This window comes from Camellia sinensis, chromosome 10, assembly GCF_055761805.1.
Source record: "Camellia sinensis isolate YWXY chromosome 10, ASM5576180v1, whole genome shotgun sequence".
NCBI classification, from domain to species: domain Eukaryota; kingdom Viridiplantae; phylum Streptophyta; class Magnoliopsida; order Ericales; family Theaceae; genus Camellia; species Camellia sinensis.
In genome coordinates, this window is record NC_138970.1 from 36,689,951 (window position 1) to 36,834,129 (window position 144,179).

General features: G+C 38.0%; 4 protein-coding genes and 1 long non-coding RNA gene across 18 annotated transcripts in view; 2 read left to right on the forward strand and 3 right to left on the reverse strand.

Moving 5' to 3' along the window:
* Positions 1–25,268: 25,268 nt before the first annotated feature.
* ESP4 (HEAT repeat-containing protein) lies at positions 25,269–52,357 on the reverse strand. Of its 12 annotated transcripts, XR_014341920.1 has the most exons (29): positions 51,854–52,317; positions 48,927–49,086; positions 48,143–48,250; positions 47,947–48,061; positions 47,661–47,829; positions 46,875–47,049; positions 44,686–44,811; positions 43,994–44,545; positions 43,223–43,807; positions 42,024–42,092; positions 41,501–41,614; positions 41,173–41,415; positions 39,961–40,008; positions 39,738–39,872; positions 38,280–38,438; positions 38,095–38,157; positions 37,890–37,997; positions 37,726–37,809; positions 37,600–37,647; positions 36,692–36,766; positions 35,849–35,944; positions 35,683–35,763; positions 35,519–35,590; positions 27,691–27,780; positions 27,472–27,516; positions 27,305–27,388; positions 26,266–26,369; positions 25,998–26,149; positions 25,269–25,646 (listed from the first exon to the last, which is right to left on the reverse strand). XR_014341920.1 is itself a non-coding variant. In XM_082891247.1 (28 exons), exons 1-27 carry the CDS (start codon positions 52,066–52,068, stop codon positions 26,005–26,007), a joined length of 3,963 nt encoding a protein of 1,320 aa, XP_082747373.1. In that variant the 5' UTR covers positions 52,069–52,357; the 3' UTR covers positions 25,269–25,646; positions 25,977–26,004. The 12 variants fall into 12 exon arrangements, 9 of the variants coding, with proteins under 9 accessions (XP_082747373.1, XP_082747372.1, XP_028075872.2 ...); XM_082891247.1 differs by lacking the exon at positions 27,691–27,780 and having other exon boundaries at positions 25,977–26,149; positions 48,143–48,235; positions 51,854–52,357; XM_082891246.1 differs by lacking the exon at positions 27,691–27,780 and having other exon boundaries at positions 25,269–25,641; positions 48,143–48,235; positions 51,854–52,348.
* A 1,170-nt stretch (positions 52,358–53,527) lies between these two features.
* LOC114278084 (uncharacterized) lies at positions 53,528–70,859 on the reverse strand. Of its 3 annotated transcripts, XR_014343217.1 has the most exons (6): positions 70,626–70,859; positions 57,829–57,905; positions 54,369–57,032; positions 54,210–54,281; positions 54,009–54,116; positions 53,528–53,933 (listed from the first exon to the last, which is right to left on the reverse strand). XR_014343217.1 is itself a non-coding variant. In XM_082893351.1 (5 exons), exons 2-5 carry the CDS (start codon positions 54,369–54,371, stop codon positions 53,727–53,729), a joined length of 390 nt encoding a protein of 129 aa, XP_082749477.1. In that variant the 5' UTR covers positions 54,372–57,032; positions 70,626–70,783; the 3' UTR covers positions 53,528–53,726. The 3 variants fall into 2 exon arrangements, 1 of the variants encoding a protein (XP_082749477.1); XR_014343216.1 differs by lacking the exon at positions 57,829–57,905 and having other exon boundaries at positions 70,626–70,783.
* Positions 70,860–94,088: 23,229 nt separating this feature from the next.
* LOC114278086 (E3 ubiquitin-protein ligase APD2) lies at positions 94,089–101,046 on the reverse strand. Its single transcript, XM_082891249.1, has 11 exons — positions 100,821–101,046; positions 100,457–100,739; positions 99,654–99,760; positions 99,447–99,572; positions 99,269–99,365; positions 98,538–98,612; positions 98,382–98,464; positions 96,553–96,699; positions 95,542–95,608; positions 95,108–95,456; positions 94,089–94,550 (listed from the first exon to the last, which is right to left on the reverse strand). The coding sequence occupies exons 2-11, from the start codon at positions 100,731–100,733 to the stop codon at positions 94,475–94,477; spliced, it is 1,404 nt and encodes a 467-aa protein (XP_082747375.1). The 5' UTR covers positions 100,734–100,739; positions 100,821–101,046; the 3' UTR covers positions 94,089–94,474.
* A 12,428-nt stretch (positions 101,047–113,474) lies between these two features.
* LOC145801062 (uncharacterized) lies at positions 113,475–117,255 on the forward strand. Its single transcript, XR_014341922.1, has 3 exons — positions 113,475–114,568; positions 115,942–115,977; positions 116,547–117,255. It is a non-coding gene; the product is annotated as an uncharacterized LOC145801062 (long non-coding RNA).
* A 25,952-nt stretch (positions 117,256–143,207) lies between these two features.
* Positions 143,208–144,179, forward strand: part of LOC114278087 (LMBR1-like membrane protein) — a 10,284-nt gene continuing 9,312 nt past the window's right edge. Inside the window, exon 1 of the mRNA XM_028220077.2 lies at positions 143,208–143,973. Within this exon, the coding sequence (XP_028075878.2) occupies positions 143,624–143,973 (350 nt within the window). The 5' untranslated portion in view covers positions 143,208–143,623. The remainder of the gene's footprint in view (positions 143,974–144,179) is intronic.

A 144,179-nucleotide genomic window follows, 5' to 3' on the forward strand; every position in this document is an offset into this window, starting at 1 on the left:
CCTCAATTCTCAAACGCACAATTAATTCGTCCATATAAATTTCTTTGCACTTGTGTTTGAGGTAGTTCTTGAACTCCTTCCAGCCTTTTGGTAATTTTTCAATTAAGCCTGCAACTTGGAAGGATTCACTGAGAGACATATCTTTTGCGTGAATGTCATGCAAAATGAGTTGGAAATCTTGAACTTGGCTGATCACAGTTTTTGAATCAACCATTAAAAAATCCAGGAATCTGCCAACCACAAATTTCTTTGAGCCGGCATCTTCCGTTTTGTAATTTTTCTCCAACGATTCCCAAAGTTCCGTTGCTGTCTTGATTGGACTGTAGACGTTGTATAATGTGTTGTCAAGTCCGTTCAAGACAAAATTTCGGCAAAGAAAATCGGCATGTTTCCAAGCATCAACCACAGCAACCACTTGCCGTCGGTTTCATCCTCTTTCAGGATAGGAGCATCTTCACGGAGGAAACGAGCCAGGTTCAGAGTTGTAAGATAGAACAACATTTTCTATTGCCATCTTTTAAAGTCAATTCCTAAGAACTTCTCTGACTTTTCTCCATGATTTATTGGCACTGTCACCACAGGAGAGGGGGTTGGCGTCATTACAGCCACCACAGTAGTACTTGTTTGGGCATTAGTTTCAGTAGCCATCAATTCTAATATATAAAACAAAATTATAAAGAAACACGAATGTAACTTTTATTTTCCAATTAATTTAGAAATAAAATAAAATTTTATTTAACCAAATTAATCCCACACAGGAAATTAAATTCTGTAAAATAAAAGAAATAAGAAAATAACTTTTATTTTTCAATTAATTTGGAAATAAAATAAAATTTTATTTAACCAAATTAATTCCACACAGAAAATTAAATTCTGTAAAATAAAAGAAATAAAAACTATAACTTTTATTTTTCAATTAATTTAGAAATAAAATAAAATTTTATTTAACCAAAACAATTCCACACAGAAAATTAAATTCTGTACAATAAAAGAAATAAGAAAATAACTTTTATTTTTTCAATTAATTTGGAAATAAAATAAAATTTTATTTAACCAAATTAATTCCACACAGAAAATAAATTTCTGTAACACTTCAATAATTAAAATACTAAAACAGAATTTTAATTAATGAAAACTTAGAAAATAATTTCTAAAACACAAAATTAATTTCTGAAAAAATTTCACAAAAATATATTCTAAATTGTTAATGACACCAGTATCGTACTACTAGTTGTTGTCAAAGAAAAGAGACAGTATATTACTACTATCTGTCAAATAGCATATAATCACTATTTGTTTTTCCAACCAGAATATTATTTTGTAAATCCACAAAAAATAATTTTCTTCAGAAATTATTTACGAAGAATGAAAAAAGGTAAACAAACGAAAAATTCTGTAAACAGAATAATTCGGATCTGTCTTAAGATTGTTGGAACAATCTTCTGTGTAAATAAAATAACTTGAAATAAATTCAAACAAAATAAATAAATAACATACCGGATTTATTTATCAAATCGAATTAAAATTAAGACCAAGTCGAGTGTGTGACACTCTGTCCTTAAGACAGATTTGCCCCGCTACGATGCTTACGGTTGAGTGGCGTCTATCTCCCAAGATACAATGATCTTCACAAATTTGTAGAAGCACTTCAAACAAATTTGTCCGGCGAACTAGAACCTTGTGTTCTATAACTCTCTGAAATTTATTCCTAATATTTTATATGAAGAATAATGCACTAAAAGAAAATGGACAGCAAAGAGACAATCAATCAAAATTGGAATGGGGCTGCCTTTATATAAGCTTTGTTGGCACCTATTCAATTTGAATAGAAAAGGTTTGAAGAAGGGACATAGCCCTTCCTTTAAAATAAAGAGACACCGTGAAAAGTTTGCACCATTTCATTCAAATGGAGGATTGACCCTTCCTTTAAAACAAAAAGACACCATGAAAGGTTACACCCTTTCATTCAAAATGGAATCTATTTCAATTCACAGCTACCTCTTTATAAATTTTCCAACAAAAATCTCATTCAAATACGTATTCTGAAAAAGGTAACTTGGATTTTCTTTACATATGGAAATAACTTATCAATTCCAAGTTACCTAAACTTCTACTAGTAGTTACAATACGTAGTCAATTTACAGGAATAATTTTATACCATAATTTAACATATGATATAATTAGTACAATTCAAAAGGAAATATTAAAAATATATATAGATATGAAACTTAGTTAAAAAGTTGCAAAAAATAAATACAAAACTAAGTATGAGTTATGTAACTTCTGTGAACAGTACGGTCTATCTCCTGTAGCACCATCGTGTTAAAAATATCATAAAAACAAGAAGTTCAAATCTCCATATAAATATAATAGTAAGAAATATTCTCCTACTAAATCACCTAATAAATATTATGATAAATCCAAAAAGAAATATCATAAGAAAAGTAAGAACTTTAATCAAAAGTCAAAATTAGCTCAAGATATTACCTGTTATAATTGTGATAAAAATGGTCATTATTCTAATAAATGCAAGTTAAAGAAAAGTTTAATCAATTACATATTATTGAAGAAAATTAAAGTAAAATATTTAAAATATTCAAGTTGACTAGTAATCGGCATCAATCTAGTAACCCATCTAGTGATAGTAACTCATCTAGTGATACCTTTGACTATTATTCTCCTACTAATGATACTGATAATGATCAGATAGAATTAGGATGTAATGACACCTGTTGTAAACAAGTTAATGTCCTTATTAAATCACAACAAGAAAAAGATTCATTAATTGAATTAATTAGTAAATTAGACAATTCTGAATTAAAGAGAAAATACACTAATAAATTAAAAAATTTATTAATTAACAAAGAAAGTAAACCTTTTACAGGTAAATCAATTATTAGTCTAATGATTACTTTAGAAAGATTTAGAAAAAATAAATATAAATAACTCTATATGATTTACAAAATGAAATTAATCAAATTAAATTAATTATTAAAGAATTTTTTTTAAAAAAAAGGATAAATATTTAGATGACGAAATTGCTATATTAAAAATCAATAAAAGTCTATACATCCTCTAATGAATCTAGTATTAATGTAATTTTTGATAATCGTTCCAATAAATCTAACAGTAAAGAAAATAACCGATTAAACATAAAATAAATATCCATAAATGACATTCAAAAGTAATGACTTTCAAAAGTAAAACTAGTAATAAATGATTATGAAATGGAGGTCATAGTCTTAATTGATACGGGTGTCGATCTTAGTTGTATTCAAGAAGGCTTAACCCTTACTAATACTATCATAAAACAAGTGAATAATTAAGCTCAGCTAATGGCAACCAAATGTATATTAAATATAAATTACCTAAAGTTTATATTTGTCAAAACAATGTTTGTTTTAAAATATCATTTGTTCTAGTACAAAATATGACTGATAAAGTCATTATAGGTGTCTCATTTATTTATTTCGATAATGCTAGGTAGCTCAAATTTTTGTGGCTCAAACAGATTTGAGCCATTTGAGCCACAAAAATTTGAGCTACCAAACATTTTCCTATTTATTTATTATACTCATTCACTACTAATAATCATAGTTGTTACCCAAAAAATAACCTAAGAAGGGGGGTGAATTAGATTTTTACAATAAAAATAATAATACCCTAAAAAAATTATGACTAGCACAATAGATAAATATAGTTAATAAAGTAAAAATAATTAAAACAAGTGTTCTAACAACTATGTCAGTTAATGATTTTAACACAGTGAAAATGTGAAATATAGCTATGGCAATTTAAATAAAATAAAGAGATAAGGGTGGGACAGACAAACAAATTTATAGTGGTTCGGTTTCAACTCGGCCTACGTCCACTCCTCAAGCTTCATTTGAGATTTTTTACTATACTCTAGCATCACAGAGTGCTAGCAACCTTTTCACAAATGGAGCAATCCTCCACAAATTTTACACAGACTTTCTAAGTCAAGAACACTGAGTATACTACACTCTTACACGGTTGAAAGAAGATGTTTTTACTTTCACAGAAAGCTACAAGAATTATCTCTCAAAAATAGATATAAAAATGAAGCTCTGATTTTTCTATAAATCTCACACAAGAAAGATGGGCTTAAAGCTATACGTTACAGTGTATAATTTCTGAAAGATGATGTAAACAAAAATTGAAGAACACTTCTTAGATAATTTTTCAGAGAATAGATGTAAGTGATTATAGATTAAAGAATATTTTCTGATTTTTTTGTAACTTGTTTACATGAGAGGCTTTGGTATATATAATGAAACTTATAGCCGTTTATAGCCGTTATACTCCATCATTATTAATTTGAATATCTTCCACTCTAACATTACTAATTTGAATATCTTCCACTCCATCATTACTAATTTGAATATCTTCTACTTGAACCTTTTGGCCTGCTGCTGTGCTGGGCTGTTTGAACCTTTATTTTAGGCTGTTTGAACCTCTGGTTTGGGCATTATTTTTGGGTTGAAATGAACTCCTGATTTAAGCAAATATTAAATACATTTAAGCAATATTTAGGATAAAAGTTTATGTGAGAAATAATGTGACAAAATAAATTTTGATTATATTTTTCTCTTTCAAATAAATTAAAACATAATTTAAATAAATCATCAAAATAAATTTTGGATTCTATTAAAACATAATTAAATAAATCATCAAAAGAAATTTTGGATTCTATTTTTCTTTTTCAAATAAATTAAAATTAAATAAATCATCAAAATAAATTTTGGATTCTATTTTTCTCTTTCAAATAAATTAAAACATAATTAAATAAATCATCAAAATAAATAAGTCTAACAATGGTATTACAACCCAAACCTTTGGTCAAACAATAAATTTCAAATTCTAAGCTCCTTCAGAAATAAAAGAATTAAACCAGTTAAAAAATTACTCACTCTCTCAATCAATTAATATATTAAACCAAAAAACCAACCAATTAAAATTTTTTAAAAAAGAAGTTAAATATAAAAGGATTGAAACTCAATTAACTAATCCTATTCATATTGGAAAAAATTAACAAATTTAAAAGTCATTTAGAAAATTTACAAAAAAAAAAATTGTTCACTCTCCCAGTGCCTTTTGGCATAAGAAAAAATATGTATTAAATCTCTCTTATATTAAAAACTTTGATAAGAACCATATTCCTACGAAGTCAAGACCAATTCAAATGAATAATGAATAAATGGAAATATGTAAGAAAGAAATTAATGATTTACTCAAAAATCAAATTATTAGTAAAAATAAATCACCTTGGTCATGCCTAGCCTTCTATGTTAATAAAAATGCTGAACTTGAACGTTGCGTTCTCGATTAGTAATTAATTACAAACCATTAAATAAAGTCTTAGAATGGATTAGATATCCAATCCCTAATAAAAAAAATATTTAATTTAAAAACTTAAGCAAGCAGTTGTTTTTAGTAAATTTGATCTTAAAAGTGAATTTTGGAAAATCTATCTTAACCCTAGTGATCGTTATATAACTGCTTTTACTACACCCTTTGGACATTATAAGTGAAATGTAATGCCCTTTGGATTAAAAATGCACCTAGTCAATTCCAGAATATTATGAATGAAATATTCAATCCTCTAATTTTTCTATAGCATACATTGATGATGTTTTCATTTTCTCTAAGTCCATCAAAGAACATTGGAAACATCTCCAGTCATTTCTCTACACTATTAAACATAATGGTTTAGTCATCTCTACTTCTAAAATTAAGTTATTCAAACTAAAGTCAAATTTTTAGGTTACCAAATTCATCAAAATACAATTCTTCCTATCAGTCGATCAATTGAATTCATTAGTGAATTTCCTGATGAGATAGTGAACAAAAACCAATTACAAAGGTTTCTACGTTCTACAAAAACCTTAGGAAATTTTGTCAACATCTTGTTGATCGGTTGAAAGACAATCCTCCTCCTTAGTCTTCTAGTCATATTGCTGTTGTTCAAAAGATTAAACAATATGTCAAGACTTTGCCTTGTCTTGGTATTCCTACTATAGCGATCTCGGTTTTGACCCGTCTATTGTTGCATCCTGGACTCGGGTTTCATGGTTTAATATTTTTATCCACATCTTTTCTTCCTTCCACTCTTTGAGTTTGAGTATTGGGATGCCTTGGGCTTGTTTGGAATAGGTTGGTTGCTCGTTGGTCTAGATTGATGTTATCCAGATTTTGGCTTCTTCGCTCGAGCGAGGCATCTTGCACTCGAGCGAGCTTTCTTGCGCTCGAGCGAGCTTTGTGATCTTCCAGTATTTTCTCAGGCCCGCAGAGATACTGGGAGGGTGTCATTGTTCACTCGAGCAAGGACTCTTGCACTCAAGCGACGGCCTTCTGTCTACAAAACTTCTAGAAATTTGTATTCTACACTAGAGCGGTGCTTCTTGCACTCGAGCGAGGACACTTATTATGTCTGGTTGCTTAAGCGAAAACTCTTTCACTCAAGCGATCCTCGCGTATATCAGTTCACAGCAGCTCATTTTTACATTTTTTTTTTGGTATCTTTTCACTCAAAAACCCTAAATCAGCTCTCTTTCTCTCTCTTTAAAATCCGACTTCTCTCTATAAATACACCTAGATTTAGGGATCTCTCTACCCTACTCCCTTTGATAAAAAGATAGAGCATCACGTAGGCCTCCATTTGATCCGAATAAAGTCAAGTTTGGGCGTCTTTGAGGTTTCTTCACTTCTCCTTTGGGCATCTACACTTGAGGTAGGGATATTTTGTACCTTGATATGATTTTTAACCTAGTTATTTGTTGTTATGTATAAGTGGTGAAATTTTGGGAGTATTTGAGTAAACCTAGGGTTTGGATTCAAATTGAAAAAAGAGGTTTCTATGTTGTGTTACATAAATGATTATGGGGTTTTGGATATGAGGTTATCTTGTGTTAGAATAATGGATTTTAGCCTTTGGGTTAATATTTGAAAAATGGAGAAATTTGCCCTAATATGTCTTGAATAATTATTTTGTATAAATAATGTAATTGGCATGGAAAATGTAAAATTAAGAGAAAGTATAGATGAATGGTGTTTTTGGATTTGTCTAAATCACTCACCTATGGAAACTTGAATAGATTATCTGTCTTGAGATTGAATAACTGTTTAGAAATATCTACATTGGGCTATTGGTGGAGGATAGATATGATTATTGTAGAAATTGTATGAGGATTAGGTGAATTGAAACTAATCATTTTATCGATGTCATTGAATATGACGGTACTTTAGATACATTGTATATGTATAATGTTTTTGGAAGGAGAAAGGAGATGTCCTCCATGTTTTGGGAGGAGATGGGGGATAGACTCTATTGAAATTAAGTTGGCTTGAGTGTACAGGGTGAAAGTCCCGAAATCTTGTGTATACATGGGTGCCGATCCCGCGGATGAAATTTGCGTAAAATGTTAAGATAGAAGTGCTTGTACGATAGTTATGTTGATTGAGAACCACTGAGTTATAGTCTCAGTTGGGTTATTCGGAGAATTATAAACTTGGCCTATGAGTTGAAATGAAATAAATTAACTTGAAATGAATAAATGGGAATGGATTATGATGTGAATATCGGTATCGTGTGGTCATGTGAAGAATGTGTGTTTTGTCATAAATATTAAATATATATCTAACACTTATATCTTCGTTAAATCTCATATATTGTAATAAACTATTTCTACTGGGCTTTAGCTCACCCTACTTGGGAAACTATTTTCAGGTACCGGTGACATACTTCCTCCAATGACGTAGCTTGGGAGGACCTAGGAGCTGGAGACTCTATTTTGTTGTTTAGTATTTAAATGTTTATTCAAGCCAAGGTCTTTATATATGTACAAAGCTTATGACTTACTTTTGTGTAACCAAGCAATGCCTTGGAAGGATGTAAGCTCATAGGGCATTTATTTTGTTATTATTAACTGGTGTTACATGCCATAGATTTAGGATGAACATTTATGAATGTATATTGCATGTATTATCTTTTGTAATACGAACTCTAATGAATGAAAGTATACCAATTTTATTATACTCACTTCTCTTATGAGTTAGATTATTTGTATTATTTTGGGGGTGTTACAACTTGGTATCAGAGTATACCAAGTTTGAATACTTTGGGTACGTAGGCAGTGGTTATTACCACAAGGGTTTGTCTCGCTTAGCTGAGGTGCTAGTATTTATTGTATGCTAATGTGATAACATGCTTATATGATTATATGGATATGAGATTTAATTTCTAGGATGTTGATCGAGTCCACGGGTTTTTGGGAGTCCTGTTGGAAAGGCATTTGATCACTGTCGTTTTTTACTGGAACTCTAGCAACACCGCGGGACGATCATTATCTGAAAATGAAATCCGTATGTGTTTACATGACTATGTCCTTATGTGGAGTGAATTGGTATTGTCCATTGCATTAGAACACGAGTGAGTTAGCTTCGGTACATTTATGAATGTGTTAATCTTTTTTGTTACCTCCATTAGGATGTCAGGACGTTGACGTGATGGTGGTAGGCGTGGTAGACCTAGGCGGCAAGAGATGCCGATACCGGATGATATTCCAGCATAGGAGGAAGGAGTTGGTCAGGCCAATGTGGCCGTACCAGTTGGTCAACAAGCCATGGGCGCCTTAGCCTACGAAATGGCCGGAGCATTGCGAGAGTCCATGGACATTCTCAAGGCTAAGAATCAAGTCCAGGCCCAAGTAGCTGAAACAGGGCCGTCTTTCTTGAAAAGTGAGTTCCTTCGGTCAAATCTGGACGAGTTTTTGGGTGATCCCAAGGAGCCACTGAAGGCTGATGAATAGCTAGAGCAGATGGTGAAGACGTTTGAGATGCTCGGCATCGAAGAAGGGGGTTTGAGAGTGACCTTGGTGTCCTTCCAGCTGAAGGGAGACGTAGGTCAATGGTAAAAGTATGCGCGATGGTGCATTGAAGGGACTTGGGAAACTTTTGTCAACGCCTTCCAGGACAAGTACTTACTTGCTACAGTAAGGGAGAAGTTGAGGGATCAATTCTCTAAGTTGGTGCAATTGAATACGCTGGTGGCTGAGTTTGAGGCCACTTTCACCAGTTTGTCGAGGTTTGCACCGAAGTTAGTAGCGATAGAGGAACGCCGTTGTCTGGAGTTCGAGAAGCAGTTAAGGACCGGGCTCATGTTTAGAGTGGTCGGATCTATGATTAGGGATTATAGACGCCTTGTGGAGGCTGCAGCTCATCTTGAGACTATCATGCATGCAGGGGAGGAGAGAATTAGGGGCTCTAGGAGGAGTCAGGATAATCGGGGAGACAGTAAAAAGCAGAGGGGTTTTAACCCCCAGTCGTCCCAAGGAGCTCAGTCAAGGTCCACTTTTCCAGTACCAAGTTCAGGTTCTGGGAGAGGTGGTCAGGGTGATGTGACTTATTTCAAATATGGTCAGTTAGGCCACAAGTCTCTAGCTTGCTCACAGAGGGGAGGAGGGCAGCGAGCAGTATCATCTTCGGCTCGTTCTCAAGGGCAAGGTCAAGGGAGAGGCCAGCCGCTCACTTGTTATCAGTGTGGGCAGGCGGGACACTTGAAGAGGTTTTGCCCACAATTGGGTGGCACATCTGGTGTGTCTAGTTCGAGGCAGACACAGAGTCACCGGCCTACACAGTCAGCACAAGCCTCAAAAGTAAATCAAGTTGCCTCTTCGATTCAGTCAGTGCATCAGACTTATGCTCCGAAGGGTGAGTATGTTAAGTAGAGACCTACGGAGTGTGTGTATGCTGTTACAGCGCCGGATCTTGTGCTTGTTCCTTCAGTAGTGAAAGGTACCTTCTTGTTTTGCAATTCAATTACTAATGTGTTGATTGATATAGGTGCATCCCATTCTTTTATCTCGTCTGCATTTGCATCGGTTTTGGAGTTGGAGTTGGAGTTGGAGTTGGCACAATTAGCATCTCCTATTTGTATAGAGTCACCTATTGGTGGCGAGGTTATTTTGAAACACAAATGTTGGGGTTGTGACATCGAGGTTGCAGGTCGTCGATTACCTTTTGCATTTGTATTGCTTGACATGTCTAGTTTTGATGTAATTTTGAGTATAGACTGGTTATCGTCATACTGGGCTGTTATAGACTGTTACCGTCAAAGGGTGCCTATATACACCTTGAATGATGATTGTTTTTATTTCTTGGGGGACCAGGTGGATAGAGTCTTATCACCGGTATATGATCCATGAGAACAAAGTGAGCTTAGTTGCTTTCTTGCTAACTTTTTAAGTAGTGAGTGTGATGAAGTTCGGGTTGGGTTGCCAAGAGTGGTCTATGAATATCCCGATGTCTTTCCCGAGGACCTTACTAGTTTACCACCTCATCGAGAGATCGAGTTCTCTATTGATTTAATGCTTGGCACGGCACCGATTTCTATGGCGCCATATCGGTTTGCACCAGCTGAGTTGAGTGAGTTAAAGATTCAACTCCACGAATTATTAGACAAGGGATTTATTCGCCATAGTACTTCGCCTTGGGGAGCACCGACTCTCTTTGCTAAAATGAAAGATGGAACGTTGCGACTTTGTATTAATTACCGGAAGTTGAACCGGGTAACTGTTAAGAACAAGTATCCAATGTCTCGTATAGATGATCTGTTTGATCAGTTAAAAGGGTCTTGTTGTTTCTCTAAGATAGACTTAAGGTCGGGTTATCATCAGTTGAGGGTAAGGGAGAAGGATATCCCAAAGACGACATTCCGTACGTGGTATGGCCATTATAAGTTTCTAGTGATGCCTTTTGGGCTAACCAATGTCCCAGCTGTGTTTATGGATTTGATGAACCGAATCTTCCAAAAGTTCTTAGACCGTTTTGTGGTCGTCTTTGTGGACGAAATCTTGATTTACTCATCCTCTGAGGAGGAGCACGAAGAACACTTGCGAGTAGTACTTAAGTGGCTTAGAGCCCATAGACTGTACACTAAGTTTGGAAAATGCGAGTTCTAACTGAAAGAGGTTAAGTTCTTAGGCCATGTGGTATCTGAGGAAAGGGTGACTATAGATTCATTCAAGATAAAGGCAGTGCAAGATTGGGCACAACCTAAGAATGCTTTCAAGATCCGTAGTTTCTTGGGGTTAGCCGGGTATTACCATCGGTTCGTGAAGGATTTCTTTAAGCTAGCTTCACATTTGACCAGGTTGACAAGAAAAGGAATTAAGTTTGCATGGAGTGAACCCTGTGAGAAGTCATTCCAAGAACTTAAGGGTAGACTTACCACTGCCCCAGTCTTAATTATTCCAGAGAAGGGTTTAGGCTATTCAGTATATTGTGATGCTTCACGGGAAGGTTTGGGCTGTGTTTTGATGGAAGAGGGGAAGGTAGTAGCCTATGTATCGTGATAGTTGAAAACCCACGAGAGGAACTACCCTACTCACAACTTAGAGTTAGCGGCGATGATTTTTTCTTTGAAGATTTGGAGGCATTATCTATATTGTGAGAGATTTGAGGTGTTTTCTGATCATAAGAGTCTAAAGTATCTGTTTACACAGAAAGACTTGAACATGAGGCAGAGAAGGTGGATGGAATTCATAAAGGATTATGATTTTGAGTTGCATTATCATCCGAGGAAAGCCAACGTTGTAGCCAATGCCTTGAGTAGGAAATCTGTCAATAGTGTGGCTAGTATTGCTATCTGGAAGTGGGAGATATTAGGTACTCTTGGTGAGTTTGATGCGTATCTGGGCGAGTCTGTTGAGTCTACAAACTTGTTTTCCATGGTTGCACAACCTACACCTGTGAACCGAGTGTTAGAAACACAGAGGGGTGACCTTAAGGTGGAATCCCTCCCGGAGAAGATCTCCAATGGGAAAGTAGAGAAGGGCCTGAATGTGTATCCCGACTAGAGTGTGAGATACCGTGACCTCTTGGTCGTGCTGGAGTCTTGCCGAGAGGAAGTACTCTGAGAGTTTCATCATTCGCGCTTTGCGGTGCATCCAGGAGGCACAAAGATTATCATGACCTTAGTCACTAATTTTGGTGGAGGGGTATGAACAAGGATGTAGCCATGTTTGCATTGAAGTGCCTTACTTGTCAGCAAGTGAAGGCCGAACATCAAAGGCCAGAAGGTTTGTTGCAACCCTTGCCTATAGCCGAATAGAAATGGAAGCATGTTACGATGAATTTTGTTGTAGGCCTTCCAAGGACTCAACGGGGCAGTGATGCCATTTGGGTGGTAGTAGACCGGTTGACCAAGTCAGCGCACTTCGTACCTATGCATGTGAGTGATTCGATAGATTATCTTGCCGACCTGTATATTAGGGACATAGTGAGGTTGCACGAGGTCCCTGTGACGATTGTTTCGGATAAAGATCCATGTTTCACAGCTCGGTTGTGGCAAAGCTTGCAGAGCGCCTTGGGCACTAGATTGGCCTTTAGCACTGCTTACTATCATCAAACTGATAGGCAATCCGAGCGTACTATTCAGATCCTTGAGGATATACTTCGGGGTTGTGTCCTTGACTTCAAGGGGTCGTGGGAGAGACACATGCCCTTAGTGGAGTTTGACTATAACAATAGCTTCCAGTCGAGTATCAGCATGGCACCATTTGAGGCCTTGTATGGCCGACCGTGTAGATCTCCAGTGTATTGAGCAGAGGTGGATGATGCACCTTTGTTGGGTCTAGAGTTGGTTCGAGAAACAATGAAGAAAGTTGCACCTATCCATAAGAGGCTGGTTACAGCCCAGAGTCGCCAGAAAAGTTATGCCGATTGTAGGAGGAGACCCTTGTCTTTTGAGGTGGGTGATCATGTCTTTTTGAAAATATCACCTAGGCGAGGTTTGATGAGATTTAGGAAGAGTGGGAAGTTATCCCCTCGATTTATTGACCCTTTTGAGATCCTTGAGCGGATTGGGGAGGTTGCCTACCATTTGGCGTTGCTGCCACAACTTTCCAAAGTGCATGACGTGTTTCATGTTAGTATGCTTCGGAAGTATGAGTCGGATCCATCGCACGTGTCGGATTAAACCAACTTAGAGGTAGATGAGGATGCCTTATATGAGGTGAGACCAATGAGAGTCTTGGTTAGACGGGACCAAGTCTTGCGAGTCAAGACAATTCCCTTGGTCAAAGTATTGTGGAAACATCACGGGGTTGAGGAAGCAACTTGGGAGTATGAATTGGAAGTCCGTGAGAAATATCCTAACTTATTTGTTGATGTTTGAGCATATGTTGAGATTTTAGTTTTGTTCATGAACTGTAAAGACATTGTATGTGTTTTGAATTATGAGAAAATTGTATATGTTGAATATGTTTCAGAAATGCAAACTTAATATAAACATTGTATATGTTGCTTAAATTTTGGAAATGAGAATTTATCATAAACATTGAATATGTTTTGGAAATATGAAATATACGTATTGAAAATGGTTAAAACTGCGGGAGATGCATATTGGTAATATATGTTGAGATGTATATTGTGAATTTGTTCATCATGTGAAGGGATTGAATGACCAGTAAGTGGGTCATGGTCTTGAGAATTGATTTGTAATCATTTTGGAAATTGGCTAAACAAGACTTTGAAGCATGATTTATAATTTCGGAGACGAAATTCTTTAAGGGGGGAAGGTTATAGCGATCTCAGTTTTGACCCGACTATTGTTGCATCCCGGACTCGGGTTTCATAGTTTAATATTGTTATCCATGTCTTTTCTTCCTTCCACTCTTTGAGTTTGAGTATTAGGATGCCTTGGGCGTGTTTGGAACAAGTTGGTTGCTAGTTGGTCTAGATTGATATTGCCTAGATCTTGGCTTCTTCACTCGAGCGAAGCTTCTTGCACTCTAGCGAGGACACTTATTGTGTCTGGTCACTCGAGCGACAACTCTTTCGCTCAAGCGAGCCTCGCGTATATCAGTTCGCAGCAGCTCATTTTTACAACATTTTTTTTGTATCTTTTCATTCAAAAACCCTAGATTAGCTCTCTCTCTCTAAAATCTAACTTCTCTCTATAAATACACCTAGATTTAGGGATCTCTCTACCCTACTCCCTTTGATAAAAAGATAAAGCATCGCGTGGGCCTCCATTTGATCCAAATAAAGTCGAGTTTGGGCGTCTTTGAGGTTTCTTCACTTCTCATTTGGGCATCTACACTTGAGGTAGGAATATTCTACACCTTGATATAATTTTTAACCTAGTTATTTGTTGTTATGTATAAGTGGTGAAATTTTGGGAGCATTTGTGTAAACTTAGGGTTTTGATTCAAATTGAAAAGAGGGGTGTAGACGTCCCCGAACGTCCCGGGAGGATGAATCCCGTTCTGTTCATATTGAGCCCACTACAGTTCGGACTCTCAAATTGTCACGGTCCTGTATCTAATCTCGTAGAGTGCAATGTAAGACCGATGAATCATCAAAGAGTCCAAATCCGGCAAATCGTTTTTGAAAACAAATTTTTTTGAAAGAAGTGTCAAACATGGACTGCTTTGCCAGAAACAGAGTCGCCACCTAAATATTTTATTTTAGGAAATTTAGGAAACCCTGACTCATTGCCTAAGGCCACGTGTCCGTCATCACCAAAGTTGCCTCGGCTCGGGAACTTGGATACGATTGGGGAAGGTCACTTCGTGAGCACCCCTGCTCGCCCGATCAAAGATCGGCCTCTACTAACCATGATATCTAGTTTTGAAAACATTATGCGTTCTTAAACCAGTTATTAGCCTAGATTACTATGTGATGCGCACAGCATACAAGTATAGACTGGGTCGCCTGAATTGGAACAAAGCATCTCATGTTTGTTTTGAAAATGGTTTGATGGTGCTACCCGTAAGTAGGCTAAGACGTGGATTTGCCACCCTCGGATGGGCTTAGAAAACATGATTTTGTCACTATCTAGTGGGCTTAAAACTCACAATTAATGAATTGTTCCAATTCAAATAACCCAATCTTCACCCACAAGCATTCAGGCAGTTATATCATATAAGCACATAGCCTCATAGTAAGCATGCTATCATGGCAGTCACTCACACACATGCAAGGATGCTGAAACATAAACACTTACCGAGTACTCCAAGCCAAAACAAAAGATATGTTAGAAATCCATGCATGATCCTAACTATACAGAAATGCCTAATGCAACACATGCAAAAATGCAACTACAATAGGCTCGGCTATTCTAAACATAGCATATGAAATGCGACGGATAACATGTATTCAACTCGGAATTGAAATACAAATGCAGTTAGTATGATGCGCCGAGCCCGGTGCATGCAATATAGATGAATGAATGCAAACATGCGAGCATAAGTATGCTAATTGAAACATGCCCTAATCTAACCATCATAAGCTGGTAAATAAAAGGGAGAAAGACGTGGGGTTGGAAGACATACATCACACACACGCACACTTATTACGGTTGCGCCCTCGCTCGGAGGGTCCGAATAAATAATACAGTCCAAAATGAATAACGAATTACTGCTAATTATTACACATCCACTAACTAACTAACAAATTAGCTAAGTAAGCTATAAACTAGCATGCAAATAGACTGTCCCGGCTCTGTTTTGGATGATAATGGATGCATGCATGCTTGATGCGCTTTGTCGGTAAATTCCATCGCGATGTCTTGTCTCGCCATTGTTTGCAACTGATTTCAAAAACTTACACAAAGCTCCAGGAGGCTGAAACTCCACCTTGGGAAAGCCACCGACCAGGTATTGGCTTGGAAACCCCCTGTCGACCACCCCTCATGGTGAAAACCAAAAAAGGTGGTCGGCCTACCAGAAAACCTGGTCGGCCAACCACTTTCTGTCCCTAGACTCTGGTTTTTCTACAACAAAGGCAAGAAGGAGAGAAAGCAATGTATTTTCAACATATGTATGCGAGACCACTCCTCCCTGTCCTTGCACAACCTCTAGGGAGTGTGGCCCTCGGTTCTCGAGCCACCAATCACGCATCTCGATGTATAATGGTTGAGACACCGAATTGCACGTTTTAATATGACATGAATACAGGTATGAACATATGAAGCCAACAATTCTATCATAGATAATCAAGAACGTCGGGAACCGGGAATCGAGGCACGTTTCGTCACTTGGAGTACGAAACGCCCCTCGTTTCCCGTGCTTGGACTAAACCCTATTCCAAGCACCATGCAAATGGAATGGCATGCACAATGCGACTAACATGCAACCTAGCATACGCAATGCTATGTACTAAAATGGCATACACAATGCGCGTGATGTAACATGGCATACACAATGCTCTAAAATGTAACCTAGCATACGCAATGCTATGGATTGAAATGGCATACACAATGCATGATGGACTTACACCAACATGAGTAGACCTTAGCCACACTCACATCAGTGGCCAGTAGATGAAAATGAAACAACCGAAATGCGTGCACACATGCACGAATACCGAGGACCGAACCTAAGGCATCAAATGCCACTTTATCAAAGCATGGCAAGTGATGAAAGATGGCATACAAACATGTAATTTTCAGCACTGAAACATGATGCTAAATGGTCCCGAAACATGGAAATATGGCACCCGATGCATGGAATAAGCCCCGAAACTCAAAACTAGGCACATGTATTAAACCACAAGTATACAAAGCAAGCATTATTTGATCATGAAATCAAAAGACAGAGCCAAGGCAGTCCCAAAACATGCACATTTCTAGTTTAGAGCATGGCCAAAAGATGCTAACATGATGGACTAAAATAGTATGCAACATTGGCTAGCAAGCATGGTTTACATGGCATGTATATGAAGCAAATGAGAACTCATCAAACCAGCCAAAAACAATGAACAAAACATGCCAAAATATGCCCAAATAATCACTGAAATGCAGCCAATGCATGCAAAAATGAGGGGCTTCTTTGGAGGGCCCTGCAAGGGGTTGTTAAGCACATACAAGATAGACACTTAGCATGGCAAAACCAACTCTGGAAATCAAATATGACAGCCCTAAAACTCACCAAATTGGCTTTGAAATGGGTCTAGGAAACATGCAAAGAAAGGCTCATTTGAAAGGCCTTGGATGGGATTGCTCTACACATGCATTGTAGACATAAAATATGGCCAAAAGGGCCTTGGACAGCGCCAAGGAAGACCTTAAAACTCACAGAATGAGGCCTGAAACAAGACTTCAATGCATGCAAAATAGGGTCCCTTTGGAAGGCCCAAAAGACCACCAAACAAGACAAGGAGAGAGGGGGTCACCCCCCTCTAATTTTGGCCCTCAAAAATACATCTAAGCCACTGAAAATCTACTGGATTTCAGTGGCTAAGAGGCCAAACCATGGCCAATGCAAGTGCTCTAATGCATAGCCTTAATCATGAAGAGATGAAGCATGTATAGGGAGAAGATGACCCCAAACAGAAATGGGACCTTAACCAAACTTGAAGAGGATGTCAAAACAAGACTTTTTCCAGTTTATAGAAAATCTCGAAAATGCTCACAAGTAAGGCTAAAATAGGATGCAAAAATAGCCCTGAAAGAGAGATTGAACAAACAAGGAAGTAAATGACTTCAAATAGTAAAGTGCCCTTAAACATAGTTGAAGAGGGGCTCAAAATAAGTCACTTTACAGTTTATAGAAAATCTCGAAAGTGCTCACAAGTAGGACTAAGATATGATGCAAAAAATAGCCCTAAAAGAGAGATAAAGCATGCAAGGGTGTAGGAGGCCTCAAACAGAAAAGTTTCCTTATATAATCTTCAAGAGGAGCTCAAAATATGACACTTTTCAGTTTATGACAAAGTCCAAAAATGCTTTCAAGTATGGAAAAAATAAAGATAAAAATGAAAACCAAAAGAGGGAAAGAGTATGTTACCCTTGTAGCCAAGAACTCCAGCAGCAAAAGGGGTCCAAACTCTGAGCTAAAACCAGATTTTGGAGTTCAAAATGATCCTCAAAGAACCTCAGCCCAATGGTAGTTGAGTTTGATCAAGGGTGCTTAGGCAAAGGAGATGTATGTCTCCAAGTATAGCTCTTGCTATGCACACCAAGGCAAGAGAAGGAGAGAGAGGTTGAGATTTGGCTCTGGAAGTTGTAGAGAGAGAGAGACTTTTTTTAGAGTGAGAAGCTCCCAAGCTTCTCCAAGAAGTTCTCCTTTGAAAAAAAGGGAGATATATCATCATATATGGCCAACCTCAGAGTTGGCTCAAAAATATCTCATTTAAGGACAGCTGGAGGTTGTGGAAGACAGCTAAAAGGAGAATATCTATCAATTTTGGGCTTTCTAGGCATAAGTGGTCGGCCGACCACCTTTTATGGTCGGCCTGCTACTTTTTCTGGTTTTTCAGGACAAAAAAAAGGGTCTACCGGAACGAAAGGTGGTCGTCCAGTGATTGGGAAGTCCAAAGGTGGTCATCTAGGTGTCCAAATTGAAGGCCCAGAAGTTAGCTTTCCAATGGCGCAAACCTTGCATTAAAATTCCATTTGTGAAAAAAGTTATGCCTGTTTTGGTGAAGCCGCGCAGATTCGGTCCAACCGGAGTGATGCCCTACTTCAACCAACCATATCTCCTCCGTCCGGACTTGGATTTAGGAGATTCTTGAGTGAAAAATGAAGCCCCGGAAGTAATATTTCCAATGGCGGTAGCCTCATAGCTAGAATCCAAGTATGCAAATGAATAAGCCCAATTCAGCGAGGGCTGCTCGACTCTCTCCTACCCGGATGCATGCCAAATTTCTCCCAAACTAGTTTCTTCCCTCTTCTCTTCTTTTCTTCAATTCCAAACCCCTAATTAAGGTGTTTTTGAAAGATTTTTCAAAGATTTCATCTCTCTTTCATTCATTTCCACTTTGTCCTTGCTCGGTTTACCAAAAAGCGCAACATTTAACGAAATGCGAGCGTCGGAACATCGTAGGAACTCTATTTCAAAATGTTTTGAAAGAGAGGGTTTCAAGTGTAAGATCTTTTGATCAAGATTTTTTCAATCCAAAAAAAGGGTATGAAGTTGAGATTTGACTCTCTCTTTGCCGAAAAAACTAAACCTTTGCCCTGCACACCTTTCTCCATCAAGTAAACCATCAGTTCGTCCAAGTCTTAAGGGCGGTCAAAAATGGGGTGTCTACAAGGGGTTTCTATGTTGTGTTACATAAATGATTATGGGGTTTTGGATATGAGGTTATCTTGTGTTAGAATAGTGGATTTTAGGAAAAATTCTTGGGTGCAAATAAGGTACTATGTCGTATGCTACATAGTGCCTTCAACCAATCACAAACATCATGACCTCCCATATTGTCTCCCCATCACCCAACACATAAATGTAGCCCCCACTCTCTCAATCAATGAGAAAAGAGAAAGGTACCACATGGCACCTACCCTATCTACACCCAAAAATTTCTTTGGGTTAATATTTGAAAAAGGAGAAAATTTGCCTTAATATGTCTTGAATAATTATTTTGTATAAATAATGCAATTGGCATGGAAAATGTGAAATTGGGGGAAAGCATAAATGAATGATGTTGTTGGATTTGTCTAAATCACTCACCTATGGAAACTTGAATAGATTATCTGTCTTGAGATTGAATATGTGTTTAGAAATATCTGCATTGGGCTATCGGTGGAGGATAGCTATTATTGTTGTAGAAATTGCATGAGGATTAGGTGAATTGAAACTAATCATTTTATCGGTGTTATTGAATATGACGGTACTTTAGATACATTGTATATGTATAATGTTTTTGGAAGGAGAAATGAGATGTACTCTATGTTTTGGAAAGAGATAGGGGATAGACTCCATTGAAATTAAGTTGGCTGGAGTGTTCAAGGTGAAAGTCCCGAAATCATGTGTATACATGGGTGTCGATCCCACGGACGAAATTTTCGTAAAATGGCAAAATTGAAGTGCTTGTACGATAGTTATATTGATTGAGAACCACTGAGTTATAGTCTCAGTTGGTTATTCGGAGAATTATAAACTTGGCCTATGAGTTGAAATGAAATGAATTAACTTGAAATGAATAAATGGGAATGGATTGAGATGTGAATATCGGTACCATGTGGTCATGTGAAGAATGTGCATTTTTTCATAAATATTGAATATATATCTGACACTTATATCTTCGTTAAACCTCATATATTGTGATAGACTATTTCTATTGGGTTTTGGCTCACCCTACTTGGGAAACCATTTTCAAGTACCGGTGACATACGTCCTCCAAGGACGTAGCTTGGGAGGACCAAGGAGCTAGAGGCTCTATTTTGTTGTTTAGTGTTTAAATATTTATTCAAGCCAAGGTCTTTATATATGTACAAAGCTTATGACTTACTTTTGTGTAACCAAGCAATGTCTTGGAAGAATGTAAGCTCATAGGGCATTTATTTTGTTATTATTAACTGGTGTTACATGCTATAGATTCAGGATGAATATTTATGAATGTATGTTGCATGTATTATCTTTTGTAATACGAATTCCGATAAATGAAAGTATATCAATTCTATTATACTCACTTCTCTTATGAGTTGGATTATTTATATTATTTTGGGGGCATTACACCTACTGAAGATTCATTCAAAATTATTCAAACTGATCCCTCTAATATTGGTTATGGTGGCATTCTTCTTTAAAAATTCAATTTCAAGTCATCTGAATGAATTATTCGTTTTCATTCTAGAGTTTGGAATATAACACAAAAAAATTATAGTACTATTAAAAGAGAGGTTTTATCTATTGTATTATGCGTTAGTAAATTTCAAGATAATATTTTAAATCAAAGATTTTTAGTACGTGTTGATTGTAAAAGTGCTTTATATGTTTTAGAAAAAGATATTCAAAATATTATTATAAGCAAAATTTTGCCCGTTGGCAATCTATTCTTAGTATTTTCAATTTTGATATTGAATGTATTCAAGGTAATCAAAATTCTATCCCTAATTTTCTTATCAGAGAATTTTTACAAGGTGTATAGTCACAAACATTTTCAAAAACTTTAGTAAAAACACATATTCCTTACTACTCTACTCACAAATTACAAGTCAACCGTTATCGTCACATGATTAAACAACTTGAGTCAGAAATTAGTGCTGAAGTTAATTACCACAATATTCAATGACAATTTTCGTTGATTGGTCATTACAGATGTTTTATACATCTTGCCAGTTTAGATACCCTCAATGGATACTAATCTCCATTTTTCTCCTTATAGATGTCAAGTCAGAAGCCCCTTTCTAAACCACTTGCCATAATAGGATCGAGTCAAGCAATTACAACACCACCAGTCAACCTAGTAAATATATACCAAATTCTTGGTACTATTCATAAACTTAGTCACACTTCTACTCTTGCAACTGACCCAATTGCTTCTTAATCAACGCAAATCATGCCTCTAAAGTATCCATATAGGTTAACACCAAGAACGGATTATGTTCTTAAACCTTACTCATCCAATCTCTTCTACGAAGAATCAGTCCACAAAAATATCCATAACCCCATTGATTTAGTCAAATCAAATTTCTTTTCTGGATGGCATTTTACTCCTTCCCATCCAAACAAGTCAATTTCTTTTTGCAAAGATATTCTCTATCACCACCAATCCATTGTCATTAAACTCATTTATGATCGAGTCAATACCAATAAAATCATTTAACATTCTTTGTATATTCAAAGTATTGTATCTCTTGATGAGTGAAGTCTTTCGTTTTTACTACGAGACCTCCCTAATCATCCGATCCAATATAGTTGTTATGATTACATTGATGCATTGTTTAAAGTCCTCTTGTATCAAAATGAGTCGTTTGATCATTCTTGGTTATTCTCTTTTGATCATAAATTTAAGTCAAAATTCCCTTCTTGGTTTCTAAGATGGTGGTCTCAACATAATGCATCGCAGAACTCCTCCCTTCCATTCCCATGGATCAAGTCAACTATTTTTCTTTAGTTTACCCAACCAATCAACATAAAAGTCAATTTCCTATATTGTTTCTTTTTATGTCCAAATACAAAGTCCCTTGGATATTCAAATGGCAATATGAAATTTCTAATGACATAGTCATTTGACAACATTTTGTCAAATGGTGAGATGCATTCAAACACCACCGCATTATTGAACAAGTCAAACAGGAATTCCCAGGCAGCATTCTTGTTCCTACTGTCCCAAAGGTTAAGTTTTCACAGCAGAACTCAACTACTCCAGTTACTCAATGAGGCCCACTTCCTCTTACAACAGTCAAACATGAAGCCGAACATCTAGCTCTGGGCCTTCCAAACCTAAATCATCCAAGCCCAAGCCCAAGCCCAAGCCCAAGTCACCACCAGTGATGAACTTATTCAAATGGCAAAGTTATTGATGGCCCAAACAAAATCACAAATTAAAAATGAAGCCTCAGATGAAACAGCCTCTTCTAAAGTCTCAACTAATCATAATTTATATGGTTCGCAATTTCAAGATGCTCAGGACCCATATGTCTAATTTAGTCATTAGATTACATATATAAGCTTCAATTAATACTCTTCTTCGGAGAAAAACTGATTTTATATATATATATATATATAGATTCCCCATCCATCACTATGCAGTCACGCCTCGCCTACTTTTCCACTGAAAGAAATGAATAGTGAAAAAAGTCAATTTTACTGCTCATTATTCACAAATCATACACAATCAAAAGTAGCAAACAACACCCATGTGCATCAGTCACTCAATCAATCACTAAAAGCAGCAGACAACACCCATGTGCCTTCATATGCTACTTTCCCGTCAGATTCTCTTATCAGATCACATGCATCACAATCATTAGCTCTCTTATAAAAAACCTCATCAGTCATTAATCAAGGCAGGGGGAAAAAGAGGAAACTCTCATCGAATTCTCAAATACCCTTTCAACTTGTAGAAAACATTAAATATTTTATAGGGAAAATTACATATACCTCTCTCGAGGTTTAGCTAAATTACAAATACCCCCCTGAGGTTTTGAAAATTACAAACACCCCTCTGAGGTTTATATTTTCATAACAAATTGCCCCCTGAGATTTATATTTTCATAACAATTTGCTCCCTGATTTGTTATGCAAATAGTACCTTCAGGAGGGTATCTGTAATTTCTCAAACCTCAGGAGGATATCTGTAATTTTGCTAAACATCGAGGGGGTATATGTAATTTGCCCTATTTTTTAATATGTATTCTAAAATTATTTCCAATTTTCAATAAAGCATTGTAAGTTACTTATTTTAGTTATTTGAATTTTTTTATAAAAAAAAAAGTTCACAAACATTATATTTTTTTAATATATCTAGATCAGGTATATCTAATAAATAAAAAATTATCAAACTCGTAGAACTTAATACATATATCACATTCATTATTCCATAATTTATACAACTAAAAATAATAATTTTCAAAACAAATTTAACTTTTTTTTTACCTCATAAAAATTTAAAAATATATATAAATAAAAAAAAATCACTAAGAAAATCAATTATCAAACCCGTAGAACTTAATACATATATCGCATTCATTATTCCATAATCTTACTTATCAATTTTTTATTATCTCATGGTTTTTCAATTCTCCAAAAAATAATATGACAAACAAATAAGCCTTCGACGAAATTAATAGGGTCTCTCAACTCCTACGGTGGTGTTCATGGCCACACAAAGCCCCCACTGAGTTCCAATTTTATCGGATGTCTCCGAAGGTACAATTAGCTCAATACTCAATGAAGAGGGCCATTGGGACATAGATGCTTTGAAATCTATTTTAAACTCCCAAGATATCCAGGAAATCCTCAAAATCCACAGGCCCAAATTTGTCACATACACTGATATTCCTATTTGGGTTGGATCCACCTATGGCAACTTCACTACAGCTTCAACTTATCAGCTTATTACAGGGCAGGAAGGAGATGGTAGGGATTGGAAATGGCTTTGGAAATTAAAGATCCCCCCAAAACTAAAATGTTTCCTATGACTTATTCTCAAAGAGAGGCTACTAACCAATCACATAAGACTTGTGAGGAATATGACCACATCTGACTTGTGTCCTAGATGTGGTTTGTCTAACGAGGATATGAACCATCTCCTCAGAACCTACACCATTTCACAAGACATTTGGACTGAAATCAAAAATAGGAACTGGTGGGAGGAAGGTTGTGATAGGCCTATACTTGAATGGATTACCTCCAATTTGAAAGATAAAAGTTGAGTATTTTAGCAAAAAATGACAACTTGTTTTCACCATAACTCTTTGGCAAATTTGGAAAGATCGCAACAAACTTGTGTTTGAAAATATTAAACCTTCCATTCAGATCAGTCTCAAGAACATAAGGAATTATGTTCATGAGATTGATGAGGCCTATCACTCTGTCCTCCACCTTAGGCCATATCAGCACAGACTAATTCATTGGCTTTGTCCATCTGCAAGGAAACTTAAATTAAATGTTGATGGCTGTTCTAAAGGTGACCCAGCCCAAGCTGGATATGGAGGGCTGCTGCGTGATGAAACGGGGGTATGGATCTAGGGATTTTATAGAAAGCTGGGACATTGTTCCAGTCACGAAACTGAACCGTGGGCTATCTACAGAGGACTCACAATCTTATTCTAGAAAGGCACCAAGAGAGTTAATATTGAATCTGATTCAGAACTGGCATCAACCAAATACAGATTGAACCATGCCTTAACTCACCATATAAAGCTCTCATAGAGGATGCAAAGTTTCTGTTGAAGAGGTGCAACTGCTTCCTGTACCATACCACAAGGGAAGGAAATAAATGCGCTGATCTTCTTGCAAATATGAGTTGCTCAAGATGAACATGTACCGGTGCTTGAAGAACCTCCTGACGAAGTGAAGGCTCTGATCATTAATGACATGATTGGAGTTATTGTGCTGAGGGATTAGTTCATCTCTTTGTTTTTCTTTATTTTGATGTTTCTCTAAACTTCTGTTTGTTTGAATTTCCTTTGAATCAAAAAAAAATAAAGCCCCCACTGAGTTGAGTTAAAATGCTAAACAAAAAAGAAAATCTCAAGACAATACAGAGTCAACTCAGTGCATACATTAAATACCAAATGCCCAACATTTGCAAACAAAAATGGTTCTTTGAATCAAACGACATTCAAATCTATGAATATTGACACAAATCAAAATGCCTCACCGTCATCTGTTAAGTCTCACAGTATGTATATGCAATGGTTTCATATCTCAGTCATATATATATATATATATATATACACTGAGAGAGAGAGAGAGAGAGAGAGAGAGAGAGAGAGAGTTTTCTTTCAATTAAAACATAGCATACTCTTCTGCAAACTTCCTCCTGAAGGGTGTTCAAAAAAGAAAAAAGAGTGAAACGTACACATGCAAAGATTATCATTCCCGCTTGGTGATTATTCGAAGGTACACAGAGAAAAATTCTTTACAAAACTATGGAAAGTCATCTAAAGGTACATTATACAAGGGCACCAGCAACTTTTTACAGCATTTTAACAAAAACAAAATTCCCAAGTCACATATTAGGACCAACCTTACGCACTGGACTAACCCTAGATTTATATATTTCCTAAGAGAGAGACAAATTCTAGGTACATGGCTATCAATACTTATTGCTCAGTACAACATATATATAGCTTTCCTTTCCTTCTGTCTTCACTTTTTTGAGTAAACATTGAAGCCTGGAAGTTCTTGGTTTCAGATTCAGAACCCCCTTTAGCAGGCTCAGCTATTCTACATAGGAATCATGAATTCATCTTACAAAATAAAACAGAACGGCAAAAAACACCGAAGGATTGTCAACTTTATCAAAACCAAAAAATTATTTGCATTGTTTGGTTCACTAGAATGAAGATTAAATGGAATGTTCATTTCTCGGTTCCATTCTAATGTTTGGTTCGGTAAAAAAGAAAGGAATTTACATTAAAAATGGAATCACCATTCACCAATTTAGGAGAATGGCCATTCCATTGGGACGCCAAGGAATAGTCATTCCATTCTTGCCTAAAATCATCCACTGAACCAAACACTACCAAAAGCAGACGAGAAAATTAGATTAATTACCAAGAACACAGAAACACATACACTAGAGTTAGCTGGCACTTGATGATTCTTTGGATTTTTCAGTCACTGCCTCCTTATCGGAATTGGCTGCATCTACAGTACAAGTAGGAGTCGTTTGCACCTGACTCGTATTTTGGGTCTCCGATGCAATTCCCAAAACCACCAATACGGACCTACAGAACAGTCCATGCAATCAAAGCTCTACGTATATTCGGTTTGTGCACAAAAGTTGGCAAAAAAGTAATGCAATTCCTTTCAATCTTTTTGTGCACAAAAGTTTTAAGCAAACCTTGGAAGTGAAGACCGTATATTCGGTTGGCTAGCATGAGCTATCAAGGGGGCCTTAAGCGCTGCTGTTCTATTTAATGCATTTTCGAGCTGTGCCGGTGGTAGCTGAAAGACAAAGGCACCATCAAAATAAAATCAAATAACTTTTTCTTTTCCCTCCCGCTAGAAAAATGATCGACAGACTGAACTAAAAATGCAAGGGATGTTTCACAAATATCCTCAAGAGGACATAGAGGCACGGGAATACGAAAATTTGTTATTGGCATTCAGAGTTTTCATGTACTTTCCCTGTATGTCAGTGACCAACCCATAAAAATAACTTTTAGAAGAGTGCCAGGCATTGGAATATTTTTTCCCTCCTCTTTTTTGGGCAGACATTATTGAATATGCATTATTCACATTATAATGTGCAGTAAAAGAAATACAAGTAGAAAACTTTCATCATGATGATGAATAATAAATATTAGAGATAATGTTCTAGAGAGGAGTGCACCTCATCTTACCACAAAAAGTCATAAAATGAGATAACTTTTCTCAACACAAAAAGATGCTTTTTGCTCACCACAAAAAGTAACTTTCCATAAATTCGCCATTCATAACTTCTTAATTTTCACCATAAAAATCGTCACTTTCTTAGGATGTGCCCCTTTTAGGGGTGCACATCATAAATTCCCCATAAAAGTCAAATGTATATAATCAAACATAAAACATTTAGATGCAATAGCCATAGAATCTAACTTTTACCAAAATTGTAATACTTCATAACCTTCACAATACATATACCCATACCAAAGAGAAATTTAGCCATGCAACTGATGATCTATTATTGATCTTATTGTAGACATAGCTTCAAAAAATATGTATTCTTCTCAAACCGAAATATATCTCGTGGAAATAACAATTTCCTTTGAAATAAAATTCCAAGACAAATGATTCATGATGATCTTACTGGGTAAAATAATGAAAGTGAAAAAGTTCAAGGAACTTGCGATGACTTTTAATTTCTAATAAGATGGTTTGGTACAACAAGCAGAACGCACCTGAAGCAACACACTAAAGGACTGAGGCTTTGTCAAGAGAGCACACTTCAAGAATCCTACCCACAACTTCGGGTATTTCCAAATCTGCAGAATGTCCAATCAATTGTTAAAAACAGCCTGGATTTGGGAGTGACTAACTGCAATGAATACTGATTAAATACAGTCACCTGCTTGTTAACAAGACGAGAGAGGATTTCCATGATAAACTCCACCTGCATAGCAACCATACAAGACCTGGAGTCTTAATAAATATCAAAGTACATAATATCCATGGAGAAAAAATAAAGGCGATCACCCATCATCTTATAAAATAAGCAGGAAGCGATTAATTTGATGGTAGTGTAGTTAAAAAACAGAGCTGTAAGAAATCAAGCTGAGTTTAGTACTGTAGTATTCAGGCCAAGCTTTGTGTTCCTGGTTGTTTCCAAGCTTCGGTCAGCAACTCCTTGAGTAACTCAAGCTTGGCCAAGTAGGTCCTGACATTGAGAAAGTAGGCAGCCTTGGCAATGCAGTCCGGGAAATAGAGCACTTCGTGGTTTGGATAAGAGCTATGAAACACGGGTACTCCAAAAATGTTGCCATACAAATATCGGGTACTTACCGGGTGTGAGTACGCATACCGATACGGCTGCACACGTACCGGGTACGCCAAAAAAGCACCGGGTACATTTTATACGATCAATATACTGATGGGTACGGGATTGGTATGTGATCGGATACGTAATGGGTACTTTTTTGGTATTACAGGATAAAAAACGAGATTTTCTACAAATAAAGGGCACTGGAGCAATTTTTTTTGTCTATTTAAAAAAATTATATAAATCTGAGGTTCTTTTGTAATAAATAAAAAATGAAACCAATTAAAATTAGGCTTTCTAGATCTATTCGATTATCTCCTTCAGAAATACTCCCAAGAGAGTCGAAGAACTCCTTTGAAGGTGCGATTGAAGAGTTTTAATCGGCGCTGATTGATTCTTTCCTTCAAAGACCACATTTCGGTAAGTTCATCTTCGATTCTTCCCCCTCTTCTTCTTCGATTCTTCTTTCTCTTTCTTTCATTTTTTTTTTTTTTTTATGTTTGTTCTGTTTCTTCGATTCTTCTTCGATTCCAGTTTGTTCTGTTTCTTTGGAGATTTTGTACTCTTTCTTCGCAGATTTTGTTCGATTTTTCTTCCTCTTTTTTCATCTTTTTTTTTTTTCTCCAGATTTTGTACTCTTTCGGCAGCAAACGAAGAACAAAGATAACTCTTTTTTTTTCCTTTGTTTTTCTTCAATTCTTCTTCCTCTTTCTTTCATTTTTTTCCAGATTTTTTTTTTCTTTGCAGCAAACAAACTGATCTGTTCTTTTCTTTTTTTTTCCTTCTTTTTTTCCCCCTTCGTTTTTTTGATTCGATTCTCTCCTCTTTGATTTTCTCTTTCTTTGATCCTTCCTTTTTCTTGAACTCACCTCTTTTTTTTTTCTGATACATATCATATATATATATTATTTTTTATATTTTTTTCCTCACATCCACTGGAATTTCATGCAACTTGCAAGTTTAGAGCCTTCTCTGTGATCATCTTAAAAAAAACAAAGGTATTTAACAGTGCCTTCTTTTTACAGTCGTAGACTATAGTAGACACAATAAAAAAATTGTTATTTAATTTGTATGTTGGATGTTTAGCTATAAATTTAAAATTTTTTTGTTTTTTTTTAAAAAAAAAGGCATACCTCAGCCATACCCATATCCTACTTTTTTTAAATTTGTTGTATCGGCATACTCGTATCCTACCCGTACCCGTACCCGTATCCGTATCCGTATCAGTACCCGCACCAGTGCTTCATAGGATAAGAGTCAATTTTAACAAGTCAAATCATTTTTACTTACACAGATATCGAATACCTTACAGGCAATTCAGCTCATTTGCACCAACCAACTTCAGAGGGTTATATAGTAAAGAAAAAGGATTTGCATGACTGTCATTAGTTAGCTGCAAGGGATGAGCCTACAACAACCCTCAAGTGTCAATTGTCTAGGATAAAATCTTTTTTTTGATAAACAAATTTTATTATCACAGCATCAAGAAGATGCTAAAAGAATACAAAATGAACCCCACAAAGTGGGGACCTAACCAACTAAATCATCGACAAAATCTAAGATAACAAATAAATATGGATTCACTCTTTCCGACATCCAGCTATACAAAACACCCAAAAACCAAGACTCAAAACATGTAAATGGGTCGAGCACTTTCTTGAAAAATTTGACCATTCCACTCCAGCCAAAGCAACCACATCAAACACAAAGGAGCTAATGCCCAAGCCTTCCGCTACTGCTTCCCAACTCGACCAATCCCCTAACAACGAAGAACCTCCCTGATCTACTTCGGCTGAACCCACACCACTCCAAACAAAGAGAAAACAAGCACCCACAAACGAGAAGCAAACGGACAGTAAATCAACAAATGATCTACTGTTTCCGCATCCGCACAACATATGCAACACCAATTAACCAAAATATGATGCCGACAGATCAGATTATCAATAGTCAAGATCCTACCAAAAGCTGTTGTCCACACAAAGAAAGCCACATTCGATAGAACACCAGGGACCCACACAAAACGCTAAGGGAAACCCCCCCCCCCCCCCTTTTCACCGCCACACAAGGACAAATAAAAAGACAAGACTGAAAAAACACCTTTAGCCCCTAGAACTCCCCAAACCAAAACATCCTCCCCTTCCCGCCCAACCTGAACCACATATACGAAAGCCAACAAATCCACCAACTGCCCAACCTCTCAATCCTGCGTATATCAACGAAGTACAATATCCCAAACCAACCCCCCCCCCCCCCCCGGGCCAAGCAAGACGCCACCAGCGCATTAGGATCCACCACCAAACGGTAGATCAAGGGAAAACGCTCTAGAAGAATAACTTCCCCACACCACTTATCCTTCCAAAATTGCATCCGAGCTCCATTGCCCACCCGAAACTGGACTCTATCTCAGAACGGGGCCTTAACCAGCCAAATCCCCTTCCACAACCCATACCCAAAAAAACCCCCCACCACCCTAGTACACCATTCTCCCCTCCCCAACCCATACTTGAAAGCCACCACCCTGCGCCACAAGTGATCCCGTTCCTGAGAAAACCTCCATAGCCACTTCCCCAACAAAGCCAAATTAAACCTACACAGCCTACGTACCCCCAACCCCCTAGCCCTCTTAGAGCAACAGACCTGCTCCCAATTAATGAGATGATACCGAAACTCCCCACCATCACTTCTCCACAGAAAATTGCGTTACAGCTTTTCCAGCCAACGAGCCACCGACACAAGAATGACATACACTGACATAAAATAAGTCAGAATACTATCCAACACACTCTTCACCAAAGTTAGCCTCCCCCTCTTCGACAAATACTGCCTTTTCCACCCTGCAAGCCGACACTTAACCCTTTTCAACACCCCATCCCACACCCCCTTCGTGTTATAAGGAGCTCCCAAAGGCAACCCCAAATAAGACACCGCTAAATGAGACACCTTACAGCCCAAAATAGCTGCTAAAGACAAAAGTTGAACAACCTCCCCTACTGGAATCAGCTCTGACTTCGCCAAATTAACCTTCAGACCTGAGACCACCTCAAAGCATAACAAGACACATCGCAGATGCTCTAACTGTTTTGGATCAGCCCCATAAAAAATCAAAGCATACAACAGGTGGGAAACACCAACCCCATATGCCATCAAAAAACCCTCCAACAAGCCCTCCTGCACTGCCCGAGACAACAACCAACTCAGCGCCTCCATGATAAGAATAAACAACAAAGGGGACAATGGATTCCCCTGTTGCAATCCCCAAAATGTCTGGAAATAACCAGCCAGCGTCCTATTCACCAAAACAGACATCCGCATCGTCGAAATACAAAACTAGACCCACCGCCTCCACCTGTCCCCAAAACCCATCTGCTCCATAACAACCATCAAAAAATCCCAACTGACATTATTGTAAGCCTTCCCAATATCCAACTTACAATTCAGCCTTGGCCGACCTCCCCGCAATCGAGAGTCTACACATTCATTGGCCACTAAAACCGCATCTAAAATCTGACAACCACCCACAAAAGCATGTTGGGGTTCCGACACTACCTCCCCCACCTACAACCGCAACCTATTAGCCAAAGCTTTCGCCAATAGCTTGTACACACTACCCAACAAACTAATAGGACGAAACTGCTGAATATCCTCAGCCCATCCTACCTTAGGAATCAAAACAATAAAAGTCGCATTGAAACTCTCCCCAAACTGGCCCGTCTGGTAAAACTGCGACACCACTGCCATCACATCCCCTTTTACAACCTCCCAACAATACTGGAAAAAAGCCATTGTAAATCCATCCGGACCCAGAGCCTTATCTCCACTCATCCCCTTCAAAGCATCCACCACTTCATGTTTTGCAAACGGTTGCTCCAACCCATAAGAATTCGAAAACATATCAAAATCCAGACTAGCAACTCCCCAACACCGAACTTACTCCGGAACAGATGCACATAAAACCCGGCAATCCCCATCCGAACCTCCTCCACATCTGTCAACTCCACCCCATTAACCCGAATCTTCCCAATCTGATTCACCCTCGAATGCGCATTTGTCATCCAATGGAAGAACTTTGTATTACGATCCCCTTCTTTCAACCACAAACACCTAGACTTCTGCCTAAAACTGACCTCCTCCATCTGTGCAATCTAAGCAAAATCAGCCGGCAAACGCACTTTTTGAGCCACCTCCTCATCGGCCAAACCCACTTGTGCTTCCACATCGTCCAAAGACTGCAATTGAGCCAACACCGTGGCCTTCTGCCCATCCAAATGACCGAAGACCTCTTTATTCCAGTGTTGCAAGTCTACCTTTAGCCCTTTCAGCTTCTACGCCAACCTATGACTCGAAGGACCGGACACAACGTAGCCCTCCCACCAACACTTCACCCAAACTGCAAACCCATTCGACCGGAGCCACATGTTCTCAAAATGAAAGGGCGAAGGACCCCTCCAAACACCCCCACCATCTAATAGAATTGGCCAATGATCAGAAACTGACCTAGGCAACCAACACTGAACCGCCCCTGGAAAGTGCTTCTCCCAATCTCCTGTCACCAAAAACCGATCAATCCGGGAAGAAACCCGACCCCGAGACCACGTAGTCCCCCCCTGGCGTAAAGGCATATCCACCAAATGCAACTCATCAACCAAATCAGAGAAATTCTGCATCACACCCGATATATGTCCCCATCGAGATCTTTCACTCGGCCATCTCACCATATTAAAATCACCCCTTACACAACACGAAGACTCCCACCGAAATGCAACACACTCTAACTCCTCCAAAAACATCCGTCACTCCACACCTTGCACCGGCCCATACACCCCTTGTAACCGCCCAACGAAAATCATCCACCACACATCTGAATGAGCAGGACACTAAGAAAGCCCTAACCTTTGTCTCTTCTCTCACCACCACCCTACTATCCCAACATACCAGAACCCCTCCTGCCACACCTGACGCCGAAAGGAACACCCAATCAATACACCGACCATCCCAAATCTCCTCAATAACATCCCTACCCAGACACTCCGTTTTGGTCTCCTGAATACAAACTATGTTTGCTTTCACACTTCTCAACAATACTCCCACCGCCACACGCTTCCCCCTGTCATTCAACCCACCCACATTCCAGGATAAAAACTTCAATCTCATTTCAACAAAAGTTGTTTCTCCCTCCCATGCTTCACCTTTTTCCTTTGCTCCCCCAAACGACTATCATAATTAATAGAACACTCCAGATTACGCAGCACCCTTTCCCCCTTCTAACGATGAGCCCCATTCCGAACCACTTCCTTTGACGCAACCTCACCGCACCAAGACATCTCTACCGCCGAGAATAATCTCATAGCCTCCGCCTCATGCCCCTCAAATGAAATCCCTAACAACTGACTGACCTCGCTAATTCTCCCCAAAACCCAATTTGAAACCTCCGAAGCTGAAGGCCCTGAAGCCCCAAAGCAATCTCCATCAATAGGCACTCCTCCACCCCTCCCATCATGAGACACTGCAAGTGGTTGAAGAAGCCTAAAGTTGGCAACGTCCTCAGTCGCTGACACACCCAGATCATATCATCCGCCAAATCTTCCCACCTTTCTGGCACTTGTGACTGCAAACCAACCATCACTTGTGCCTCTCGTAGCGAAACCACCGCCCAAGCCGCACTATCCTGAGCCTCCTTCGGATAAACTAATGGCTCTCCCTCTGTCTGACTTATCGGCCCCTACGAAAATTGTCCCTCTCTCCCGACAGCCATCATCATCCCCCAACACCAAGTCAACAGCTCCATCTCGATACCCCCTCATTCCGATCGACTGGAAACTTGAAAAGCCTATTTGCATGGGCCAGCAGCTGAATCTCCTCCGATGTCCGTTGAGCTCCCTCCCTCCCATCATCTTTCTCAGTCGCCTTGCCTCCACATCCAATCACTACAAACAAAGATTCGAAAACCCTACAAAAAGACAAGTTCAAGTTGGCTTCGACATGATGATGAGTCGGACCTCCCTCAACAGTGGGTCGAATTCGTCGGGCCAAACCTCGTGGATCCAAACCTGGAGGTCCTGTAGGTCTACCCAAAGGCCAACGGCCCCATCGTTGGTTCGGATGTCCAACTGGCCCAAACGGTCTTGCACTGGCCTACCCAAAGCTTTTATTTCCCAGACTGGAATGCCCCAGCCCAGTTAGCCTCCCACCCCTAACATTTTAGCCTAACAACCCAGCCCCCAAACTAGGCTACTACGGCTGTCTTAGTCCCTCAGGCCCAGGCCCAAAACGCATGCCATGACCCATATTCCTCTACCCCAATCTAGGACCCGCTAACCTAGTAAGGTAGTTCCGAGATCGTCGCCCACCATCTTGCTCCACGATTCTTGTGCGAAAATCACAGCCCTGATCTCGCACCATTCTCCTCATCGCTGGCAGCCATTTCCGAAGCTTACCACCTGACGACCACCAAGACTGATGTCGGCCAATCTACCCCCAACCTGGATCGAAACCCTCAAGTACCAAGGCCAAGCCTTCCCAACCTCCATCCATCGTAGGAATGAACATCTGTTGACGACGTTGCCCCAAAGACATGACCACTTGCACCACACGCCCATCCTGCTCTGACCTCAGCCATACTGCCACACTTCGGCTTCCACCCGACACACGACCCAGAAACAGACCACATTCCCCCGATGCCTCTGCCTACCGAAGTCGGCCTACTAACCATCTGATCTCAACCCTATACAGAACTATCTCACTGCGTCAACCCTGTCCTCGTTCCACCACCGACACCGTACGTCGACCCCTGCTACCTGCACCAATATCCTCGAACTCATATGCCCGTGGACCTAAAAACAACCTCCGACAAGGCCTAATTTCCGGCACCAGCAAAGGATGGCCGGTCTCCCTCTCCCTCCATCACGAACATTCTCTCTCATCGCGCCACCTCCCCATTTTATCTTCTTTATTCTGTTTCTATCTCTATCACATCATATCACATATTTTTTCTAAAGAAAATGTAGTGATGAAGGGCTTATCATAGATCAAAGGTGTGCAGAGAACTTGATGAAGAAGATACTAAAAAAAAGAATCATATAATTCACATATTTCAATACCACCTACAGGTCAAGGATCAACTCAAAGAAACTTAAATTGAGTTGTGTATTTGATATTTGAAACTCAAGACTAGGATAAAAATCCTTTTTTCAAAGACTAAAGTGGGGAACGACAAACTCACCCAAATGGACGGGCAACGATTATCTTAAGAAGGCACAACCAGTACAAATTAAATGTCGGTATGACACCCAATTTTAAGAGTATTCCAATGCAGTTAATAGCGGCTCAAAGAATTGGCATTCACTTCTCCCAAATGCAATTGCCTTTTAAAACATGCTACTAAAGATGGCAAAGAATATCAGTCAGAAACCACTGAACTGATTAGCTTCTGAATAAATTACTGATTACAATCACGTTGACAAAAGTTTGTTACTTGCAGATGGGAACTCTTTTGTTTGTAGCATATGCTTCAAAAGTACTTGTCCATTTAAATGCATAAAAACATGAGAGCAAGTAAATGCCCATATATTCATACAATCACCAAATGGTTCTATTGCTGTTATGTAGGAAATAAATTAGATATTTAATTTCTTACCAGTGCTGGAAAAGCACCTATAGCCTGTAAGACTGTACGCATGAACAACAAGGGAAGAGGAATCTGCTCAACCTGCATGAATAATCTTGGTTAGCTGTGAATTCGGCACCTGCAACAACATCCAGTCAATAAGAAAATGGTTACAGGTTGCAGGTGCTACTGACCAATTGATTCAAGACCTTTGCAAGAACTTGTTGGGTGAATATCTGCCTTTGCTCAAAACAAGCATTACATGCATCAGTGACCTGCTTCAATAATTAAATTCCTTAGTTGCAGAAATGAGTGCATAATGGAAAGAAAAAAGGGAAATGAAAGAAAAAGAGCATATGCCTTCTTCAAAGGAATTCCGTCTCTGTCAGGATCAATCCCGTGGATAGCAATTAACACTTCAGCAGGCAAGATCAATGGACCAGATTGAGAAGAACCCTAAATAATAATGTTTCAACAAATGTTAGACTTAAAACACAAATGTTAGAGAAGCAACAATGTAGATTGATTACCTTTATACAATAAAATTAGGATTCAGACAGATTAAACAAAGAAAAAAATAAAAATAAAAATAAAAAAAGGATGTAAATAGATCAGCTACCAAACTATAACCACATCTGTGCCTCCATACTTAAAACAAGTTTTCCTGGATCAAAATGTTCCTCGTGGAAAATGCATATCAAATGAGCAAATGAGTTCTTCAAAATAAAAAATGTGAAAACAATCATAGAATGATGACATAAAGTATTAACATAGGCATTTGGCTGCAGATGAGAAATGCACAGCTGACAAAGGGGTGCCCAAGCATTAGTAATTGGGGTGAAAGATTGAAATAGTTTACTAATTAAAAATTCAGATTGAAAAACAAAACAAGGCTCAGCAATAAATCATCAAATAGATTAAAAAAATAATTTTAATTATTTTTCATTCAAAAGGCTTGATGGTAGCAATTCAAATGCATTTCATCTTGTTCACAAGTATTTTTTACAGTAGTATATACCTCAATCAGGCAGTCATAAGACAAGTTCTCAATCAGAAAATAACACAGCCAATTGTAAGAACACACCACAATTTTAACATATGCATTAAACATATTGATAGTACCGTGATGAATGTGCTAATCAAACAATGACAACAATGTAAAAACAACACCCAGATTGAGGAGCTCCATGGGAAGAAGGATACCTGCAAAACACGAGCAAGTGCAGCTTGGAACTTATCTAAGGGGAGATTAACAAGATGTGGAAAAATCCGCAAAACCTGACAACAAGCAATGATCACGAGGAAGAAGATCAGACCAAAACTAATAAACATATGCATAAATTAATGATGAAAGTGCATATAGGAATAACGGGAGGGCTTAGGCAGGAGGACAAGGAACAAAAAAGTAGAACATGCGTTGACAGTAAAATCAACTGCTTGCTTACAATTAAGACTTCTTACACCAATGAACCAAAACTGTGAATATAAGGGAAGTTGTTGACTAATATATATACATATATACAAAAACAGGAAGTCATGGAATGTAGAGGCCTACATGCTCCAGAATTGGATGTCTAGATTCCAGAAACAAAACTAGTTATTTAAGAGGTATAATGCTTACGATATATTCACAAGTATATTAACTTATCAATACCATGGTGGTTATACTGAAGGAGCACACTGCCACTGCAGTTATCCTGCATGCATCATTGTGAACTGTGTTACACCTTGCCCGCTCAGGTGCCTAGGCCAAGAGGCAGGACCTAGAATGTGAACCTTTAGGTTTCAACAGACATGGGTAAGGTCCATGTGTTCAGTGTTAACCGCACCACACGGAAGGGCACACCGGCATATTGCTTATTTGCATATGCCCAAGTCTCAAGACTTTGTTTGATACAATTTATCAATACCACAGACATTATACTGCCAGAACACATTACCATGACAGTTATACCGTGTCCATCATGGTCAACTATGTTACACTATGTTGCTCAAGTGCATACGTCATGAGGCAGGACCAAGGTTATACAGATAACAATCATACACAGGATTCGAACAAAAACAAAGAATAACAATGCAGAAATGAAGAGCAGGGAAGATGGATATAAAACCTCATCTTTTGGTAAATATGACAATATTGGAATTAGAACCTCTACATCCTGCAATGAAACAAAATTACAAATAAATTTAGCCAAAGCCTCGTCATGTATTCAATTTCATGAAATATCTTACCCTACCTTTACTTTTGTATCATATAACTTTCTAATGGTCAATATTAATTCTGGAGAAGGAATGATCCCATCTGTCAGTGTATGCAAAACCTGTTGAAAGATCAGCAAATTGGTGATATAATTTCTTCAATCTTGTGCAAGTGCGACATAAAATATAAAATTATAATTACCTGCATCAAAAGGCTCTCGCTTCCAGTTGGTGGGTCTGAAATAATTTCAAGAAATTCAGATGATGAACCAATAGTGCGAACTAGTATTGGGATTTGCCGATGAACTGCCTGCATTATGCAGCTGATTAGAAGAACAATCTACTGGTAGGAATGGTGAAAGTTATATCAATCATGGTATGACTAGCACAGTAAAAATTAATCAAACCTGCTTTACTGCATTTGACGTGCTTTTATAGACAACAAATATCTCGCGAAAAAGGGAGTGCTTCTGTAATCAGCACACGCCACTAAGTTATCCAGTGAAGTATCTAGAATTGGTTTAACAAAAGCACAATACATTGAAGTTGACCAACAGCAAAAGAAAATATCTAAAATAAAATAAATCAACACCTTTGTACACAGGGCAAAATAGAGTGACATGCAACGCTGTGCCTCCATTAATGAAGAAGATGATAAATTCGGAGATACGCATGACTGAGAAGTATCAGAGGAGATATCTTTGGTGACGGCACCCACTGATAGTTGTTCAGTTGAAGGTTTGTCCAAGTCCTGAATAAAATCACGATGACAAGTCCACAATCATGTTTTCGATACTAAATACATGATATGCAGGCAGAGCATCAAAACCCAAAAGAAACGCCAGTCTGCACATCATTCAGGATGTATATCATTCAATTAGTGAAAAAGGAAAAAACCAGTCTGAATTCAATTTTCTGAAAAATGAGTTTTTTTTATTTTCCATTTTTTTTTTTCACTGAATTTTCATGTGTTTTTTTTTTCACTGAATTTTTTTTAATATTTTAAATAATTTTTTTAGTTTTGTAGACACACTTAATATAAATACCATTAAAAAGTGTAATATTTGTGAAAAAAATATTTAAAAAATTCACTATATACCAAAAATAAATATATATATATATATATATATAAATTTAGTACATTTTCGTATTCTTGTATACTTGTTGATTTTTTTAAATATTTTTTCAAATATTTTACTTTTTAGGTACATCTAGGTTAGGTGTATCTAAAAAATAAATAAATAAAAAATTGCTTAAAATATTTAAAAAAATTCAATTAAAAAAAAAACTCAATTTTTAAAAAATTAAATTCAGAAAATTAGAACCAAACAAGGTTATAGGATTCAGCCTCTCACAAGGCATTTGAAGAACAGTTGTAAGAGCATGGAATTGCATGGGGTGACACTTTCAAACTACATTTCTCTCTACTATTCTGTACTCTTAATTGAATCGCTACCATACAGCAGAGATTTCTTACTGCTATTGATTCTATTATCGAGTGTAGAGAAGAAAACACTTAATTTGGACATAGGACTTCATTTTGGATGAATAGATTTAGGCTATAGCATACATTAAATTCTTAAATAGGAATACTGATAAAAATCCATATTTTAGTTATCTGTCATGTGTCGATTGGTCCAACCCAAATCTATATAGTATACCATGGCAGTAAAATATCTCCAATATTCCTGACAATTAAAAGCCTCACATTATTGTATGATGTAAAAGTGTTAAAATGAATAGTTACTGGCATAAACATTCTTTGGAAGAAGCGAAAAGGAAAGCAAATGTTTGTTCCTTCACATTAGTTTATGGAAGCCATAACGGAAAAGTGCAGAATATTTGTATATTAAGTAACAAGATGATATTATGACATCGTTTCTCATTTTTTATTAATTGATTTATTATAGAATTTCTTCCCTTAAGAGTTTTTTGCACACAATATTTTATCTTTCAATATGCAAAACTAAATTATTATCATTTAAACCAGAGCAGGAACACATCAAGATAGAACAGAAACCACAAAGTGGAATTTGAATCAACAGAATACCTTCTGTAATTCCGTTCTGTCACCATCAATTCTGTCCATTGTATCATCACCATTACTTACAGAGTGCAGCATTTCCTTTGCAAACTCTTCTATTTGTTGGGCGATGGCTGATAAAGGATAGAGCTTGTTTGCCACCTGTAAAAAGATAGAACACCGAAATTAGATGAAATAAAATACGGGAGGTTAATTTTACTAATTTATGAGCAAGTTGTAGAAAGAATACCAGGCGTATTGCCTTCATACGTACTTCCTCCAAATGATGAACTGCACTCTTTCCGGAGGTTAAAGAAGGTACAGAAGTTAGACCATGGAATAACAAAGGGAAATTTCCATTTGGATAGTAACTAGAAAATCTAATGAATTGCAAATGCATCCAACTAGGATAACAATAGTAAAATGAAAAAGAAATGCAAAAGGGTTTTATAATCATGAAAATTACACATTCTCTTGTGCTAGCCAAACAAAAATAAGGGGCCAGATAAGAACTAATCATGTTAGCTGTTGTCATCTTCCTTCTCTACATCCTCCATGTTTCTACCTGCAGGACTCTCCCTACTTAGGTGACGTTTCTTATTGAGAAATGCGTTTCTGGGCTCCTAATTAAGAAACTCGCTCCCGTCGAGATAGAAACTCGCTCCCAACTAAGTTAGAAACTCTTAGACACGCAAATCTCAAACAAACAAAAGAAAAATAATTTAAACTTATTATAGTACTTTCTATTTGCATAATATTTATGTATACTTGATAAAGACAATTCGTAGGCAACATCAATCTCAGATATTTATTCATATTTTAATAGGTATTATATATATATGATATACACGCTTCCACAAGCGCTCCCAACCTTAGAAACTTCAATAATATGCCCTCGCTCCCCTGCCCCCGCTTCATGCAACTAAGGTTTCTACACCTAATTTTTTACATCAGAAACTCCAATATACTTCAAAATGTTGAATTTGCAATCTAAACTTCAGTCTTGGAGTAATCGGTGGCTCTAGTTATGACATTTCTCATCCATTATAGCATCACATATAACAACAAACTCCAATGAGAGTTTATGTTCATAGGCAGAGGAACTTCTGCATAACTATGTAGGAAATTTCACACACACTCCTCAACTTGTTTAATATATAATCTTCTCATCAATAAGGAAAACTTATCACCAATTTAAGTGTTCAATTAAGAGAGAAAAAATCCACTATATGACATGTTAAAATATTTCAATCAAATCTACCTACTAACCAAAAACATAAGAAGTCAAAACATATACCCATAGAGAAAAACATACAATAATGAGTGACAAGGACAGAAATGAGAAAAAAAGGAAGTCCATAATACCATTCAAAGCCGACATCAGTACTGCATTCAACCAAAAATAAAATAAAATAAAAAGAATAGACAAAAGAATAAAATTCTAGAATATAGAGAAAGAAACCTGTAAAGCAATTTTCAAACAGACATCTCGAATAGGTGGCCGCAGCAAAATCAGACTCCACACAGCACTGAGACCTTGAGTAACTCTATCTCCACTAGGTAACTCCTCATCTTTATCACTGCTTCCAGGAGAACACAAGCGCTCTAAGAGATTAAAGATAGACTTTGGTAGATAAGGAGCTTCACCAAGCAATCTACTTAAAGATTTGTCAGAAGCTGGAAAAGAATCTCTAAGTGCTTCTGCCTGCATTAAAAAGAAAATCACTAAAATATTTGCCTTGCAGCAGGATAAGTGACTGCAAAAATAGTAAAAAAAAAAGGATCCATACCACAGTCAGAATAAACATTTCATATACAGATGTAGCTGTTGACGAGGAAAAGAAATCACGTTCTTCTGCTTCACCAAACAACTTGTAGAGGACGCGCAGGGTCAACTCGTGTCCCTGAAGACATCCAGTAACTATTGTCAGTTTGTACACTATTCAATGACAAATTAAGAGTATGAGTAATGCCAAAATTCCTTTTTATTTATAAGCATTTTTACTACAGAAAAAACTGAACTATCACTTCAACTACAGGAGTTTTCCCTCAGAAAACTAAATGCATAAAGCTGAGCCACAGAAAACCCATTGAAAGATAAGTCCACAAGCAGTTCTAGCAAAACAAACTGAACAGGAAGAAACAAAAAAACCTAATCTAACAGTTCTTTATTTTATTTTACTCTATCTTTTCATCCAATTTGTCGAGGGAAACAATACAAGTGCACATATAAATGGTAAAAGAGGTATTATCCACCAACCAACAAAACAGAGTGATTTTAAATTATAAAATAAACTCAAAACATTCACTTACCTCGTGATTCATGTAATCCGACAATACATGCTTTTGTAGTATTTTCCATGGGTCTAACTCAAGGGGAAACTGCATTTTAGAATAAGCGTTAAGTTCATATGAAATATTGTAATAAAAAACCCTCCTACAATTTGACTAAAGTTGGGTGCATTTGATAAAGAAAGCCATTTACTGCCGATTTTTGCAGTTTATAAACGTGTACAAAACTCAAAGAAATGATCGTACACCATATTAACATTGGAAACAACAAATTGGGCACGAACATGAGGAAATACAGGTCAAATGGATGTTGAGAATAGAAGACAAGAGGAATGTGTTTCTGGAGTGCAGTAATACCAAACAACTTCAAAAAAAAACCCCATAAAAAGGCTATAGCCTATAAGACCATCTATGCTGCTGCAGAATTTGTTACTGCCAAACAATTTCTTGGCAGTTACCAATGTCAGTGCCTAGTGAGAACTGGGGCACGGACAGGTGCAGTTGCAAGAGCACAGAAGTTCTCACCCTTTCAAGGTTTAGAGGTCTACAGCATGCCTTAGCACTCCCTATTTTCATCCTTCCAGAGATTTTCTGAGTTTTATATATCACAATTATTCAAAAATATTTCCTTTCTCCCTACCCTCTAAGCTCCTAGTGGAACTTTACATTGCTGCACAATAACCCGATTTTTTTTATCGAGGACTAGTATTTTTATCCATTACTCTAGCTGTATGCCTACTGTAAAAGGGAATAATTGCTAATGCTTGAAGAAAATAAAGATGAAAATATTACACGAACTAGAACACAACACCACGAGTAATTGACAAAAGGGGTGTCAATATCTTCAGGGATTTCAAAAGGATCCCTTTTCATAAAGCAAGTGTCTTCTCAGCTGATGCTGTCTTACGCTGTCCCATTCTAAGATTAGATAAACAGAAGAAAGGCAATCTTCGAGTTATAACTTCAAATGTACTAAACTTCTACACCTGATAAGAAACACAGGTAAATTCTACCATACCAAAAAGATGCAGTCACTACTGTAACAACTGCCTTACACATTAGGTTGTACGGAAATCACAAGAATATGACACCAAGAAAGACAGCACAACATCAAGCAATTATTAACAAGAGCGTAACTTAACATGTAATGGCAACATCAAGCACATTACAGCAAGCACTACAAGAAGATAATTATAACCAAATGAAGTTGGGGTTGTTACCTCAACTCCTAAATATGCAAGTAAAGAAAAGTGGACATGTGAACCTCCGGCATCTGCTATTTGCTTATAAGCCTCCACAATGCGTGTAAAAGCCAATTTTTGCAATTGATCCTTCTCTTCATCAGCAAGGTTGATAACAGGGGCCGACATCTTGGGCAAGATGAATTGAGTAGACAATCCAACAGAAGTCACTGTTAAGGAGTTTCTACTGCTTACATCCGTGACAGCTGCTTTGGGGCTAAGTTCCTCAGACCTATCGGTTGATATCGATGGAACTAATTCCATTACTGAACTACCCAAACTAGTGCCTTGCTCCTGACTGGCATCTTCTAAATCCGTCGGTGCCAATGATGAAACGATGGGTGTTTCAGCCAATCCAACACTGTGAACAGCTGAATCCAGACCAGGTATCTCACCCCCTAGATTCCCAACATCAGGGACTTCAGGTGGAAGAGCTGAAAAACCATCCTCCATTGAAGATGGAACTTCATCAGGAGAAGAAACTGGTAGAGATACCAATCCTTGTTCAATTCCATAATTTACACCAGCAGATGATGCATCATTATCCTCCTCCCCTTGAGTATCCTGCAAGTTCAAGTAGATTTAAGCCACTCAATTTGCACAAAAATCAGAACCCAGAATTTTAGGCAAAGCCATAAAGAGAAACAAACTTAAAAGACACACAAAAAGCTGAAATTTGACTGACTTATTACATTAGGACCACAGAAAACTAAAAAATCAATTGAGAATTTAAAGAATAGAAAATCATACCTCAATATCATTGGATGAAGATCGTTGGGCATCTGACACAGAATCCATCTGCATAGGAGTGCTGGACATAGAAAGCATCTCTGCCAAAATAGCCGAAAGATGTTTGAATTGGGTATCACAACTAACAATATTTGGAAAAGAACCCATGTTTGGCAATGGTTCTTCATCCCCTTCTGCTTTAGGGCGATTGGGAGGAAGGTGTCGCATATTAGCCATTACTACTTCAGCTAAAAGGTCAGCAGAGATACTAGAAATGAGAATCTCTAATGGACCAATAGCTTTCTCACCCTGAGCAACCAATGTACCAAACATGGCAACGAGTTGTTGCACAGGTCCATTATCTACATCTCTGGATGTTGTGACTCCACTAGAGGGAATGTCATCCCGATCCCTATCTTTCTCTGATCCCTCTGAAACAATAGGTGTTGGTCTGATACGTTTTCCAGACACATCATCATCTTCAACCGAATCACCAACATCTTGTACTCCAGGTCTTTTCCTTCTGGCACTACCATGCACAGCATCATGTCCTTTAATTGAAGGCTTCTCCTCCTGAGGAAACTCAACAATTATCAAGTAGCTCCAGGCTTACTTGGGTATCCATGCATACTAAACGCATATGCATACCAGTGTCAACAAATGGATAGGATTTATGTAATAAAACAAAAGAAGGTATGCCATGTGGATAATACCAGAGTAATTGGTGAATCATCCTTCCCCTCTACACTTCCATTGATCTGGCAAACTTGGAGAAGAGCTTGTTCCACTAACCCCCCAGCTTTCAGGTCTCTCAGTGCACCAGCTAAACGATCCTGCCACTAAAGAAACCAAAAACAAAAGTATAAATGATCATGTAAAGTAAAGCACATCTTACATTACAAAAAATAAGTGACCTTTGTTTGGTTGTGGCTAAAAAGTAAAAAGTCAGCTTATTAAAGCCCATTTTGCTAACAAAAAAAGCCTTTAGCTCATTTGGCAAATCCATTTCCTGCCAAAAAAACCCGCTTTAGTCAATCTAAAAAATCATTAGGAAAGCCAAAAAATTAAGAATGTGCCAAACAAACGAGCTTTTTTAGTAGTAGCTTTATTGTATGTTTATTTTTAGCTAATAAGCCAACTTTTTAATTAACTCTCAAAGGAAGCCTAATTACTTTACTTAAGACTAATCAATAGTGCCACAATGATCACATTTATATGCTATAAAGTATTTATCATTAAAGGGCTCCACCACTCGTTTTTGTTACCAACGTAGTGATAACACATGAAATGATAAACCCTTTATGGTACATAAATGTCATCATTGTAGCATTATTGAAAACTAATATCACTACAAGAAGAATTTTAAATTAACATAACATTTTAAATATTAAAAAAAAACAAAACAAAACAAAACAAAACAAAAACTTGGATATGTGTTGATGGAATTGATGAAGGTTAACTCGAATAGATCTGAATAAAACCGACTTATGTGCATCACTTACCTCGGCCCCTTCAAAGGTGATTCTTGGGCCTGCCACTGTTTATAATGCAATTATTACATGAATGATATCTTGATGTTTAACTTGTGAAATATATGACTTTTAAAATTTTAATTAGTATTATATTATTTTTTTTCATTACTTTTGAATAAACTATTTGTATACTCGGCATATAATAAATTTATAAAACTACTCCCTCCATCCCAATTTATTTGTGGGAAATCCAACTTATTAAGGAGACAAAGTAATCATTACACATCAATTCAAAATTTAAAATACTTTTACCATAATACCCTTTGATTTTGAATTTTAAAATGTGTTTGTACTTGTGTATAATGGGTAATTTTGGAAATCTAAAAAATTTCAATACCCAAAATAGAAAGTGGACAAATATTTTGAGACCGACCAAAATGGAAAGGTGGACAAAAAATGGGACGGAGGGAGTATATATTTTTAACATGTCCCAAGAATATAGTGTTATGCACTTAGTAGCAGGAAACTTCTATTGGGGTGACATTCAACTCAAAAAATCGATTCCGTGCTCTTACATGAGAAACTTGCTCCCGTTGAGGAAGAAACCCACTCCCAAATGAGATAGAACCTCTCAAACGTACAAATCTCAACAAAACAAAACAAACAAACAAAAACTCAAATATATTTTTATTCATGTTTTAACACATATTACAACTAAACAATAATAATGCTAATATAAATTTATTAGAACATATTTATATATTTAAATATCTACATGCACCCATAGACACTCCCAATCTTAAAAACTCCTTTGTGCCCTCACTCTAGCCCTCGCCCCCACTTCGTGCAACTAAAGTCGTGCACTTTTTGAAAGTTGTCATGTTGGTGTGCCATGTGTCGCATGTCAATGATGCTTATGCCCTAGCTCCCTAAAATGAATGCACGGTATTTCAAGAGGATTAAAGGACAGCCAATTTGTTAACTTATCAAAAAATTGGACATCCAATTTGATAGAAATCTATTAATGTGGTCAATCCAAATTACCAAAATAAGGAATCGTTAATGGGCATCCAATTTGTTAACTTATGCATATCATCTCATGTTTAATGGACAACCACTTATTTCCAGGCATGTCATCTCGTGTCATAAAAAATATAAATAAAAATAAATTATATGTGCAATCATTATATTACCTATAATTATTATAAATTTCAATAAAGCAAACAATATAGAAGTCAAAAAATATATATTTTAACAATAGCCAGCTTAAACAGAAAACAAAAAACATGAAACGATTGAGAAATTGCATGATTATTTCCAGACAAAAGCACGTTAATCATAAAGCTAAGAGAAAAGGCGAGGCCTTAAAATTTTCCTGAAGTTACACATCATAAAATATACTTTCAACAAACAACAAGGGAGATAAATACCGGTGCAGCGCCCGGGTGTGTACATTTCAAGCAGCAGAGGAAAGCATTCTTTAAAGCATGATGCACCCCAGAAACACACACCCCTTTGTTGACAAAGCCCGAGGGATCGAAACCTAGTAAGACTGGCAGAATGCGACCATAAAAGGCAGGCCTTTTTCTTGCAATTGCAGAAAGACTGGTAAGAACCATAAAATGAAGTGAATGGTGAGCAAACTATACTGCATTAGCTGGTCTATAACAAAAGTCATTTACAACTAAAAACAAATAAATTACTTATAAAATAAGAAAGAAATATTCGTTCATGAGATTATAGAGATAAATAAATAAATCAACACCCCATGGTCATGACATTTAGGTAAGAAGTTCTTTGACAATTGCTAAAAATTTTACGGTATCAATATATGTAACCGAGAGAAAGTGGATGAGTCAACAAGCCAAGTTTCAACAATTGCTCACTAAGGAACAATAGGAAATATAGGGTCACCAGAGAAAATGGCGACATACAATTGCTTTCATGTATCATGGGAATACAGTACATAATAAGGTACGGTTGGCAGTTTTTAAGGGTAAAAAAGCAGATTCCTAGAGTTAAGAAAAAGAATGTGGAAGAGAACCGTCTGATATGCCCAAATAAGAGCACGAGTATGACAATTACTACAAAAGAAAAACATATAGGGCTAATTTCGGCAATGGCAATAATATGGGAAAGGAACCCATTCAATTACTGCAATAATTTGAGAAAAAATTGCATACGCTTATGATAATGAAAGACCACATAGTACATACCTATTGATGAGCACAATGATCATAGAGTTACTAAGAGACTTCACTGTTGGGAACCGAAGCTGATCAAGCAATAGACCCAGACCTTGACTTGCTTCAATTGATAAATCTCCAACATTGAGTACAGGATGACCTCCACGAAGCCATGATATATTAAACTCTGGAAACTTTCCTAAAATGATCGAGCAGTTGAGAATCATAAAAAGATCATTTAAGTGGTGCAAATAACATAAATAAAATATAATAGTATAACACTTAAAGCCTATAATGTCAATGGATGTAGCATTACCTTCAAAGGCTTGATGAGGAGGTGGCTCTGAAGAGCCACTAGGATCGGGAGTATAAAGAAGAATAACTGCTTCAACAAACTTCAGTGCTAGCAACCTTGTCCCATCACTCCCAGGCTTGGAATCATGTGGTGAAAAAGAATCAGACCATGCACAAAATCTAAATAAGTGCACCATGTGATTAGAATCATTGCTTACCTGGAAAGCTATCAAGTATATTTCATCCCTGAACTTTAGCACCCATGCCCATGATGATTCAAGTGAATTGTCCAACTCACTAGAGTACAAACCCTGGAAATTACAGAACTGAGTATACAAAATTTTTCATTTTTAACAAAAAATAAAAATATATTATACTAAAGGGTAGTTTGGAAAGTACACAAGTGATGAAGCAATAGGTGGTGTTCAAGGACACATCATACCAGTTAGTTGCTGCAATAAACCTTATTCATATTTGAAGAAAAGATCAACTATTAGACTAGGATTTACAAATGTCAGTTGGTTGCTTCTGTTGCCCATGCAAGTCAGATTGAGTGATGTCCAAAAGATACAGTCAGTGCAAGCCAAACCAATGTAGACTTTGTCTAATGTATTCAAGAGAACTTGGGAGCACTTAAGCCTATCTAAGTAAGACAAGCTCAAACAAGAATGGTTGAACAAGCCCAAAACTATCCACAGGTCAATAGAGACTTGGGTGATGCACTATGAATCAATGACACTTGCGCCCTAGCAAAATAAGAAGTTTATCTATTCGAATAAGCTAAGACACACTTATGCACCAGTAAGGTTAACTATAGACATTGATAATCCTTGACAGCAATCCAATCTCATAGGTAAAATGTAGATGTGGTTCATTATACTTTCAGTAGCTATTGCAGTTGCACAAATGCAGAAAATAAACTTTCAGAGATATCAACCAAACAGGCAAGTAAATATGTGTCGAATACCCAACCCACATAATAGATACAGAATATTAACGTACCTGAATTGCAACTTTTACAAGAGTGGAACGAAATAGATCAATTCCACAAGTGATGGCTTGTCGAGCAACAGCTGGCGTTCCATCTTTTAATACAGTTATCAAAACAGGTATAATGTCAGGTATGAATTCCATATGCTTCAATCCTATATCACCAATCATCCTACATTAAAAGACACATAATCAAATGAGGCATACTCAGTTTTGGATCAGATGAGGGGGAGGGGTAGCAAACTTAGAAAATTAGTAATAATACATTACCATCTCACCAAAGTATGTGTATAACATTACAACAATACAAACAGAAGTATGAGTTGTTGATATTTACTTATCCAAAAAGATAATAGAAAGAAAAAGAATTGTGGGGAAATTACAACCAAAAAAAAAAAAAAATCCAAGTAAAAATAAACCATGACTTTTTAATTGTGTCAATTTAAACTGTAACCTTTTTATTTGTATTTAAAGTTTTCAATTTTAAGCATTTGCTTATTTTTATTAAGTAAAACTGGTGGGAAAAAAAGATATTTTAGCCATAGATGTACATAAAATGTCCAAAATATCCTTTTTCATTGAGTTTAATAACTAAATTACGTTTTTTTTTTTTTTTGTCGACTTTACTTAAGCTATGTTTGGTTGGTAAATTTGTGGAGGGATTTGGAAAAAGAAAAGTTAGGTGAAATGTGAACAAAATATACCAACATTTCACCTAATTTCACACACATTTTCTCTTTTCCTTCCCAAATCTCCAAACCAAACAACGCGTTAAGAAAATAAGAGGTGGTTTGGGATGTTCTAAATAAGTACACTTTTTGACTTTTTATGAAATATGGGTTGGGTATAGGTTGGATTTGAAGCAAGGTTTTAAAAAGCGGCCGCAACCGCTACGTAACGCCGTTACGTAACGGTTGTGGTAGTTACCGCCACCCGTTACGGCCGCTTTTGCAGTGTGATTGAAATTTATAGGTGTATTAGCCGTAGTGGCTGCTATAGCGGTCGTAACGGTGTCGTAACGGCCATAACGGCTTGTTACGCACCGTTACATAACGGTTCCGAATTGCTTCTTTCAAAAAAACATTAAAAAAAAAAAAAAAGTTGAAAATGGGGGAAAAGAGATAGAGAGAGAAGAGGGAAGATGGAGGAACAAGAGATAGAGAGAGAGAATAGGGAAGATGAAGAACATGTTATTGATTTGTTGAAGTTGTGAGACCTGTGTTATTCTATTCAGCTATTATCACTCAACCATTTTGTCTGTGTGTCTATTTATATATTGTTTAAAAATAATAATAATAATAATAAGTGTGGTCATTATCTATTTGGCTTGATTAATATATATATATTTAGACTTTTATTTATTCTCTTACTTTTGTCATTGTTTATCTTATATATAGTTAGTAATTATTTTTTGTAAAATATAAAGTCATTAATTATTAAAATAAAATATAAAAAACTCAGTTTATAGTGATTTAAAAATATGAAATATATTGATCAAACTTAAAAATTTATAAAAATTGATCAATATTTATTTTAAAACCCAATAAATATGATCATGGAAAAAAAATGTGCGTATCGGTAAGTTTTTTTCAAATTGTGCAAAAAATAAAAAAATTCACGATTCCGATTACCGCAACCGTTACGCTACGGCCTTTACACCCGCAACCGCAACCGCCCCACCGCCACCATTACGGCGACCGCAACCGCTTTTCAGAACCTTGATTTGAAGTGATGTGGTAGAGAGGTGATGTGACTTAAATAAGACGATGTGACTTAAATAGGATAGTGACTTTTTGACTTTTTTGCAAGGCCTACATAAATGATTTAGATTGAAAACAAATCAAAATAGTAGAATTTAAATTGACAAAATAAAACTCATACTTTATTTTGTTATAATGATCAAACCTTTTTTTTATTTAAATCCCAAGAATCCCCATTTGGGAAGGGACTAAAATAGCCTATCAAATCATACTCTGTAGTTTCCTACACACTTTTGTAAAGAGCCCAAAACTCACTAACATAGCTTATTTCCAAATGAGACCGAGTAAAGGTAATTAATAAACAGTATATATTGGTGGAAAATATACACCACTTTCTTGTATTTACTTAGGCTGTGTTTGGTTCAAGTATTTGGAGAGAAATTTGAAAAACGAAAAACACACATTTTCCTTTTCATTTTTCCTTTCTCTTTCCAAATCCTTTTCCAAATTCTTGAACCAAACACAGCCTGGAAACCAGTAGAGTATAGATATTAGCCCTGTTTAGTAGGGCTTATTTCTAACTTATTTCAGCTTTTAGCTTAATTTAAGCTATTTTGATATATTTTGTTCAGCTTAATAATACAGCTTATAACTTTTTGTAAGTCAAAAATCAACTTATTCTTTGAGTGGAGGAGAAAAAACTTAATTTATAAGTCAAAAATCAGCTTATGTTCATAGTTATAAGTTATAAGCTATTAGGCTATAAGTTATAATCACTTTCCCACAATTCTACCAAACGGGTCATTAAGGCTAAGTTTGACATCATCAAAAAAAAAGTTAAAAAGTCACTATCCTATTTAAGTCACATCATCTTATTTAAGTCACATCGCCTGTCTACCGCATCACTCGAAAAACGACCCATATTTCATAAAAAGTAAAAAATTACGCTTATTTAGAACATCCCAACAACCCCTAAGGCCAGTTTATCGTTTTCACTTCTTAAATGCAATTTCTTGCTTCAATGCAACATTGCAGCTCCTTTGGCCATTCTTCGTTCCCACACACACACACACACAAAACAATTTTTTTTTAATAGCAAGATGACAGAATCAAAAAAACAAAAGTCGCAGCTCTGAACCCATGCTCACTTCCACAACAACATGATACATATGAACATGAATTACCGAATTGTGTGTGTATATATATACATATGCAATTATTGGAGTTAAGAGGTCGTACTTTGTGACAAACTTGCGAACAGGACTGAATTGATCGGAGTGGAGATCGAGGAGAGAAGGGAGGAACTCGGAGAGCAAAACAGAGTCGGCCTGAGACAAGTCGTCCTTCAATTGACGAAGTTGTTCGAGCTTCGAAGGTATGTCAATGGCGAACTTGGCCGAGTTCATGAGTCTCGCCACATTTTCCCTTGAAGTCGTCGCCATGATTCCCACCATTGCAAATCCCCCAAAAAGAAAACCCTAATTGTTGAGGAGCTTCACGGTGGTGTCATGAGATGGAATGAGAAAAACATAGAGAGATTCGAAAAGGGTTTTGGGGGTAATTGATAAAACGACTAATGAGAGACAGAGAGAAAGGGAGTCTACTAAGCATCAAAGAGGCTAAATAGTTCGCCGGAACACGACTGATACACGAAAAGGTCGTGTTTTTTTAACCAGTTTAGTTGCGTTGTTGTACTCTGTAAATACTAATTTCCCAATCTTTCCGATGTTACTTAACCCCCCATCCTAAAAAAATAAATAAATAAAACAAAACAAAGCAAAAAAGAAAATTTTCACTTTACCCCCATGATTTTGGTCATGTGTAAATTATCCCTTAACATTCAAATATCATTACATAATTCCCCTATTATTCACGAAATAATGTACAAAGTTAGATTTTTCATCAATTCTAACAAGATGTATAGTACACATGAATGTGGTGCAGTTGGACATAAATTGATGATATTTCCTCACAATTAAAAGACCAAAATGTCTCTAGACTTACAAATAAAAGCTAACCCAAGAATATTGCTTTTTATACTGCCTCCTTACTTTATATGTTGAGTTACAGGCTAGTCTATCCAACAAAAATGCCATCTTCAAACATTGGCGGTAGAGAATGACAAATGTTGAGGTTCATGAGCAAGAAATGTTATTGTGGAAAAAAAAAAGTCATTAGAATGAGAAGTCGGAGAAGCCTTCAAAAGGTAGGTTGTACTATGTTTGTGAAAAGACGGGTTTAGGGGGTTGTGATTTCTGGACTTGGTGCAACCCGGTTGGATATGCGTCCACCTATGGAAGAGATGAGATTGATAATGAGAAACCATGAGTTGAGGAAGGCGTGCACTTTAATGGAAGACTAGTAAAGCTAGAGATGAAGATGGAGGCACTGAACATGATGATGAAGACATCTATGGTGGTTTTGCTTGTGTGTTTCATCTCCACCATGTTAATGTTCAGTATGAAATGAATTTATAAGAATTTGTAAGGTACTTTATGTACTTGATGTATGTTTGAAAGTAATGAAATTATATTTATGAAATTTGTGACTTTTGTATGTTTTTTTTTACTGCAATATGAAAATGCTTGAAAATGCATTAAAAAATATTCCAACACAAACCCTGTTGAGTTTAATTGAAAAAAAAAAATCAAAAAATTCTAAATTTTTTTTACTACTTTCCAATGCAAAAAATACAATCAACATTAAAATGATTCTAACACAAACAAACTGACTGTATACTTGAAGCAATGGTAACCCTGTTGAGTTGATTTGCAAAACAAAAGGCCTCATTTCAAATCAATGCACTTGAAGCAATGGGGCAAAAATGACAAAAAAAAAAAAAAAAAACTAAGATTGACAGTGCTATTCAATGCCAATCCATTTACAGAAGTATACTGCATTTAAATACCAGACTTAAATACAAACACAACACTTAAATACATCAATATTTTCCATACAAAAACAAAAATCATTGTCAAAAACCATAACTCTAAATGTGTGTCTATCTTTCTTTAGCTTAAAGACAAACACAATACATTCCACAATATTGTTTCAACACAAAAACATAAATAATAAAAGGTAACCCTATAGTCTACTTTGACCCAGTTGCTAGTTATTTGGCATGCCTCATTGCTTTGGTTGTCTCTAGTACAGAAGTTATTGAAACAACATGCCCTCTAACATTAGCAGTCACTCCAATTTTTCCAACATTGACCGTAGATGCATTAATTGGTCCTTTACCCCTCCCACCAACTGTGATTTCAGGTCCTTTGCCAAGACCACTTAATGTCTTTCCACCATGAGTTGGTAGTTTTGTGAGCTACAACAACATGGGGTATTAACAAACTCAAAAGTTACAAAATAAAAAAGTTGGTTATATAAACAAGTGAGTTACCTGAGTGGATGACCTAGTACTCCTCCTCTTCAGTCCAATAGAAGCAGTAGTAATTAGTGGCTGAGATGATGTCTGGCCTCCTCTTCTAGTTTGGCTCTTATTGGATATCTGAGGCAAAAAAATTTCCAATTAGGAACAAATTGGGTAAACTAATATTAGTTTCCTAATTAAAGTCACAAGTCAACATTAAAAGTTGGTTACCTCATTTGATGGGATGTTTGTTGTAGGAGTAGGAGTTGATGCAGGTTGAGATGATTGCCCACTAGCAAATCTCTGTTGCAACAAACAAATTAAGTATACAACAAACAAATAACAACATGTGTATAATAAATGAATGCATAAGTATACACTAACACTCACCATTTTAGACTTAGGATGCAGTCTATTCTTACATGACCTCTGATTGTACCCCTTCTACAGACACTTAGCACATGTCACATTGATATTCTTCCTTGATGCCTTGTGTGGATTTCTTGGCTCATTTGCTTGTCTGTTTCTTAACTTTTTTGGTCTACCTGCTTATTTATTTGCTTCTGGTGAATTCAATTTCTGGCCACCTTTTTCATACTCATGTATGTTTAGAATTGGGTGTTTCATGAATGCATAAGTATCCAAGTACCTAGACTTGCTGTAATACTCATGCACATAGGCTTCTGACTGCTCATGATTTATTTGAATGGCATTAATGGCATGACTACAAGGCAAACTAAACAAATCCTATCTCTTGCAACTACATGTCCTAGTACTTAGGCCCACTGTGTCTCTCTTTTGAAAATGATCAACCTCAAATTCCAATTGTCCACACCAGGTTGCAAAGCAGTTCCTTGATTCCACCTTTAACTTCTCAAGTTTGTTATGAATATTGGGACAAATCTAACCACTGTATTTTGCCATTCCAGCCTTTTTAACTTGAATCTTGTGCATCAATTTCCTTCTGATCATTCAAATATGGAGATTATTGGTAGCTCTCTAGTTTCTAGAATGTAAGAATTGAATGACTCACTCAAATTGTTCACAAGGATGTCACACTTGCTCCTTGGAAAAAAATGTGACTTTGCCCACAAAGCAGGGTCAGTCTCCCTCAACCACTCCACAGTTGTCTCCCTATTTCCAATCTTAAGATCAGTTTCTTCAATCTTCTTCATCCAATAATTGAATTCATGCACATTTCCAATTGATGCAGCTTTCCAAAACAAGTCTTTCAACACACAACTACTGTATTTTGTCTTAAAGTTACTATACATATGTCTTGGGAGTATAAGTGATCTACAGTAGGGTATAACCCTACAAATGTTTCAACTAACCCCTTCTGTCTATCTGATATAAATGTCCACCCCATCTCCCCAACACTCCCAATATCACTCATCAATTCCTCAAGAAACCAAGACCAAGAGGCTTTACATTTTATCTCAACCAAAGCCACTGTAATAGGATACATGTTGTCATTTCTATCTCTCTCAATAGCACTAAGTAGCTGCCCTACAAAAATCCATTTTAAATGACATCCATCTAGTCTTATTATTGGTCTACACCTTGCAAGAAATCCATTTTTCTGTGCACCAAATCTGAAATACATCCTTTGAACTGTAAGCTCTGTCTTTTCAGGATTAGTTGTTATTGAAATGTGTGAGGTTGGATTTTTCCTAATAACTATAACTGCATAATCCCTAATCCCGTGATATTGATCTGCCAAATCCCCTACAATTATCTCCCTTGTCTTTCTCTTTGCCCTATATATTTGAAACCTACTTGCATCCATCATTATCTCTTTTCTCACTTTTTTTTTGAAATAGGCTATGTTAATGGAGGGGTCATCTCTCACCTCATCTACAAACTTCTTCCCCAAATACTTAAATTTGGCTTGTTTGTTGTTGTAATGCCTCTCACGTGTGTGTTTCCTCTCTAGAGTTTTGATCTGAAAGGTTGTGGTTCCCCCACTCCTCCAAGTACAGGTATGCCTACAAACAGCAGTGATCCTAACACTCTCATTTCTGATGTACCTTATATCATAACTATCCACCACATTAAACTCCCTCAAATACTCTCTGGAAACTTGGGGACTGGGAAATTTCATTCCAACCACAAGTTTGGGATCCCTTATCATCTCTTCTTTGTATTCAAGGTATCCAGCATCATCTGCCTAATCTGATGCCCTTTTTTGACTAATTAATTCATCATCATCATCTGAATACCAACCAACATCATCTGGTAGATTGACTTTAGATAGTGGTCCTTTAGTTATTTTGTGTGAGGTTTCATTAAAAATGTCATAATTTGGACCCTCTAGGTCTTCATACAACCAACTTTGGTGATCACTTTCCTCTACACTACCCTTAGAAGCTTCAGTATCACTATATTCTTCACTGACTATATAGTCCAAGTCCTTAGAGTCATCACTATAAGTTCTCTCTTCATCAGGCAAAAATTCAGTCTCATTCTGTGCACTGTCACTCTCATCAGCCTCATTACCTTCTACAGACTCAGTGTCAGTAGTATGCTGCAACCCCTCCTCATGTTCTATATCATTACCCTCATGCTCCCTAGCCTAATTCTGACTTGATTTCTCACTACCCTCACATTCTTTACCCACACCACCACCCTCAGCTACTGTCACAACCCAATCTCGGCAAGGCAACCCCAACCAAGAGGGCGCACTTCGACGCTATAACACCTGTACACAATAATCACCTGTATAATTCTTATATCACATCAGCAATAGTGCATAAGACCCTTCGATTGGCCAACATATATGAGATGATCCATTCAAAGACAAAAATATCATCATGCTACTAAGATAGTTTCCATGCACCATTACCCCCAAAATAAAACATACTATTCGTGAATCAATCAATACATCCAACTTCACAAAGCAAATATTTACAATCAACCTACTTCATAAAACAAAGGATAAAACTACATCCTAGAGTCACCCTAAGCAAAACCTCAACTACCAGATGTTCACATTTGATCCTCCAGAAACTCTAATCTTCCAAGTTGAGGCGAGCCACACAAAAGTCTAGGAATCTGAAAAAAAAAAAATTTAAAAAAGAATGAGTTAGAGCCCAATAAGTATACCAATCCCATGGAGTTATAAAGCTTGCTCATGCTAATTGGGTTCAAAATAAGATAATAAACACAAGAGCTTAATTGGACTAAAATTTGAGAAAATTTTGCATAAACCGTTATCAAGATTTTTCCAAAGAATCTCATAATGCAAGAAAAATACATTTGAATAAGGAAAGTAAACAAAATACAACTTTTCAATACATTAAGATTTCATGTCCATCATACAAACCACTGCATAGCCTTAGGGTCGCGTTACCTCGCGACTTAGGTGGTGACGGTACCGTTACCCAAAACATAACCATAGGAACATAACTCATGTCATCGTAGCACTTCAATTCTCATTTCAACGTTTCGGTCCCTAGGACCCCTTATGTACAACGTCCCTTATGGTTCTTAACACATTTCGGTCCCCAGGACCCCAAAGCATTTTGGCCTTTGTGGCCCCAAAGGCCATATTCGATTATATGATCAATAAAAATAAATACTCTCGCCTGATGTTTCATTGTCATTTAATCATCATCATCATAAACTTTGAAGGACTAAATTTAAATAAATTCTCATAAAAATTAGTGCTTCATTAGACAAATGATATCATATATTTATTTAAACTCAACATTTGACCTCAATAAATTTATAGATTTTCTTCTTATACATATATCATTATGAAATGTGTTACTTCCTTTAATTCAAAAATATTTTCAAACTTAGTATTAAAGATAAAGATAAGGTAAATTTCCATGGTAAGTATACTCACCTCCAAAATAGCAAAAGCGTAGATTTGAAACTCTACAAATTAATTCCCAAGACGTGTAGAGATGCCTTCCTCCAATCCTAACATTTAGTAAATAGGATCTAAAATTAAAGAAAAGCTTTCAATGAAAATTACAACATCTACAAAATTGATCCTAAATAAAACATGCTATGGAATGACAAGCTAAAGAACTCCTTCAACTTCAAGTCATCCAAACAAACTTCTTATCCAATCTCCACGATACCCATCTGAGAGGGTAATTTATATGAATATTGGGCCGAGCTGGACAATGGGCCGTTATGGGCCACAGTACGAAGGGCTGAGTAAAAAGGCCTCAAATCCAGTCCGGTCCAAGCAGGACTTAAAGTTAAGACCGGTTCCAGAAGTGCATTGTTATCTCGGTATGGGAGAGCGCGGCAGTTCGGTCGCTGGGTCACCACCCTCAGAGTTAGTCCGGTCGCAGCATATTACGGTTACCCTGGTCATGTCTTCTAAACCGAAGTATGATAAGCCTTTTTCAAGATACTTCTGTGTTAGTTCGGTTCGACACTTCTATGGATAGCTCAGTCTGGGCATGCGAAGCCGAGGTAGAAGCAAGGAAAAGAAGAACCGAACTGAAAGTTAGATCTATCATACTTGCATATCTAGTAAGGCAATGGTATTTTGGTCCTATAGAAGTCTGACCATGGTAAAACCATCTCACTTGGTTTAAGCAGTGAGGAGGGTGTTGAAGGATAAGCATTATCTTTCAGGAGTATGAATCCTAGGAGGACTCTGCATGGAGGAGTAGAAGTCCTATTAGGACTATGCCACACGGAACCTATAAAAGCTCACAAATATCACTTATGGAGAGGTAACACAACTTTGATTCCTGAATACACATAGCTTTTGTCTACTTGTCTATTTTGCTGACTTAGGCATCGGAAAGGTTTTCGGCACACACCCGCCGGCTAGCTCACGTTTGTGTTTTCAGGGAGTAAAGCGACGACGTTTGGAGGAGCGCAGACTTGATCAACAGGATTATACGAGAAGATTTATTTCTTTCCCGTACAATTGGCGCCGTCTGTGGGAATTGCAGACTAGAACAAAACCTCTTGATCAAGCTTTTCCTCTTTAAAAGCAATGGCGCACAACGAAGATTTGCCGTAGTCCGCCATCGACGGACAAACACCAGAGGGGGGTACAAGGCGCGAAGGCCTACCTTCTATCCCTCCCATGGCGGACTTGGAGCCACAACGACAAAATCCCAGGAGAGATGCAAGGGGGAGGAGGCGGACTAACAGCCCCCGTCACTCTCATTCACAAAGTCCTGACAGACAAAGGCGAAGGATTGATCCTCAAGTTTTGGAGGACCGTGTAAAGGAGCAGGACGAATTAATACGATGGATGACGGCGGACATGGAGATTATGAAATGCCAGATGAAGGGAAAGGAGTGGCGATAGGAGAGGGGCGCAAAAACAAGACGCCCCCTCGCCGCTCAGAAGACCGTGGAAGGCATTCCACACCATCACAAGCAGAAAGTAGAAGCCTCAGGACAGGCGATACTCAGTCCAGAACCTCCAGAACTCGTTACTCCAGGTCTGAGAGAACAAGATCATTGAGGTCTTACACTGAGGGAAGTACCTATCGACCCTCGCACTCGCACCAAACATCATCCAAGCAGACGGAGTTGCCAAGATCATCCGATTTGCGGATCATGCTGGAAGAAAAAGCACAATGAAGGAGGATACTAGGGCGTGCAACCCTCACAGGGTATCTGCCCTTCAGCGGTTGGCTCCTTGGACGCATGGAAGCGTTGAGGTCGGAATGCCGTTACCACGCTCTGCCTACGAACCAACGGACAAAGCGTTAGCAAGGCTGCAGACCTCGCCGTTCGTTCCGGTAATTGAAAACGTGCCCCTACCTTCAGGCTTCCTTCAGCCCAAATTCACCACGTACGAGGGAAAGACGGACCCCTACATACACCTAAGCCCCTTCCGCCAGGTTATGGCGGTATATCGGCGAAACGAGGCTTTGATGTGCATCCTCTTCCCATCAAGCCTTGGTGACCTAGGCTTGACTTGGTTCGAAAAACTTCCAGAAGGCAGCATAGCCTCCTGGGCACAATTGGCGGAGGCGTTCATCACAAGGTTCAGAACGAACACCAAAACCCCGGTGGAAATAGACCAATTACTCTCTATCGACATGGGCGAAAAAGAGAAACTAAGATCCTACAATAGTCGCTACTGGAAGACATTCAACCAGATTGGGGACTGCCCCACCAATCTCGCCATTGCACAATACAAAAGAGGCCTTCCAGTTGGAAACAGACTAAGGGACTTAATCACAATGACACCACCCCTCACCATGGAGGCCTTGATGGAAAGAGTGCATCAGCACATCAGGATGGAAGAGGACGGTACCCATGCCAAAACAAAATCTGGCACGACTGCAGTACCAGATAAAAAGACCGCAGCAAAGATCAACACGGTAGAACATCCGAACAAAAACAGACGAGACAGGTGAGACAACGGTGAGGATCAGGATAAAAGATGGCTGATAGTCCGCACTGCCATAACCACGGTATTCAAGAAACCGATCTACCGGATTCTGAGCGAAATACGCGATGAACCTTTCGTCAGATGGCCAGCTAAGCTAGGAGAAGCACAGAAAGACTACGATGAAAGATCACGATGCACCTTCCACAAAGAAAAGGGGCACCGTACTGAAAATTGCATGTCATTGAGACAGCACCTGGAGGAGTTGGTGACAGCTGGTCACCTAGATAAATACATTGAAGGAGGGACGCAACCAGCCCCCCAGGACCACAATAACCCCAATGGAATGCCAATTGATGCCCGACCTCAAGGAGTAATCAATGTGATATATGGAATATTCGAACCTGAGCGTGTATGCGAGCTCAGAGGGTCGATCAAGAAGGCTGAGCACTTAAGGGAGGTACTAAGTGCCCAACCTATCATCAAAAAGGGGAGAACAGAGGCCAAGAATGTCATGTCTTTTTCAGACAAAGACTTGGAAAGAATATATTGCCCTCACAACGATGCATTGGTCGTCACCCTCCGCATCAAGGACTACGACGTCAAACGAATTCTGACAGACCAAGGTAGCTCGTGTGAGATAATGTACTACAACACCTTCAAACAACTGAAATTGGAGGACAAAGACCTGGCACCAGCTGTATCCCCCCTGATCGAATTCAACTCAATGCCAGAATGGCCAGTCGGCAAAATTATCCTGCCAGTCAGGGCAGGGAGCGTGACAAAACAAGTGGAATTTTGGGTGTTGAAAGTCCCTTCCACTTACAACATAATCTTGGGAAGAACATGGCTCCATGCCATGAAATTAGTAGCATCATCCTACCATCAAGTAATGCGGTTCCCCAATGATGCCGGGGTAATTGAAGAGGTCTTTGGAGACCAGATTATGTCCAAGCAATGCTTTGTCACGGTTAATGGCAGCCACACTGCCAAGGGATATGTACATTCGGTGGAAGAACCTGAGAGCAATGAACTATTCGCAGATGTCGGCAAAGCAGCTGATCAAAAAGCAGTGGAAGACTTGGTAGAGATAAGAATAGATGAAAAGAACCCGGATAAGTTCTTTTTGCTCGGTTCGTCGTTGTCCAGCACTGAGAGATTAGAGGTCTTGGAATTCTTGACCTCTAACATCGAAGTGTTTGCCTGGACACCCTACGACATGCCAGGCATTGATCCAAACTTCATCTGTCACCAACTCAATGTCCACCCATTCGCCAGACCAATCATTCAGTGCACTCGTAGATCGGCACTTCACCACGCCGAAATAGTGGCAAAAGAAGTGGGAAACCTGCTGGAGGTAGGAGCAATCAGAGAGGTACATTACCCCAGATGGATTTCCAACACAGTCGTGGTACCAAAAAAGAATGGCAAATGGCATGTCTCCGTCGACTACAAGACAGTCAACAAAGCATGCCCAAAGGACAGCTTCCCCCTACCACGGATAGATCAATTGGTAGACCTAACGGCGGGGCACAACCGACTTAGCTTTCTTGATGCATACAGAGGTTACCATCAGATCGCCATGTACGAACCAAACCAAGAGGTCACGTCTTTTACAACTCCAAGAGGACTGTATTGCTACAAGGTCATGTCCTTTGGCCTAAAGAACGCAGGGGCAACATTCCAGAGAACGGTCACCAAGATGTTTGAGCCGTTGTTAGGCAGAACAATGGAGGCTTATATCGATGACATGGTGGTCAAGAGCAAGGATGAGAATGACCATCTAAGGGACCTAGGTAAGATGATCCAGATTCTGAAGAAGCACAAGTTGTGCTTTAATTCATCCAAGTGCGCGTCCGGTGTAGGATCTGGCAAATTCCTGGGCTTCCTAGTGACCAACCGAGGTATTGAGGCAGACCCCTCCCAGATCAAAGCAATTCAGGATCTGGAGAGATCTAACTCAGTAAAAGAAGTACAGCATCTTACCGGCATGGCAGCTACACTCAACAGATTCATTAGCCGGTCGTCAGACAGACTACGACCATTTTTTCAAGCATTAAAAGCCAAGTTCGAGTGGGACGAAGAATGCGACCGCGCACTGGAAAACTTGAAAGAATACATGTCTTCTCCACCATTGCTTGTCACCCTAATACCTGGAGAAGAACTCTTCTTGTACCTGGCAGTCTCTCAGCACGCAATTAGCGCAGTATTGGTCCGTGCGGAAGGAATCCAACATCTGCCCATCTATTATGTCAGCAAGACATTGCTGGGCGCCGAAACGAGGTACTTGCCACTGGAAAAACTGGCCTTGGCCTTAATGATGGCCTCAAGGAAATTGTCGCACTACTTTCACGCCTACACCATAGTCGTCCTCACAGCTTTCCCATTAAAAGTTTTGTTTGAGAAGGCGAACTTTTCTGGGCGAATCTTGAAGTGGGCAGTAGAGTTGGGACAATTCGACATCAAGTTCCAATCCAGAACCGCGATAAAGGCCCAAGATTTGGCAGATTTTGTCGCAGAATTTACCCCGGGAAGTCCTCATATCTGCCCAATCGACCTGACTAACACAACCAAACTAGGGGTGGAAGTCGATGCTGGAATAGCGCAACCCCTGGTGCAGGATACTCAGTCGGACCCCAAGGCAGACCAGAATAATGAGAGCAAGGAAAAAGCGAACCATGCTACACCTAGCCAAGACTCACAAACAAATAAAGACTTGGTACAGTCAGATAGCGAGGGGTAGACAGTAAGCATGGACCTTGAAGAAAACACCAGTAACATTCTTGACTCCACGACATCATCTGACCCCTCCACTTGCTGGAAGTTGTTCGTTGGAGAGATGTGGAAGCTCTTCGTGGATGGAGCGTCCAACCAACATGGTGCAGGACTTGGTATAGTCCTCATCTCACCAGACGGCCTGGTTGTGGAGCAAGTAATCAACCTTGGCTTCCCAGCATCAAACAACGAAGCGGAGTATGAAGCACTTCTTTTAGGACTCAAATCAGCATTCTATATGAAAGCCACCGAATTAATGGTCTACAGCGACTCACAGCTGGTGGTAAACCAAATTTCTGACGACTATGAAGTAAAGGATGACAGGATGGCCAAGTACCAAGAATTGGTCAGAACAGAGATCAAGAAATTTGAAGTAGTAAGAATAGAACAGATTGGCAGGGAGAAAAACAGCAGAGCAGACGAACTAGCAGGCTTTGCGTCAATGGCAGATACATCCATCCCTCACCCACTACTAATTGACTACCTACCGAGACCAAGCATTGAAGACCCCGAAGCAGAAGAGGTATGTTGCGCCGAATTAGGTCCCTCATGGATGGATCCCATTATACTGTTCTTAAAAGACGGCGTCTTACCAGAAGACAAGAAAGAAGCCAACAAAATTAGAGCAAAGTCGCAGCGATTTTGGCTCTCTCCATCTATGACATTGTATAAAAAGTCATTCTCTGGACCTTATTTAAAGTGTGTCCACCCCAGCAAAGTGGAAGCCTTCTTGTTCGAAATACACGGAGGAGTGTGCGGAAGCCACCAAGGTGGAAGATCATTAGCCTACAGAGCCATTTCACAAGGATACTGGTGGCCATACATGCAAGCAGACTCAGAGAAATATGTGAAGAAATGCAAGAAATGCCAGAAGTTTGCACACCAAATACATCAGCCGGCAAGAGAACTCCTACCATTGACTAGCCCATGGCCTTTCGCAATGTGGGGCTTGGACATAGTAGGACCACTTCCAACGGCACCCGGTAACAGGAAGTTCTTTCTCGCAGCAACAGACTACTTCACAAAGTGGGTGGAAGCAGAAGCATTAGCATCAATCAAGGAAAAATATGTGAAGAAGTTTGTCTGACAGAATATCGTCACTCGATTCGGTATACCTAAAGCCCTAATATCAGACAATGGCACTCAGTTCGACGGTAGAATCTTTAGAAGCTTTTTTGAAGAATACAAGATAGAGTTCTACAATTCTACACCAGTATATCCTCAAGCAAATGCCCAAGCAGAAGCATCAAACAAGGCTGTCTTGGATGGATTGAAGAAAAGGTTAGAGAAGGCAAAAGGCAAGTAGACCGGGGAACTTCCTCATGTTTTATGGGCTTACCGCACCACATCTCGACGATCAATAGGAGAAACACCATTCTCCTTAGCCTACGACATGGAAGTAGTAATCCCACTGGAAGTTGGCCTCCCCACAATTAGAAGCAAAAATTTTGATCCAGACTTGAATGGAGAAGCCATAGCATTGGAGCTCGACCTCGCCGAAGAAAGAAGAGAAAGAGCACTGGTTCACATTGCCTCATACCAACAAGAGTTATCCAGGAAATACAACAAAACAGTGCATCCAAGGCAATTCAAGATCAGAGATTGGGTACTGCGCAAAGTGATGGGAAACACCTTAGTACCAGGAGATGGCAAGTTAGGGCCTAATTGAGAAGGACCTTACAAAGTGGTCGGATTACCTGGCAAAGGGGCATACCACCTGGAAGATGAGGACGGCAAAGCCATTCCTAGGCCATGGAATACTGCCAATCTCAAACTATTTTATTTTTAGCTTTTTTTTTACGAGTATGTGTAATTTTCCTTTTTCTCAATAAAACAAAGTCGATTCTTTTTAGCATAGTTATTTTTTGTAAGAGATTGTATTAGTGAGTTAGGGACATCAAAAGCAAGGTTGGCCGGAATAACCAACACCCCTCCTAAGCCCAGGATAAGGATCCAGGCTACAGGACGTTGGTCGGAACAACCAAACACTTTACTTTAGGATTGGCAGGAAAAACCAATCTAGAGGTTGGCTGGAAAAACCAGCACCCCTCCTAAGCCCAGGATAAGGATCTAGGATGCAGGACGTTTGGTCAGAACAACCAAACACTTTACTTTAGGTTGGCTGAAAAAACCAATCTAGAGGTTGGCTGGAAAAATCAACACTCCTCCTAATCCCAAGATAAGGATCCAGGCTGCAGGACGTTTGGTTGGAATAACCAAACATTTTATTCTAACTTGGCAGGAATAACCAATTTAGAGGTTGGCTGGATTAAACCAACTCTTAGTACTCTTTAGCCGAAGTAAGGACATCGGCTAAAGAGTGGTTGGCTGGACTAAACCAACTCTTGTACTCTTTAGCCGAAGTAAGGACATCGGCTAAAGAGCGGTTGGCTGGACTAAACCAACTCTTGATACTCTTCAGCCAAAGTAAGGACATCGGTTAAAGAGTGGTTGGCTGGATTAAACCAACTCTTAGTACTCTTTAGCCGAAGTAAGGACATTGTCTAAAGAGTGGTTGGCTGGACTAAACCAACTCTTGATACTCTTCAGCCGAAGTAAGGACATCGGCTAAAGAGTGGTTGGCTGGACTAAACCAACTCTTGGTACTCTTCAGCCGAAGTAAGGACATCGGCTAAACAGTGATTGGCAGGTGTAGTTGCAAATGTTTGCAAATGTTAAAGACCAATATAAAGTATCTCGGCAAGAAAATATTAATTTGAATACAAAATAAATGCAAGCATGGTAGCAGACCGAACTGAAAGTTGAAAGGCTCTTCATTCAAAATTCAAAAGTACAGAGAAAAGAGTTCATTCAAAACCAGTTCAGAAGAATGTTCCTTCAGCCGGGTTACAATTGTCCAAAAGCAGAAAAGAAAAAAAAATACAAAATCAGTTAAAAAGATCATTTATTTCGGCGTCAAGATCAGCATCAACATCAACCCGAAGACCGGTTTCAGACGGGATCTCGGCTTCGATTGGAAGTATGGTCTCTGTTTGAAGCACGGTATCAGTTGGTTGCTTAGTAGTCAGGTCTTCCACTGTGGGCTCCGCCCGAGCTAACTGATCGGCAGGATCATTGACGACCGGGGTGTCGTTAGGCTCGGTTTCATCATCATCTGAACCCTCAAGGAATTGTTGCTGAAGGGTAGCAGCGTACTCCGCTAGTGCGCTCGGTATAAAGTATGAAGGAGGATTGAATACCTCAGCTTCAGGTCCATGACCGAGCTGCACCACGGCCCCCCTCCAACCGCATTTGAAGAACAAATCCTTAGCTGCCTCACATTGTTGCATGTAAAGGGCCTCCCCCTCCTTGAAACCTGCAGCATTCGCATCATCCGCCTTCTTTTTTACCTCGGCGATCTCTGTATTTTTCTTTCCTTCGAGCTTGGCCAGCTCACGCAGGTACTTGTCCTTCATCAGGGCCAGGGCCTTTTGTTTGTCAACATTAACCGAGGTAACTAGTCCGGTTAGACGGGTTACCTCGGCCTCTAGCTCGGCTGTCCTCTGTTGGGAGTCTTTTAGCTCGGTGGTTTTTGCTTTAATTTCGGCCATGGCTTGCCTTGCTGTTTTACGAAGCTTCAACACACGCTTGTGTGCAATTTGACTCTTTTACATGGCCTGAAAAAGAATTGAAAGAAACTATTGACCAGACCGAGCAAAAAAGTTAGAAAAATTAGGGAGACCAGAGGGGCTACTTACCAGGATCATTGATTTCGTTGCTGACCGGATAGCCTTGAGCTCGGCCAACTGGATATGATGCTCCATATCAAGGGGCAGACATACACTCTTAGCCAAATTGAAGGCTAGCATATGGTCTTTGTCAGCCACCACTGAGTCAGTATCACGGATAACGCGGTTTTGAAAAGTCATTTTTGGAGCCCACTTGGAGGAACTAGCCCGGTCAGAACACTCTGGCTGAGGGCTCGGTGGAAGGATGGTTTTATCTTCATCAGCAAGGCGTTGCTCGGTTTGGGTAGTCCGGGCGCGCTTGCTTGGGCGTGATGAAGAGGGTTATTGAGATGGAAGGGCCACCACTGTTTCCTGAGTTTGGACTTGTGGCAGTACTTCGGCTCGATGGGTTTCGGTTAAGAGGGCCCTTACTTTGTTCCTCTTCGCCATTTCTTCTTCTTCGGTAGTACGAACCAGGTTAATTTGTGGCAAGTTGGGGGCGGTTCGGGAGAGGCTTCCAGTAAGAAGACTATTATTCTGGCTTTACGTCGGCTGCTGTATCTGTACGTCAGCTCAAAATTCAGCAGCTTGGGCCAACTTCTTTCTGGATATCGTAATACGGCGCGGAGAGTGTTCAGATTGGGGTAACTGTATAGTGATTGAAGATGGGCTGAATCTGCATAAAGAAGACAACTCTTAGTTCGGTTCAAGAATAGGAAACCGAAATAAAACAGGAGTATGCAAAGGAACCAAAGTAATTATACCGGGTGTTCCTTTATTCCAGTTTATACTGCGGCCTGGGATCTGGGCTTGGTGGTCTTCGAAATTGCCAGATACCCAGAAAAAATCGTCATCGTTTAAGTCTTTGTCCAGTGTGTTCTTTATTATTTTCTCATGTCGGCGGCGTATTCTTAAATAATAAACCCACCCGTCTTCTTTCGAGCCTATAGAATATTGGTGAAATAGTTCGGCTAAATCGAGGTTAATACCAGCACGACGGTTTAGCTCTGCTATACCATTCATTATGTGGTATGAGTTTGTGGAAAGCTGAGTTGGGCATATCCTAGTTTGCCTAAGGAATTCACAAAGCAAGGGCTGTACAGGGAATTTTAGGCCGGTCTCTACAATGGAAATGAGGGTAAAGGAAACAAAACGAGGGTTCCTCCAAGGTATGATATCTTGTTCGGCTAAGGCGAGATGGACGTCATCAGGGATGTTATACTCCATTCGGAATTTGGCCAAGCCACCAGGTGTTTCTACTAAAAACCTATATTTACCTATTTACTCTTAAGTTATGTATAATTTAACTGTGATAGCTCAGTTAAAAAATGACGCTGAGTAGCTCGGTTGAGCGTGCGAATGAGTGCCTGGAAACCTAAGTCTGCAAAGTGAAAAAAGAAAGGGGTTATGCACAGATCGATGGAGCGTGCTAAAAAGAAATCAAGGTAAAATAAATGAAGTCCTATCTCGGTTATGTGAAAAACTACGGGTGTTAGCTCGGTTTCAGCAAGGGGTCTGTTAGCTCGGTTTGAGCAAGGCATTTGATAGCCCGGTTGAGTCTCAAGGGGCAGCTTTCTTAGTTCGGTCTGAACTTCAAAGGCTGGTTTAGCCCCTAGATTCAGCTCGGACATAGTTAAGGTTTTCAAGGCTTGACTTGTTAGAACTACAAATATAGCAATAAAGAGTTAGCTTGGTTGGTTGGTCTGGCTAGACTGACATCCACTATAAACAACTTCCTAGTTCGGTTATATTGTGATTTTGGATCAAAACTAGTGTTTTTCATGTTATTTCTTGAATCAGAGGGGCTCTATTACTAAGTTTTTGCAGAAGATGCAAGACAAGGCAGAAAATTGAAGTAAAAAATGTTTTGCAAAAACACATAAAACAAATGTTATGGGCTAAAAAAGTACGAAAGCCAGAAAAATAGAACAGATTTGTGTTACTCACCAAAGTAAGGGGAAGGAAAGAGAAGTAGAAAACAGCCACAAATGCAAGCTTCGCAAAATGCAAAACAATGGAGACGCAGGCAAGAGAGAGAACAAGAGAGAGAACAAGAGGAGAGAAGATGAATAGTGTGGTGAAATTCAAAATGAATAGGTTTGTTTTGTTTTGTTGCAAAAACCAGAGGCGGGAACTGTTCAAAATTCATGAAGTATGAAGACGGCGTGACAGTTGCCTTGGGCCAATCAGCGTATGCCACGTGTCATGGAAATGAGAAGCGATTCAGTTGCAGTGACTGAAGAGACGTTTTGACTGGACAAGGAGAGCCCGATGTGGAATTAGCTTAGCTGGGTAGGCTAAAAGGTTTTAGTTCGGCTGGAAAAGCTAAAGGGTTTTTAGTTCGGTTGAAGGCTTAAAAACCTTAGCTCGGCTGGTAAAACAAGTAATCCCTATCACGCTACGCAAATGGAATTAAGGGGCAATTGAGAGGGTAATTTATATGAATATTAGGCCGAGCTAGACAATGGGCCGTTATGGGCCACAGTACGAAGGGCTGAGTAAAAAGGCCTCAAATTCAGTCCGGTCCAAGCAGGTCTTAAAGTTAAGACCGGTCCCAGAAGTGCATTGTTATCTCGGTATAGGAGAGCGCGGCAGTTCGGTCGCTGGGTCACCACCCTTAGAGTTAGTCCAGTCGCAGCATATTACGGTTAGCCTGGTCGTGTCTTCTAAACCGAAGTATGATAAGCCTTTTTCAAGATACTTCTGTGTTAGTTCGGTTCGACACTTCTATGGATAGCTCAGTCTGGGCATGCGAAGCCGAGGTAGAAGCAAGGAAAAGAAGAGCCGAACTGAAAGTTAGATCTGTCATACCTGCATATCTAGTAAGGCAATGGTATTTCGGTCCTATAGAAGTCTGACCATGGTAAAACCATCTCACTTGGTTTAAGCAGTGAGGAGGGTGTTGAAGGATAAGCATTATCTTTCAGGAGTATGAATCCTAGGAGGACTCTGCATGGAGGAGTAGAAGTCCTGTTAGGACTATGCCACACGGAACTTATAAAAGCTCACAAATATCACCTATGGAGAGGTAACACAATTTTGATTCCTGAATACACAGAGCTTTTGTCTACTTGTCTATTTTGCTGACTTAGGCATCGGAGAGGTTTCCGGCACACACCCGCCGACTAGCTCACATTTGTGTTTTCAGGGAGTAAAGCGACGATGTTTGGAGGAGCGCAGACTTGATCAACAGGATTATACGAGAAGATTTATTTCTTTCCCGTACACTATCCTTTGTACATTTTTAAGTTATTAACCTTTTTAAATATCCAACCAATTTATATGCACAACACTACCATCAATTAAACCACAAAAGTCAAAAATTAACATTTTCATAAACTCAACAACTTAGGTAAAACCACTTCAATCATTAATAAAATTCCTCCAAAATCGTTTATAAAACATAAAGATACCCAATCTACCATTTATCAAATCAATTTCAACATATAAATTTCCTAATACCAAAATCTCCAATTTTTACATCACATTCAAACCTAGATTAACCCCAATCAATCTCCAAAACAACCATCAAATTGATCATTAAATCAATAATTTCATGAACTCATGATTTTTATAACTTTTCTTCAAAATCATTTATATACTCTATTACATGGATCCAATCTACAAACATTTCTTGTTGCATGTAATTTACAGAACTCAATTTAAGAATAATTCTCAAAATTAAACCCAAATTTAACAAATTTAAGGAATCATAACTCATATTCTTCAACCTAACTTGATTTTTATGCAAATCCCAATTCCTATCAATTTATATAATCAATTTTCAAATCTTCATTTTTAATCCTCTCAAAATTCACCTTGAATCAATTTTTGTTTAGATTATTTAAACAACACTAGAAAGAGAATGAAATTTCTTACCTTAAGATGAATTTTTCATAATTTTTAACTTCAATTTTGGTATCCTACAAAGCCATCTTCTTCTTTATTCTTCCATTCTTCCTTCTCCACGGTTTGCTCCAGCAGGATGACTACAATATGTATCTCTATATATATAGGTAATGAAGCTCTCTCTCTCTCTCTCTTAATTTCCTTAATTCTTTTCTCAGAACAATATTTGAGTTAGAAGAACATAAACTCCTTTTTGAAGTTCCAACACACTACAAAATACATACTCATCCTTTTTGCCCTTAGCCTTACACGTGCACACAAACACGTCAACACACATGCACACACACAAAATATTCCAGCACAACACTCTCATACATACACACCCACTAGTTTGCTCAATAAACCCACACCCACATACATCCTTAATTTTAGATTCTTCCATAATTTAATTTATATTTATGATTAATTTAATTAAGCATCACTTAGTCTTAATAAATCTTGATTAACACATAATTAAATCAATCATGACTAATCACAAATCCCACTTAATTAGTCTAATTTTACTTCCTTTAGAGTCTAATTAATTATATTTAAATTTATTAATCCGAATCAGATTTTTAATCAAACTCCCAAAAAGCTCTAAATATTAAATTAAACTTATTGTCTCATTAATTTTGATTTCCCACATCATTAAGGCCTTTAATTTCTGATCAGACTCCAAATATTTGTCAATTAAATTATATATTTAAATTGAACACCCCATAAATAAATTTAATTCGAAATAATCACAATTCTCAATTCTCATAATTTAATTAACTTAATCAACTCCAATTCAAACCTAATTAATCGAATCTTAATTTTACTAAACTGAATCGAATATTTAATTAAACTCTCGAATGGGTCCGTAATTAAAATTTAATTGATTCAACTTCTTAATTTTGCTTCCTTAAGCCATTTGGACCTTTAATTTCTAATTTCAAAATAAATCTTTAATAGAATCATATGCAAATCAGATTCCACAATTCTCATAAATCCCAAATTAAATTAGAATAACGACTAGTTAAAATCTCTAATCTCCTTAATTAACCAAATATAAAATATTATACGTGGCGGGGTCGTCACAACTACCACTATCCTTTAAGTCATTCCCAATGTCATTAACTATGATGTCAATATAAGACAAGTTTATATCAATAATGTTTGTGTCACCACCATCTATGGCATTACCACCCTGTTTTGTGTCACCACCACCTATGGCATTACCACCATATTCTGCACCATTGGGATTTGACAACAACTCACCACTAGATGATAAATATAGCGACCCCGGTCTTTTCTCTTTAAATTATTGTATCCGGACTTAGGTTTCCGTGGATCCTGTCATTACTTATTGGTTGTTGTTGTCCTTTAATCTCTTTGTATTTGAAGTATAGGTTGTGTTGGACGGGTCTGTTACAGGTTGGTTGATTTTAGATGCCGATAGGTGATGCCCAGATTTTGGCCTTCACGCTCGAGCGGAAGTTTTAACGCTCGAGCGGTCCCTTCGTTGTTACTTCTCCGCTCGAGCGGGAAATTTTGACGCTCGAGCGTGATTTTCCATCTCCCAGTATTTTGCTCTGCAGTTCTTCCGCTCGAGCGATAGTTTTTACGCTCGAGCGTGATCCCTTGTTTTTGCTCCTCCGCTCGAGCGGGGAGTTTGACGCTCGAGCGGGTGCCAGCGCCTGCAAAACTTCTGGAAGGGTGCAATCGATGCTCGAGCGGTTTTCTTCACGCTCGAGCATGATTCTGTGTCTTACGCTCGAGCGGGGCTTTCTACGCTCGAGCGTAGAGTCGATTATATCAGTCCGTGATTTCACTTTTTGGATCACTTTTTGACCTACTTTTCCTTCATAACCCTCTAAAAACCGCCCCTGGAGTGTTTTTATCTCTCTCTCTCCCTCTACACACCTTCTCTCTTACGATTGATCTACTTAGAGTGAGTTTCTACCTTAGATCCTTTATTAAAAAGTTAGAGTGAGTTGAGGGCTTCGTTTTAATCTGAGAAACTTGGGATTTGGAGCACGTTGGTCTTTGGTCTTCATCTCCATCTTCTCCATACGGGTTATTTTCTTCGAGGTAGGGATTTCCTACTCCATTCTATAAGTTTTGTTCTAAGTTTTGGTATTTGATATGTTGGGGATACTTTGGTAATTTTGGGAAAAACCCTAGTTGTGTTAATTAATTAATTTGTATAATTAATTTAAGGAAATTAGGGAATTTGGTTAAATTCATGAAATTGAGGAATTCATTGATTAAATGGTGTGGTGGGATAATTTAAACCACTCGCCTAGTGAATTGTTGTTATATTTATTTCCAGTCTAGAAATAACTGTTTTGGGCTATCGGTGGAGGATAGTCGTGATTGTTGTAGACATTGCATGTGGATTAGGAATAACTGAAACTAATCACATTGGTTAAGTCATTAATTTTGACTATTGCATTAATACAGAAAATACGTGTATTGTTTGAGCATTGCATTTGCATACATTGTTTTGTGTGGGAGGAGATAGGGGATGTACTCCACGGTTTAGGGGAAGATAGGGGATGGACCTCTAAACCGGATTTTTGTTTGGGAGGAGATAGGGGATGGACTCCATTAGCACCATTTTTATGTGTGCTTATTATATTATTGAAGTGTTTTTACATGATTATTGATACAGCACTAAAATGTGTATCAAATGGGAAGTATGAAGTGTTTTGATATGAGCATGAGTCTCATTTGTTTTGTTGATATTGGAAGTAATGTGAATATGATATATAATTCACTGTTGTAAGTTTGGCCAGGTTCTGAGCCATGTTGATAATAATGGAAAGTGAAATGTGTCTTAGACATTAGTGTCATGAGACTGTTTAACGATAAAATTGTTTATCTTAGTTAACCATCTATTGAATGCTATAGCTTTATTCAATGCTTATATTTGGTTTAGTATTTTTCTACTGGGCTGTGGCTCACCCTTTATGGGAACATCATTTTCAGGTTCAGGTGATAAGCTACCTCCACGGACTTAGCCTGGAAGGATTTGATGTTTGGGATTTTGAAGACTTGTCTTTAGTTATATGTTTTATTTTGTTATTTTTAAGATTTCATGTAAACATTCAAGCCTAGGGCTTAACTTGTAAATGAGTTAGTACTCATCCTTTTTATGTCCAAGTGTTAGCTTGGAAAGATGTAAGCCCTTAGGGCATTTATTTTGATGTTGCAGGATGTTACATGTGATGTCTTTCAATAAGAATACTCTGATGAATAACTCAAATGATTCATTTTCTTTTATAAATGCATGTTAATGTTATGGTTATTATGGGTTTATTTTGAGGGCGTTACAACTTGGTATCAGAGCGTACCGGGTTCGAATACTTTGGGTACGTGGGAAGTGATTAGTATCACAATGGGTTCGTCTCGCTTGATAGAGACTTAGATGTACTGTTATGTGCTTATATGATAGCATGTTTATGTGATTATGTGGGTATGGAACGTAGTTTCTAGGATGTTAATTGGACCCTTGAGTTTCTAGTAGTCTTGTTGGAAAGGCACTTGATCAATGCTGTTTCCAACCGGAACTATAGTAACGCTTCGGGACTATTATTATCCAGGAATGAAATTCATAGGTGCTTATGTGATTATGTGCTTACGTGGAATGAATTATTTTTGTCCAATGCATTAGGACGCGAGTGTTTAGTTTCGGCACATTTATTAATGTGCTAACGTCTTTGTTTGTTTCCTTTATTAGGATGTCAGGGCGAGGACGAGGACGCGGTAGGCGTGGTAGGCCGGGTAGGCAGGAGGTACCGGTGCCAGAGGAGATTCCGGCAGTTCATGAGGGAATTGGCCAGGCCAATGTGGCCGAGCCAGTAGGCCAGCAGGCTATGGGCGCTTTAGCCCGAGAGATAGCAGGGGCATTCAGGGAGTCAGTAGGCATTCTTAGGGCTGAGAATCAAGCCCAGGTTGTTGTTGCGGATGCAGGACCTTCCTTTCTGAAGAGGGAGTTCTTCCGGTCTAATCCGGATGAATTTGTGGGTGATCCTAAAGAGCCGCTTAAGGCAGACGAATGGCTCGAACAGACAACGAAGACGTTTGAGATGCTTGGCATCGAAGACGAGGGGTTGAAGGTGACCTTGGCATCATTCCAGTTGAAGGGGGATGCGGGTCAGTGGTGGAAGTTCACTAAGGGGCGTATAGGAGGTACATGGGAGGCTTTTGTGAATGCTTTCCAGGAGAAGTTCTTATCTCCAGCAGTTAGGGAGAAGCTGAGAGACCAGTTCTGCCAGCTTAAGCAGTCGAGTTCTTCAGTGGCCGAGTTTGAGGCTGCATTTACTAGCTTATCCTGGTTTGCACCTGAATTGGTGGCGTCTGAGGAACGCCGTTGTATTGAGTTTGAGAGGAAGTTGAGGCGTGGCCTCAAGCTGAGAGTTGGGGGAACTATGATTCGGGATTATGGGCGTTTGGTTGATGCTGCAGCCCACATGGAAATCATGATGCAGGAGGAGGAGGAAGGACAGAAGGGCTCCAAGAGGAGTCAGGATGGTCAGAGTGATGGTAGGAGACAGAAGGGTTTTAATCCCCAACAGTCTCAGAGTAGCTTTTCTAGATCGACTTTTCCTGTGCCGAGTGCTAGTTCGGGGAAAGGCAGTCAAGGAGGCATTACCTGCTTCAAGTGTGGCCAGCTGGGCCACAAGTCTCCAGTTTGTCCTCAGAGGGGAGGAGTGCAGAGAGCAGCATCATCTTCGGCTCGATCTCAGAGCCAGAGTCAGGGTAGAGGCCAGCCACTCTCGTGTTATCAGTGTGGTCAGCCAGGGCATATGAAGAGGTATTGCCCGCAGTTGGGTGGCACACCTGGTGCATCTGGTTTGAGGCCGATTCAGGGTCAGCAGCCAGCTCAGTCGGGTCAGGCCTCGAGGGCCAATCAGGGGGCTTCATCGTCTCAGTCGGTGCAGCAATCTTATGCTCCTAGGGGTGAGCAGGTTGATCAGAGGTCATCTGGGCGCGTGTATGCTGTTACCGCGCAGGATCTTGTACCGGCTCCATCTGTTGTGAGAGGTACTTTCTTGTTTTGCAACTCGGTTGCTAATGTTTTGATTGATACGGGTGCATCTCATTCCTTTGTGTCTGCTGCATTTGCATCTGTTTTGGAGTTGGAGTTAGCACAGTTAGCATCTCCTATTTGTGTAGTGTCGCCTCTTGGGGGTGAACTGATTTTGAAACACGGTGTTAGGGGTTGTGATATAGAGGTTGATTACCATAGAATCCCATTTTCCTTTGTAGTTATGCCTATGAGAGGTTTCGATGTTATTTTGGGTATGGACTGGTTGTCGTCATACCGGGCAGTTATTGATTGCTACCGCCAGAGAGTCACTTGTTGTACCGTGAATGGTGAGTGTTTTCATTTTCTGGGGGACCGTGTTGGTAGTGTTTTGCCACCGGGGTATGTTCCGCGAGGACGGAGTGAGCTTAGTGGTCTACTTGCTAACCTTTCGATTAGTGAGGACGGTGAGACTCAGATTGTGTTGCCAAGGGTGGTGTGTGAGTACTCGGACGTTTTTCCCGAGGATCTTGTGGGTTTGCCACCGCATCGAGAGATTGAATTCTCTATTGACTTAGTGCCCGGCACGGCGCCGATTTCTATGGCACCTTATCGTTTTGCCCCAGCTGAGTTAGTTGAGTTGAAAATCCAAGTCCAGGAGTTACTAGATAAAGGCTTTATACGTCCTAGTGTTTCGCCTTGGGGAGCACCGGCCCTCTTTGTTAAAAAGAAAGGTGGTGCTTTGAGACTTTGTATAGATTACCGGAAATTGAATCGGGCTACGGTTAAGAATAAGTACCCTATGCCCCGTATAGATGATCTGTTCGATCAGTTGAAAGGTTCCCGTTGTTTCTCGAAGATAGACTTGAGATCAGGTTATCATCAGTTGAGAGTCAGGGAGGAGGATATTCCTAAGACGGCATTCCGTACGTGGTATGGCCACTATGAGTGTTTGGTGATGCCATTTGGGCTCACCAATGCACCGGCAGTATTTATGGATTTGATGAACCGGATATTTCGGGAATTTCTAGATCGTTTTGTAGTCGTCTTCGTGGACGACATCCTTATCTATTCACCTTCAGAGGAAGAGCACGAGGAACACTTGAGGGTGGTGCTTGATTTACTTAGAGCCCATCAGCTTTATGCTAAGTTTGGGAAGTGTGAGTTCTGGCTAGAGGAGGTGAAGTTCTTAGGCCATGTAGTTTCTAGGGAAGGGGTGTCTGTTGATACATCCAAGACAGAGGCAGTGCAAGATTGGGTACAGCCTAAGAGTGTGTTTGAGATCCGCAGTTTTCTGGGATTAGCTGGGTATTATCGCCGATTTGTAAGAGATTTCTCCAGATTAGCTTCGCCTTTGACTAGATTGACTCGGAAAGGAGTCAAATTTGCTTGGAATGAGACTTGTGAAAAGTCGTTCCAGGAGTTGAAAGTTAGACTGACCACTGCTCCAGTCTTGATTATTCCGGAGAGAGGGTTGGGTTATGCAGTCTATTGTGACGCCTCACGAGAGGGTCTTGGTTGTGTGTTGATGCAAGAGGGGAAAGTGGTTGCCTATGGCTCACGTCAGTTGAAAGTTCACGAGAAGAATTACCCTAGCATGATTTAGAGTTAGCAGCTGTGATATTTGCCTTGAAGATTTGGAGACATTATCTTTACGGTGAGAGGTTCGAGGTATTCTCGGATCATAAGAGTCTGAAATATCTGTTCACACAGAAAGACTTGAACTTGAGGCAGAGGAGGTGGATGGAATTTATTGAGGATTATGACTTTGAATTGCATTATCATCCGGGAAAGGCCAATGTGGTGGCCGACGCCCTTAGCAGGAAACCTGTTGGTGACATAGCTAGTATAGCCATCCGAGAGTGGGAGATGTTAGGTGCACTTGGAGAGTTTGATTTGCTTCTGGGCGAATCCGTTGAGGCTGCGGCCTTGTTTTCTGTTGTTGCGCAACCTACACTTGTGACTCGAGTGTTAGAGGCTCAGAGGGGCGACCTTGAGGTAGAATCCCTCCGTGAGAAGATTTCTGGTGGGAAGGTTGAGAAAGGTTTGACGGAGTATCCCGACCTGAGTGTGAGATACCGAGACCGTCTGTTTGTGCCGGAGTCTCATCGAGAGGAGGTACTCCGAGAGTTTCATCATTCACGCCTTGCGGTGCATCCGGGAGGTACTAAGATGTATCGGGATTTGGGTCGCCAGTTTTGGTGGCGGGGTATGAAGAGAGATGTGGCAGCTTTCGTATCTAAGTGCCTTACTTGTCAGCAAGTGAAGGCCGAACATCAGAGGCCAGCGGGTTTGTTGCAACCCTTGCCTATTGCCGAGTGGAAGTGGGAGCATGTCACTATGGACTTCGTTATAGGTCTTCCGAGGACTCAGCGGGGCAGTGATGCTATTTGGGTGGTTGTAGACCGGTTGACTAAGTCGGCACATTTCATTCCTATGCGTGTTAGAGATTCAGTAGGTCATCTTGCCGACTTGTATATTCGGGACATAGTGAGGTTGCACGGGGTTCCAGTGACGATCGTCTCCGATAGGGACCCTCGTTTTACTGCCAGATTATGGCAGAGCTTGCAGAGCGCCTTAGGTACTAAGTTGACCTTTAGCACAGCTTATCATCCTCAGACTGATGGGCAGTCTGAGCGTACTATTCAGATCCTTGAAGATATGCTTCGGGGTTGTGTTCTTGACTTTAGTGGGTCGTGGGAGAGGCACTTGCCATTAGTGGAATTTGCCTACAACAACAGCTTCCAGTCTAGTATCGGTATGGCACCGTTTGAGGCCTTATACGGCCGACCGTGTAGGTCTCCTGTTTGTTGGGCCGAGGTGGGTGATGCACCTCTGTTGGGTCCGGAGTTAGTGAGGGAAACGACGGAGAAGGTTGAGCTTATCCGTAAGAGGCTTGTTACAGCCCAGAGTCGTCAGAAATCTTATGCCGACCGTAGGAGGAGACCTTTGGTGTTTGAGGTGAGTGATCATGTCTTTTTGAAAATATCACCAAGACGGGGATTGATGAGGTTTGGGAAGAGCGGGAAGTTGTCCCCTCGATTCATTGGTCCTTTTGAGATCCTTGAGAGGATTGGCGAGACTGCTTATCGTTTAGCTTTGCCGCCGCAGTTGTCCGGAGTACATGACGTGTTTCATGTGAGTATGCTTCGGAAGTATGAGCCGGATCCATCACATGTATTGGATTGGACCGATTTAGTAGTTGATGAGGATGTCTCGTATGAGGAGAGACCGGTTCGGGTCTTGGATAAGCGGGATCAAGTCTTGCGAGGCAAGACCATTCCTTTAGTGAAAGTTTTGTGGAAACATCACGGGGTGGAGGAAGCCACATGGGAACGTGAGTTGGAAGTCCGCGAGAAATATCCGGACATGTTTATTGATTTGTAATCTTGTAGTTAGATTTTGTAATATTGTCGAACTTTAAAGCTTTTTATATATGTCTTAAGCTGTAAAACATTTAGAATGTTTTGGTTAACGGAAATATTTTGGAACTTGCCTCGAAATGGAAGTTTAATGGAACATTGTATATATTGAATATATTGAAAATTGTTGAAATTGAAAGAAAATTGCATAGTGTTAATGCAGGTTGAAATATATGGTTGTTTGCATATTGTGGCATGCCTCTTTGTTAAGAGATGGAATGGCCGGTGTTAGGTCAAGTTGTTTATTAGTGAGTTATCATATTGTTGGAATTTGAGAAAAACTTGTTTTCGAAACCTTGTGCTAAATTTCGGGGACGAAATTCTTTTAAGGAGGGGAGGTTATAGCGACCCCGGTCTTTTCTCTTTAAATTATTGTATCCGGACTTAGGTTTCCGTGGATCCTGTCATTACTTATTGGTTGTTGTTGTCCTTTAATCTCTTTGTATTTGAAGTATAGGTTGTGTTGGACGGGTCTGTTACAGGTTGGTTGATTTTAGATGCCGATAGGTGATGCCCAGATTTTGGCCTTCACGCTCGAGCGGAAGTTTTAACGCTCGAGCGGTCCCTTCGTTGTTGCTTCTCCGCTCGAGCGGGAAATTTTGACGCTCGAGCGTGATTTTCCATCTCCCAGTATTTTGCTCTGCAGTTCTTCCGCTCGAGCGATAGTTTTTACGCTCGAGCGTGATCCCTTGTTTTTGCTCCTCCGCTCGAGCGGGGAGTTTGACGCTCGAGCGGGTGCCAGCGCCTGCAAAACTTCTGGAAGGGTGCAATCGATGCTCGAGCGGTTTTCTTCACGCTCGAGCATGATTCTGTGTCTTACGCTCGAGCGGGGCTTTCTACGCTCGAGCGTAGAGTCGATTATATCAGTCCGTGATTTCACTTTTTGGATCACTTTTTGACCTACTTTTCCTTCATAACCCTCTAAAAACCGCCCCTGGAGTGTTTTTATCTCTCTCTCTCCCTCTACACACCTTCTCTCTTACGATTGATCTACTTAGAGTGAGTTTCTACCTTAGATCCTTTATTAAAAAGTTAGAGTGAGTTGAGGGCTTCGTTTTAATCTGAGAAACTTGGGATTTGGAGCACGTTGGTCTTTGGTCTTCATCTCCATCTTCTCCATACGGGTTATTTTCTTCGAGGTAGGGATTTCCTACTCCATTCTATAAGTTTTGTTCTAAGTTTTGGTATTTGATATGTTGGGGATACTTTGGTAATTTTGGGAAAAACCCTAGTTGTGTTAATTAATTAATTTGTATAATTAATTTAAGGAAATTAGGGAATTTGGTTAAATTCATGAAATTGAGGAATTCATTGATTAAATGGTGTGGTGGGATAATTTAAACCACTCGCCTAGTGAATTGTTGTTATATTTATTTCCAGTCTAGAAATAACTGTTTTGGGCTATCGGTGGAGGATAGTCGTGATTGTTGTAGACATTGCATGTGGATTAGGAATAACTGAAACTAATCACATTGGTTAAGTCATTAATTTTGACTATTGCATTAATACAGAAAATACGTGTATTGTTTGAGCATTGCATTTGCATACATTGTTTTGTGTGGGAGGAGATAGGGGATGTACTCCACGGTTTAGGGGAAGATAGGGGATGGACCTCTAAACCGGATTTTTGTTTGGGAGGAGATAGGGGATGGACTCCATTAGCACCATTTTTATGTGTGCTTATTATATTATTGAAGTGTTTTTACATGATTATTGATACAGCACTAAAATGTGTATCAAATGGGAAGTATGAAGTGTTTTGATATGAGCATGAGTCTCATTTGTTTTGTTGATATTGGAAGTAATGTGAATATGATATATAATTCACTGTTGTAAGTTTGGCCAGGTTCTGAGCCATGTTGATAATAATGGAAAGTGAAATGTGTCTTAGACATTAGTGTCATGAGACTGTTTAACGATAAAATTGTTTATCTTAGTTAACCATCTATTGAATGCTATAGCTTTATTCAATGCTTATATTTGGTTTAGTATTTTTCTACTGGGCTGTGGCTCACCCTTTATGGGAACATCATTTTCAGGTTCAGGTGATAAGCTACCTCCACGGACTTAGCCTGGAAGGATTTGATGTTTGGGATTTTGAAGACTTGTCTTTAGTTATATGTTTTATTTTGTTATTTTTAAGATTTCATGTAAACATTCAAGCCTAGGGCTTAACTTGTAAATGAGTTAGTACTCATCCTTTTTATGTCCAAGTGTTAGCTTGGAAAGATGTAAGCCCTTAGGGCATTTATTTTGATGTTGCAGGATGTTACATGTGATGTCTTTCAATAAGAATACTCTGATGAATAACTCAAATGATTCATTTTCTTTTATAAATGCATGTTAATGTTATGGTTATTATGGGTTTATTTTGAGGGCGTTACAATAAAACCATAATAGGATCTACACCATTCTCTACATAAACTACTACATAATCCAAACACTTATAAGCCTCAAGCATTTTCATCATATCAGCATCACTGTAAATTATTTTCAACCCAACATCTAAACTATAACCAGGCCATGTATAGCACATATTTATGTTTGCTCCTTTTCCACCAACCAAGTCATAATAAAGGTCTTTTAACTCAAACATAGACATTTTGTCAAGGTCACAGTTAATTATTTCATTCGCCCTACCACCCTCATAAACAACATGTTAATGAAAAACAAAATGGCCCCCATATTGCATTTGAACAGTTATGAAATTGTTTGACATTTTCAGCGTTCACTCATAAAGTAGAAAAGACTTCCATTAATACATTTTGGGATCGCAACCCTAAACCCTAAACAAAGAAATAGTTATGCATGCAACCAACATAAACTAAAATAACAAATAATTCCTAATCCTCAAACATATCACACAAAATAAAAACAGAATATAAAAGTATAAAATAATACAATACAAATGCCTATAGTATATGACAAGCATAAAGTAATAGAATTTAAAAAAAAACTTATTTTTCAGGCATAAAGTTAAAAGTTAATTGAAGAAGGAAACAAACAAAGTAATACACTGAGGATTAGAGATAAACTTCACATTTTCAGTGCATACCCCACACAATACACAATTACAACAAACAAACAAAGTAACGATGACATCATCCACTACAAATAGACAAACAACCATAGGGGAACACAATATATGAACAACTTCATATATACAAAACCACCATAGCAACCAGATATGAAGAACTGCATCGAATACAATGTCCATGACAAAAACTTAACCACTAATGGTATGAAAAATGGAGGCACACAAACCCTAATATACAAAACATGCGGGACTATAGTTTATAGCAACAAAAAGTGCATCAACTAACATTTTATATATATATATATATATCAACAAATCGAAGTGAATCAAATACAAAATAAAAAGCAATGACCGAAAAAATACCTTACAACTTATTCTTCGTGAACTTTTGGGCTTCGTTTGCTTCGTAAATATCCACATTAGTGACAATCGAACAATTAAAACCTTACTTTCTCAAATTTAAGCACTATTTCGTTCGATTGAAACACTAATTTGTTCAATCGAACAACCCTAATTTGTTGAATTGTACAACCTAATTCTCTCTACTTTCCTCTTTTCAAATGCACAACTGTTGGAAGTGAAAATGGTAAGCAAGGTTAGATATATATACACAAGGGCAAATTGGTATTTCTACGTCTGCCATTAACGGTGTTAACTGTGCACATTACTCCATTAACCACATGGGGATTATGTAGTGATATTCAAACGTCAGGGGGGTAGTTCGCACATGGCCAAAACCATAGGGGGTAAATTGAAGTTTCCCAAAAAAAAAAAAAACACTCAACATAACCTTTTCAAGAAAATTTATATTTTTTATTTTTATTAATTTTTTTTAATATTATAAGTAATTTTTTTTAGGAAAAACTAGTCTAAAGTTCCTGTCCCATTTTTAATAATGGAAGAGATCTACAATATTATTTTGTAATGTCTAAGGTCCCTTAACCCAACACTTATATATCATAGAGAAATTTGACATACCAGAGAGTTGTTCTTCCTCACAACTCTCTCTCTCTCTACGACACTCTCTCTCTCTCTCTCTCTCTCTCTCTCTATACACAGACTATGTTGATCATGTCTTCCTCACCTCACAAATGCTTATTCTCCACCATAGTTAGGGTTTCTTCATCATTTTTAGCCTCATCACCTTCCAAGCTTGATATCTTGCTAGTTGTCTCTTCGATCGAGCGTTTGCAAGTTTCCTTGTCTCTCGTGCTTCTTATTTTGCTACTCTTCGAAGGCTAAAGGAATGGTGGAGATGGTGCAGGACAAGGAGTCTGCAGTGGCCGTCGCCCCGCCTTCAGCTTCATAGCGAACCTCGGCCGAAAATAATTGATGGGTATGTAAAGAATCGTCGTTAGAGTTGCACAAATTGTTACAGATGAGCTTATAGATTGTGTTCGAAGATAGATTTGTAATGGGTGAATAATAGATTGAGCTAAGAGGTCTGGAAGTGAATACAGAAGGTATGATTGGGCTTTTGAAGCTATAGACTTATCTTGACCACAAAAAAGTAGAATTGTCTTCATGAGTTTTTTTGGATTTAATTATATGGATGATTTTCTGTTCTTTTATCTCACATTTCTTTACAATTAATTGGGTTTCTTTCATCCCTCTATTTTTTTCCCCATCTAAACAATAATCTTGATTTTTCTTATTCTTGGTAGAGAAATTTTCTGGTTTGAGCCTAGAAAAATTCTTGCAGAAAACAAAGAAATTCTCTGAAAATCCAGAGAAATTCTCTTTTCAGTGAGTGTATTTCTCTCTCTCTCTCTCTCTCTATATATATATATATATATATATATATATATATTAGTTGTTGTTGTTGCTTGTTTGGGTGATCGATTTGTGTATTGCACATCGTGATTGGGAAGACAATCCAGTGAAAATCTAGAGAAAATCTTTAGACTAGAATCTAGAGAATTTCTTTAGAAAGTCCAGAGAAATTCTCTGGATATATATGTATATTAGTTGTTGTTGCTTATTTGGGTGATCAATTTATATATTACACATCGTGATTGGCAAGACAGAGAAATTTTCTGGTTTGAGCCCAGATAAATTCTTGTGAAAACCAGAGAAATTATTTAGAAATCCAGAGAAATTAGAGAGTTTCTAGAGTGGAATCCAGAGAATTTCTCTGGCCTTCCTAGAATTTCTCTAAAGATAAATTCTCTGGAAAATCCAAAGAAATCAGGAAAAATTACATATTAAACGGAGTAATTTTCTCTGGCTGGTGATGATAAGGTATTAGAGCTTGAGATTGTGAAGAATTTTCAGAAAGAGGTGATTTTCTCTGGGAAGAAATTCTCTAGAAAGAAATTAATTTCTTTGGAGAAAAATTCTCGAGGAAGTCTAAAATTTCTCTAGAGAGTGGGAAGTCTAGAGAAAATTTCTCTGCAGAGAATTTCTCTGGATCGAATTTTTTCTGGATCGATGTTGAGGGACTTTAGATGTTATAAAAAATATTGGGTGTCCTTTATGCTATAAAATCTTAATACCATGGATCTTAAAAAAAGTCTCCATTTTAAAAAATTTTAGATACACCTAATATAAATACACTTAAAAAGTATAATATTTATGAAGAAAACTTTAAAAATTCAATAAATACCAAAAATACAAAAAAAAAATTGAAAATTTAATATATTTTTTTGTATTCTTATATATTTATGATTTTTTAAAATATTTTACTTTTTAAATACATCTAAATAAGGTGCATCGAAAAAGTAAAAAATGCTTAAAATTTTAAAAATATTCACTAAAAATAAAAAAATACAAAAAATAAAAAACTCAATTTTTAAAAAATTGAACCAAATACAATAACTAATTTCCCAAAACACTACGGCCTAATTTGGGAACTTGGTTTTAACTAATTTTGGGCCACATCACCTCTCTATTTTTTTACATATTCTTTCAAAAAAATCAAAAAGTCAGCTTTTAAGTAACTTCCCAAACAACCAAATCAAGTTTTAATTGTTATTAAATGGGATAAGTTACATGGAAAAATATAAATTAATTATTTTTTTAAAATATAATTTTATACAATAATGTTAAAAGCTCAAAAATTACTCAGTATTTTACATCAATAACTTATATTAATTTCATATATAGACCGCACATTATAACAAGTTAATCTCCACCACGTCACATACTCATTTCTAGATAAATTATGAATTCCAAATTTTGAGATCCTAGTTTTTTTATTTAATTTTATAACATAAACTTAAAATAATTGGAAATGACTTGTGCCCATATTATCATAATTCATACTCTTTCACATTTGTCTTTGTCGGAAATCTCGTAATTGAGATCGTATGTGCAAAATAGATGAATAAATCATATTTTATTATAAAAAATTGACGGTTTAAAAAAACATTTTGCCGTTCATTTTAAAAAAATAAAAAAATAATTTACTTATGTATTTAGTGATATATGATAAAAATAATGTTTTGCATAATTCATATTTACTACTAGGCCCGTGAGATGAATGGTTATGTGTTAAAGATAGAGTCCATAAAAGGAAGTATGAAGGATAACAATATGGAGAAGGGTTATTTTTAATATAATTTTGATTTACAAAAAATGTTTAAAAATAGGGTAAATTACATAAATAGTCCCTATAGTTTTGAACTTATGTCACTTTAGTCCCTGACTTTTCAATTGTAACACATTTGACCCTGAATTTTGAATCTTGTTTCATATAAGGACAATTGAAGATATCATTAGATTTTTCAAAGGTAAAATTGTCAATTTAATAAAATATAAACTAATTTGACAAAAATAAAGTCAAACAAATATTTTTGAATTTTTAAAAATTATTTCTACCTACTAAAAATAAAATTATGTAAAATTGATAAATCATTTAGACATTTTTTTTTATCAAATTAATTTTTATTATATGTTTGGATGATGATCATGTAAAATTAATTTAAAAAAATTAATCATGTAATTTTTACTAATTTTAAAAAAATTTATCATTGGTGGATAAAAATAATTTTTTAAAAATTTAAAATATTTTTTTGACATTTATTTTTGTCAAATTAGTTTATATTTTATCAAATTGACGATTTTACCCTTGAAAAATCTAATGATCTTTTCAATTGTCCTTATTTGGAACAAGATTCAAAATTCAGGGCCAAATGTGTCACAATTGAAAAGTCAGGGATCAAAGTGACACAAGTCCCAAACTATAGAGACTATTAGTGTAATTAACCCTTAAAAATATTATGAGTTTAGTAATAAATAAACTGAACTCTATGTAAAGTTCACTCATCAAGGAACAAATTGGATTAGGGGGCCTTACGGATCGGATTTGTGTGATTTGCAGTTCGATTTTGACCTGCCCATGCCTATGCGGTTTGAGGAAAAGTCAAATCGTAACCGCCCGCTGTGCGGTTTGCGGTTTGTGCGAATAGGGTTTGTGGATGTGCAGGCAGTTTGCGATTTGGATTTTTTCTTTTAAAAATTAATTTTTGAGTTTTTTTTTTTGATTTTGTAAATATTTATTTTGGGTCATTTTCTTACAATTTTCTAAAATGCTTCAACATTAATAATCAATTAATTAAAACTTATAAAATTAAAAACACAACAAAATCAATTCCTAGCACACAAATCATTTAAAATCCTAAAATCATTCAAAATCCGAAAATCATTCAAAATTAATCTACTACCCAACAATACAATTAAATTAAAATCATTCACAATCCTAAGGTAAATCATCAATCTCATTCTCCAACTACTTTCTCAACATTCTCCATCTACTACTACTACCCAATAATACAAAATTAAAGTAAAATCATTCAAAATCTTAAGCTTACCTAAAAATAATTCTTCATTAACAAACATTCATCCAAAATGCAATAATAAAATGAAAAAAATAAAATAAAATTGTTGTCAAACAAACTTCATTAATTATTACATTTATCCAAAATGCAATAAAAAAAATAAAAATAAATTTTTGTCAAATAAAATAAAAACATTTGCAACACAATATCTCAAAACTCCATCATCATGAATCACATCCAAGTTCCAAAAAATTCAATTCCATGCATTTAGTTGATGAACCCTACACAAAAACAAACTGAAAAATAAAAAAATTAATCTTTAATCTTCATAATTCCTTTGACAAAAAAAGTGTAAAAGAATAAAGTAATGAAAAGATAAACAAATGTCTATATATTGCATCTCAATATAGTAAGATTTAATGTTTGTTGACCATCTTTATCCCTATTTGGATATTCTTTACAATTGGGTGTATGACTCCTCAAATTGATAGTCCCATGAAGTCTTTACCAAATACTTTCGTGCAATATTTGCATATGGCTCTACACTTCCTATCGGTTCCTATAACCTTCTCAAAATGATCCCAAACTATAGATGGTGCTCTCCCCCTTCCAATTTGGGGGTCTAGAAGGCTTAGGTTCAAGTTTGGGTTCGGCTAAGGGGGTATTCATTTGAGAATTAGAAGCTTCCGGAGGTAAAAGATTGATTGCGGAAGATTGAATACTATCCTCCATTTAAACTAGATTACAAAAATTACAAATTCAATTTCAATAACATAACGGATTACAGATTCAATTTCAATAACATAATTATAGATTTAATAACAGATTCAATAACAGATTTAATAATAGATTCAATAACATATTCAATTTAATAACACATTCAATTCCAAACAGAAATGAACAGATAAACTCCAATTAGAAATGCACAGATTTAATTCCAATTGCATATTTAATTCCAAACAGAGATCTGTTGCTACAAAAAAAAAATGAACAGATTTAATTCCAAACATAAATTCACAGATTTAATTCGAATCACAGATTTAATTCCAAATAGAGATTTGTTGTTACAAAAAAATAAAAATAAAAAATGAACAAATTTAATTCCAAACAGAAATGAACAGATTTAATTCCAATCATAGATTTAATTCCAATCAGAGATCTGTTGCTACAAAAAAAAAAAAGATCAGATTTAATTCCAAACAGAAATGAACAGATTTAATTCCAATCACAGATTTGTTACTACAAAAAAAAAACAGATCTAATTGCGTAGACAGATCTGATTACCTAAAACAAAAATCAAAGATCGGGAAGAGAGACAGAGAGACAAAGAAACAGATCTAATTACCTAAAACAAAAATCAAAGATCGGGGAGATAGAGAGACAAAGACAGAGGCTTGCCTGTGAGGTCGATCGGTTGATCTTGTAATGAGAGAGAGTCGATCTTGCGAGGTCGATCGGTGCAGATGAAAAATGAGAGAGTGAGAGACTGATGAGATGAGAAGAAGGAAAGAGAGAGAGAAACAGAGACAGAGACAAAGGCTTACCTGTGAGGTCGATCGGTGTGATGAGACAGTGAGGTCGATCGGTACAGATGATAAACGAGAGAATGAAAGACTAATGAGATGAGATGAGAAGAAAGAAAGACCTGTGTTGGTTTGAGAGATTAGATTAGGGTTTTTTTAGTTTTGTTTGTCATAGATGAAGTGAAGATGGACGGTCCAGATTTGAAATAAAAATAATAATAATAAAAAAATAGGTTAATGCATGCGGGTTGTGCGGGTGCGGTTCAAACCGGCAACCCGCCCGCAACCCAAAAATCAGCCAAAATTCAAACCACACCCGATCCTAATATATTTGCGAAACCGTCCATACGTGTACAGGTCGGATTGGGTAAGGCGGTTTGAGTGGGTTGGATAACCTTATGCCCAGTCCTAAATTGGATAGATAACACAGGCAAATTAATTTTATAAATTTGGAAATGAATTTTATAAATTTAGAAATGACGGTATTAGTAAAAATGATAGATGACATAGTATTATAAATTATAATTTGGAAAATATTTGAGACTTTCAAAAAGCTCTCACAATTTTTTTTTACAATGATATGTTATAAATAATGTTAATTTTTTATTAGCTACACACTCAATGATTGAAGGCTCTATTCCCTCATCATATCATTGTGAGTGAATTTGTAAATAAAAAATGTAGGTGTCTAACATTACTCTTTCTTATCCCTGTCCCACTTTCTCATCAAGCAAGAAAAACTTGTGCAATGCAAAGCAAGACAGGAAAATTTTAGAGTGATTTTATTTATCGATATAAATGGTGAACATTATTTATTTTATTTTATTTTTTATTTTTATGGCACGAGTATTGTTATATGGTTGACAAATAAAGTTACGGTAAATTACATTTACTTCCTCTGAGATTTTTAATAATTATAGGACATCTCCTGAAGTTTTGAAAATTATACTAACCTTCCTTACTTTATCTAACAATAGACAAATACCTCCCTTATATTAATTTTTCCTAAACACCATTAACTTTTGCAATGGAATGCCAAAAACACCCTTCATTTGCTCTTTTCTTATTTCTTTTCCTTCACCAACTATTACATATTTTCCCTCCCACTTTGTAGCTACCCCGCTCATTGCCTATGGCTCAATTTCTAAAGTAAAATTATTGTGTGCTAAAAAATTGATAATACAGTTATGTATTTTTATGATAATATTACTTAATGATTTGAAATATGATATAATCTATTATGATTGAGTAACATTTTGACAAAAATAATAATAATATTACCATAAAACTACATAACTATGGCCCTGTTTGGCAGGTGAGTTTTTGGCCCTTTTTTTGGTTAAATTCACAAAAAGACAAAATAGGTTAAAATAGTCAATAAGATAAAATATCACATCAAACCCATAATCATTTTACTTTTTCTCTCACAAACATTACATCCAACTACAAAAAAAAAAAAAAATAATAATAATAATCCAACCATCTTCCCAAACACAAAAATTTTAGTCTACTAAAATAGGTAAAAATTAAAATAGCCTACTAAAATAGCCAAGTTCCCAAATGAGGCCTATATATCACCCTTGTTATAACAAACAATATATAATAATAAATTATCATCACACTTTCAAGAAATTAGATAATATTTTCCTCAAAAATTTGTAATATTTATAATAAAAAAAATACATAATAAAATAGTGTGGCGGTGGTAATTGTATTGTTATACCAAAAATGGTGTGGTAGTGGTGGTAATTGTATCAAACAATTTATGTCTCCAAACCAACTGATGCCAAAATTGAAAAATTAACATGATTTAAGTTTATGATAAGTTGAATGGTGATTTTGAAACCAAACTCATATGGTTTTATTGTTCTTGATAATGCATGAATGCTTGATTGAATAGAGAAATAAAAATTATGGAATGATGTGTCTCAATTAGATGAATGAGAAATTAAAAAAGAAAAAGAAAAAAAGAATTGAATTGATTAAAATTTTGTGGTGGGTCTAGTGATTTTGGATGAGAGAAATTGTATGCTCATCTTTTGTAGACTGCTAGAATTTTGCTATCCCAAAAAATAATAATTATAACACGAAGACGATAAAAAATACAAAAAATGTGTAAATTATATGTATTTTATTGGAGAGATTTTATAATACGCACACTATTTTGGAGTGTGTACTATATGCCCAAGTTATGACATTTGTAAATTTTGATTATGACCTATTTTGGTGTTAGTGATGATTTGGTTATGACTCATTGTGGTGTTAGTTATCTTTTGTGATTATTATTTTGATTATTAATGAAAAGGTTTTTAGTTATACCTTTTGTTGTATTTAGTTATGACTAATTATTATTTTTGATTATGACATTTATGATAATTAACACATATGTATTGTTTTGATAAACATTGCAAATTTTTGTAGCAAATGTTAATTACTTTTTTGATAATGTGATGATAATTTATTATTAGATATTATTTATTATAATAATTGTGATACAATTATGTATGTTTATGGTAGCATTATTTATTTTTTTTTTATCAAAATGTTACTCAATCATAATTGATTATAGGGTAAATTACACTTTAACTCCCTTGTGATTTGCCTAAAAAACACGGAACTCTCATATAGTTTCATTTGTAACACTTAAACCCCCTAAACTTAATACCACACTGTAATTTTTGACAGATCCGTTTATTTAAATAGAGCGTGAGATTCACGAGCATAAAAGTGTAAGCAGCACTTTTTCATGCAATAAACGTTACACTCTTAGACCAAAACACCCCTTCTCTCTCCCTGCATTATATAAATATGCAACAAACACATTAAAGCATCTGAAATTGTCCATATTATCTCAAGATTTTTCTTCCTCACCACAGCAAAACCAGCCTGAAATTCAACACCACCATTCACCCTCCATCTCCTTCTCATTTCCCTTCCTTATCACTCACTTCATCCAACAAACCAAGGCGATACACCCACTGCCACACCATTCCCATTCAACACCACTACAACTAATATATATACATACATCTTCAAAAACAAATCTCTAAATAAATTTGTCAAATAGATCGAACCCAGTTAGAATTAAAGGAAATTATTTTTTTAAATTGTAAAAGTTGCAAATTATAATGCAAAGAATGGTTGGAACTTGAAATAGTTTTCACCTCACAACTTCATATTTTGTTCACATCAAATTGACTGCTCACATTATATAGATAATATATAGTGTTTGTATATATGCCCACAAAATTATTTACAGAGAGTTCGAGGCAAACAAAAAATTTCGACGACAAAATCTTGACGGACGTAACAATTTTTGTAAAAAGGCTTGAATATCCTTACTTTTTTCTCTAATTTTCTTTTGTATGCCATCTTTCTCATGGAAGGGGGGAAGGATCGGGTAGAATGAGAAAGATGGCATACAAAAGAAAATTAGAGAAGAAAGTAAGGGTATTCAAGATTTTTTACAAAAATTGTTATGTCCGTCCAAAATTGCACATTGATATGAAGTTTAGAGGTTTAAGTGTTACAAATGAAACTATAAGGAAGCTCCGTGTTTTTTGGGTAAACCACAGGTGGTTAAAGTATAATTTACCCTAGATTATATCATATTATAAATTATTGAGTAACATTTCGATAAAAAAAAAAACCCGCAACACTGCTATAAAAATACATTTAAAAAATTTAATTAACTTCACTTTAGAAATTGAGCTTTAATTAGGGGAGCAGTAGCCAGGGTAGCCGCAAATTGGAAAGGGGAATAGTTAAAAGTTAGTAAAGGAAAAGATATAAGAGAAAGAACAAATAAAGTGTATTTTTGACATTTCATTGCAAAAGCTAACGATGTTTAGAGAAAAGTTAATAGAAGGGAGGTATTTGTATATTGTCAAAAAAGTAAGAAAAGTCAATGTAATTTTTAAAATCTCAAGTAAGGTTCTTATATTTGTCAAAAACCTGATAAGTGTAAGTTATCCATAAAGTTATTTTCATTGGTGTAAGTCATGTTTTAATTCAATGACTCCTTATATAATTATAATTGAAATAACTATTTCTAAAAGAAAAAGATAAAAAATAAAAAAATTATAATATCACTTGCTATAACTTATTAACACTTTTGATCCCTAATATTTAAAACTATTGTAATGTATTCTATTATCAAGCTGATAGGGTGTCAATGGAAAAATGTCAAGTTTATTTTTTGACAACTCGGGTGTCTGGGCCAATTTGCGAGCACCTCTTTTCATTGGTGTAAGTCATGTTTTAATCCAGTGATTCGTTATATAATTATAATTGAAATAACTATTTCCAAAAGCAAAAAATAAAAAGTTATAATATCACTTGCTATAACTTATTAACACTTTTGATCCCTAATATTTAAAACTATTATAATGTATTCTATTATCAAGCTGATAGGGTGTCAATGGAAAAATGTCAAGTTTATTTTTTGACAACTCAGGCTGTCTAGGCCAATTTGCGAGCATCTCGACTAATCTCTGGGGATCAATCGCACCGTCCATTAGTGGGGGACCCAAATAAAATTAGAGCAATACATGACATGATAATTAAGATCTTGTGACTCAAACATAGCCAAACATAACAAGGTATATATTTTCTACAATTAACCCAACTACCAACTACCAACCACCAGTCATTTCCTCTATCACACCTGCCACCACTAACCACCATAAATCCCCACCTTCCAACATATAATTGACAATTGTATGGATTAGTAACAATACCAAATCAATAATTAACCCCAATACCCAGCCTTGGAATACCAACATGAAACTGCCTTAGACTAGGTAGTTTGGTGGCACCTTTGTCGGCCCCTGGTTTTGGCCTCTCATTCAGGAAGCAGTAAGGACGGAGAAGTTATTGGTTTGGTCTTGGGGCAAAGTCATGTGGTGCCCCAACGATGTTGTAATTGGTGGGGAGGTGGGACCTACAAATTTGTTTTGGATGATTAAAAGATATGAGGGGACATGATGAATTGTGATTGGTGAGGGGTATTGCCACGTGACGTCCCTGGACCAACCAATAATTTTTCGTAAGAAAGGGGTTTCGAGCAGGCCAAGGACGAAGAGGAGGTGGTGGGTAAAGATGGAGTTTCCAACCGATAGTGGGTAGAGGGAAGAGGAGGCAATAGCAAGGGTTAGCAAATGAGGTGCTTGATGATGCGGGGAAGAGGAGATGGTAGCTGGTAAGAGGTGGGGGAAGAGGTGGTGGAGAAGAAGGGGAAAATGAGGTAGCAGGTTGGGGAAGATATCCCATTCTACTCTTAAGAATAGAATCCAGAATCACCTATTTGTAGAGATGTCACAGTGGCCATCGGGGCTAGAGCCAATTCGTTTATATATGTCCAAACAGACGTCGTCCTGCAAATATTATTTGCCTCAGCAACCAGACTACAAATTAAAGTGTAGACTAGTGCAATTCTACAATCCCATGTAACCAAGTAAGAATACAAACAAGTTTGTCACCGGAAACTAACTCTGATCTACTCATCCAAAAGTGGAGGCACCAAATTCCTCTCTCTTTTGTGGGATGTTGCATATATGATGATTCATCCATTTCGCATAAAATAAGTATCAACAGACAAGAAGACTTCAATATATGAACAAAACTGTAATGAACCCAGGAGGAATAAAAGATCTACATAAATAATTACCAAATGAAATAAATGCAACCAACAAGAGACTCTGCAATTTGATTGTTAAGTTTTTCCGAGTTCTTTGAAAGAAGAACATACATCAGCATCATCCTAGTCATAACCAACAGAAAATTTGAACTAGATATTTAAAAAGGGAAGGAAAAAAAAAATCCCGCTTCAAAAAGATGACTTCAAGAACTTTGACACATGCATAGAATATCATTTTACGTACTGAGATGTAATATATGGTAGAAGGCCAGCAGAAAAAACAGAATGCTGGGCATCTAGTTTCCAACAGTATTCTTGTTACCTAGTATGGATACCTTGATTGATGAAATATACAAGTGCGAAAGCAATGGTGTAGAAAAAATCACTTAACCAAGCAGCGCTCGTGACGAAATTCTGTTTGTTGCTCAAACTGTAAATATCCTCCTCACCTTCTTTATGTTCCTTCGACAGATAGGGCAAGTCCCTGTCAACTCTGCAATCCTGCAGAACCAAGTTAAGGTCAGCTTCCTGTTGAATCCGATACAGGCTCCACAGGTGCAACTTACAGAGATTATGACATGGTTGAGGCAAGTTAATTGCAATTTAGAGGGAGCCAGTTTATGCTATATTAAGTCAAACACTGTTCATGACATTCTAGCAAGTCACAATTTTATTTATGAGCAAAATCTGAGTGGAGTTTTCAAACGAAAACCAGCATTTGCTTTGAGTATGTTCGGTTAACTGGGAAGTATTTATAACTACTTGATTGTCATCATCTAATTTCACATATGGTCCTCAAGTGCCACGCTAAATTTTGAGTATGGTATGATAGAAACCTGTCTTGGTTTCATTATGTGATTTATCTTTCTTATTCAATACCAACACACAGCTTTTCCACAAGCCATCCTGTTGTACATACTCCACCATTTACATTACACATTGCAATATTATTCATCTGTAACATATGTCAATGTCAGGACGTCACAACAGCTTCATTGCCATCCCTGCTTAGTACTTTTAAACTAAATATATTAAAAGTTAGTGAGAAAAGTAGATACCTTGTTCCGCATGCAAAACAAGCCACACAGTGCCCACATGGAAGGAAAAAACAGTCTCTAGGAGCATCAAAGCAAATAGCACAAAGACGCCGGATATTGTTGTTGTATTCACCATCCTTTAGTGGCATTCCCTCAAGTGAACCCAATGCCAGCTCATCTTCAAGATCTTCATCGTCTTGCGAGACAGAATCACAAGATGAACCCCAACTTGACAAATCATCATCTTTTTGCAAAAGAGGGGCTCTCTCTGATCTCATCTCTCCAAACTGAAATCTGGTTCCTTCTTCACGAGTACATTGGAAATTGTTGAACATGTAGAAGGCCGATAACACAAGGAGAGTCAATCCACCTACACACAGCAAAATTAAGAAAAGTAGGAAGAAGATGAATTTTACTTCACTTTTTTCAAGAATAACATAAACAGAAAAGTTTACCTATGCCAACAAGATATGTGAGCCATCGAGGTCCATATGACAGTTGAACTTGCCATACGTTTGTACCCTGATAGAACCAACAATAGTCGCCATTAGTGTCAACTTTTCAGGAGTTGTGGCCAAAGAATTTGAAAATCATTCAAGATAGCAGTTTATAGGGAAAGGTGGGATGCTGTTGTTTTAACTCATATTTCTACTTAAAACCTATAAGCTCACAATGCCAATTTGATGATACTCCATGGTCGTTGTGACTTTATTGGTCAATAGGATCTCTGTTCAAAACCAACCGACATACCTTCCAGACATCTTTCAAGAATATACAGAATTCCTGACAGAATTTCCAGATGTGTATATCAGGTAATTCCGACATATTCAAATTTAACTCTACATTATGTCCAAAACCCAATTCTGCATCCATGCATGGGTGCAAGCCATATTCATGACAGAGGCAGGAAACGTTGCTTACTCCCATTCTGCCACAATTGTCTAGCATCATACAGGAAGACCTCAACTTCATTTATGGTACTGCCAGAGCACAGAAGGTTGCCTCCATGACAGCCTACAAATTTAAATTAAAAGGACAAATCTTCCCTAAAGGTTCAAAATGTCCACCAAAAGGAATGTTGTTGACTAAGGGAATTCAACTTATTGTCAATCTAAGTCAACAACAAAGGTGATGGAAAACTAACGGCTGCTAGAGGTGACATGGCCTCTTTTGATTTATAGGGGCAGATTTTTCTTCGTTTATTTCTACGGTGCTTGAGAAACAACCATTTTCCCCAGAGCTAACCATACAATTTAAATAAAAATATTCATAATAATAAGATTCGCGTGCCTCCAGGCTTTAGGGTTGAGGTTTTTGTATAAGAGATGGTTGTTAATTACAGAGACTGAGGGAGAACTGAAATTAATGTAGTGTAATAAGTACATTATAGTTCATTTTTTTAAGGATGTTCCTTTAAAGATTACCTTAAACTGAGAGAGAAAGTCAAGAGGAAACAACAGGTTTACCTGTTCTGGACCTGGAGAGGTTAAGACAACAGCATTTCCGGAGGGGAACAACATTTTCAAATTACACGCGCCACAAGCCACAGCACAATTGTAATACGCTTCAGTTGTATTATACAGTATAGCTTTCACTTTGAGATTTAACTGCACCTGTTTGACACACAGTTCTAGGAAAATGAATAACACAAACTGGTGGAAAAGGAATAAAGCATCAGACTCACTTAAGAAGAAAACAAACTCCACATCTACTTATTCGAATGTTTCTAAAATATATTTGTAGACCAGGTGAAAACACTTTCCATTCATTCTTCCCACCTTTTGGGAGCTACGATTGTTGAACAATTAGCTTCCAATAAACTGGACAAGCATAGTCTTGTAAGAAACTATGACAATAACATGACTTTGGTCATCAAAAAGTATTGAACTTCATTAAACCAAATATCAGCGATGTTATTTTCATTTTCTGTTTTACAATGTAATTAACTATTGCAGCGAATAAAAAGAGGAAAGTTCAATGCACACAATCGTATACACATAGAATGATATATCAAGTACAGACCGTTGCCCACCTGCAACTTTTGAAAAGAATCACGGCTGATAATCGCAAAATACACTGATGAGGATTTGATTTTTCCTCTTTGTGTGTGTGAGCCACAGATTTAACATGTCAATTACATATCTCATGTGTGTTAACTAAAGAAGACTTTATGCAGTCCTTAAAAATACATTAATGGTAGTGATTTCTAGCCTAGAAAGGTGACCAGGCCATGAAGCGCTCAACAGAGGAAGGCCAAACACTTGCTTTGACTCTGGCCTTGATTCCGTCCTCTTGCAGGTAATAGTTCCAGGTAGAGGTATTGCTTCAGTGGATGCCAATTAAGTAAATCATAATGACATCGCTTTTCATCACTTCATCATTACAAGGTGATTAACTACGTATCACCTAAGAGCATGTTTGGTGTGCTTGAATGGAACATAAGGTTGAATGGAATCGAATGTCCATTCTCATTCTACTATTTGGTTGCCAAGATGGAATCATGTAAGAATGGAATGACAATTCACGATCTCATGTTTGGTTAGTAGGTATATTCTTAATTATTCATTTCAGGTGTAATATAAGTTCATAGATATAAAATTGGATTTTTCATTACTAATAACAAAACAAATTCATATCTAACTTTTCGTAAATCCCTCGTCAAGAAGGGACTCTATCCAAACTCCAGACAATAAGCAGGATGCACACCATATCCTCTTTTCATCCAAATGATAGGGACTTTGATTGGGTCACAGTGCATGACACCACGAATCCAAATCATCCCTTCTTTGAGCTCTTTGTCTATTGCGGCTTTCTCTTATATTCCTCATTGAGTGACTGCCCTGTCAAGGCTTAATATTCGAGGACAGACTATTACATTAGCTTGTAGCCCCAAACTAAACTCACAGTAGAGAAATAAACCAAGCCATTGGAGTAGAGTCAGTAGAAAGTCTCTTGGTCAGTCTCTATACTTTTTCTATGACATGAGGAATGCATCTCAAAGATTCACGACATAGAAGAAACATTAGGCTTATGGAACATACAATAGTGAGCAAAACTTCCTCATAACATCCAGTAAGAAAACTATAAACATATTGAAGTAACACACCCTCTATGTAATCTGCAAAAACTTCTTCTGAACTCCACAACCACTACTCCAAAGAGTCAAAACCAAGGAACAACAGTCTAAAGGATGTTTGATTTCTGAAGTTGGAAATACAAGTAGCGAGCATATAATTCAAAGCCTACATCCAATAAAGACAAGTCAATGGAATAAGATACGAGTTTATACATTTACCTCTACTTCTTCTGAGTTCAAGTTACCCACCGCAACATAGTAACTAGCAGACGTCCAAATATCCTGTTGAATTATACCACTTCCTGTAAAGAAGCAGTAACCTGGTTAGCACGCAGTGCTATACAGTTATACCTGTTTTTTTACTTTCATTCTCACCATTAATAATGTTCCATGATAAGGTGCTATTAGGATATGATGGGTCCTCGAGCCATTGAGCAAAGCCTTCACTCCCTGCAATGTTTCAGCTTTAAAATTATATTAAAATAGAAGAGAGACAACAAACAATTTTATCTGACAAATAAAGAAGGGGGAAAAAAAGGTAAAAACATGCTGCTAGTGCAAGCACAGCATATGTATATTGAGGCCACTAAAATATATCATTTACATAGTCAAAACCAGAATGAGGATAAATGAAAGCACCGTAGCACTGGAATGAAGTACTGGAATAATTTAAAAATAGGAGAAAAAAAAAAGCAAGAGAGCACAAGAATTTTCTTAGTTAATACTGTAGCAAAAGATGGACATGGGCCTTAGAGAGCTGAACACTGAAAGGGAATCCCCTTGTAGCAACTCCAAGAAAAAGCTGGCATCAAAAGTAGTATTTAAAAAAAAGAAGGGGGGGGGGGGGGGGGGGGTTCCAAACCTATGTTAGAAAAAACTAAGCTGGCATGGGATATAGTAGTTAAAAAATATATGAATTTATTTTATTTAATTGATCATATAGCGCATGTAGCCGAGTCCACTTGATTGGGACATAGGGTTTAGTTTGGTTTGATTTGGTTATTCCAAACCAGCCCTAAAAAAAGATATATAGTTTGTAGTGATGGAGGAATGTAGATGAGGCAATAGTTCCCTCAAGAAGTTCCATTCAAGAAGTGTAAAGATACCTTGGGCAATTATAAGGATTATAGAGGATGGACTCGGGGAGTTCACGCTGTATGAAATATTGATTTGAGATCCCATATTTAACATATATATCCATTCCTGTATCACAAAAAGAAAATAATTTACTCAACCATCATTACCTTGAATATCTATGTCGTAGGATAAACTGAAACTACTTGCCTTTTGAAAACCAGATGGGAGAGAGGTGTTGTGAGTTTGAGACCAAGTAAGTTCAACATCAGCCTGTGGCTCTTTGTAAAATCCATATAGAATAGGCCCATTCTTTGCCTCATCTAATTGCTCCACCTGGTATTTAACGAACCCAAGTCAGGACCCAACCCCCAAAAAAATCTATGAAGACTAAAGGCATGATTGATGTCAGTTTACCGTTATAGATTCCACAAATAGGGTATTAGGTGTTATTAGAAGTGAGGAATTAGGGCCAAGTTGTAGATTCACAGAGCCATATACCCCCAAAATCAAAGTCATTGAAACTGAAACGAGAAAGACAATAACACCAAATTTAATCAAATCCATCATATTCTCAAGCAAAACAACATGAGCATCTCCAATCCTACTCTCGTTCTTTATCAAATTTGACTGAAAATTTGGTTCAGAGTTTGATTTCGATACGGAACACTCCAATTCTTACTCCCTTTTTCCATCAATTTTTTTTGAAAAATTCTGAACTTATCCTAAAAATCAGTTTTAACTATTTTCGATAAAAGAAAACCATCTCTAGCCATTACTCATTTTAAAATTTCATCAAATTTGAGTAACAATATGACTGCTGAAAATTTGGTGAAGTATTTTGTTCGTCCTTGATTTGGTGAAAAAAATTGTCTCTCCCTTGATTTGATACAAATTTGATAAAATGGTTAGAGCATCTCTAATTCTTCACCAATTCTTTCATAAAATTCAAACTTGATGAATAAATAGCTAAAAATGAGCTCCAATCATTTCATCAAACTTGTATAAAATCAAGGAAGACCCAAAATTTTCACCAAATCAAGAATGAACCAAACATTCACCAAATTTTAAACAGTCTTTTTTTAACTCAAATTCGACGAAAATTAAAAATAAATAAATAAAAAAGAGAGTAAGGATTGGAGATGCTCAGCATTCAAAAAACTATTTACACACGTGTATCTATATATCATGGAAAATGTATGAAAAACGAGAGGACGAACCAAAGAACCAAAAGGTGAAGACAACGATCATGCAAGACCAAGCGTCTTCTCTGAGCAATGGCGATGTCTCCCTAGCTTCTTCCGTTGGGTAATGCACATGATAAGAAACGCCATTCTGTTGCCGAGTTCGATCGTGGTGCTCCGCTACTTCCGCCGCCGCCGCCTCCGTCACCGGAAAAGCCGAAGACGACGTCGCTGCATCACCGGAAAATTCCCTAACGGTTGAAGACGACGACGAAGAGGCTTGCGCAGACGAAGGCCGATCCTGTTCCTCCATGAAAATCTAGAGAGAGAGAAGTGAGAATTTAATTGAGAAAAAGCGTAACCCTAACCCTAGATGTGTGATGTGATGGAATGTATATACCTTTGAAATTGGGATGGCGAAGAATCCATGGAATAAGGAAAAATGGAGAAGCGAAGAGCAACTGAAAAATGTTTCACCAATCAGTCGCTTCGATGTGCGTGGGACTGGTAGTTGTGAGTGAGAGCCAGCCAGAGTGACGGTTAGATGAATTTGAAATACTCTACCGACACAGACTAGAAAAGTCGTGGACGATTGACCAATAGCAGCTGTTTTTTTTGTTTTTGTTTTTTAGATTGACCAAATAGTAGCTGTTAAAGCAACCAATCAAATTATGCAACTTGAGTTCGTTAAAATTCGTTTAAACAAATTAAGGCCTGGTACTAGTCGAGTAGGATTGGCATGTAATACTGAATTTTTATGTGTAGTCTTATGCTTAATTCTAGAATTTACAATTGAAGTGTAGCATTTGAGGTTGCATTTGCTTTACTCGAGGTTAAAAGTTAATTTTTATTTTTTTATTTAAAAAAAAATAAAAAATAGAGTGGTGATTTAATTAAAAAAAAAAATCAATAAGTTGGCTTTGAACTTACATCTCAAAAGAGGCCTAAGGGATTGTTTGTCAAGATGAATATAAGCGCATTTATTTGGAGTTAATTTCAGCAATAATTAATTAAAACAATAAAATAAATAAAGTAAACAACAAAATTAAACCTTATAATACCTCTACTGGTGGTTTATGAACAAATTTGTGATTGATCCCAGTGTTTGAACACTGTGTCTTTAAGACAGGATTTCATCATCTCCAACGGTACTTGAGAATAGTGGACGTCCTGTGTAGCTTGCTTTTTCGTGCTCCTTTCAGATACGACTAGCCCTACAGTTCGGATTCTCGTGGTTCTGAATTTGATTTCACAAGTGTAATGTAAAATAGATAAACACAAATGAGTCCAAATCTAGTAAATCTTTTGAAAAATTGATGTTCGAATCAAATGTAAAAAATGGACTGTTTTGCCATATTACAGAGTCACTACCTAAATATTTTTGAAAAATTTAAAAAACTCGAGACTCGTGCCAAAAGCTACTTATCCGTCATCACCAAAGTGTCTCTGCTTAAGAACTTAGATACAAGAGGAAAATGTCATAAATTGAGCACCCCAATCGCCCGATCAAATATCGGTCTCTACTAATCATGATGTGATTTTCATTTACATTATATGCTCTTGTTTCGGTTATTAGCTAACATTACTCAGTGATGCATACAAGTATAGACTAATTTACAAAAGTTGGAACGCTTTAGTTTCATGTTTGTTTGGAAATTATTTTGAATATGTGTCACTTGAAAAAGTGAGTTTGTATATACATTAATCACTTTATCCCAATTTTGGCAATTAGCCTTCATCCACTGGCATTCAAAGAATTATATCACTTAAGCAATTAGCCTCATGGTATTATGCTTAGCATGACAACAATCACACTTACGCGGTATGCTAAAACAGTAAGTGATCACCTAGTACTCCAAGGCAAGCCAAGCAAAGCAAAATAATTAGAAAACATGCATGTTCTTAAACAATGCAATGTGACTAATGCAACGCAAACATTATGCAATTTTTAATAGGCTCGGCTATGAGCTTGGTATATGATTCAATTCAAAACATGTGATAAATCATGTATTCAAGCAATGGAGTTGAAATTAACATTAGTTAGTATGATGAGCTGAGCCCAAATGTATATGAAACAAGTGTATGCGAGCTTGGGAATGCTAAGTAAATATGACGCTCTATGCTACCATCATAAGTGGGTAAATAAAAGGAAAAAACAAATATGGATTAGAAGATGACATGGATAGGCCCACAAGGCATATGGCCCACAGTAAACCACCCCAAACCCATCGCTTGGGACCAATGGCATAACCCGGTTGGCAAAGCCCAGGACAGCTGGAGGCCATCTAGACATGAAGGGCCAATGGCATTTGGGCACATGGCAGGTGGGACACGGGCCACATCAGCAGACAAAGATCTGCAGAGTTATTATCACAACACATCACCATTAATGCATCCCATCACAGCATTTATTACGACAGCACCCCCCCGCCGGAACAGAGCCTCCATCACCCTGAACAAGGTAAGCTACGGCACAGGCTTTCGGCGAAGAAAAGCACGTCACAAGAGACAGGAAAAATGATAACTAAAGAATATAAGCAAGGATAGGAGTACAAGAATAAGGTTAAGTTATCTCTCTCTCTCTCTCAATCCCTCTCTACACATTCTTCCCTGCTCCTTCCTCTACTAATTCTCACACCGGAGGGTTCACTGGGGGACTACCCCGTTCCCCTTTGGGCTTGCATGCAGGTCACTTGACGGAGTCATCCCCCTGAACCGGAGTCTGAAGAACCTGGATCAGTCCGACCCATCCACCCGGAAAGATCAGTCCAAATACTGCCGCTTCCACCAAGACCATGGCCATACCACCGACGAGTGCATTAACCTCAAAGACCAGATCGAGACCTTCATCCGCCAAGGTCGCCTCAGCCGATTCACAGACCCCCGTCCCCCACAGAGACAAAGAACTGACCATCCCAGGAACAATTGCCGATGCACACCACCCCGCAATCAAGCCCCACCAAACGAAGGCCACGATCGCCCCCCACCACAGCCTCGGCCTCCGGGCAATCCCCCTCCACCAGTCGGAGAAATCAGAGTCATTTCGGGGGGTCTTGCTTGCGGGGGGCCATCCCGCTCGGCTCAGAAGGCAGAACTCAGAAAAATCAGGCAAGGCTCAGACAAAGTAGTGGCGACGGTGGACCGACCTCCCAAACAGTCAAAACAATGGATCGAACCCATCACCTTCACCGATACCGACTGTGCAGGAGTTCGTTACCCACATGATGATCCCCTTGTCATTTCCGCCATTCTCTCCAACTACAAAGTCAGACGAGTCCTCATAGACAACGGCAGCTCCTCAGACATCATCTTCCTCAATTGCTTCCGCCAACTCAAGATTGGGGAAGAGAGCTTGTCCCCTCTCCAAACCCCTCTGGTCGGCTTCACCGGCGACCGAGTGACCTCCATCGGCTCCATCGATCTGCCTATCACCATCGGCGAGCACCCGCGGCAGACCACTAAGCTGCTCACCTTCCTTGTGGTCGACTGCCCCTCCGCTTACAACATTATCCTTGGCCGCACAGCCCTAAATGCCTTCCAAGCCATCACTTCCACATATCATCTGGCCATGAAATTTTCCACCGATCTCGGCGTCGGAACTGTCAAAGGCGAACAAACCGTGGCCAGGGAGTGTTATGTCGCCTCGCTCAAAGAAGTCAAGCTAAAAGAGGCCATGATCATCGAAGGGCTCGACGTCCGAGACGAAGATGAACTGGTCAGAGGTGAACCTGTAGAGGAACTTGTTGAAGTCAACATCGACCCCACCAACCCAATCAGAACCGCCAGGATCGGCAGCCAATTAACCGCCCAGGCCAAGGCCGACCTTACTGCCCTCTTAACCGAGCACAGAGATGTCTTCGCCTGGACCCATTCTGACATGCCAGGCATCGACCCCTCCTTCATAACCCACCGCCTCAGCATCGAACCCCACTTTCGACCCCACCGCCAGAAGCAACGCATTTTCCATCCGGAGCGCAACACCCTTATAGCCGCCGAAGTTGACAAACTCCTCGAGGCCCAATTCATCAAAAATGTGGACTATCCTAGGTGGTTGTCCAACGTGGTCCTCGTCCGCAAACACAATGGCAAATGGCGGCTCTGTGTCGATTACTCTGACCTGAACCGAGCTTGTCCCAAAGACAGCTACCCCCTTCCTCGCATAGATCTGCTGGTCGACGCCACAGCCGGTCATCAAATGCTCAGCTTCATGGATGCCTTCTCTGGGTACAACCAAATCTTGATGCACACATCTGACCAGGAGCACACATCATTTATTACCGACCGAGGTACCTACCACTACTGTGTAATGCCGTTCGGGTTGAAGAATGCTGGGGCCACTTATCAGCGGCTGGTTAACACCGTTTTTCATCACCAAATAGGCCGGAATATGGAAGTCTACGTCGACGACATGCTAGTCAAAAGCAAATACTCCTCCGATCACCTCACTGATTTACGTGAGACCTTCGCCACCTTGCGCAAGTACCAGATGAAGCTCAACCCAAAGAAGTGCGCCTTCGGCGTGGGGTCTGGCAAATTTTTGGGCTTTATGGTCAGTCAGCGCGGCATTGAAGCTAACCCTGAGAAGATCAAGGCTTTGGTTGAGATGCAGTCGCCTAGGACAGTCAAAGAGGTTCAGAGACTCACTGGCCGAGTGACGGCCCTCAACCGCTTCATCTCCCGTGCGACAGATAAGTGCTTGCCCTTCTTCAAAGTTCTTCGGCAGACTTTTGAATGGACAGCTGAATCCGAGGAAGCCTTCCAACAGTTAAAGCAATGCATGGCCAACCCCCCATTCTCTCCCAAGCAATCACGGGCGAACCCCTCTTTCTCTACCTAGCAGTATCAGGAACCGCAGTCAGTGCAGCTCTCCTCCGAGAAGATGGCTCAATCCAACGACCGGTCTATTACATTAGCCGAGCTCTCAGGGGCGCGGAGCAGAACTACCCCTTGCTGGAAAAACTGTCCCTGGCTTTGGTCATTGCCTCTAGACGACTCCGCCCATACTTCCAAGCCCACTCCATAGTGGTCCTCACCGACCAGCCCCTGAAGAAAGTCATGCAACAACCAGAACTCTCAGGCAGACTGATGCAGTGGTCCGTAGAACTCAGCCAGTTTGACATCTCTTATCGCCCTCGGACAGCAATCAAGGGGCAAGCTGTAGCTGACTTCATCATGGAGTTCACCAGGCCAACCCCAACCACCACACCTCCGCCCCTATCAGCTCCAACAGAGCCCGAAGATCCTCATTCTTGGACTCTCAATGTTGACGGGTCGTCCCGAAGAGAAGGAAGCGGTGCCGGCCTCATCCTCACCTCTCCTGAGGGCGGCCACTTCAAATGTGCCCTCTATTTCCTGTTTGAAGCAACCAACAATGAAGCCGAGTACGAGGCACTAATAGCAGGACTCCACCTTGCCAAGGACATAGGGGTCAGCCACCTCCGAGTTTTCAGCGACTCCCAACTCGTCGTCGGTCAGATGACGGGGGACTTTGATGCCAAGGACGATACGATGCGAGCTTACAGAGACCTGGCACTCCCCCTTGCTCGCCTCTTCAATACCTTCCACATCAGGCATATTCCTCGGGCAGAAAACTCCAAAGCAGACGAGATGGCTCAGTTGGCTTCCGCTGACCATCCTACTCTCAGCCATGATGTCCGCGTAGAATATCTACACCACCCGGCCGTTTCACCCAATCTACAAGCTATACAATACATTCACAATGAACCTATCCCCTAGGCATCCGACATCCTCCTATTCTTGACCACAGGAGCACTCCCAGATGATCAGCAGCAGGCTTCCAAAGTCCGATCCCGAGCGTCCAATTACGTCATTGTCGACGATATATTGTACAAACGCGGTTTCTCCCGGCCATATCTACGGTGCCTCAATCCAGCGCAAGCAACTTACGTAATGCAGGAGATCCATGAGGGGATTTGTGGCAATCACTCAGGAGGCAGGTCCCTTGCCCAGAATGTACTTCGTACTGGGTATTTTTGGCCAACACTCAATCAGGATGCGACTGACTTCGTGCTCAAATGCGACAAATGTCAACGCTGCGCCAACATCCCTCATGCTCCTCCTACAGAGTTAATCACACTCTGCAGTCCTTATCCGTTTGCCAAATAGGGGATTGACCTGGTCGGTCCGCTTCTCACCGGTCGAGGTCAGACCAAATTCGCGATCGTTGCCATTGATTATTTCACCAAGTGGGTCGAGGCTGAACCCCTTGCCACAATCACCGAGCGGAACACTACCAGGTTTATCTGGCAATCGATCATTTGCCGATTTGGCATCCCCCAAGCCATCATCTCTGACAATGGCAAACAATTCGATAACGCGAAGTACAGAAAATTTTGTGCAGATCTCCAGATCCAACCGTGCTTCTCCTCCCCCAGTCACCCCCAAGCAAACGGCCAAGTTGAGGTCACCAACCGTTCCCTTCTAAAAATCATCAAAACCAAGCTTGAAGCTGCTAAAGGCCTTTGCGCTGAGGAACTGCCAAATGTACTCTAGGCTTACCGAACCACTGCTCGCACTCCCACCGGCAAAACCCCTTTCGGCTTAACATATGGCGCCGAGGCGGTTATCCCGGTAGAGGTCGGCCTGCCCACTCCTAGGGTTTTACATTCGGATCTGGCCTCAGCCGAAGAGCTCCATCGAACAGACCTAGATCTAGTCGAAGAGCTCAGAGAAACCGCTGCTGTCAGATTAGCTTCTTACCAGCAGAAAATGAGAACACACTACAACCGCCGAGTCCGACCTCGAGAGTTCTCTGTGGGGGATCTTTTCTTACGAGAAGTGACTCTCGCCACAAAGAATCCAGCCGAGGGCAAACTGGCAGCCAAATGGGAGGGTCCCTACGTTGTCAAAGCCCGACCACGACCAGGCACTTACCGACTCCAAGACATGGAAGGCCGAGACCTGCCCCATCCCTGGAATGCAGAACATTTGAAGCGTTACTATCAATAAATCTACGCTTTCATAATTCAAATGTTTGTATGACGATCCCATAACATTGTCACCAACAGCAATTCAAAGCTTCAAAGCCTCAGCCAGACTGAGCACTTCAAAGCCTCGGCCAGACCGAGCACTTCAAAGCCTCAGCCAGACTGAGCACTTCAAAGCCTCAGCCAGACCGAGCACTTCAAAGCCTCGGCCAGACCGAGCACTTCAAAGCCTTAGCCAGACTGAGCACTTCAAAGCCTCGGCCAGACCGAGCACTTCAAAGCCTCGGCCAGACCGAGCACTTCAAAGCCTCAGCCAGACCGAGCACTTCAAAGCCTCAGCCAGACCGAGCACTTCAAAGCCTCGGCCAGACCGAGCACTCAAAGCCTCGGCCAGACCGAGCACTTCAAAGCCTCAGCTAGACTGAGCACTCAAAGCCTCAGCCAGACTGAGCACTTCAAAGCCTTGGCCAGACCGAGCACTTCAAAGCCTCAGCCAGACTGAGCACTTCAAAGCCTCAGCCAGACCAAGCACTCAAAGCCTCGGCCAGACCGAGCACTTCAAAGCCTCAGCCAGACTGAGCACTCAAAGCCTCAGCCAGACTGAGCACTCAAAGCCTCAGCCAGACCGAGCACTTCAAAGCCTCAGCCAGACTGAGCACTTCAAAGCCTCGGCCAGACCGAGCACTTCAAAGCCTCAGCCAGACTGAGCACTCAGAGCCTCGGCTAGACCGAGCACTCCAAAGCCAAACAAGACTACATTTTCCACACTTAGTCACATTTTGAAACTTCCTCATAACACTTACTCTCACTTTCATGTTTACACTTACTCTCACTCTTACATTTTGAAACCTCCTCATAACACTTAGTTACATTTTTCACACTTACTTTCAAATTTACACTTAACTGTCTAGTTACAATTTGCAACCTACCCTTTATCCTCATTTGTGGACTCTTACTGCACAAAATTTTTACTGCACAATTTTTATCCCAACTGTTATAACAAGACTTCATTCATTTTGGCCAGTACAGGCCCACACAGTCAGCTGCCAACATATACAAAATAACATTTGTACACAAATTCATCATAACCAAACTCTTCATTCATTTATTCATTCACTCATAGATTTACAATGTATACAAAAAGTTCATTACAAAAAAAAAAAAAAAAAAAACCACAGAGCACGCCCATATCTTCTTCTCCTTGGCTACTCTTCCTCGCTGGATGCTAGATCCTCTTCTTCAACGCCTTCGTCCAGGGGGGTCTGGGCCACATCATCCTCGCCTATTGTCACACTACTCAGGTCCAAGTTTGGGAACAGCTCCTCAGCTCTACGCTTGAACATTTTCCAACCGCTGTCCCAGAACTCGGCCATTTCGTGCTTATAGAAGTCGGACTGCTGGAAGCTTTCAATCACCTCTGATTCCGTCCTACCTCCAGCAGTCTTCCTTGATGGGCCCACCCCCCCAGGCTCTTGACCAGCCAGACTCCTGGCGACGGCAGCATCCACCACCATCTGGAATTCGGGGGACCCTTTATATTGCTCCACTGCCGCGACGCATAGATCAGGGTAGGCCGCCTTTTCAGACGCCGCCTTCGCCCTCTCCTCGTCCAGCTCCCTTTGCAGGGCCCCCCTTTCAGCAGCCGCCGTCGCCCTCTCCTCTTCCATCCCTTTCCTCAGACTCTCCAGCTCCGCCGCCACCTTCGCCTTCTCCATCTCTCATTCCCTCAGAAGCCTCTCCTTGTCCTCCTCTGCTTTGGCGCGCTCCTCTCCCAGCTCCTTCAACAGGTCTCCAATTCTGGAGTCCGCTTCATCCTTTTGCCTGACCAGCTCTTCATTGCTGGTCATAGCCTCTTCGTGCCGCTCGACTGCCACGGCGCAGGCCCTCTTAGACTCTTCCAACTTTTTCTGTTCACCAGCCAGTTGGAACTCCAGCGACACAACCTTACGGCGTGTGTCCTCCAGTTCCAACTTGACTGCTGACAGATCGGCGTAGGCAGTCTCCCAGTCGGCACTGTCCTTCCTTAATTTGGCCAACTGGGTCCTGGCCTCCTCAGCCTTCAACTTGGAGGCCCCAGCTTTCCTTAGAAGAGCCCCCGCCAAGGTGGTTACCTCCATTTGGGCGGAGCATAACCCCCTCAGCAGGTCGGCCTCACTATACCCAGATGCCGCGCGCAGAGCTCCCTCATCCACAATCTTCACCAGGCGGTCGGCTCCCGCCCTGGCTGGACCTTCTTCTCCCTCCAACCTTCCAGCTACCGCGCGCGCATGATAAATCGCCGTAGCCACACGAACCCCTCCTTCCTGGGGGTCAGGCCTCCTCTGGACCTGTTCCCTCCCGCTAGGCGCCGCCTCACCCACCCCAGCCTCCACTTGTACTGGTGGAGCCATCTCCACAACCTCCACCGTTGGGACGATCTCCACCACCTCTGGGGCGTCCTTTGCCGCAGGGACCTCCGCATCCGTTGGGGCCACCTTCGCCCTCTTGGCCCCAGACTCCTCTACAGCCTCCTCTGGGGCTCCCCTCTTCTTCTTCTCCTTCTTTTTCTTCAGAGCCGCCACCGCCTCTCTGGCCTTTTCTTTTACAGGGTCTACAGGCGGCGGCCGCGGCTCAAAGCTGCTTAAGTCTTTTTCCCCCAACGGCCTGGGGCGCGGTCGGATCCTCTCCCGCGAGATCGGTTCAGGCGGTCGGTCCCTCTGCGCCTCTATCAACTTCGCAGCCTTGGCCATAATGGCTCGATCCTCTACCTCCTGTGCTCTTCTCCTCTCCTCCAACTCCGCCCGGCCGAGGTCTCCACCTTTCGGCTGCGGTCCCAGCCCCGCCTCAAACAGTGCAGACGGCTGGACAAGATCGTCCCATTTGGCTTTCTCTCTCTCTTTCCACTCCCTCACTCTCTTCACCCTCTCTTCCGCCACCGCCCCCAGCCTAGACTCCATCGACCGAGTTGGCACCTTCCAGATGGTGCACACCCCCATCCCCCCATTAACTGACACGAAGAACCACCGTGGCCGCCACCCCTTGATCGACGTAGGCAGCCCTGCCACCAACCCCCTGCCCATCACCGCCTGTAGGGTGACCCAAGTCTTTTGCTGCCCCGACGCTTTGTAACATGAGAAGAACTCGTCGATCGTCATGGCCTCCCCTCCATTCGCCTTAGGCCACGCACTCGCACAGGCCATCAGAATCTTCCACGCATTGGGCATCAACTGCCCCGGCGCTACCTCCAGGCGATTTAGCACGTCAACCACCACTTGAGGCAATGGCAGCCTCAGCCCCCCTTTCAGCGCCTCCTCGTACAGGGAAAACTCCCCTGGCTTCACCATAGACGGCCTTTCCTCTGGTGTTGGCAGCCGTAAATCTACCTCCACCGGAATCTGGTACCGCTCCCTAATCGCCTCCAAATCCGCCACCGTGAGTGTGGATTTGTCCGCCTTAGTGTGCCACTGCTCCGACTCCACCTGGTTTAGTGGCTTTGGGGCCAATATCAAGGCCGACGCCTCCGTCCTGTACTGCGCTGCTAACTCCTCCCCATCATCATCCCCCAACGGGTCCACCCTCACATTAACTACTTCTTCTTGTGCCATTTCTAGGGCTTGCTCACAAAACACTTCTGACGCAGACGCAAGGAAGTTGAGAGAATGCTACACAGATATGTCGCACGCCGTGAAGGAGTTAACACTTGGATATTTTGAGTTTTTGTACAAAGGTAGGTGAAGTGCATTATACCCAAAACCTACGGTTTTACCCGTATTCCATGGATCCACATTAATTTTCGCCCGTTTCAAAACCATTCAAATCAACCGCCAAAACCGCCTTTTCAAAACCCCCCGTGACCTATCGTTTCATTTTCTGCTCCAACGCTTCATTTCCCCCTACGATACTGCCACGTGTGTGGCCACGATGCACTGTCCCCTCCCCTTACCCTGTCTTTTCCATTTTCACATCAGCACATTTTTGAGCCCCGCGCCGTCCTGGTCGGCACGCCTCACGGCCGACCCCTCCCGTTCGGCCACCCTCGCGGTCGGCACGCCCCACGGTCGACCCCTCCCGCTCGGCCACCCTCGCGGTCGGCACGCCTCACGGTCGACCCCTCCCGCTCGGCCACCCTCGCGGTCAGCACGCCCCACGGTCGACCCCTCCCGCTCGGCCACCCTCACGGTCGGCACGCCCCACGGTCGACCCCTCCCGCTCGGCCACCCTCGCGGTCGGCACGCCTCACGGTCGACCCCTCCCGCTCGGCCACCCTCGCGGTCGGCACGCCCCACGGTCGACCCCTCCCGCTCGGCCACCCTTGCGGTCGGCACGCCTCACGGTCGACCCCTCCTACCCGGCCACCCTCACGGTCAGTTCCTCCCACCCTGTCACCCTTGCGGTCGGCACACCTTCCAGTTGGCCTCTCTACTCGTTTCACACTTCTCTTCCTTCTTACTATTCCCTTCGTTTGTCTAAAGCTGCACTCGGAAATGGGGGACTACTGACATGGATAGGCCCACAAGGCATACGGCCCACAGTAAACCACCCCAAACCCATCGCTTGGGACCAATGGCATAACCCGGTTGGCAAAGCCCAGGACAGCTGGAGGCCATCTAGACATGAAGGGCCAATGGCATTTGGGCACATGGCAGGTGGGACACGGGCCACATCAGCAGACAAAGATCTGCAGAGTTATTATCACAACACATCACCATTAATGCATCCCATCACAGCATTTATTACGACAGCACCCCCCCGCCGGAACAGAGCCTCCATCACCCTGAACAAGGTAAGCTACGGCACAGGCTTTCGGCGAAGAAAAACACGTCACAAGAGACAGGAAAAATGATAACTAAAGAATATAAGCAAGGATAGGAGGACAAGAATAAGGTTAAGTTATCTCTCTCTCTCTCTCTCAATCCCTCTCTACACATTCTTCCCTGCTCATTCCTCTACTAATTCTCACACCGGAGGGTTCACTGGGGGACTACCCCGTTCCCCTTTGGGCTTGCATGCAGGTCACTTGACGGAGTCATCCCCCTGAACCGGAGTCTGAAGAACCTGGACCAGTCCGACCCATCCACCCGGGAACCAGAACCTTATCAGAAGATATACACTATTATTACATATTTTGCCTTCATGTGAGAGGGTTCGAATGTCCAAGTGTTCGAATTAAACTAACTATTACAAATTCAAATAAATGAATTAAACAAGCTAATTGACTTCTATAGGAGGGTGGTAGCCTGTGTATTTGGTTAATGTTTCTGGGTAGAAGGACTTGGTCATGTGTAGGAAGTGCGTTAGTATTTACGTTTGGTTTGGAGGGTGGGGCGATGACTTTGTTGTCAATGAGATCCTAAATCTCATGACGTAGGTGATAGCACAAGTCTGTGGGATGACCATGTTGTTGGTGGAGGATGCAATATTGAGTAGGATCATATCTAGGTGGTAATGGGTCAAGAAGTGGTCGAAGAGCAAGAGGCTTAAGATGCCCCTTTTCCATTAATAATTTGAGGGCACAGGCTGGACTCATATGGAGAGGGGTAACGGTCCTTCGGTTTCAGGGTGGACCGATGGTTTGGGAAGGTTGCGGGGTCGCAGCGGCAAAGGGATTGGCCATTTTGGTCGCTATAACAACTATATTAACATCTGTAGGCCGTAGAATAGTGCTATTACTAACATTGGTACTCTGTGAGAATGGCCTTCTTGCAAGTTCGGGGAAAACATTTCCTGAGGATCTGGGATTTGGAAATTTTCCACTGGTGGAGGTGGATCCAGGTTCAGCCGTGCAGTCGGGATTGGATGTTCAGTTGACGTGGATGCCTCAGATGTACGTTGTAGATCTGCGATGATTTCATCATGTGCGGCCATCCTTTGGTTCACAATATCCATGGTTCTCTGGAAAGTTGCCATCATGACAGCAAATTCTTCTGCATTCTTTGCCATTACTGGGCTAGGTGAGTTAGATACTGATGCACTGTTTGAGTGAGAACGTATAGGTATTTGCTGAATGCTTTGTACTTGTGCTGCTGACTGTCTGTTCCGTCTTCGTCAAACCACTGCAGAAGTGAGACTAACATTGGTTAACCACCAACAAGGTCTTGAGCTTTGCAAAGCTTGCCAGAGCGATCGGGTCTTTCTAAAGCTATGATGGTAAACTACCTAGCAAAAGACAGAAAAGTAAAACCATTGATCAAAATCAAACGGCACTTCGGCCTAATTCACAATAGATAAAAACACAATTGAAGAACCACACTCCCTACTGAACTCCGTTCTCAAATTAATACTGATATGAATGTGACGACCCCACCACGTATAATGATTAGTACTTAATTAATTAAGGAGATTTGAAATTTAATTGCCAATTATTCTAATTAATCTAGGATTTACAAAAATTATGGAGATTGATTTATATATGGTTTTATTGAGGATTAATTTTGGAATTAGAAATTGAAAGCCTAAATGGCTCAAGAAAGTACGAATGGTGAATTGAATTATTTAATTTCGAGTATCGGACCGGATGAGAGTTTAATTAAATATTCGATTCGGATTTAATAAAATTGAGATTTGATTAATTGGGTCCGAATCGGAGTTAATTAAGTTATACGAATTAGGAATTAAGATTTCTGTGAATTAAATTTATTTATGCTGTGTTCCGTTGAATATGTAACTTATTGACGAAGATTTTGAAGTTTAAGCTGAAATTGAAGGCCTAAATGACTTAAGAAAACAAAATTAAGGATGAGAATGAGTTCAATTTGATATTTGGAGCCTTTCTGGGAGTTTAATTAAATTTTGATTCGGATTGATAAATTTAAATATAATTAATTGGGCTCTAATAGAAGTCAATTAGATTAATTAAATTATGTAGGATTTGTGTTTGAGCTAATCAAGATTAATTAAGATTAAATAATGTTCAATTAAACCAAAATGTAAATGGCATATTAATTTATTTTTAATATAATTATATTACAAGGAATGTTGGTGTATTAAAAGTCCAAGGCAACAAAGATAGATTCATGTATCGCCAAGTTATGTGTGTGTGTGCGAAAAAAAAAAAAAAAAAAAAAAAACAGAGCCGAAGTGAAGGAAAGTGGAATCGAGGGACAGAGAAGAGAGAGAGTGAGAGAATTGTGCTGTTGGGTTCAAGACAAGGGGAAGAAATACAAGAGGAAAACCAAGGAGAGGAAGGAAAAGTTCAAGAATTTCAACCCATTTAAAGTTTAAGGTATGAAATTTATGTTAATTTGTGTAGGATCTTTACATTACACTTGAAATTAAAGGTGAAATTGGAATTAATAGCAAGATGACGAAGAAAAATTGACTTAAGTATAATAGTATGGAAGCTAATTTGGAATTGGATTCTAAACATGAAATGGGTTACATGCATGGGGATGATTATGGAATAAATTTAGAAATTAATTATTTTGAGTTTAATTTTTGTAATCTTGCATGAAATTAAGTTCCATTGTTACATGCATGAGGGGTTTCTATGAGCATTTGAATCTATATTTACATGCATCATGGATTTTGAAGAAATTGAGTCATTTAAGTTCATATTTTGAAGAGAAAAATGAAATGTTTTATGAACATCAAGTTTATGGGAATTTAGAATTAATCCTAATGTTAGATAAAGTTTTGATTTTATAATTAGATTTTTTTAATCCATGCATGTAATGTAATTTAAGATTTTATTTAAATTAAACATACTTTGGAACATCTATGATTATGAATTAAGTTGAGGTCACAAATTAAGTTAAGTTTAAGATTATGGAAATTAGTTGAAAAATTTATAAGAATATAAAATTAGTAATTTTGATGTCAATTTCATACATGTGAAAGATTTTATAAGAAGTTTCATGACTCCAATTTCATGATTTCAAGGAAAATAGAAAGAACTTGAGGCCAATTTTATGTAATTAAAAAGAAAATGAAAAATTGGAGCTATGATCAAATTTATGAAAATTAGTTTGGAAATTAATTACTTTGGGTTGAATTTAGTTGTCTTTACATGAAATTAAGTTCAATTGTTCTTGCATCATGAATTTGTAAGAGTTTTGGAAGGTCAATTTATGTTTTAAAATTTGTGGGTTTGAAATTGGGTTTGATATGAAGAAAATAAATTAAATCTAAATTTGGACAATTGGAGCATGATTTTGAATAAATGATTTCCAATTGAGAGTGTATATTAAATTATACAATGATTCTCCATATTTTTGTACTAAAAAATACAAGTTCTGATGCTTTGAATATCAAATTTGAACTCCAATTACAATCCTAGAAATTTCAGAATTCACACTGTCCGCTCGAGCGAGGAAAGTCTCGCTCAAGCGTGAAAATCGAGCTCCCAGAAGTGTTTTAAAATTTTACAGTCTGCTCGAGCAACTAAAGTGGCGCTCGAGCGAAGACCCTATTTTCAACAATTTTGACTAACTCTTTTAAATGCTTAATTACATCCTCATGACATTCTAAGTATTCTTAAGCATCAATTGGACTCTCATAGTCATGGAATAAACTATAAACACATAAAGAGAGTTGTATTAAGATGAAATGAATATTGAATGGTGCTTCTATTGTGTTTTTGTTATGTGATTTATATAGGTGGGCATCTGAGACCTTATATCGACTTAACCCACAGTGAGTAATAACTCTGTAAAGTTATATTTAACTTTAATTATTTTCTGATGATATGACATGATAAGTTTCTGAAATGCTATGTTTTGTATGAATGAATAATTGTCCAATTTTCTTTGAAATGTAACTGTGGTATCCTTAGCAGAGGTCCTTGCCCAGGAGACATAATACTGTGGCTTATGGTCATGAGGCCCTAGCCCGAGGGTTAATACTGTGGCCCAGGCCCTCGCCCAGGAGAAACAATACCGTGGCCCAGGCCCTTGCTTAGGGGAAATAATGTCGTGGCCGATGTATGAAATATGTTACCCAGTACCGGAGGTTCCATTATGGAACTTGATATGCTTGACCAACATGATATGTTACGCTAAAGGAAGTACCACACATGATTTGAGTACGAATATGAATATGCCTTTGTTTCTGATACAAATACGAACATGAATATGACTATGTTTCTGATTTGATAAAAGATTTGAAATCTGATTTCTGAATTCGATATGGATATCATTCATTAAAACCCTTTACTCTGTTATTATTCATTGGGCTTTAGTTCACTGTATTATTTATGTATGTAGGTAAACAGGCGTGTGACCAGGCTTAGAGGCATCTGCCTGGAATTTGTTTTTGTCAGCCAACCTATGTGCCTCCCGTGGAGGTCCCGGATATGTCAAGTGACTATGGTTATGTGATGCAAAGTTTAGGTTTTGTTTCCTTGATTGGTTAGTCAAGTGTTGTGTATTTTGTAAATAGGGCTAAGTCCCTTTTTGTCTAATCTGTGTATATATGTATATAAATTTTTAAATTTTTTTTTGTCTCATATAAGTCTGTGCAGCTCAATGGATGTTGTTTAATTGCTATTTACTTCCGTAGCCCCTAATTAAATATTATTCTGTTAAGAGGCCTTTGGTAATCCAAGGATTACTGGCCGGTTACGACGCTAAACCTATAGGGGCGGGTTTGGGTCGTGATAATGAACCATCTTGTACAGTCTCACTGAAAAAGCACATATCAAGTAAAAGAACCAAAACACCCCTATGAGGGGGGTAGGGTTACCCAGTCCTAGATTTTTGACATGATCTAGGCTGTACTACTTCAATGATTTTCACAACATCCTGCATATGGGTGGTATCCTGTCCTAATTTGGGATAGTCGCTATGGCTTACTATATGAAGCTAGGCCAAATAGTCGAAAGGGTACCTCGACAAGATTACCTAATATACCTCTCACACCTAACACCGAGAAGTGAAAGGAGGATTAAGTGGTACAGCGGTAATCCAAATCTAAGGGTTGTGTTCCCAACGTGGCAGAGCCCATGACCGGCCAGCCTTTTGGCAAGCTTTTAGGCAAGCCTTCAGCAAACCGTCCAAGAATAACAGATTAAAAACACAATGATTAAAAGTAACAATGTAAATGCAATGCAAAGAATATATAAGTGTAGATAAAATTTCACATAATGAATTTCAAGTCAAGTACTCTAATTTCCCCAGCAGAGTCAACAGAAATTGTAGCTTGCTTTTCGTGCTTATTTCGGATATGACTAGCTCTACAGTTCGAACTCCCGTGGTTCTGAATCCGATTTCACAAATGCAATGTGAAACAGATAAATACAAATGAGTCCAAATCCGACAAATCTTTTGGAAAATCGATGTTTGAATCAAATGCCAATAATGGACTACTTTGCCAGATTACAGAGTCGCCACCTAAATATTTTTAAAAAATTTAGGAAACTCGAGACTCGTGCCAAAGGCCACTTATCTGTCATTACCAAACTGTCACGGCTCGGGAACTGAGGTACAAGAGAGGAAGGTCATGAATTGAGCACCCCATTCGTTCGATCAAAGATCAGCCTCTACTAATCATGATGTGATTTTTATTTACATTATATGCTCTTGTTCCGATTATTAACTAACATTATTGAGTGATGAACAAAAGTATAGACTAATTTGCAAAAGTTGAAATGCTTTGATTTCATGTTTGTTTGAAAATTATTTTGAATACGCGTTACTTGAAAAAGTGAGTTTGTATATACATTAATCACTTTATCCCAATTTTGGTAATTAGCCTCCATCCACCGGCATTCAAAGAGTTATATCACATAAGCAATTAGCCTCATAGTATTATGCTTGGAATGGCAATAATCACACTTATGAGGTATGCTAAAATAATAAGTGCTCAACTCGTACTCCAAGGCAAGCCAAGCAAAGCAAAGCAAAATAATTAGAGAACATGCATGTTCCTAAACAATGCAATGTGACTAACGCAATGCACACATTATGTAATTTTTAATAGGCTCGGCTATGAGCATGGTATATTATTCCATTCAAGACATGTGATAAATCATGTATTCAAGCAATGAAGTTGAAATTGACATTGACATTGGTTAGTATAATGAGTCGAGCCCAAATGTACATGAAACAAGTGTATGCGAACTTAGGAAAGCTAAGTAATTATGATGCTCTATGCTACCATCATAAGCGGGTAAATAAAAGGGAGAAAGAAATGGGGGTTAGAAGACATACACCATTATTACATATTATGCCCCTCATGTGAGAGGGTTTGAATGCCCAAGTTTCTGGATTAAACTAACTATTACAAATTCAAATAAATGAATTAAACAAGCTAATTGACTTCTAAGGGGGCACTAAGCTAACTATTTAATTTTACTACAACAAAGGCATTATATCAATAATTATTGCAACAAGGATATTACAACAATAATAATTATTTACAACAATACTAATGAGAATAGTAATCTAAGTAATCATGAGACACAATGATTGCATGCATAATGCCCAGAAGCTGTTCTACCTGCCTAGACTGTTCTGCCTTACGTTCAGCCACTGCCCTTTATTTTTGCCAACAATCTCTATTTTACCAAACATTGGGAATCGGCCGGCCCCAAATAAGCTCTGGCCAGACCCAAAAAGTGCCGGCTGGCGCCAAATTTTATTATGCCAAAAACTGTTTTGTACTCTGAGGTGAGAATAGTGCAAACAGAGCCTTTCTAGGCCTTGTTTGTCCCTTCTACACCCCTCTGTCATGTGAAACCCAAGAGAAGAAGAAATTCACATTTGAAACCATCAATTTGCACAAGTTAATGGCTTGATGATCCCGAGCACGTTTGGACAAAATTGATAAATGTGATAAAAAAATATCATTCCTCCCTTCTATCATAAAGGCTCCAAGAGGGAAGTAGACACGCTCTAAGTCTCATCAACGTATCATGGATTGATATGTGACAATTCTCGAAATGATTGACTCGACATAACGTCCGGCTGAATCCACCCAACTCTAAGCATTTTCTTTATGTCGTTTTAGTTCATTTTTAGCCGATTTCATTAGTTTTTGCTATTCCTTAATCAATTTGTCCAAAGTAATGTTTAAGTCCACTAAATGAGAAGAAACGCCAAATGAGAAGTGATTCTTGGCATGAAAGAGAGCCTATGTCTTGACGATGAACCTCCGTAGAGATTAAGCCGTTGAGCATAGGTTTCTTTCTCATGCTTTGAATAATCGTCGATCGGTTGAAGTAACTCTCAAAACAAAACAACAACAAACAAAAACAAAAAAAAAAGAAAAAAGAGAGAGGTGGCAGAAATGACTTATGCAAAATTGATTATTTAGAATGAGACTCTTGACATGAAAATTAATCAAAGAAAAACTATCAAAGCACGTGTGACACAACACAATAAGCTAGATATGAAGACTTACAATACAACAAGCTAGATGTTCCAAGCATACACTAATTAAATAAATTAAGACATCCCTAGAACAGCCCCTAATATGCTAAAATAGTGGCTAAAAATCATGTTAAGAGCATAAAAAAAAGGAAGGAAAGAACAAGGAAATGCAAAGCTAATGAACAATAGCAAGGAGAGATGGCTAACCTCTCCATTTTTGAAACCTCAAACCGTATTTTTAGCCTTTGTTAAATTCTGAAAATCAATTTAAAAGGCCAAGAAAAGAGGGTAGAACCAAGGTGTGAGCTATGAAGTAGAAAGCAAGAAAGAGTATTAACCCTCTCTACCCTTTGGTAGCTATTCAAACCCAAGTTCCAACACTTGAAATAGGATCAAAACAATACAAAAACACAAGAAATAGCCAAAGAAAGATAGAAATGAAAGCAATATAAAGGTGGTAAGCTTATACCTCTTGAAGAAGGTAAGCTCTTGTTTATAAACCAAACTTGGTCCAAGCTCACTCTCAAGCTTGAATTGTGATTCACACAGCTCAACCAAGGTCCTAAGGCCTTGGTCTAAGGTTGTCTATGGTATATGGATATAATATAAGGATGATCAAAAATCTCAAAGACAGCTTGCATAAGAAGAAAGGGCTCTCAACTATGTTTTTGCTTCTTTGAGATTTCCCCAACCTCTAACACTGAGATATATGCTCGTATTTATTGAATTTGAGCAAAATAGGTCATAAATATCTTCAAAAATTGACAACTGGCCCATTATTGCCCAGAACAGTGTCTCTCGCTTTTGAAAACCAGCCGGCTCCCATAGCTACGGCCAGCTCCCAATGTGGTACGGTTGGCTCCCAATGTGTTCCCCGGTTCCACTGTTTTAAAATCAGTGTAGGGTAGCACAATGTTCAAAAATGAATTTCTAGGGTAAAAATAGTATGAATATGAAAGGTTTGGAATTGGTTTTGGAGCGCGAGCTTAGGTTTCTTCGTTGAGAATTCGAATCACAATTAACACAACTTCATCATCGAGTGCACAGGATAAAGCGTCCAATTGTTGTCGGCGGTCAAAAATGGGGTGTCTACATCCTGTCTCCAGGATACAACAATCACCACAAACGAAGAGAGCACGCTCTTTGATTGTACGGCGAACCAAAATTATGTTTTGCACTCACAATAACTTAGACTCATGGACTGAATGTATGAAAGAAAAAAAAAAAAAGAAAGAATTTTCAGAATTTTGAAATTAATAAAATTGGAATGGGGGCTACATTTATAAAGGTTTGTTGGCACCTGTTTAGTTTGAAAAGAATATGCACGAAGAAAGGACATGACCCTTGGGTCATACCCTTTAAAATGAAGAGACACCACCTTTGGGTCACATCCTTTATAATAAAGAGGCACCACAAAGGGTTGCATCCTTTCATTCGAATGAAATCCATTTCCATTCACTTTTAATGTTTTCCAATAATCCTCTACATGAATGAAATTGATGAAACAAGAAATACAATAACATGCAGACTACGTGAGTACAAATCTGAAAATATCCTACATAGGATAGGTAGCTTTTGGGCTTGAACCTTCCCTTGTAAAAGACTATCGCATTTACTAGTTGATCAGTGAACATAATGTCTTGAACTGTTCAGCCGTTAATATAAACCAAGACAATAGCCTGTCACACAGTTTTATTTCCATACATAACTTGTTTTTATCGGTTGTGTCCATTTTGGCCCTGTACAATTCATGGATTCATGAGTATTCTAGAGAATTCAACTTTATCAATTCTCATAGAAGTAGCTCCTTCACACTCATATAGGTTATTTTGAGTCTCGTAAATACTCCCCTTGAAAGATATCCCTCTAGGTTTTTCAAGATATAAGTAATCATTAAAAGCATAGCTTACCCTGGGTCCCCTACATACAACACATGTTACAGATATCACTCCCATCGTAGAAATGGATAGAAGATATACTCCCTTTGTGATTTCTGGTAAGTCATCTATAATTCGGTTGTCTCTTTAAACTTAGATCTTGGGATCTCCAGTCAGTTAGGTTGAGTCGCCATTATGGCGACTTGAAATTAATAGGCTTTAATCACATTACCTTCAATGAATTTTTCCTTATTTGCTATCTGGTCAAACTTGTTGTTAGTGGCCGCTATTTTTCGTTTGATTTTCTCAGTTATATATCATTGAGTAGTTAGTTGATCCACTATATTGTCCTTAGACAATATTTACAACTAAGAGCAAATATTCTACGGTATTAAGTCTTTGATTATATCAAGACTTATTGTTACTCTATGTTATTCCTATACTTAAAATTTATTAATAGACATAAAGATGTTCCTAGGATTTAACAAAGCCATTTTTATTTCTCCTTCAGTTTTGTCTTAGACAAAGAATTGAGATTCTTTATGGACCTACCATCGAAACCGTTACTTTAGTAAAATCCTTCAAGCACCCTACATTTTAATTATTCTAAGAAAAAAATAAATTTCCTTAATACACCCCACAATTCTGATATAATATAGAATATAACATTCATCGCTTATTAATTATGGTGTGCTTGAATAACAAAATTCTAAAAAGAATTTATGAAATAAAAAAAAAAACTCAAAATAATTATGACTACACAAATTGCAAATTTATGAGTTGACAAAATCATGGCCTCATAAAGATTTTGCTCAATAACCAAACAATTCAAAAAATCTCATTTGAATGCATTCAATGAAAAAAATAAAAAAATAAAATTGAACAATGCCCTCTATAAAAAGTACTTATACCTTCAAATTAAGATTCAAACTCTTAAATTTGAGTACTTTTAATTGAGTTTATGTGGGTAATTTGTCATGAATCATGATTAGTAAACAATTATGCTTCCCTCTCCCACATTTGTAGTAATCATAAATTAGCACAAAACATGACTCATTTTCAGACAAGTGTCATTGACACATCTAATAATTCATTTTTGATAAATTTATCAAAAATATTAATGACAAAAGAAAATTAAATTATCTCTTCAAATCCAAGAGAGAAACTCCCACATGCTTAATGCAACAAACATCTATGTAACCCTGCCATAATTGAATGCTCACTAAAACATATAAACCAATTTTACTTCATAAGTTTCATAATAATTGATGACAACCTACGTTACAATACTCAAAGTTACTTTAAAAATAACTTTCAAATTAATTACTAACAAAATAATAATCAACACAAAAGATTCCTCAATTTTCTTCCAATTAAATAGAACGATACCACTATTTTAACCATCATGTTTAAACTTAACCGATGTTAATGATTGCTTTGACATTGCAAAAACACCACTACCACAATCAAACGAAAAATGATTTACACATAACATGTACTTTTTCACATAATATTCCAAAAGTGATTCATTAGTGATGTCATCATTACAATAAAAAATTAAATGAAAATTTCATAAAATTTTAAATAAAGTTTTATTTAAATTCCATACATCGTACGGGAATTAAATCAGACAAAAAAAAAAAAAAACATATCACACAATATTTTATAAAAATCCATTTCAAATTAACCAAAGTTAATATGCTCATGTAAATGACATTAATAATATAATAAACAATTACTAACAAAGTCAACAAATTTGTTTATCATTTATAACAACACGAATTTACTTTTAACCATAAATAACATGAGTTAATATTTATACATAAATAAGTCTCATGAACAAACAGATGAATATAAATAAATTTATCATGCATCATACCACATACTTAGTTTTAATTCAAACCAAAAAAAGACAAAGCATGTCTACATTAAAATGAAAATTAAACTCATATTTTGAATCACAAACTTGAAATCTGTAAATATTAGATTGCAAATTATGTTTCAGAAAAATCAATTTTTGCTTGTATAATACATTAGAAATCTATATATTAGAACAATTTAAAATATTGTCCAAATAAACTAGTACAATAGAAATTATTAGGACAACAATAAACAAAATTCTATAGCAAAGAGAATTCGGGTAAACAAATTTTTTTCTCCCAAATTAAAGGTGTCCACCAAACAATAACCAAATAAATTTAGTAAATTTTTTTATTTAGGTTGCAAATTTTATTAGCAACAACCGTGTTTCCAAAAAACAGTATTATGGAATACAGAAGAATAAAGTTTCACTAAAACACTGTTACAGTTAAAACAATATTGTCTTAACAGTATTGAAAGGCGTATAACAATTATACTGAAAGAAAACAGAGTCCTACAACAGTACTAATACGGCAAATTTAAAAATAAATAAATAAGAAATAATCGTACAATACAGAAATCCAAACTAGAGTTATACTGTAAACGAAACCCAAGGAAAAAAATAGTAAACCCAGAAATAAATATTGTAGGATTCTTTAAACTTAAAACTAAAATTTAACCGAAAATGAGTTATACTCAAATACAAATCTGGATAAATATTAATAAACAAATGTGTAATAAATAAACCAAACAATATAAACCCAGCATTCTAATACGTTGTATATAAGAAAACAAATTTGATAAAAACTAATTTTAACCGAAAAATCAATACTGTAATATAGAAAACAGTGTCAAAATTCTGTCTTAAAATTGTTGGAGATAATTTTAGCAATAATTAATTAAAGCAAGTAAAATAAATAAAGTAAACAACAAAATTAAACCTTACAATACTTCTGTAGATGGTTTATGAACAAATTTATGATTGAGGCCAGTGTTTGAACGTTGTGTCTTTAAGACAGAATTTTGTTTTCTCCAATGGTGCTTAAGAACAATGGACGTCTTGTTTCCAAGTGTAACAACCCCGACCTCTGATTAATGTTAATCCATGATTAAATAAGCCTAATACGTAATTAAGATGAAATCCTGAGTTAATTATTTGTGCATTGCATTATTTGGGTCTCTATCTGTTTTTGTAAGAATATCTGTTTGAAATTCTGTTATATTTTACGAATTGAATGCCTTATTGGCATTCGATCACAAAATTGACTTGGTATATGTGTTATTTGGAATTTTTAGAACATTATGGTAGGTTCAATTGAAATTCGATTTGGAACGATTAAATTAGAGTAAATAATGTTAATTGGTTAACCATTAAATAAGCCTTCATAATTGAGCCTATATAAGGCATGAGTGGGCTCTAGAGTGCATTTTTACACTTTCATTTCACCTCCTTGAGAGAAAAAATGTGAGAGAGTGAATGGGAAGCCTAGAGAGAGAGTGTTTGAACTCAAGAATTGGAAGAGGACTTGTAAAGAGTTGAAGGTTTGGATTTGGAAACTCAAGCAATTGAGCCTCTAGAACACCATTAAGCAGTGAAGGTAAACAATCAAGCCCTTAGTCTTGTAACTTACTTGGTTAGTACATGCATTCAAGAAATTGGGCCATGGGTTGCATAAATTGCACTAAGGAAGTAGGAAAGAAAAGCATCTTATGCTTGAATACATAATTCTCATAATTTTGTAAGTTGATTTTCAAGAATTTCTACATGCATGTCCATATCTTGGCTTTGTTTAAGGAATTCAGCAATTTTTTGATCTAAATATCTCATTTGCTCATGATTTGGAAACTTGGAGCTTAAATCACTCCATGCATGTCATATTTGTATTATGTTTTTACAATTCAAGCTTGAGTTTGTATAATTGACACACTTATGGACCTTGATTTCATGAAATGATCTTTAATTCTTTATGTTGTCCAAGTTTAGACTTGTTTCCTCAAGTTTTGGGGCCCAAGAGTTTTGTTTTAAAGGGTTGAATTCGAGTTTTGAGCTAGGGAGTGCAATCTGGAAATTCTAATTTCTGCTTCTCTACTCGAGCGACCACTTTGTGATCTTACACTTCTGCTTGAGTGACCAGAAGTTCGCTCGAGCATGAAATGCAAGCTCCTAGAAGTTTTATGTTTTTGCAGACCGCTCGAGCGACAAGAGTTGCGCTCGAGTGAGGACTTTACGCTCGAGCAAGCGTCGAGTGAGCATCGAGCAAAAAAATTGAGCAACCAATACTTTTGCAAAGCTTACAGATCGCTTGAGCGACCACTCACGTTTTTCATCTCCGCTCGAGTCTTGTTTCTAGAATTTTTGACCAAGTGTTGTCAAATGCATTTTTGCATCCTCAATGCATCTTAGGCATTCCTAAGCCCTAATTAAGATGGAATAATGAGGAAAAGAGGTATAACACACCAATATAAGAAAGAACTAAGTTAATGATTCTGGGTGTTTAATTCTGTACGTATTCGTTCTGTATCTGTGTAGGTCACGCGCCACAAGTTATCTGATTTGTCTACTCTTTCTGTTTGCTTTGGAGCCATCTGTGAGCAATAACTCTGTAAAGTTATGTTTGATTATAAGTACTTTATTACTGCAATAATATGATCTGTTTTTTGAAATCCTATTTTATGAATCATGAATGAATGTATATTTTTCTAAAATGTATTTGTGGCATCCATAGTTTACGTGGCCCTCGCCCGAGGGTAACAATACCGTGGCTAATATGTATGTGGCCTATAGCCGGGGGTAACAATACCGAGGCTAATATGTATGTGGCCTATAGCCGGGGGTAACAATACCGAGGCCTATATTCACATGGCCTTTGCCCAGGGGTAACAATATTGAGGCCTATATTCATGTGGCATTTGCTTGGGGGTAACAATACCATGGACCTACTTGCGCTCAAGATATGGACCTACTTGCGCTCAAGATATGGACCTTTATGGTCGTCCTTACTAACTATATATGTGGGTCTCAGGACCAAGTTTGTAGCGTCCCTAATTTTCTTTAGTCAGTATTTATTATTATTATGGTTATTATTATTTTATTTTATTTTTGACTTTATTAATTGTGTGGTCACATGAGAGTTAATGTGATATTTAATGGATTTAATGTTGTAATTATTAATTAGGCGGTTACATAAGATTTAATGTGATATTTAATGTGATATTTAATGGATTTAATGATGTAATTATTAATTGGGTGGTTACATAAGGTTTAATGTGATATTTAAGGCATTTAAGGTTGTAATTATTAAATTTACTGCATATTATAGTTTATTAAGCTATTATATATTGAGATTTAGGTTTATAGTATAAGATTATTAGGTTATACTAGCTCTTAGGTTATTATATATATGATAACATAGAAGTATTCAACTAGGTTTAGGAGATCATAAGGATAAGAGAGAGACCAAGTTGTGAGAGAGAGAGAGAGAGAGAGAGAGAAATCAAAGAAGACAAAGAAAGGGGCGGTAGCAAGGAAAAAAGAGGAGAGGGAAGAAAAGGAAAGATTAGAGTTTTGTTTTGGTGACTCTAGTAGTTTCTAAATATTTTTTGATATTCAATAAAATATTATGAGTACAAAACCCACTTCCCTTGATTTATGTTTAATTCTTGTTTTTTTCCTATTTGTTTGATATTAGTTCGATTTTGTGTTTACATAAAGATGAGAGATTAATTTTAATTATTTTGATTAATTGTTATGTCAGATTTAGGGTTTTTATATGGATTTATTTATGGTTGTAATCACTTTCATGGTTATATGAAACTAAAATTAATATGGTTATATGACATGAAAATTAATTAAGAACCCATAGATAAATTCCTTATACTCCACTATGACTCCATGGATTGTTGTTGTATTTGAGTGTTGTGAGAAAGAGTGTATAACAAAAAATGAGGATTATGAGATTTATTTGAATGCCTTAGGCTCGGCATTGTTATGTTTATTCTCATGTGTGAGATGTTGTGTATATATATATTGTTGCCTCGTTCTCATGAGTAGACGAGTGCTTTGATTTGCGTGCGTACGTATATGCTAACCATCCGGGGAGTGTGAGTCAAACTCGGGACGATATCCCCGTGCAAGTTTGGCTTCGGAGCGGTGTTAGGTATACGGGAGGCACATGGGATATATGTGTAAGCCGGAAGGGGAGGGCCGAAGTGGTGGAGTTAAGGTACAAAAATTTAATTATGAGTTTATTGATTTGTACATTTTGAAATATAGTAATCGACCTCAATAAATTATGAGATTTGAGGAGAGGCATGTATACGTGATTTTGGTTAACTTTTGTGTTGTAGCTTTTTATTAAAAAGATCGATTAGAACTTATAATCGGATGACATTGGTTATTATCGGTTTGATTCCTTTTGGTAAGGTAGATGTTATAGGCTGTTTTAACCCACGAAACGAGCTCATTTTTATTGGTTTCGCGTAAACTGATGTAAAATGTTATTCTGCACACTTTTCATGATTTGAATTTTTTTTTGTAAGAAAATCATCTTAGGGTAGTTTTTGTTCTTTTTCAGCTTCAGATTTTTCGATTGAATTCTGTCTAGATTTTTATATCAAGTTTTTCTCTTATCCTGTTCAGTTCTGTTAAATTCGTTCACGTTGTCTTTTAGGAAATTTGATTATGTACAACTTTCGTTCTTTGAGTTTTGATCAATTCGAATTATTTAAGTATAAAACGATGTAATTTTATATTTTTTTTTCAACAAGTTACTTATGATTAAATTATACTAACTTTATTTGTTTTGCAGGATGGTGGGTCTTACTAACTTTTTATGCAGGGCTGACCCACTATATTTTTATTTCTATTTTGTCTATTTTATAATCAATTTATATTACGTTGTGTACGGACAAGAAACTAAATGCCATCATATCTCAGAAAATTACCCATTCGTCTCGGTGCGGTTGGAACTACTTGTCTTGTTCCGTAGTAAGAATTTAATGTATTTTGGTTTGCGTCTGGTAGACACATGGGTGTTACATCTTGTACTCATACCAGTATACCTGTATACTGACCTGTTTTGTCTCTTGGCAACTCGGGTGCGTTCTGTTTGAGCGCAGCTGAGCTTCCTTTGCAGGATTAGTAGAGGCTTTGGTGGTGACGTGGATTTACTATAGAGTTGGATATGTTGTTTGGACTTCTTTTGTTTTCATGGTTTGTAACCGTACTTTATTTAAGTTGTGTTGACAAGTTATTGTTACCTTGATATTGAGGTATTGGTTAGTTATGAATTTATGGTGGATGGTTTGGTTTGCGTTTAGTTTTTTTTGTTTCACCCCTAAGATTTGGATGATGGAATATTGATTAGGGTTAGTTTTAATATAATATTTAATTGTCCGAATTTTGGGGCGTGACAGTTTGGTATCAGAGCTCTAGGTTACCCTAGACTTGTGAGAGTTTAGGTGATTCTCGGATTGTGGGAACATGGGTTAGCTGGTTGAGGTTGGTGGTTGAATTTATTCTAAGTATTCATGAACGAATTCTTCTTGTGTGTTAACTTGAAGGTAATGGCTAGAAAGTATAATTTGAGAAGTACTGAGTCCAATGGCATAGGGAAAGGAACAGCTGCTAACGCAGCGGCAACGGCAGCGGCAACGGCAACGACAGCGGTAGCGACGACTGCTACAGAGGCAACCAATACGGTGCCGGTTAATGTGGGAGAGATGATGGCTCAATTACTTCAGGTGGTGCAGAATAATAATCAAGGCCAATAGGGAGATCCTTTTGCGAAGAGAAACAAAGACTTTGGTTCTTTGGGAGGCCAAAAATTCTCTGGAGATGGAGGACCTATTGCAGTTGACGCTTGGGTTCAGAGATGTGAGATGGTGTTTGGTCGTATGCAGCTCACCGAGGTCCAAAAACTGGAGCTGGCGACACATCAGCTTGAGGGAGCAGCCTTATTTTGGTGGAACTCGTGGAAGGAGGGTCTAGACTTGACGACTTTGACTTGGGCAGATTTCAAGATTCGTTTTGACTGGAAGTTTGTTCCTACTGCTATTCGGTCTCAACTGAGTGATGAATTTTCGAAATTGACTCAAGAGGATAGAACAGTGATCGAGTATGTCACCAAGTTTAATGAGTTGTCCCGTTATGCCCCTTACTTGATCGACACGCAGGAGAAGAAGAATGAGAAGTTTATTAAGGGATTGAATCATTACCTGTCTAAGTCCCTTATTCCCTTTGATGCTGAACCGTTTGACAGGGTTCTTGACTTGGCACTAAAGTATGAGGAAAAAAAGAAGCAGTTTAAAGAAGGGAAGGCCAAGGCCGGAGAGACTTCTAGAGGGAATCACTTCCAGCAGCGGGATGGGAACAGATACCGACCCTATGACCAAAGGCATAGGGGTTAGCAGTTTCAGAAGCCACAACAACAAGGTAGTCAGGGAAATTTTAGACCTCAGGACAATTTTCGGCCTCAAGGGCACTATTATCAGAGAGAGAGTGGCCCGCGCCCCCAGGGCTATCAAGGACAGCGGCAGCAAGTGCCATAGTTGGGTTATCGTCCTTCTGTACCTCAGTTGGAGGGACCCCTACCTATCAGACCAGTAGCACCTCAACCGATCAATAGGAAATGTGTTGGGTGTCAGCAGTTAGGACGTGTAATCAAGGATTACCTTCAGAGACAGCAGGCACGACAGGGTCAAGCAGCTCCAGCCAGGGCATTTGCAGTTATGCCAGGAACTGACAAAGTGCAAGATACTTTTAATCTCTTTCAAGAACCCATTAGAGTTCTTTTTGATACGGGTGCCTTTCATTCTTTTATATCTAGACAGTTTGTAGAAAGAGAACAAATTGTCACTACCTCCTTGTCTAGACCTATTCGTGTTGAGACCCCTTTAGGAGGGGCAGTTACTCTTTATGAGATGTGTAAAGATTTTGAGATTGACTTTGCGGGTAGAGTCTTATATGCAAACCTAATTGTGTTAGGGTTTGAAGGGTTCACAATTATTTTGGGTATGGATTGGCTGTGAAAATACTTTGTAACTCTAGATTGTGCTAGAAGGACTGTAAATATAGATATTCCCGGTATGCCACGGCTTACCCACACTTCTAGCGATGGAGAAGAGTCGGTGATGACGAGTTTTCTGTGCTCGGTAGAAATTCCTAAGCAGGATATTGGTGAGGTAGATGTGGTGCGTGAGTTTGAAGATGTATTTCAGGAGATACCTAGACCTCCTCTTCGACGGGTAGTAGAATTTCGCATTGACCTAATGGCAGGAACTGCACCAATTTCTGAGGCGGCATACAGAATGGCGCCTAAAGAACTTGTGGAGATGAAGAAGCAGTTGGAAGAGATGCTTCAGAAAGGGTTCATTTGTTCAAGTAACTCCCCGTGGGGAGCACCTACGATCTTTGTCTCCAAGAAAGATGGCGCTCTTCGTATGTGCATAGATTACAGAGAGCTGAACAAGGTGACTATCAAGAACAAGTATCCACTACCTAGAATTGATGATTTGTTTGATCAGTTGAAGGGTGCAACCATTTCCTCTCAGTTTGATCTCAGAACGGGTTACCATCAGATGGGTGTGTCAGAGGAAAGTATACTGCTTACTACTTTTAGGACCCGATATGGGTTGTACAAATTTCCTGTAATGCCTTTTGGTTTGACCAATGCTCCTGCCTACTTCATGGACTTGATGAACAGAATTTTTCAACCATATTTAGATAAGTTTGTGATTATCTTCATAGATGATATCCTGGTGTATTCTAAGAATGAGGAGGAACACAAAGAACACTTGAAAGTGGTATTGGAGACATTAAGGGAGCAACAATTGTACGCGAAGTTCAGTAAGTGTCATTTTTTGGAGAAAGAAGTTCGATTTTTGGGGCATGTTGTGTCCAATTAAGGAATAGCGGTGGATCCTGAAAAAGTTGTTGCGGTCAAAGAATGGAAGTAGCCCACGAACCCTACAGAGGTGAGAAGTTTTTTAGGACTAGCTGGTTATTATAGAAGATTTATAGAGAAGTTTTCCACTATTGCAGCACCCATGACCAAGTTGACCCGCAAGAATGTGAAGTTCATATGGACAGATGATTGTGAGAAAGCTTTCTAGGAGTTAAAGCAGCGGTTGACTACAGCATCGGTGTTAACTATACCGGTACAAGGGGAAAAGTTAGTAGTGTTTACTGATGCGAGTGGAACTGGGTTGGGATGTGTATTGATGCAGCATCAGAAGGTTGTATCTTATGCTTCTCGACAGCTAAAACCTCATGAAAGACGATACCCTACTCATGACTTAGAGTTGGCAGCAGTTGTTTTTGCGTTGAAAGTGTGGCGACACTACTTGTTTGGGGAGCACTTTGAATTGTACACAGATCACAAGAGCCTTAAATATCTCTTTTCTCAAAAAGAGTTGAACATGAGGCAACAGAGATGGGTTGAATTTATCAGTAGTTATGATTTTGAGATCCTTTATCACCCGGGAAAAGAAATGTGGTTGTTGATGCACTTAGTCGACAATATGAGATTATGGCTTCTTTGATGATTCAAGAATGGAAGTCCTTGGAGTTAATTTCGATGCATGATGTTCAACCAATAGAGTGTGCGGAGAAGACATACATTGGTAGTTTGACTGTGCAGCCGACGTTACTGGGTAAAGCTCGTCAGTTGCAGAATTTAGATGGGTTTCTCGTTAGCAAGCTCGATGACCTTGTAGTGGATTTGATCGATGATTGTTCCACTGATTGGTCTGTGGACTCAAATGGGGGATTGCGATTCAAGGGCAGGTTGTGTGTACCCAATATTGTTGAATTGAGGAAAGAGATTATGGATGATGCCCATAGGTCCCGATATACTATTCACCCTGGTGAGACTAAGATGTATCATGACCTGAAGAGAACGTTTTGGTGGGAAGGTATGCAGAAGGACGTAGGAGAGTATGTTCCCCGATGTTATGTGTGCTAACAGGTTAAGGCAGAACACCAACGACCGTTTGGACTGTTGCAGCCTCTTGAGATCCCTACTTGGAAGTGAGAGTGCATCTCTATGGATTTCGTGGATGGATTGCCACGGTCTAAGCGAGGCAATGAATCTATTTAGGTGATAGTGGATCGACTCACAAAGTCTGCTCATTTTATTCCTATCAGTGTTCACCGAACTGCGAATAAACTAGCTAGGCTATATATTCGGGAAGTGGTGTGACTTCATGGCGCACCTGTTTCTATAGTTTCGGATCGTGATCCGTTGTTTGTGGCATAGTTTTGGGAGAGTTTTCAACATGCTTTGGGTGCTAGGTTAGACTTGAGCATGGCTTATCATCCCCAGACAGATGGGCAAACTGAGCGGGTAAATCAGATCTTGGAGGATATGTTGAGAGCTTGTGTCCTCGATCTTGGTGGTGGTTAGGAAGAACACTTACCATTGGTGGAGTTTGCTTATAATAATAGCTAACACTCTAGTATCGGGATGACACCTTTTGAGGCTTTGTATGGGAGGCCATGTCGATCACCTGCTTGTTGGATGGAGGTAGGAGATGCGCCGTTGTTAGGGCCAAAGTTGGTGAGGGAGACTACGAAGAAGGTAAATATTATTCGGGAACGTATTAAGACTGCACAGAGTCGTCAGAAGAGTTACGCTGATAGAAAACGTAAGGGGGTTGAATTGAATGTTGGAGATTTCGTGTTTTTGAAGGTCTCGCCGATGAAGGGTATTATGCGGTTCGGAAAGAAGGGAAAGTTAGCACCTAGATTTGTGGGACCATATGAGATCATTGAAAGGATTGGTAATGTGGCTTACAAATTAGCTCTACCACCTGCTTTAGCTATGATTCACAATGTGTTCCATGTATCTTTATTGGGGAAGTGTGTACAAGACCCTTCCCAAGTAGTATCACCAGAAGTGTTGGAGATTAGTGGTGATCTAACATATGAGGTGTGACCGGTTACTATTCTAGATCGGGATGTAAAGCAGTTGCGGCACAAGAAAGTGAACTTGGTGAAAGTGCAATGGAGTGAAGATGAGAACGATATTACCTGGGAGTTAGAAGAGAAAGTTCGGCATATGCATTCGGAACTTTTTGTTTAGTACTCTTTTCTATCGAATCTTGGGACGAGATTCTTTTGAGGTGTGTATATTGTAGCGACCCTAATTTTCTTTAGTCAGTATTTATTATTATTATGGTTATTATTATCTTATTTTATTTTTGACTTTATTAATTGTGTGGTCACATGAGAGTTAATGTGATATTTAATGGATTTAATGTTGTAATTATTAATTGGGTGGTTACATGAGATTTAATGTGATATTTAATGGATTTAATGATGTAATTATTAATTTTAATGTGATATTTAAGGCATTTAAGGTTGTAATTATTAAATTTACTGCATATTATAGTTTATTAAGCTATTATATATTGAGATTTAGGTTTATAGTATAAGATTATTAGGTTATACTAGCTCTTAGGTTATTATATATATAATAACATAGAAGTATTCAACTAGGTTTAGGAGATCATAAGAATAAGAGAGAGACCAAGTTGTGTGTGAGAGAGAGAGAAATCAAAGAAGACAAAGAAAGGGGCAGTAGCAAGGAAAAAAGAGGAGAGGGAAGAAAAGGAAAGATTAGAGTTTTGTTTTGGTGACTCTAGTAGTTTCTAAATATTCTTTGTTCTTCAATAAAGTATTGTGAGTACAAAACCCACTTCCCTTGATTTATGTTTAATTCTTGTTTTTTTCCTATTTGTTTGATATTAGTTCGATTCTGTGTTTACATAAAGATGAGAGATTAATTTTAATTATTTTGATTAGTTGTTATGTTAGATTTAGGGTTTTTATATGGATTTATTTTATGGTTGTAATCACTTACATGGTTATATGAAACTAAAATTAATATGGTTATATGACATGAAAATTAATTAAGAACCCATAGATAAATTCCTTATACTCCACCATGACTCCATGGATTGTTGTTGTATGTGAGTGTTGTGAGAAAGAGTGTATAACAAAAAGTGAGGATTATGAGATTTATTTGAATGCCTTAGGCTCGGCATTGTTATGTTTATTCTCATGTGTGAGATGTTGTGTATATATATATTGTTGCCTCGTTCTCATGAGTAGACGAGTGCTTTGATTTGCGTGCGTACGTATATGCTAACCATCTGGGGAGTGTGAGTCAAACTCGGGACGATATCCCCGTGCAAGTTTGGCTTCGGAGCGGTGTTAGGTATACGGGAGGCACATGGGATATATGTGTAGGCCGGAAGGGGAGGGCCGAAGTGGTAGAGTTAAGATACAAAAATTTAATTATGAGTTTATTGATTTGTACATTTTGAAATATAGTAATCGACCTCAATAAATTATGAGATTTGAGGAGAGACATGCATACGTGATTTTGGACAACTTTTGTGTTGTAGCTTTTTATTAAAAAGATCGATTAGAACTTATAATCGGATGACATTGGTTATTGTCGGTTTGATTCCTTTTGGTAATGTAGATGTTATAGGCTGTTTTAACCCACGAAACGAGCTCATTTTTATTGGTTTCGCGTAAACTGAAGTAAAACATTATTCTGCACACTTTTCATGATTTGAATTTTTTTCGGAAAAAAATCATCTTAGGGCAGTTTTTGTTCTTTTTCAGCTTCAAATTTTTCGATTGAATTCTATCTAGATTTTTATATCAAGTTTTTCTCTTAACCTGTTCAATTCTGTTAAATTCGTTCACGTTGTCTTTTAGGAAATTTGATTCTGTACAACTTTCGTTCTTTAAGTTTTGATCAATTCGAATTATTTAAGTATGAAACGATGTAATTTTATATATTTTTTTTCAACAAGTTACTTATATTAAATTATACTAACTTTATTTGTTTTGCAGGATGGTGGGTCTTACTAACTTTTTATGCAGGGCTGACCCACTATATTTTTATTTCTATTTTGTCTATTTTATAATCAATTTATATTACGTTGTGTACGGACAAGAAACTAAATGCCATCATATCTCGGGAAATTATCCATTCGTCTCGGTGCGGTTGGAACTACTTGTTTTGTTCCGTAGTAAGAATTTAATGTATTTTGGTTTGCGTCTGGTAGACACATGGGTGTTACATCTTGTACTCATACCAGTATACCTATATACTGATCCGTTTTGTCTTTTGGCAACTCGGGTGCGTTCTGTTTGAGCGCAGCTGAGCTTCCTTTGCAGGATTAGTAGAGGCTTTGGTGGTGACGTGGATTTACTATAGAGTTGGACATGTTGTTTGGACTTTTTTTGTTTTCGTGAGCTTAGGATGGATGTTAGACTATGTGTTTATTATTCTCTTTATGACTTAGTATTGGAATAATTTGGCATGGTTTGTAACCGTACTTTATTTAAGTTGTGTTGACAAGTTATTGTTACCTTGATATTGAGGTATTGGTTAGTTACGAATTTATGGTGGATGGTTTGGTTTGCATTTAGTTTTTTTTGTTTCACCCCTAAGATTTGGATGATGGAATATTGATTAGGGTTAGTTTTAATATAATATTTAATTGTCCGAATTTTGGGGCGTGACAAAGTTGATATGATAGCTAATGGATATACCACCTATAATTGCTTATGTTTTCTGGATAAGTATGTGAATCTAAATCTGTTTCTGATATAAACTCTGATTTCTAACTCTGAGATGGACATCATTCATTAAGCTCTTTACTTTGTTATTATTCACTAGGCTTCCGCTCACTGTTTATTATTATGTATGTAGGTGAGCAAGCGCGCGACCAGGCTTAGGATGATGCATGAAGAGTTTTGTGTTTGTCAGCCACCCTTTTGTGCCTCCTGAGGAGGTTCCGGATTAAGTCAAGCCTTGTGACTATGTTTTGTGATAGTTTAAGACTTTGTTCTTTTGGTTTCCAAACAAATTTCTGTTTATCTATGCGTGGGATGACATGTAACTATTGTATCTTTATGACGTCACATGAATGCTTATAAAGTTTAAGTTTATTTGTTGCATGTATGTCTGCACAGCTCAATAGACTATGTATGTTATATATATATTTTTGCTTCCTCAGCCTCTTATTATATGTTATCCTGTTAAGAGGTCTTTAGTAATCTAAGGATTATTGGCCAGTTACAACGCTAAACTTATAGGGACGGGTTTGGATCGTGACACCAAGATACAACAATCACCACAAACGAATAGAGCACATCCTTTGATTGTACAACAAACCAAAATTATGTTTTGCACTTACAAGAAACTTAGACTCACGGATGAACACTGAATGAATGAAAGAAAGAAAGGAATTTTCGGAATTTTGGAATTAATAAAACTGGAATGGGGGTTACATTTATATAGGCTTGTTGGCACCTATTCAGTTTGAACAAAAAGACGCAAAGAAGGGACATGACCCTTGGGTCATACCCTTTAAAATAAAGAGAAACCACCATTGGGTCACACCTTTTATAATGAAGAGGTACCATAAAAGGTTACATCCTTACATTTGAATGGAGTCAATTTCCATTCACTTCTAAATTTTTTCTAACACTTATTTGGGTCACATTATTTCTCTATTTTTTTTTCATATCTTTTCATAAATTGTCAAAAAGTATACTTATTTATATCATCCTAAATAACCCTTAAGCTTGAACGTTTTTTAAAATTAATTAAATTTACAAATCAAGATTGAACGTCATATTATTCAGCCGGATAAGTTTATATATATTATAAAAAAAATCAAACTAGTTCAGCTCGACTACTATTCAATTCGTTTGAAATCAATTCATTATATAAATAATCTAAGTTTAAATACATTTTATTTATGTTTTAAATTCTTAAGCCAAACTTTACTAAACTCTATACAATCTTACCAATGAGCAACCATTGTATGAAGCTTTAATTTCCGTTCATGTACAAATCATGTTTCGTGTGCTTGTAAACTATGCCATTTTTTTTGTATTCACACTTGATATATTTGATTTTTATTTTTCAGTTCACATTGATGTAGCTTCAATTAAATTTTTTTAATAGGAATATTTTTTAGTTCAATTTTATTCATACTTCTTTTTGTACATAAAACCTCGTAACACTCTCAACAATGCTATAAAAAATGTACAAGTTTTAAAAATGTGCATCGGGTTTGTTTTAGGTGCGATTCATTTTACACAAGATTTTAATAATTTTCCATATTATTGCTGTGTGATTAAAACTTTTATGTAAACACTCTCCCACCATCTAAAGAACAGACATAAAATTTTCACCTACTAAATGATGTTTGTATCAAATGAATTTCACCAAAAAATTTTCACCTTCTAAATACATACACATAATCTTGGAAGTTATGAAATTGAAGATTGAAGAAGTGTTGGTTAACTTAGTTTATGTATTTTTTCCTTTGTAGTTAATTAATAAATTAATTTAAACTGTAAAATAATTGCCTTCTATAACAATTTTGGTTCAGAGAAAAGTGTCACATAGTTTCAATTTTTGGGTTCACAAACTGAGTTGTTCATTTTATAATATAGTATAGATAAAAAAAAGAAAAGAAAAATAATGAATTTTATCAAGTGATTCATAGTATTTTTTTAAAATAAATAAATGAAATATAATTAATGCTAATCTTAGCATCTCATAACATTTTGGTACCCATGCATTTTGGGCATCAAGACATATTAGATAGGGAAGTGATGGAGAACCTCTCCCCACCACCCCCACCGCCCCCCCCCCCACACACACGTGGGGTTGGTGATTGGTGGAGAAGAAGAAGAAGAAAAAAATAAAAAAATAAAATTGGCCAATCACAGGCCAGAGGGGGTTGTGGGGGTGCTCCTTTGTGGGGGTCCAAATCATTTTTCTATTAGATATATGTAACTTAAAAAATTTGATCTGTCCGACGCCTAAAAAAGGAGAAGAAAAAAAAACAACTGATTTCTTCTAAACTTAATAAGACAATCCACCGGATGAAAATTCACCTTGTTTAAGAAAGTCAATGAGAATCAGTCATGTATAGAAATAATAGATTTCAGGCTAGATCAAAGATGGTTATTGGAAGAAACGAGAGAAAAGTTGAAAACTTGAAGAGAATACTTAGCCAAAAAAATCTTTAAAAAATAAAGAAAGAAAGAAAGAAAGAAAAAGGTGGAGATAAACTTGATGAGAGGAAGAAATTGTTGCCATTTGATTTCAATCTCATATTTGAAATGGGAGGGGCATTGAAGGAGAGGGCCATAGTTCTCAAGAATTCTTTCAAGAAAGGATCATGGAAGATCATTGGTGCTTGCAAAAAAGGATGGTACAGGCTTCGCTGCAAACTCAAGCTTTAGACTTTAATGCTGTGTTTGGTTGGGGAATTTGGAGAGGGATTTGGAAAGGGAAATAGAAAATGTAGGTGAAATGTGAATAAATCATGCCTATATTTCACATAGTTTCACACACCTTTTCCCTTTCCCTTTCCAAATCCCTTTCTAAATCCCTCAACCAAACACACCATAAGGTTATGTTTGAATTAAGAATTTGTGAAGGGTTCATTTTTTTCTTTTCTTTTTTATTTCCCTCCACAAATTAATCCTTAAATCCTTGATCCAAACGTACTTTAAAGATGTGGATGCAAATGTGTTGCAAAGCCTGAGATATTAATTGCTGCAATGGTGTATGAGTTATAGGCATTGGATCTTCTATTCCTAAAATTCATATTCTATCATAACGTATTTTTAGTCATATGATTGTGTTTTAAGATTTTTATATTTTGATATTTATACGACATTATATGACTGAAAATGTATTGAGAATATAGAGACTAGGATTTTGAGATAAAAAATCATTGGTCTGAGAAGATGAAAATGCAGAGAGTTAGATCTGCAAATGCGAAGGAATTTTATTGAAAAATTATGTATGCAATGTTATTGGCTAACAAGTTTCAATTTAATTTCCAATACAATTAATGAAATGTATATTAATTTGAGTCCATGCATTCATTTTTACATGTTGAAATTAGGTTTAATTTTCTTTTTCTTTTTCTTTTTTATTATTATTTTTTTCCGGTGTGTGTGTTTTGTATATAGTGTTCTCTTAATCCGATATGTATACGATCCGTTGTTGTATAAATTTACAAAAGAAGTGAAACAAAATCTATGTAGCATGTCTACGTTTTCCAAGTAAAAGAGATTATATTCACGCTATTTGTCATTTAGATTTAGTACACAGACAAATTAAAATTGAATTATGTGAATATAGACAGTTTTGAGGAAGCTAATTACTCAATTACCAAAACAAAAAGTAATAAATGTAAAGAAAAAGGATTATACAAACAAACTTGTCCTTTTGTTTTTTGGACAAATTTTCGTACAAATTGATGTAACATACACTAATAAAACCTTGGTATGTGAAATGAGACCCACATAATTTTGTGCAAAAAATTATAAATTTTATTTATTTGTATAACACTAGTCAAATATATATGATATCTCTTCTCGACCCCAATCATTCCCACATAGGTTAATAGAATGTGATAGGTTTCCTTCCATACCTTATCTTTTCATACTTTTCCATACTCCTCTTATGGGGCTTAATTCTAAACCCATACTGATGATCCAAACCGTTTATCTCATAAGTTTCACAATAAAGATTATTCATACAAAAAATGAGTATCATCGGACATTTATAAATATAAGAAAAAAATCACATTTTTTTTTATAAAATGAATGACAAATGTAATTGTAATATTAAATCATTTATTTTTTAAAAATAAAATGTTATTAATTCATATTTTATAGTTGTCTGATAAAATTAATTTTTTGTATAAATAACTTTTACTGTGATATCTATAAAGTTGATGATTCAAATTATCGGTGCGAGTTTATAACTGAATCCTATAAGAAGAGTAGCTATGCGAGACCGGCAATAATTGAAGCACAAAGTGGTTGCAATTAGGGCTGTGCAAAATACCGCCAAATCCGCTAAAACCGCACCGATCCGCATCTATTCGCACCGCTCTAACCGCTAACCGCGGTTTAAACTTTAAAATTTATAATCCGCCAACCGAACCACTCCGCTATAGTTAATACATATATATTTTTTAATCTCTAATGAAATATCAATGTAAAAATGAGTGTGAGAGAGATTTAAGATATGAAATTTATTACAAATTAATGGTTATATATATGAAACATATTATGTAAAATTATTTTGTGGTATATATCTAAAAAAATATTATACAAATTAGTGTTATATATTATGCAAATGTATGATAATTAGTTAGAATATTCTTCAATCCGTCAAAAACCTCCCAAACCGCAATTTATCAATCCGCTAATCCGCCAACCCGCCATTCGATTTGTAAATTTACTCTCAAACCGCCCGAACCGCAATGCGCACACTCCTAACTGCAATGGTAATAGGAAGTAAAATTACTTGATAAGATTATATCATATACCTCTTGGTTCATTATTCCTTCCAATAGTGGATCCACTTTCTAGCAGTTTGAGAACAGGCTAATTTATTAATTTTTTGGTTATTTAATTAAAATATGAGCTAAAAAAAACTAGTATGTTTAGGATGACTTTTTGACTTTTTACGAAAAAATGTGCAAAAAGTAGACAGAAAATAGAATCTTTGACTTTTTGATATAGATTGTTGATTTTTTGACTAACTTTTTGACTTTTTGGATAAAAATGAAAGTTCCAAACGAAATGTAAAAGTTTGTTTTGTGAAGCATTATACTACCAAGAAAACAAAGAAAAATGCTAAAAACAATGGATAGAACTATTATTAATATTGGAAAATATGTAAAAGTATTTTAAAATATATAAAAATATTTTAGGATATATAAATTATGTATTAAAAGTATAAATATTTTGATAATATGTAATTTTTATTCACACCCCTTTTAGGATTGTTATTAGCAAAACTCAAAAATAAGAGATTGATAAATAAAAGCACAATTAAATAGTTTTTTTGGTGACAGACTATAGGATTTTTGCTAAACCTTAGTCGACTTTTGAAAACCACTTAAAATAGTTAAATTGTCAAAAAATTACTATAATGAAGTCAATTATTTTCTTTATTTTTTATATTTTTCATAAAAAACTAAAAAATAATTGAAATAACTACCTTCTAAAACAACCTTTAACGTTTGCTAACTAATTTCTCGTGAATTTTAATTTTTCACTGTAAACTTTCATGGACCACTCGTGAATTTTAATTTTTCACTGTAAACTTTCATGGACCACTCTTCTGCAACAATTTGCCAACCATAATTTCCCCTTCAACCCTTTGCGACTAATGTTGCAAAAAGTGCTTTTGTTTTTTTTGGATAAATTATAAATACAATTTTTGAAATTTATTTAAAATATAGATTACTCTATGTAGTTCTAAAAATTACATTTCGCCCCTAATTAAGTTTTTAATTGTATTACAAATGCCCGTTTTATGAATAAATTATTAAGTCGCTTAACATATTTTTAATGATGTTAGAAATACATTTCAATTAACAATTCATGTAATTTTATTGTTATATGAAAGAGTAGTTAATAATTTTATTTTTTCTGTTAATTTAATTAAGGGCCAGTCAAAAAATCACTAAAAAACTAAAAAGTCAAAATTATAAAAAAAAGTCGAAAAATTCATTTTCTCTCTACTTTTTGCACGTTTTTGCATAAAAAACTAAAAAAATCATTCAAAATATATTAATTTTTTTACCTCATATTTTAGCAAAAAAGTCAAAAAGTTACTAAAATAACTTATTCTCAAACCAATCCTTAAATAAAAAATTCTAATAAATGAGTATTTGTAATTTTTAAAATTACAGAAGCAATTCATATTTTAATTAAATCTTAAGGAACATATTTGTAATTTTTTTAAAAATTAATTGGCAAAAGGTCCATATCTACATAGCCATATGTTTTTTTGGTAATAAAGACATGTTTTAATGAAATTGTTTAGTGCGAAAGATAAATTGATATTATGAATTAATTTCTTTTTATTTTTTTTTTTGTCACCGCTCTAGACCACCATCGAACCACCGCTAGAATCCCTAAAAAGTTCATCGGATCACAGATTCAATTTCAAAACTTTTGTGACAATAACCCCAAACTCTATTTTTTTGGAGACTAAAAGAAGAATAACAACTTAAAAAGATCATATTATTCTTATTTATTCATCTATCTCTTTACGTATTATTCACTATTTATATATATATCATTCATTTGCTTATATTATTACCACCATTATTACCATCACCGTTGGTGTCAACTCACCTCTAACTATAAATAATTTTTTGGCAAACTTACCCACGTGAATGAACTTTTTGGCGACAATCCAACAGTGGTCAAGAGGCAAAGGAGTAAAACTCAAAGAACAAAACATTCAAAATAATAAATTATCTTTCTTACTAAATAATTTTACCAAACATGTTAACCTTTCACGAATTACTCCAATTTTCTTAACAACAGAATTCGACGTCGCATCATGCTTCAATTCCAGGACACGCCTGAGGAGCATTCGAGTCGCTCAAAAATAACAAAAAAAATAGACAGCTTCTTTTTAATTGAGTTTTTGAATTAGAGCGTGTTATTAGGCTTACGTAGGCTTATTATAGAATTCATATTGATAATTTAAATCGTTTAATAAATAAGACTTGTCAAATACTTCATTTATATAAAAAAAAAATTATTGATCGAATATTCATAATTACTTGATTATATTATATTTTTAAAATTACAATTATTATTAACATAAATTTAATTTAATCAAATAATTATTAATACTCAATTAATATAATTTTTATAAATATAAAATACTTAATCAAATTTACATATTCGACGATTCAAATTATGCATGTGGCTTCTGTAATGAGTCCACAAAATCTCACAATATGTTCGAGGTCGTTTTCAAACCGGTGAGAAACTATTCCCAATAAAAGATGTCTCAAAAATCGTTGAAAACAAAACACAAATAAAAAAACTTGGCTTCATTACGCCAGGCTGGTCCCAATCCCATTATCTCCGTCACACCAATATAATGAATTTCCATTTCCATCCTCATCACATCCTCCCCAAACACCCCACTCCCAACCCATCATTAACCCTTTCACGGAGGTCAAAACCGTAATTTCACCATTCATATCAAACCCCCACCGGAGCAAACCCTCCCCCCTCTCTCTCCTCTCCCTCTCTCAAACCTCCCAAAATCAGATCTCCTCGAGCCCTCGTTCGGATTCAAAAATAGTTTAATTCGATTCGAATCGATTGATTGATTCGAATCGAGAGCAACAATGGGCGATTTCAATGTCGCGCTTTTGATCGTCGCCATAGTCGTATGCGTATTGGTGTTCTTCTTCAATGTCTACCTCCTCGTCAACTTCCAGCACCCCGACGATGCGAACCAAGCCTACTTCCCCAAATTCGTCGTTGTTTTGGGCCTCTCCGTCGCCGCAATCTCTATCCTCATGTTGCCGGCCGATGTCGCCAATCGCCAGGCTTGTCAGCACGCGATTTACAATGGTGCTTGTAATCTCACCTTGCCGATGAAGACTCTCTGGCTCGCTATCTACATTCTCGACGCTGTTCTCGTCTTCTTCGTCATTCCTTTCGCTATGTTCTTCTACGAAGGCGATCAGGACAAGTCGGTACATTTTTTTGGGTTTTGTTTCCATTATTGCTCATTTTGAAATTTCACGCATATGTATATATATATATATATATGTATATGTTTTTGTATACACATACGTAGACTAGATGATTGGTGGATTGGGTGGAGAGGAAATTGTACCAAGATACACCCAAAAAAGAGAGATGAAGAGGGTAGAGAAAGAAATGAGAAATAATGTG

Coding starts and splice junctions, on each gene's coding strand:
- ESP4 (XM_028220067.2), bottom strand. CDS start 52,068: ATGGTGGGAATCATGGCGACGACTTCAAGGGAAAATGTGGCGAGACTC. Junction 48,062..48,142: donor TATACTTGATAGCTTTCCAG/GTAAGCAATGAT, acceptor CATGATTCCAAG/CCTGGGAGTGATGGGACAAG. Junction 35,764..35,848: donor ACGGAATTCCTTTGAAGAAG/GCATATGCTCTT, acceptor TTATTGAAGCAG/GTCACTGATGCATGTAATGC.
- LOC114278084 (XM_082893351.1), bottom strand. Junction 54,117..54,209: donor CAAACATCCCATCAAATGAG/GTAACCAACTTT, acceptor TTTTTGCCTCAG/ATATCCAATAAGAGCCAAAC. Junction 53,934..54,008: donor GTACTAGGTCATCCACTCAG/GTAACTCACTTG, acceptor ATGTTGTTGTAG/CTCACAAAACTACCAACTCA.
- LOC114278086 (XM_082891249.1), bottom strand. CDS start 100,733: ATGGAGGAACAGGATCGGCCTTCGTCTGCGCAAGCCTCTTCGTCGTCG. Junction 99,761..100,456: donor CTTCACCTTTTGGTTCTTTG/GTTCGTCCTCTC, acceptor TTCTCGTTTCAG/TTTCAATGACTTTGATTTTG. Junction 99,573..99,653: donor TATTTGTGGAATCTATAACG/GTAAACTGACAT, acceptor GTTAAATACCAG/GTGGAGCAATTAGATGAGGC.